The following is a 108,900-nucleotide window of genomic DNA, read 5'->3' as shown; positions in this document are numbered from 1 at the left end:
CTGGATCGTAACGTGTCGTAAAACATATCTGTAGTTGTGTGAAAGGATTACTGAGAATCTAAAGATATATTGCATCCCTTAAGGTTGAGTCAGGGGATCAGTGAAGTAGGATTCACCCTCTGGGGATCATGAATGTGTAAAATGGTGTGACACTAAAGCCGTTTCAGTGTATTACACAGTGGCTGATGGACCAACAGAGGCTGAACACTATCTTATCTCTATCTGATCTATTGGTCTGAGACTAAGTGTTTGAGTGGTGAGGTCACATAAAGACCCTGTGATCATCTGACTGCAACTTCAAAGCAGGAGAGAGTTTGTGGTGTGAACTTCTCCAGAATGTGACCTCACACAAACATTGTAGAGAAGATGTGCAAACCTGAATAAAATGTCTTTGTCATCACGGTTTGATAACGACCACAATGTCTTATTTATTATTTGGTATAAGCCTCCAAAATCCATATTGATGGCACATGTTCAACAGACGTTTATTTTTGTGATTGTAAGAAAAAAACTGATATTCACATAGTTATTAATTAACTCAGCACCACGTCACGCTGCAGTAGATGTGTTATTACACAGAAGATTTTTACTTTTCAACGTTTGTGTTGCAGAAGAACCACTAGGTGGCATAACGTCCACATACTGTCACAAGTCAACATGAACTTCTCATGGATATCGTGCAATTTCAATAAGTATGAAACTGTCTAAGACAAACATAAAATGAAATTCAACACCAAATGTGAACCTCTGTATTCTTAATTCAATTTTGGCTGAGATGTGGATAATGGGGCGGAGCCAGGAATCTTTTTACTTTCTTTAATATTGTGAGATGGGACGTTTTTTTGGTGACAGATTTCTCTGAGAATAATTCTTTATGAAACAAATCAGTCATATTTAGAGGAGTGATATGCATGAACGTGTGTAAAGACAAAAACAAGTAGAAACAGAAAGACCCCCCCACAGAGCAACCACTCATTCCGCAATATTGAAAGAGGGGGAGTGTGTCCACCGCCTGAATGGATGTGATCCACATCTCACCTGCGGGAACCGACAAGCGTGTAATAGAATCATTTTGGCCGTGAAAAATGAGCTGTACTCTCATTATTTAATGAGGAGCTTCTCTGCACAGGTTCCAGCTCTGCACACACACACACACACACACACACACACACACAGGGAGCAGCTGTCAGTCTGCGCTTCAGGCCGCCTGACTCACCTACTGGCAATATTTGTACTGTTCACCTCCAAAACCAACAAAACATAAGAGATCCCATTAAATTCTGCAGCTTCAAGGTCATCACAGGGTATTTACTGCTCGCCTAATGAGGCCTGCACGCAGAAACCCAAACCTTCATTAAATCTTAAGGCCGTCTGGTCTTCTCCTGTGTGTGTGTGTGTGTGTGTGTGTGTGTGTGTGTGTCTCCAATGACCAGACCAGTGAGAGTGTTTCAGCGTTGGAGATAAAGTGGTTCTTTGCTCATTTAGGAAAAACAAAGCAGCCGAGTCTCACTGGAGAGTCAGTTGGATCCTGACATGAACCACCGGCGAGCTCCAGATCATCAGTGTCATAATAACATCTCCCATCTCCTGCAGGATTCCACACTGACTCTCTGCTCGATCATCCGCTGTGGAATCCCCTCTGCTCTCCAGAATATAACTTAGTGCACCTGTAGAGCGTGGGTCACATGCAGCAGCTGTTGTCATAGTGACGGCTCCGTCAGATACCTGAGTTGGACGCTGGCGAGCGGCCGAGGCAGAGGAGGACCAGAGGCAGACGGATCCAACACTGCAGAGGACACAGGCTCTTTTATCATCCTCACTGCATCATGCCAAGAAAAAGTGAGGTGGTTCAAATGGACGACGGTGAGTTCAACATCAAAAGTTTGGTTTGTTTTGTGTTATAACTTATTTATATGAATTAATTTTCATTTGTGTTGGAAAAATTGACATTTTACGATCTGATATTTTCTATCATACAACTTTATGACACTTTTCAAATGGTGTAACTGAGCCTTGATGCCACCGTTTACGTTTTCTATGTCTTTTGGCTCATTTCCACCAGCAGGAGCTAAATGGAGGATTGAATTTTGTGAAGTCATTGTCACGGGTTCCGTCTACTGTTCAGTTCCTGAAACTCAAGTTGGATAATTTGTTATCAATGCCACTGGACGTCTTCCAGCCTAACAGGACACTTTGAGTATTTTTGAGTCCTCAAAAGATTGTTTTCTGAAATCAGCTTAAAAACATTCAGGGAGATATTAGTCCGATAGTAACAGCCTGATTATTACCTCTGCCAAGAACTTAAATGTTTTCATCTCTGTTCACATGTTAATGGGAAAGAAGTGATATGGGTCAGGACAGAAACCATTACATTTTCCAATAAAATAAGATATGAAACAATAAGATATGATATGATAATATAATATAAGTTAAGATACAATACAAAAATATAAGATACGTTATGATACAATAAAAGACACAATAAGATACAATAAGATAATGTAAGATACGATACGATTCCCAATTACTTGTTACAGCGGCGTCTATGATTATGAACAATAAGCTACAATCATGAGATAATTACGTTCTGAGTTTAAAATTCATTGTTTAATATAATATTTTCTGTTGCGGTTGCAAATGGAAACGTTCGGATTCTGTTCAGAGTTTGATTTACTTGTTTTGTTCGTGTTCCTGCAGTCGGGATCGACGTCGATGGAGATTTGAGTGACAGTGACGGTGAGTCGATAAATCGTGAACATTTTCACGGACCTGACTCAAGTCATCGGATTACAATGTGGTGCTTTGTGTCTTGAAGCAGATGGCGCCACCCAGAGGAGAGGGAACAGAAGACCGGCGGCTGGAAGAGGAGGTGCAAAGGGAAGAGGCCGAGGCAAGAAACCAGCCAGCGAGGACGAAGAAGACGAGGAGGAAGATGAAGCTCCCAGGGGACGCAGAGGTGCAAACAGGAAGAAGCCCGCCAAGAAACGTGGCGGCAAGGACGACGATGATGAAGACGAGAGCGAGGACGAAGCGCCCAAGAGGAAACGAGGAGGAGCGGCCAATAAGAGAAGAGGAGGCAAAGCTCAGGACGGCGATGAGGAGGATAGTGATGATGGGAAAGGAAAGAAGGGAAAGAAGGGAGGAGGGAGGAAAGGAGGGAAGGAGGAGGAGAGTAAGGGTAAGAAGGGGGACGCCAAAGGGAAGGACAAGGGGAAGGACAAGGGGAAAGACAAGGAGGACGACAAGGACAAGAAGAAGAAGAAGAAAAGGACGACAGGTAGGAGACAGAAAGGGAAATTACCTGGAAGAAGATTTCTCTTTAAATCAGGATCCAATCAGTTTAATCAACAATGTATTATTGCCAATAATCATTTAACATATGAATCCTCCCAGAGAAGCATCTTTACTCAGAAACCTCCTCCTCCTAAACTTCTCCCTCCCTCCATCCACCCTCCATCTCTCCTCCTCCAGTTCATCCAACTCCAGCTCCGACTCCGACGAGGAGGAGTCCATGTCAGAGGGCGAGATGGGCCGACTGATGGAGGAGGTGGAGGAGAAAAAGAAACTGATCGCCACAATCAGGAACAAGCCGTGGAGGATGAAGCGGCGCCTCACGCACCTCAGGTAATCTGCTGCTCTGAATTTTACATGAGGGAGATGTGACGCAGCTTCTTCTCTGAACTTCACGTGGGAAACGTCCAAGTCGCACTTCTCATCAGAGCCCGAGCGATGTGGACGTTTGAGGGTCGATGCCGATACCAGAGAGTAAAAATACAGTTTGATTCTTTTAGAGAATGAACTTCATTAAAAACAACATTGAATACAAAGAAAACACAAACACAACCAAATATATAGAACTCGAATTAATACATTTTCCTATAAAATGCACATCTTTTTAGCATTGTTTATTCTTTAATTAAAAAATGCTCAGTCATGGTGTATCAGCAAACAGGAAAGCAGATACTTATATATCGGTTGTCCTCTGCATCTTACCGTGACTGTGTCTCTTCACAGGGAGGCTCAACAGTTTGTGGATAAGTTCGAAGGCGCTCTGGGGAAAGGAAAAGGGAGGAAGTGGTACGCCTACAAAGTGATGATGACAAAGGTGAAGAACAAACTTTTCTTTGCCTTTTTCTCTTGCGTCCGTTTCCGTCTTCGTTTGTTCAAATTTACCATCTTTCTTGTTTTTTAAATCTCAGAAATGGATCAAGTTTCAAAGGGATTTTGAGAATTTCCGGACGGCCTGTATCCCCTGGGAGAGGAAGATCAAGGAGGTGGAAAGTAAGAGCAGCAGATTGTTAACCAGAGGGACAGTGACAGCTTGGGGATGCACGCTGAGTCCAAAACTGTCCTCTCAATGTCCTCAGGTCACTTTGGGTCCTCGGTGGCGTCTTACTTCATCTTCCTGCGCTGGATGTACGGCATGAACCTCGTCCTGTTCGGCTTCACCTTCGGCCTGGTGGTCATCCCCGAGGTGAAGTGAAGTGCTTCTAAAAACTGACGCATTTTCAAAATCTTTTATAAAAAAGTAATAAAGGAGTAAATGTTCAATTTGAATATAGGGAAATATAAAAACAGGAGCATTATAAATGTAAGTAAATATAAAAATGTTAACAAAATGCATACCTTATAAACAGGAATGTACATAGAAGATATTGAAATATGAGACAAATGAGTATTTTTACATGAGTAACTTTACATATTTATATATTTTTATTTTGCAGGTTCTGATGGGACTTCCCTATGGTTCGATTCCCAGGAAAACTGTCCCCAGAGCAGAGCAGCCCACTGCTCAGGACTACTCCGTCCTCATGGACTTCAATGTGGGTTTGATAAATGTTGAAGATGAATAAGATACATTTTTTCACCCTCGTTTAGCAATTGAGACGAATAAGGAACCCTTTCAAATTTTAAACATCTGTGCACCAGAAGATTTCTGCCTATCGACCATTGTTGTGAGATTTAACGTACTTTGCACTTTTTATTTACCCAGAATGATCAAAATCCTTTTCCAAAAACATCCTCACTAACATGGCAGCACATCTACGTTACACAAACCAACCCTGATGAGAAAGAAAAACCTTCCCTTCTTTTCTCAGGGCTACTGCAAATACTCCGTCCTGTTCTACGGATTTTACAACGACCAGAGGACCATCGGCTTGTTGAAGTTCCGGCTGCCTCTGTCCTACCTCATGGTCGGGATCGGCAGCTTCGGCTACAGCCTGATGGTCGTGATTCGCACGTGAGTCTGCAAAAGAAACTTAACTTAAACTCAAACCACCTCCTTCACCTGTCCCTGAGCTGTGTTATTAATAATTTCATATAGTTTCTTGAAAACACAGGATTAAAAGAACTTAAAGATATATAAACTGTTGATGTGTGTTTGGATCTCTGTCCGTCCACGTGTCCATATGGGGACGTTCTGTATATTTATTTTCCAGAATGGCGAAGAACGCTGACGTCGGGGGTGGAGACGGGGAGGAAGGAGAGTTCACATTTGCCTGGAAGATGTTCACCAGCTGGGATTACCTCATCGGCAACTCAGAGACCGCCGACAACAAGTACGCCTCCATCACCACCAGCTTCAAGGTAACCACGGCAACCGGTTAACTAGACACAAATATATGCAACAATAGACGGGAACTTTACTTTCAGAAGTTCCGTGCGATGACAGATATTAATTTCCCCGCTGATTGTGAATCCTCCCTGTTCCCGTTCTGCCAAGAACAGGAGTCGATAGTGGACGAGCAGGAGAACCAGAAGGACGAGAACATTCACCTGCGGAGGTTCCTCAGGGTCCTGGCGAACTTCATGATCCTCTGCAGCCTCGGCGGCAGCGGCTACCTCATCTACTTTGTGGTGAAGAGGTCTCAGGAGTTCGCCTCCAGGACCGACCTCAGCTGGTACGAGAAGAACGAGGTAATGACGGTGACATGGGAACTGCTGATGATGACTCAGAATGAACTTATAGATATTAGCTGCTGCTACTTCGTGTTTTCTGTGCAACAGGTTGAAAATAAATAAATGCAGAGAAATCATAATCTGAGTGTGTTCCTGTTTTGGTCCAGTTGGAGATCATCATGTCTCTGCTGGGTCTGGTGTGTCCTCCTCTGTTTGAGACCATCGCTGAGCTGGAGGACTACCACCCTCGAATCGCCCTCAAGTGGCAGCTGGGACGCATCTTCGCCCTCTTCCTGGGAAACCTCTACACCTTCCTGTTCGCTCTGTTCGACGAGGTCAACAACAAGGTCTGATTCCACTGTGTGAGATCAAATCGCCGTGAAACTCCTCGGACAGTCGATGTCGTGTTGATTGGACCGGTCCTCGGTTGATTAACGTGTGTATCGGCTATTTGGTTGAGTTGAAGCGTGATATTAAATGTAAGCACTGGACATTCTGTCTCGTCGCTTGCCGTTTCTCAGATTCCTTAAATTTGCCCTGGATGTTCTCAGGAGATCCTCCCACGGATGATTCGTGATATTTAAGTTCACTTTTAAGGGATGATTCCCATAAACATTTGCTTCAAAATGACCCGTTTGGCTTCTTTGTGCCTCTGCAGCTGGAACAAGAGGACTCCATAAGGAACGCCTCCCTCTGGGCCGTGAAGGAATACTACGCCAACTTCACCCGTTACATCAACGACTCCGAGGTCACCCCTCCTCCCATGGATCCGTCTGACATCATCCGAGGACCCTGCTGGGAAACTGCCGTCGGCATTGTAATGAAAATTAAAGAGTCTGGAAAAATAAAACAGAAAGAACAAGTTTAATTGCCGATTGTAAAAACAGAAATTCCTGTTACAGTTAGTGACAGACTTGTTATTAAAGGTGATTTAGGATATGAATGAATCCATAACTCATGTGTCTGCTGTCGGTGTATTCCAGGAGTTTGTGAAGCTGACGGTGTCGGACATCCAGGTGACCTACCTGACGATTCTGATCGGAGACTTCGCCAGAGCCGTCATCGTCCGCTTCCTGAACTACTGCTGGTGCTGGGACCTGGAGGCCGGATTTGTGAGTTTCTTAAATTATGGTCAACAGCTCAGTGAACTTTTCCAACAGAGAAAATATCTTTTGTTTTCTCCTCCCTTTTCCCCTTATTTTTAATATAGTAAAGTTTGCATTTAAGAATAATATCACTGAAGACTGTCTCCTACAGGGACAGGTTATTTAACTGTTATAACTTTAATAACATATAAATGCAAAACCTTATCCTTGTTGTCCGTAAAGTTTTATTTAATTTACTGTCTCACTTTCAGCCGTCGTATGGAGAGTTCGACATCAGTGGAAATGTTCTCGGATTAGTTTTCAATCAAGGGATGATCTGGTACAAACTTTATTTCTATAACCAACAAGCTCACCAGTGTGATCGGGGGTCCAGTGTGTGTGTGTGTGTGTGTGTGTGTGTGTGTGTGTGTGTGTGTGTGTGTGTGTGTGTGTGTGTGTGTGTGTGTGTGTGTGTGAGTCGACATGTATGGGTGTGTGTTGCTGCCTGTATCTGGTGTCACTGAGTGAATAGATGATATCCAGTGAAGGACTCCGGTTGCCATGGAGCCACTCTGCATTATGAACAGCATTTTGAATAAGACTGAGTATCACCAATTATATGTAACATGAAGTTGTGTTACATCATCTCGAGCTTGTTATGTGTGTTATGAATATTTACAAACCCACATAACACACGAGAGGAAAGAAAAAACTGACGAAGCATCACATTTCTCCATTAACTAATTACTACATTATTAGTTTTTGCAGTTTTACACACACTTTTTACAGTGTTCCAGCATATTGTTATATCACATGATCGATTTTCATCAGGAGTACACTGATATTTAATACTCTTCATTCACCTCAATTCAAAAAAAGTAAAAAAAGTAAAGTTTGAGTATCTAAAGATTTGTGTCACGACACGAGTCCATGCTTTTAGGATGGGGGCTTTTTACGCTCCCGGGCTGGTCGGCATCAACGTGCTCCGCCTCCTCAGCTCCATGTACTACCAGTGCTGGGCCGTGATGGCCACCAACGTCCCCCACGAGAGAGTCTTCAAGGCCTCCAAGTCCAACAACTTCTACATGGGTCTGCTGCTCCTCATCCTCTTCCTCAGTCTGCTGCCGGTGGTCTACACCATCATGACCCTGCCGCCCTCGTTCGACTGCGGACCCTTCAGCGGGAAGCCCAAGATGTTCGACGTGATCATGGAGACGATTGACCTGGACCTGCCCGCCTTCCTGGGGACGCTCTTCAGCTACGCAGCCAACCCGGGCCTCATCATCCCAGCTGTGCTGCTCATGGTGTGAGTGTGGAGGAGACGCACAGCTTCACACGCACACACCATAGACTGTAAATAAAGATGAGCGACACGTATTAAAAACTACTTCAAATTAAAATAAGTATAACAACTTTGAGAACAATTTTACGTGCACTTGTTAGCGTTGTCCATGTCCCATCTGCCAACATGGAGGAGGCAGGACTTAGATCGTGATAGTTTTGCTTCTCTTTTGGGAGCTGTCATGAACCGTCTCATCTCTCCTGCACAGACTGGCCATCTACTACCTGAACTCCGTGTCTGAGGCCTACATGAACTCCAACATGGAGCTGAAGAAGAAGATGCAGATGGTAAACACACAATGTTGACACATGGAGAGTAGGTTTTGTGTTTGTGTGTCCAGAGACTTTGGAATCACATCGATAAACCAGACTCACTACATCATATATGAGCTCTGTGTCAATCTCTAGATGAAAATACTGGCTAGTTGGTTTTGGTCTTTTGATCTGATTTGTTAACAATAACAAAAATATAGACCATCACCAGTCCCTCAGTTTGTCTTCCTCTTCTCCTCGTCTCCCTCCCTCTCTCTCTCCTTTCTCCGTCCAGGCCCGGGACGAGGAGAAGAACCGGAGGAACAACACAGACAGCACCAATCAGGTCATGAAAGACCTGGAGGACCTGCTGCCCAACGGCTCCCTCGCCCCCCCGGCTCCTCCACCACAGCCTGGTCAGAAACCGGAGACATAAAGTGCCTGTGAATCTGAAACGAATCCGAGCATTGTTCCCCTCTGTGTTCGGAAAACACTCACATGTTGTTCTGCGTCTCAACAGAAAAACCACCGGAGCAAGAACCAAGGCCGACCAGGACGAAGCCCGGTAAAGGAGTCAACCTGCAGAAAGACGTGACTCTGGCATCACCCAACCCCAACGCCCAGAGGCCAGTGAGTCGGCCTCCGGGGCCCAGAGGAGCGGGGCCGATGCCGGGTCCAGGCCGGGGCCGGGGCCGCGGCAGAGGGGCCCCTCCGAGATAACAAGCTGGGAAAATCCACGGCCTCTGCAGGATGTGTTCACGAACTATTTCTGTTTTGCGAGTTTCTGTTTCTGAAATCATCACATCAGGAAAACCCCAAACGTCTTTGTTTGATGGACGGTAGAGACGCAGTTTGTCTCATTTAGCTTTGAGCTCGTCAGACGCAGGAAACAACGAGTGTTAGTGTCTTCACTCACTAAACCAAAAGGAAATGTTCAATCTCAGCACATTTTCATCCTGTTCTCTTGTGGTGATTCGGCCTCAGTATCTCACCTGCCTCTCGGTTTGTTCCTGTATTGTATGTAAACACAGTTTGGTCACGCCTGACGTCTCACGAGGCGTTTTTTTAAACTTTTCTCTCACATTGACTTTGTGATTTAAGATTCTGACTTTGCAGTAAAGTTTTAAATCTTTCCACCCGTGTGTGTGTGTGTTGGTTTTGTTTGCAAAAACTTCTGAACAGATTTTCATGAAAGTTGGTGGAAGGGGCGGAGCACGGAGAGAGATTCAAACAGTTGGTTCTTTCTAAATCCACTGCACAAATCTTTCCTTCCTCTCTTGAACTCACTCGTCTTCAGACGCACCTCCTGTCTGACATTTATCAGACATGTTCGACCCATAAAAAGCTTCATAAATCTTTTTATTCCAAACATGCATGGTACAGTAAAGTGTTTAAAACCAGCTGAGTTCAACCCAGGAGAAGAATGTGGAGCATCAGGCTCAGTCATGTAAATGTGCAAAACCCATAATGTGTCATGTCAAGTCCGTATTTATGTGACTTTACTTCACCAGAGCTTTTAAATCATGAGCCACAGTCGCCCTTTTACCTCAACTGACACTGTTTGCTGTGTTTCTGCGAGAATAATAAGTTGTTTGGCTCCAGGGTGAATCACATGTCACCCAACCAGTCAGTTGTGTCCAAGCCTCCGACCGTCAACCTGCAGGAATGTTGCCTCGGAGAGGAGGCAGGCGATTGGCTGCTTCACGTCTGCAGGTGCAAAATCCACCGGCCTGAGAATTGGGCGGAGACGCTGCAGAACGAGTTGAAAAGTGATCTGTGAGGACAGGTCCCCAGCAGCAGGGTGAGGTTTTCTGGATTTTTAAATACGACTGTTTTAAATCACCGTAAACCTCCTGTTCGTCTTTTTAATGATCTTTGTTTTTTTTAAACCCCTTCCAGTTGAGTAAAGATGTCGGTCTTCAAGAAATTCTTCAAAGATATCATCCGTAAAAGACACCCTGACAATGACACCGTCACAGTGAGTAGATATCACCTGTAGGAACAAGGACATGCCCGGTGGTTTACTGAACACTGTTCTAGTTTTAGATCCATTTCATTTTCTAATGATTCTCCTCAGTGCTTGAGTATTTGGATTTCTTATAGATTTAATAACTTTTGATTATCTGACACCTCCTCCTCCGTTCTCCTCCATCTTTCTTGTCACTGTCTCTGACTTGTGATGAAACTGGCATGAACATAATTTCTGAATTCCTGATGGTTCGCAGCTGAATGTTGCTCTGCGCCGTGTCTGCCTGTGGTTTTAGGTGAAGGGTAAACCCAAGCCTAAGTATTATGGGACAGTCACCCCCCATCCCAACTTCAGCGCCAGCAGCGACGCCTCAGTCCTCAACAGTGCCATTGAGAGTAAAGGTGGGTGTGTGGTCGTTTAATTTAAAAACTGATCTATTTTCCTGTGTCTTCATTTTATCCTGCGTTTTAATTAGAAATCACCTGTTGGTTTGCTTTTTAAAAATGTGTTTTTAAAGTTCTGTTCTGTACTTTTATGCTTCTTTTATTCCTGTAAAGCAAACTGAATGTCCTCTGTGTGTGATAATGAACTATACAAATACATGTGTCCGTTGCAGGAGTGGACGAGGACGTGATCATCGCCGTCCTGGTGAGAAGAAACAACGAGCAGAGGCAGAAGATCAAGACCGTTTATGAAGCGTCCACTGGGAATGTGAGACATTGAAATCATTATACTGAGACACAAGAAACAAACGACAACTAAAACTCTGACGTCGCTGTGTCGCGTGATTTGCATTTACAGATTTGCAACTCAAACATCGACAAGTCCACCGCGTTAGAATTAAAGCTGCAATTGCAATTCTTATTTTTTCACTTTCACAAGTTCCATTATTCTTTCACAATATTGATTTTTATTTCAGTTTCAAGCATGACTGTATTGGTTTTCAGGGAAATTCTCTTATAAATGAAAATTTAACTTCATAAATAATAAAACAGTTAAATATGCTTCAGCTACAACATTAGTTTGTTTGCTACAGACTGAATGTTCCTCATTCTTGATCATTTAAAAGTTTCCTGGCTGAAAATTGGAGATAAACACTGGTTTTTAATGACTTCTTAGTCTTTTTAACTGATCCACAGTTCAGCTTTACTCACATTTTACTGATCAGTCGTCCTCTCGTGTCTTCATCTGTCGCGTTGCAGAAGCTGGATAAAGATCTGAAGTCGGCTCTTCGCTCAGATTTGGAGGACGTCTCTCTGGCTCTGCTCATGACGCCGGCTCAGTTTGACGCCTACCTGGTCAGGAAGGCCACAAAGGTAAAGATCAGGGGGCACGAGAATATTTCTAGATGTCAATAAACTTTTCTGTCGTACGTGCAGCGATTTCTTCTCCCTCAAATTGCTTTTTTAAAATGTCCTCTCCTCCTTCTGGCTTCCCTCAGGGCTTCGGGACAGATGAGGACGTCCTGGTGGAGGTACTGGCGACGAGGTCGAACGAAGAGATTCAAGAGCTCAAGACGGTTTTTAAACAAGGTTTGATGCTTGTTTCAGTGCAGTTGGTCCTGAACGGTTTTCACATATTATCTAACATGTTGCTGACACTCAGACGTCAGTGTCTCCAGTGGGGCAGTGTAATAAGACTGAATTCCCAGACTGTGCTGCACTGTAATCACCTGGTTGTTGATACTGCAAACAGCCACTGTAGTTGTAGTTGTGTCATTATTTCCCTGCAGAGTTTGTTGTTGTTTGTGCTGAAACGCTGCTGTTCCCTCAGAGTACGGACAGGAGCTGGAAGAGGTCATCGAGAAAGAGACCCGAGGCGACCTCACCGAGGCTCTTCTGGCCATGTTGAGAGCAAACAAAGACGAGAGTAATGAAATCAACATGGGGCTGGCCAAAGAGGACGCAGAGGTGAAGTCAGGAAAATCTACTGATGATCGATGCTACTCTTTTGTTTCTGTGGTCAACAAATCCCCTGAAAAGACAAAAAACACAAGTGCTCTCTGACGTGTCTGTTCTGTCTGTAGCTCATTGGTTCCTACTGACGATAAAAACACATATTTAAAAAAAAAAATAGGTTCTGAAACCTGTGTTCGCTTCCTGTTCCAGTTGGTGAATGCAAAACCTTATTTTCCTTGTTTGTTATATTTACTGTAAGTAACCAAGTGCAAACCGTTGGCTTCCTGTTCACACCTGCACATGCATGACCAGTGACTGTAAATGGTCATAAGTCTTTTCAGGAGATTGTTTCTAGTGCAGAGCTGAAACCCTCGTCTGGATAGAGATCATTTTAATTTTAAAATGAAAACATGAAAATGTGGAAGTGGCTTTAAATAAACCTGAAGTGTGTGTGTGTGTGTGTGTTTGTGGTGATGAAGGAATTTTTCATCCGGTGGTTAAGAACTATGGCACTAGACTTATCCCCTGATGTAAAAGTATCAGCCGGTTGACTGTGACTGTTTCTCTCTGCAGACGCTGTTTGAGGCTGGCGAAAACACCAAAGGAATCAACGTGTCGACCTTCATCAACATCCTGACCTCGAGGAACGGGCCGCAGCTCTCCAAGAGTGAGTGTTTGAAACCTGTGAACGCTTCAGCTGGTTTCACTCCTCAGAGGCTGAGACATTTAAAACTGTCATTTTAAAGTGAATACACACACACACACACACACACACACACACACACACACACACACACACACACACACACACACACACACACACACACACACACACACACACATCTGGACAAACTGGTGGAACCACACTCCTCCACGTCTCAGGTGGAACACACCCAGCAGCGCATGTCCCCTGAGAGACGTTCTAGTTTAAATTATTATGAGTTAAACTTTTTTCCTCCAGTGAGTCCGTGGTTTGCTTATTTAAAGGAAGGTTTAAATAATATTTCAAGCTGAAAAATATATCATATTTTGAGTTGTATTGATTTTAAAATCATATTTAAAAACATAAAAGTATATGAATCAAGGCAATGAGCTGGATGTCCAGAACACAGCTTCACATCTTCTCCTCTGTTTAGACCTGTTGTTGTTGTTGCTCTTCAACAATTTCAACAACAACCACCTTCGAACTGTAAATCTGTTGTTGGTCGTCTTTTGCATTTGAGACGTCTAAAGATCCCTTCAAATCAGCTGAAGACTGTTTTTAAACCACTTGTTTGGAGACACGTCTGGTTTCTGCCTCACATCTGCAGCATTTACACATAAATACATGTTGTTTGTGTGTTTACCTGTCAGCGTTCTGAGGAGTACGCCTCCGTCAGTGACCTCTCGCTCCCCAAGGCCTTGTTCATGGAGCTGAAAGGAGACATCGAGGACTGTCTCGTTGACATCGGTAAGAAAGACGCCATCATGTGTCACTGGAGTCGTGTGTGTCTGATCACTGCATGTTTTCATATTTGTGTCTCTGTCGTTCAGTGAAAATAGCCTGGAACAAATCTGCGTTCTTCGCTGAGAAGCTCCACAAGGCCATGGAGGTGTGTATGAACGTGTCCCTCTCTGCTTCACCCGCTCATCATATGTCATGACCAACATACATGTGTAGTAAGCGTGTTCACATGTGGAGGTTCTGCTCTGTCGTCTCAGGGCCACGGCACATGCGAGGACACGCTGATCCGGGTGCTGGTCAGTCGCTCCGAGATCGACCTGAAGAAGATTGTGGAGGAATACAGGGCCATGTTCGACACCAGCCTTCAGGAGCATATACTGGTAGGAAGATATAATTAAAGTAAAGAAAGGTAATTTTCCGTGTGTTTCAGCTCACCACATTTTGTCTGTTTTACAGAATGACACAAAGGGACATTACCAGAAGGTTCTGCTGGGCCTGTGTGGACCTCACTGAACTGGATCTGCTCTGGAGATCAAGGCTGTCGTGTCCTCGGGAAGTCGCAGAAATGTCTGAAGACGAATAAATGTCATTGACAAATTTGTCTTTTTGAGTTGATCAAAATAAATATAAATAAATATAACTGTCGTGTGTTATCTTTCTGACGAATAAAACACATTTATAATATCAATAAAATGTTTTCTTTTCTTTAAGGATTAAATTGTGGGGACAGGTTTTAAAATGTTTGTGGTGAATTGATTGAAAAGATTTAGAAAACACGAGTAACGAAGTAAAAAATACTTTGTCAGAGTTCTTAAGTAGATTTTTCAGGTATCTGTACTTTACTTGAATATTTGTTTTTCTGACAATCTCTAACTTTTACTTCCAACATTTCAACACAAACATCTGTACTTTTGACTTCTTACATTTTCAAAAGAGGCTCGTTACTTTTCTTTTAATGCATTTGAGGGGAATTATCAGCTATTACTGTAATTATCATATGTTTTTATTTTTAAATCTCTTCTCAGGGATCATGATGAATTCAAGTGGAACAAAAAGATGATTTTAATATTCATTTTATTTTATCTTTTTTACTATTATTATTTGATATAATCTAATTCTTACATAATGTGCCTTGTTATTTGTTCTTATTTGTTATGACTTCACTTTCTTGATGTTTTCAAGTTTTCAATTCAATAAATAAAAAGAAGAAGAAACCATCAGTCAACTTCCGGTTCTGCGCAGAGCCTGTACTGCGCATGAGCGACGCACTGACGTGACGTGTCCCGGAAGTGCTGTGGAGCTTCTTGTTTTCTTTCTACTTTCCGCTCTTCGTCGCTTATTATCGTCAAATCAGACTTTTATATAAAAAAAATCATCGTTTTTTACGCTTGTGTTTTATTTGACGTTCTCACGGCGGACGTGACGTAGCAGGAAACTCTGGATAAAAAGCCGAACTAGCTTCCCAGAGGGTTTAGCTAGCAGGCTAACCGGCTAGCTGCTGCTCTCTGTGTGTTTACACGTCGCTCAAACAGACTCGGTTCAGACTGGAGGATGCGTGACAGCCCGGGGGAGCACGGGTCTGTTCTCCGGCTGTAACCGGGTTCACGTTCAGCTTCCGGGCCGCGGAGATGATCAGCTAACGGAGACAGTTCAGTGCAGGTCGAGGCTGGAGGCTCGAACATGGAAGATAAATACAGCAGCAACGTGCTCTCGGGGGGGAAGCTGGGGATGGTCGAGGTGCCCAACTCCAGGTGGGTCTCAGTTTGATCTCATCATGTTAGTGTTTATTATAGAGTCATATCATCATGTGGTGTGAAGTCAAGACAGGTCCGATGAATGGTGTGGCAAGTACTCTTACACCTGAGTACTCTTACACCTGAGTATTCTCGTATTCTACTTATTTACACTGGTACTCTTACACTGGTATTTTACACCTGAGTATTCTTACACCTGAGTACTTTCTGTACTCTTACATCTGAGTATTCTTACACCTGAGTATTCTTACACCTGAGTACTCTTACACCTGAGTATTCTTACACCTGAGTATTCTTACACCAGTATTGTTACACCCGAGTATTCGATTCATACACCAGTATTCTTACACTTAAGTATTGCATGTTACTTATTATAACTTACCTCTTGCTGCTGTAATGTTGAAAATTCCCCCCATTGTGGAACCAATACATTTTAAAGATTATTTTATCTTATTTTACTTATCTTTGAACACACACACACACACACACACACACACACACACACACACAATCATTGATGTTTTGCATGTTCTTCATCGTGCACTGATCACTGCTGCTCCACAACACTGTAAAGAATTACTTCAGATAAACGACACCTCAGCAAACCAACCACAAAACTCTCCGGAGGTCTTGATGACATTATACACTAACTATTGTGAAAATTTAGGTTTTATTCACAATCAACTATAACTGTCATAATTCATCGTAATATTTTTTATATTTAATAATTAGGGTATAGGAGACTGTAGATAAATATATCCTAATACATCCTCTTCATTTCCTCCTCAGGTTAACCAGGTACATTGTTCTACTGGTCGTCTCCAAGGTCCTCAAGGCTCTTGGGATCTTTGAGTCGTACGATATCCTAAAAGTTGTTCACATCGTCCAGTTCATCTTCATACTGAAACTAGGGTGAGTCATCCTGAGCTTATTACTTGTCTCTTTTAATTTCAAGGATTGTTTTGAACTCGTACTTATAGTACTATGTAGTATTTCTCTGTATTTTGATAACAAGATGCTGACAGAGAGTTTTCTCTTTTACAGGAGCGCTGTTATTCTGCTTTTCTTTCAAAAGCCTTTCTCCTCTGGTAAAGTCATCTCCAAAAGACAGGTGTGTTGGATTCTCCATCATGCAACATAACCAGGACATACATGTGTAGTCGGTAGTGTTTCAATAAATGTTAACACTGATCCTTTGTATTAATGCCTCTGTGGACGTTTCTCTTTCTAGTGGATAAAGTTACTGAAACATGCTGTTTTCAGCTGTGTCGTCTCTCTGCTGGGATTCTTTGGTCTGACTCTCTGTGGACCTCTCAGGTGAATTATTTTCATTACAACATAAACTTGTCTCATCAACTCTGTGGGTGTGAGCACAGTCAGTTCATTTAACTGTCTGTGTGTTTACTGAGTGTTTGTGCAGACAGTGTTAATAATTCAATCCTGGCTTCCACAGGGCGCTGTTGCTTTTTGAGCATAGTGACGTGGTGGTCATTGCTCTTCTGGCCGTCCTGTTCACCAGCTCGGGGGGGGGACCCTCTAAGGTAGGAGGACACAGAAACTATGATCCCAGAATGTACGTCCCTCTCAGGTATATCTTCTTACCTTATATTCATGTCCTTTACTCTGCACAGACCAGAGGTGCTGCCCTCTTCATCATCGCAGTGATCTGCCTCTTCCTCTTTGACAACGATGATCTCATGGCAAAGATGGCTGAGCACCGTATCCTTTGCGCCTCGTAAATGTGTTTTCACTGTTTATCGACCTGCCTGGATTGTGTTGTGCATTATCATACGTCACTGATTGTGTTGAGTTTACCTTGACTCGTTTTCTTACAGCTGAGGGACATCACGACAGCGCTCTCACTCATTTCCTCTACACCGCCATTGCGTTTTTAGGCGTTGCAGATCACAAAGTAAGCGAGGCTCACTCCACACATGAAAATGAGGGAAATTTAATTTTACTGCATCCTACATTAGTTTTATTTTGTGTTAATTGTGTCCCTTCATCCTGTCAGGGTGGAGTTGTGCTGCTGGTGGCCTCCCTGTGTCTGAAGGTGGGCTTTCACACATTCTCCAGGAAGTTATCAGTAGAATTAGGTGGAGCCAAACGCCTCTACGCCCTCGACAACCTGGTTTCTGCCATGGTTCTGCTGCCCTGGGTCATCGTGCTCTCAGTGACCACAGAAGTATGTGCAAAGACAAAAATTGCGACAAACTCCCAATGTCCTTAATCCCCTTTTTAAATTGTGATTAATTTTCTACTCCTTGTGTTTTCACTCTGTCTCAACTCCAGAGTAAAGTAGATTCGTGGTCGTCCCTCATCCTTCCTTTCGGGATGATCATCTTCTCTGTGATGACCCTGGAGTTCTACGTCGAGGCCGTCTGCAGCGCAAAGATGGAGACGCCCAGATGTGCCCGCTACGGCACCATCGCCCTCTTCCTCAGCGCCCTGCTGCTCGCCAACTTCTGGACCCACCCACTGACGGACCAGCTGCGCTCCATGAGCAAACCGCCGCAGCAGGTCAGCACGGAGCACGTGCTCTCCGGGGGAGTGTTGGTCAGCGCCATCTTCTTCATCATGTGTAAGTAGAAGGGAATCGGCATCTTCTGTATTCTATAGCTGCAGACATCAGCCTGGATTTCTTCTCACTTTCTCTCCTCCGCCATCATCTCTCTCCACAGCGACCAGCATTCTCTCGTCTCCTTCAAAGAAAGGTCAGAGGGGCACCCTGGTGGGTTACTCGCCTGAAGGGACCCCTCTGTACAACTTCATGGGCGACGCCCTGCAGCACACGTCGCAGTCCCTCCCACGGTTCATCAAAGACTCACTGAAACAGATCCTGGAGGAATACGACTCCAGACAGATCTTCTACTTCCTCTGTCTCAACCTGGTACGTGCAGCGTCACAAACACTCACAACTGAACAGCTCCTGTCGTGTAGAGAAATGTTTAGATCTCTCTCTTTTGACTTGGAAAGTTTGGATTAGACTCGTTTCACTCCGATGTTATTCTCTGAGATATATATTGCTCTGTGCATTTCAGGCTTTCACCTTTGTGGAGCTGTTTTATGGTGTTTGGACCAACAGTCTGGGGCTGATCTCTGACGGCTTCCACATGCTGTTCGACTGCTCCGCTCTGGTCCTGGGTCTGTTTGCTGCCCTCATGACTCGCTGGAAAGCCACCAGGATTTTCTCTTACGGGTAAAAGTCCATTAAGAACACGTGAAACGGCTTCGATTGGACATGTTGGAATCATTTTAAGTATTTAAGATTCTGCTGTTTTGTTTGAAAATGTCCTGCAGGTATGGTCGTGTTGAAATACTTTCTGGATTCATCAACGGCCTGTTCCTGATGGTCATCGCTTTCTTTGTGTTCATGGAGTCAGTCAGTCGTTTGTTGGATCCTCCCAACATCAACACAGACATGCTGACGGTGAGTAAAATGGCTTGTGACCGAATGTACACTTGGTTCCTCGTGTAGGACTGTTACTTCTTCCAAAAATCAAGTTTAAACGAATTTGACATTACTATTTGTTCGAATGTTTTCTGGTTTTCCTGTGTCCTGTAGCCGGTGTCAGTCGGGGGGCTACTGGTCAACCTGGTGGGTATCTGCGCGTTCAGTCACGCTCACAGCCACGGCGGCAAAACCTGCTCATCGAATGACCACGGCAACTCGCACCATGGCCACTCCCACAGCGAGCACAGCCATGGAAGTCACGGCCACTCCCACGGAAGTCACGGCCACTCCCACGGAGGTCACGGCCACTCCCACGGAGGGCACAGTGGACACGGCCATGGCGGACATGGGAACTCCCATGGCTCGGGGGGCGGGGGCGGCGGCGGCGGAGGCATGAACGCCAACATGAGAGGTGTGTGTTACACAGAAACAAACCCAAAAGAAAGGAAGCGTTGCCAGATTTTAGTTCTCATGTTTTTTTTTTTTTATTTGATTCCAGGAGTTTACCTTCACGTCCTCGCTGACACTCTGGGCAGCGTTGGTGTGATCATCTCCACCATCCTCATCCGCCAGTTCGGCTGGCTGATCGCCGACCCCATTTGCTCGCTCTTCATCGCCACGCTCATTTTCCTCAGCGTCATCCCTCTGATCAAGGACGCCTGCGAGGTTCTTCTTTTACGCTCTCCCCCGGAGAACGAGAAGGACCTGAACATTGCGCTGGAGAAGGTGAGAGGTCACACACAGTGAGAACAATGTTACTGCACTGCTCTTCGTCACATTTAGTGTGAAGTGATGTTGATTTTGAAATCAGTGGAATGTTTTTGAAGGATTACCACAAATATAATTTAAAGAATACGTCCATCCAGCTGTCAGGGGTTTAACAAGTTAAACTTAAATAATTAAAAATCCATACATTTTTTGAGCATTGACACAGTATCCCAAATATAATATGATTATATAACATACGAATATGTAACGTGTTAAAAATGATGCATAGTAGAAACATGATGTTTTATGCCACGGGTACTTATTGATATTTAAATGTCCTGATGTTTATTTCCCTGTGTTTTTCCAGCTGGAGAAGATCGAAGGAGTTCTGTCGTACAGAGACGCTCATTTCTGGAGACACTCGGCCAACGTCGTCGCAGGAACCATCCACCTCCAGATCATGGCCGATGTGGTCGAGCAGAGAATCGTGCAGCAGGTCTCTTCCTGTTCTTACTTTTTACCGTCTCACAATAAGACCTTTCCTGCACGTTACCTCAACATTAGAACCGAGAGGACGTTTCTGATTCCTCCGTTTGTTTCCCCTCGTTCACAGGTGACGGCCATTCTGAAAGACGCCGGAGTGAATAACCTGTCGGTGCAGGTGGAGAAGGAGGCGTACTTTCAGCACATGTCCGGACTCAGCACCGGATTTCACGAAGTTCTGGCCATGACGCAGCAGATGGAGTCCATGAAATACCTGCAAGACGGGACGTGCATCATGTGACGTCCGTACACGGGACCAAATGAAACTTTTAGTGATTCCTTTTCCTCTGAAATGTACAGTGTAAGTATGTGGTTTGAATAAATCTGAATATATTGGTTTTATCATTGATTGTCATGTGTTTGTTTGTGTGCAGCTGCTTAAACATTCATTTTTTTATTTGGATTTGTGTTTTTTCACCACACCAAAGGTCAAAGGTCACGGTGGCTTCTCTAAACCCTTTTCTTTTGTTATTTCATGCCAATGCTGAGGCGCCTGAAACCTGTATTCTCTCAAATAACCAGCAGAGGGTATTGTAACTGTGTCTTGGCCTCTGCTGTTACCGATGAAAAGACAAGAACAAAAGTCATGTGGAAGAACCGTCTCACTTTATTTGAGCGCTGAGCATTAATCTAATGCATATAAATGTGAAGACAAACACAGTTTAACAAACTCTCTGTTGCTACGGTGCAGAGAGAAATGCCGACTATGACACAACTGATATGTTTGGCTCCATGAAAACAGAACTACAATGATGAGTTTCACCCAAATTTATTCCTACAGGTTCTGACTGACATGTTTCCCGGGGGTGGACAACACGTTAAGTTGTCTGTAATGTGCAAAAACAATATGTAATACCAGGGTTCATGCATCCGACAGAGCGGGTTTCTACTCGATCTCGTTGGAGGTTCCCACGGTGGCTTGAATCTCCATTTCTGCAGGGAAATAAAAAAAGCAAGGAAGCTGCTTAATATCTTGAAATAAACATTGGTTCATTTTCTTTCTTTCTAGGATGTTTAATCCTGAGGAACAGGTTGAGTAAATAGTTTTTTTCTTACCTGGGCAAGGTCCACCTTCCAAGATAATGTCATCAATGGCGATGTCGCTCCTAACTGATGGACCCCTGGTCGCTTCAAACACAAGCTGGGACGAGACAAAGGGAAACGGTGATAGTTTAGATTATTTCAGAAGCTGTTAGAGGTTTTAAATGTCTCCTCGTTTCCTTTAAGAACAGAGCAGTGGAAAACACAAGCTCTGCAAAGGCCTGTTAGTGGCAGGACCGTGGCTTCAACAAAACTTCTTTCTGTTGGCACGTTTATGGGAAAAGTGACCTAACGCTGGTGGAGACTGGTTCCCTCTGTTAGTCTGAGTTCCCTCTGTTACACTTCTCAGTGACATAATCTGCTCATATGTCTCCTTTTAAAGCTGCCACAGTTTTCTGTGATCAAACCGTCTAACAAGCGAAGCAGCTCTTGTTTTGGCAGCATCTTATCTGAGCCCACAGTCGAGGCTAAGTTCCATTCTTCTAATTCCTCCTCCAGCACTCGCTCTTCCTCCCTTATGAGAACCTGATGAAGTTCTGCCGTCACTGTGTCTCTTTGCAGGATGAGATCACAGGTGTTTCCTGTGCAGAGGTTTTAGTACAGAAGCTGTTAAGTGAGACAGTAAATGGAGCAGTCCGATAACTGTGGAACAAGATTAACATCAACTTCATAGTTATTCATCATGAAATCTAGTTTGTAAACTATTCGTAAATCTTTACAAATATTTTGAAGCTTTGCCCAATTTTTCATCATGGAAGGTTTCCTGTTACTTTTAGAATAGTTTTGGCTCCAGGATTATCTCGTCTCATCCAGGAAATATTTGGTCCAAACATTTTTTCCGAAACGGCAGCAAAGTTGTAATTCATCCTGTAAAATCCACCCTGAACCAAATATAACTACAGTTTATCTCAGTGTAGATTCTGTTCTGTTTATTCAAAGTGTTTTTCTTTCTCCTTCAACCTCACTGTGTATTTGTACGTTGACCTAATGAAAAGAACCCATCAGCTCCTCTATCTTGAGTTTCTCATGTCAAGCTATGGTTCCACCTGAAGTCCAAGAAAACCCAACAACACATTTAAGAGACGTGTGGAGACTAATCGAAATCAAAGATTGAGAACTGCATCACAAGTCAAATTCAGCCACGTCTGGTTCTTAACTTTAAAACCTAATAAAACAGCTCGGAGAGACTTCGCTCCTCTTGCCTGATGCAGGCTGTCGCTTTGATATTCCACTCTGGCCCTCAGCCAGGCAATGCTCTGCTCGCTGCTCTGTTGCCACAGCAACACGTCCTCGCCGCCCTTGTCCAGGTGGACGCTGAGCTGGCCGATGCCGGAGCCGTACATGTGGTAGTAGAAGCTCAGACACTGGGACCCCCTGGAGCCCCTCAGGGGGCGAGAGAGCAGCCGGGCGCTCTGGCCGGACAGCATGGGCGAGGCCTCCAGGTACAGGTAGTATCCTGTCAATCACAAGTCAACAGGTTGGGGTCATCACAGCTGTGGACATGCAGACGTACGTGAAGGAGGCTGAAGGGAAGGAGGCGCTCACCCAGTCCCGCGGTGTGGTCTCCTCTGGGCCCCGTGTACGAGGTGGGGGTGGGTCCTCTCCTCCTCTCCCAGTCGGCAGCATCAGTGTGTTTGTCCTGAGTGTAGCCGCACAGACCGGCCTCGAAGTCACAGTGCCCGGGCAGCGGGGAGGACAACGTGCCTGCAGCGGGGGGAAGACGAGGGATTTGAGTGGAGGAGGATTTTATTCTGACTGTAGCATGACACATGTTTTATATTGTTTTATTCAGGGTCGTCTTTGCTGAGGCTCAAAGCTTCAAGCTGAAATGCATCTTTCAGGAAATTGTACGAAGATCTAGAAATATCTATTAAGACCCCTGAGTTTAACTATGAGTAACTTTTGGCTGCATTTTCCAGACTTGCATCTTAATGTGATCCAAGTTTTTTTATTTAAAGTTTTAAAGTATCAAAAAGTTTATTAAGTTTCTGATTAAATATAGAGCCCTGGTTAGCAACAGTTTATTTTTACACTTTCTTCAGCATTACGAGCTGACTCATCTTGTTTTTTGTGACATTTTCCAGAGAATAATTCCTCGATCTTTATAATAACAATCAGGCACATTTAGGGGACTGATATCTATGAGTGTGTAATTTCAGATCTATATCATATTTGAAAAGCAGGGCTTTAAACCTGTACCCAGCTCTAATGTGTAAGGGAGTAAGGTGCAGCTTGATTGAATTAAAGGGGCTGTTGGGCCTTGGCGGAGGATGTGAGATCTACTGAGTGGATTTAGTTGTTACCTGTCGCCGGCAGCTCACAGTCTCCGAGCTTCACGCTCATGTCGTCCAGAGCCACGGAGCCACAGTCCCAGAAGCTCCTGCAGGTGCTGACGAAAACCACCTGAAGAGCAGAGCAGGGAACAGGAAGTGAGACGAAACCGAACCGGAGGAATTCGATCCGCTAATGGTTTTCTGATTGAAACCCGGAGCCACAGACACTTTGTTGTGGTTGGTGCTTCCTGCTCACATGGTTTGTGTGAGACTGTGAAATGTCACATGAGGAAGGAAAGAGATTCATCGTGTTTTAAAAACCAAAGAGAAAGAAAAGTCAGTGTCGGGAAAAAGGTTTGAGAGCTTTGGCATCGGAGTGAGTTGATCTTCATCACGAAGGACATGTGAGGAAGAGGCTTTGGTCCCTAAATGAGATATTGGTTTTCTTTCTTCTATCCACCTTGCTTCCTTTCCTTTCCTTCAGTTTCCTCATCCTTTTCTTTCCTCCTTCAATCCTTTCCTTTCCTTTCCTTTCCTCCCTCCTCCTTCCTTTCCCCTTCTTTCCTCCTTCATTCCTCTCCTCTCCTTTCCTTTCCTTCCATTTCCTCCTCCTTTCCTTTCCTCCTTCACTCTCTCCTCCATCCTCTCTGAATTGTATTTCCCCTTCCCGTCCTCTGACCTTGGCGGGCTGTGACGTATGGAAGGTGACGTCCGCAGCGATCCAGATTCCTCGGGACTTCTCTCCCTGGCTCCAGATCTTCTCCTGGCTGCCGCCGCTCTGCTGCAGATAAACAGCCAGCGCCTGGTCCGTCTGGTTGAAACCTGCAGTTGGCGGAGTTATTTCTGCTCAGTGAGTCAGTGAAATAAATCACAGCCAATGAATCACACACACAGGCCCAAAGCAAATCTAATATCCTTCAGTGAGTGTGTGGTGGTGCTCACCCCTCAGAGAGAAGTAGAATCTCAGGCAGTACTTCATGTTCCCGGGCAGAGTCGGACCCGTCAGGCGACTGACGTAGCCGGAGCGTGGGTTTAGCCGAGAGTGAGCCAACAAGAAGGATCCTGCAGGAAGAAGACAGCGTTTATTTTCTTGAGGAATCTGCTCGTCGGGGACGTTCCAATCGCCACCGACGCCTGGTGCAGATCTTAGTTTCACAGCCTTCTTTGTTTGAGACCGTTTTCATTCAATGGTTTCACTGTTTTAAAGCCGGTTGCATCATTTCTGTTAACAGTGATGAGTTCTCTGTTTCCCCCACCTGCTCCTGTGGTGTGGTCCCCGTTCCTGAAGATGTTGGGCTTCACGGACACTCTCCTCCACGACGACCCCGCCACCTGGTCCTGGGTGTAGCTGCAGAAGCCGGACTCGAAGTCACAGCTGGCGATGGAGGGGTCAAAGGTCGGCTCTGTGGAGACACGTGGAAGGAGATAAGAATTCATATTGTGTTCAGGCCTTTTCTCAAATTTGAAGGTGCTGGAGGATGATACGTTTTGTTTGACCCCTCTTTGCCAATGATTTTCTTTTTACCACCCACAGGACAAACTACTGTTCCTTCTATGGTCAATGGTCTTTTAGTTCTTGTAAAATCTGATCTATTGTTTGTGTGTCCTCATCCCTCCCCCCCCTGTCCTCCCTTTGTCCTCCTCCTTCAATTTGAGATAACTCTGAGATAAACAGGACTGTTTTAACGGTGGCATTTAAACGATCGTGTTTAGAACGACCGTGAGAGCAGCTCACCGGTGTCTGAGCTGCAGAACTCTGAAGAAAAGGAAATGTCATCAACGGCCACTCGTCCGCCTCTTGGACTGTTAAACGCCACTTCAAACACCACCTGAGACGGACGTATGGAGACAGACGCTCATAAACACACACACAGAAATGCACAGATGTTGATTTTAGGATGTTTTTTCTGGTGCCAGCAGCCACGACAGAACTTCTACGTCCACCACGGAGGTTATGAAGTGTGAATCTACTCATTTCAGGAGTCTTAGTATCTGTTTATGTGACGTGCAGCTGATGTGTGGCACCACGCTGACCTGCACAGAGTACGGGGCCTTCAGGTCCACCTGCACAGGGATCCACTCGCCCAGCGTCCCGCTCCACTCGCTCTGCTCCTCTAGCTCCGGCCTCCACAGCTCCTGGTACTGGCCCAGGCGGTCGCGGGTGAAGACGGAGAACAGGTTCCCTCTCTCCGTGCTCCGCTGGTACTGGAAACTCAGGCAGCCGGACATCGGCACCGTCGTCATGGGAGAAACCAGTTTGGCCACTTCCTTGAAGGTCTTGGCGTAGATGGAGTCCACGTACATCAAGTGACCTGAGAGGAAGTCAGTCAGGAACACTAATTATCTTTATTTCGAGAACATAAAAGCCCCAGATTTGAAAGGCAATAGTTCAAATGATCAAAAAGACGGTTAAAAGGAAAATCTTGTTTAAGTAAGGTAAATTATTTCATCCCACATGAGAACCTGCAGGGCTCCGACTCACCTTTGTGCAGATGTGGTTCACGTGTCACTCACCTGTCCTGTTTTTGAACGTGTGGTCGTCGAGCACGCCGTTGCTGAGGAGCTGGGCCCCCCCACCTCCCACGTACCAGTTCACATTGGCGTTCCACTGGTTACTGTATCCACACAGATGAGACTCCTCGAAGTCGCACTCTGGAGGCAGAGAACATGAACCATCGTCAACAATCGTGCCGCTGTAACTGTATATGGCACCAGATGGTCTGAGTCCAGCCGTGCACACTCTGTGCATGTGTGTGAAGTCACCGACCCAGGCAGAATCCGGGGCTGATGTGGATCTCGAAGACGGCCACGCTGCTCCCCGGGCTCCCTCCAGGTTTACCCTCGATGACGACCTAATCAACAACACGTGCTCATTAACGTTACCCAGGGATACACGGCGAGTGACATCATAGACAGTGAGCTACAGTACGGAGGGTCGGAGGGAGGTCACGCATGAGAAACAGAGAAATCCAATTTAGTTTCAGAGCTCGCGTGAGTAACAGGTTTAATGTAAAATGACTCAGAGAGGAAGAGAAACACCCTGATTATAACATGAGGTCAGGGCCCGTACGTGTGTGTGTGGGGGGGGTCGGGTCAAATCCCACATTTAACTTAATTAGATTAATATTATACGATTCAAACATTGAAGCAACGAACAGCAAATATTTAAATCTATAAACCTCAAAGGAGACTTTAACCAACATTCACTTCCTTTTAACTTGATTTTGGTCTCCACCAACTCCTGAGAAGAACTAACTATTAAAAAAGTAGAACGGAGTGAACAGGAAATAGACTTGACGAGAGCAAATGTGCAGTTAGATACATACGTCTAATAAATCTCTTTCGTGACAATATTGATTCAGATTTGTTGAATCCACGCAATTAAAAACATTCCATCACTTTAGAGGAAGTAAACAGATGACCAGCTGTTTCCTTCCTGCTTTCAATCTTCACGTTCCATCATAATTAACAATTCTCACATTAATGCAGTTTTCATTTCTGTGGCGATGATTTAAAAACATGCTTTACCGGGACTGAGGTCATTTTGGCCACTCAACAATAGTTTGGTGGCTTTTGTGTGGAGAGAAAAGTAAACATCGACCTTTCAGTGCTAAATTTAAACCTGTGATATACAATTAACATTTTTCCACCTTGGTCTGGACTGGAACGTGTTTATGCGCGGAGGGGCCCCCCCCCCCCACAGCACGGGCCTGCATTACCGAGGTCACGACCCTGTCAGAGTCGACTCCGCCGCTGCACGTAATATAAACATGTGCTGCACTCGTCCCACAGTGTTTGGATAGTGTGTGTCCCTGGAGGTGTGTGTGTGTTACACGCTTCATATTGGCCTGTGTGTTTAATCTCAACCTATATCTGTCTTCTCTTTAAACAGCTGCAGGGAAAAGTTGTTTCCTGCAGCTCTGATGTTTGGCTTTGAAGAACCAGGGCTGGAAAATCAGCAGCTGTAGTTATTACAACATTATGATGTTTGCAATCACCACAGTAATTTATCTAATTTAGCAGCTTCAGAGGAATCGACGGCTACGTTGCTCATGACCTAATTTCAGCTTGATTTTCCCCCCCCCATGCATCTGTGATGGTTTCCTAATGAAGAAATAGATTTTTTTTTGCTTTCGAAATTAGAACGTCATTTCAAATACTATTATTTTGGTCAAATTTGATTATTTAGTAGAGATGTTATGACTCTTTCTCTTGTAATATGACAATTTTCATACCATCATAACATTTGGTCTCTTTCTCTATATATTTTGCTCTAAATCTCATATTTTCTATAGTTTTTAAGAGCGGTCCTTGAACTCCATCATGTATAAAACTAGATTTATAGTTATGCATAACTTTTATCTGCGATGCCCCAAACACTAAAAGCTGGATTTATATAAAACTTACTTGTGTTCATTGTCCCCAGATGCTGAATGGTTTTTAATCTTCCTGCCCTCTTAAAGACACAACTCCAAAATGTCAAATGTCAAATTATAAGAATCGAAATCTAGCAGATGCAAAAACATGAAAAACATTCAAACTCCTCAGAGGATGAACCCTTTCCATTCTAAAAAGTTGAGGCCCTTTTCTTTCGCTCCATCATCTGTCTGTATGTTAATGTTTTCATATTATGGAATAAACCCTGAACAGCCTTCAGAGACCGCTAGAGAAGCTTTAGACGTGTTTATCTTTGATGCTGGAACGTTTCAAACACAGATTGGACGTCTGCGTTTTACCCTGTAAGGCTCCGTGTTGTTCTGCAGGTCCATGCTGGAGATGACCCAGCTGTCGGAGGGGGCCTGGCTGCTCCACAGAGGCCTGTCGAAGCTCCTTCCCTCGGAGCGCTGCAGGACCTCCAGGCTCCCAGAACCCGTGATCTGGTACACGAGCCTCAGGCAGCTCCACTCGCTCTGCTCCAGAGCCGGACTCAGCAGAACCCCTGTGGTCCCGCCCTGGGGTTTCTCACCTGCACCATCCACCGTGTCCACTGCCACAAAGTGACCTGGAACCAGAAGGTGTGAGGAATTAGATGAGACACAATGTCAAGAGAGTCTAAGTTGAGTTGCACGTGTGTTTTGACGGAAGTAGACATTTTGCACGAGGATGTCCAAAGACAAACTACTTGGTGACCTGGTGCAACGTGAAATCCAGCTCAGCTCTTACAGCAACATCGACTCTGAGCTTGTTCTGTGCTGCAGGGCGCTCGGAGATCCCTTCACTCGTCTGTCATTTATTACTTTTCCCTGTAGAAAGCCTTCGCTGCCTCCGGGCGGCTGCATCCTGACGAACACATGTGTATTCATGTGTATTCACTGACACACACACACACAGGGCTGAGCTCATTTCTCCACACATTCAGTCCAGTCAATTCAAGATGAATGTTTGTATTTACGTAACGTGGCCTCACACGCAAACATGTTGTCTCAATATGCAGAACTTGCCGAAGAAGGACAAAGCGTTTATGAGACGGCTTGTTTTTCGGTTAGAGCTCAAACTGTGCAGCACAGAGCACAAGAGAGAAGTGGACGGAGAACAAATGAGCAAGAACTGCACGAGCACATCATTAACGCACCAACTGCCCTGACCTTTTTTAACGAGCCGGCGGCAACGAGGATGGAAACAGGAAAAGAGAAAGTGGCTGACGTATCCCGGAGGAGAGAGAGACAGCGAGACGGGCTGTGGAGGTTTTTTAGAAAAGTTTGAGCAGAGAAATGTGGTGGGAAAACCCCCCAACCCTTCACAACAGAGTCTGGCAGCAGATACAAGAGTTACTGGAGCAGCAGGACAGTGGAGGAAGTGACTGTACGACTCAATCCTGCTGAGGCAAATTCATTAGGATGTGATTGGTTCACGTTCGTCCCATTTAGTTTCTCAAACAGGAGGATTTTTTTTCAACACTACTAGTTGTTAATGATTGTTGCTCAGACAAAATAAGCAGTTTGAATATATGATTAAATAGAAACTGACATTTTGGATTGTTTCCCACATTTCTGAACCTAATTAATATGATTCATAAGACAAAAAACCAATGAGTTAATTGATAATGACTTTGTTGTTTGTGGTTATGCCAATGAGTGTATGACGTCTGTGGGTTATGTACAGTGCTAGCATCAAGCAGCTAGCTTAGCTCTGTCCATAGTTAACAGGGTGTTTGTGCACAAAGCAAATGTCTTTCTGCTAAAAGCCTCCTGACACCATCCCTGCAAAGGAACACACAGTTAATCACAGGGTGGAACATAATTATCATTTTTGTTTGGACAGATGAACGTTTATCTTGAATAAGTTCAGACGCTGCACTTGCACAGATGTAGTCTGACTCTTGCCCAATCACGTCCGTCTGATGTGTCAGCAGCAACCTGCCGGCTTGGGGCCGGTGTCGGCCTCTGGAATCTGACCAGCACCTGAACCGATTCTTGCTGACGTGCCTTTTCAAATGTAAGTGGTTAGGTTTATGGACGGGTTTTGTATGATTGAAGTGGAGTTAAAGATCTGAGAGAGTTTCCTGTAACATCAACATGACCTCCACCTCTTAAAACCTGGCCCCAGCTCATGTGACGGGGGCCCTGCAGCTGGGGCCCCACAGTCAGGCCCCTCTCAATATTTGCTGCAAGGACTTAAACCGCCACACAATGAATCCACATGTGTGCAGATGCAGCAAATGTTGGAGACGTTTATGACACTTAAATTATGACGTTAATTAAATCGTAAAAAGCATCTCATCTGCATGCGTCTGTTTTCTTTGATCACTGTGACATTACGTAGATTTGGGCGTGTTCAGCGCTCGTCTGCATCAGCCGCCGTACCAGCTCAAGCAGAATACCTAAATGTGTTCCTTCACTCACTCCAGATGTGCAGACTGAGATGCTGGAATCTATGCACACCAGATGTGGTGGTACGGCCAAACTCAGCATCACAGCGAAAAAACCTGTTCCTGCTACTGGTAACAGCCACAATACAAACATTTAAACTGAAGAGGTTTATAAACCGAGGGGTGAAGACACGGTGTGAGATCTGTGGAAGTGCAGTACCATCTTTGTGCAGGCTCCAGCTCGCGAAGTCTGCATCTGACGTGTATTCGCAGGTGCTGGATTCAAAGTTGCAGGAGCCTGGCAGCAGTTGGTTGTGGGCTTGGACGGCGGCTGTGACCGCAGACAGGGAAAAGGAGAGAAAGGGAACAATTAGAGAGAGAGAGAGAGAGAGAGAGAGGGAATGGTAAGTATGAATCACGGCAACTGGCATTACCAGCACCGTGCCCTCATACACCATTAAAACAAACTCACCAGCAAAAGTCAGGAGGTACAGTGGAAGCATCGCAGCTTTCTGAGGGAAATAATTCAACTCTCGGAGGAAACCAGAAGAAGCAGAAGTAGGTCTTGCATCCAAAGTTGGAGAAACAACAAGAAGTTGCAGTAAAAAAGTTTTTGTTTTCTGAAGTTTCCTCTCCGTCGTGTCTGTGTGTTGCCCGAGTGTCTCTCCAGCTCTCACACTGGCAGCACACTGCAGACGCTCCACGGGGAAAAGTGTGCGTCTGGACGGCAGTGCAGGGAGGAGGGGAATAACAGAGGGAGGGGGACGGAGAGGAGGAGGAGGAGGAGGAGGAGGAGGAGGTGAGTGATGAGGTGGTGGGGGAAGAAGGAGTGAGAGAAAGAAGGGGAGAAGGTTAAGAAAGAAATAAACTAATGAAGTGGAGAAGATAATCTTGAGAAAAACAGCCTGACGATTTTGGCTCAAAGGCAAATTTATGTTTACATAATTTTCCGGAGCATCCTCTTCTGGCCGAGAGGGAAATGACTGATGCTTGTCTGAAAACCAAAAGTATTTTTTCAGAATTAAATGGTAGAAACATTTAAAGTAAGATAGTGAACTCGTACAAAATGAAAAAATTAATTTAAGCCAACAAATTATGTGACAATCTGGCCGTTTACCAGCCTTCTTCTCAAATATTTCAGTTTCTGTCGTTCTCATCACACTAATGTTTGTTCAAGTGTTCAAGTTTCTGATAAGTTTGGTTTCTATTAGTTAATTGATGATATAAGAACAGGGTGAAACAGCTGAGACTGACTCACGATTGGTTGAAGATGGCAGCGCCCACAACCAAGATATTTTTAGCTTCATCCCACGTTGTCCATCTTTATTTCATTCATCTCCTTGTCCCGATTAAATGAGGACCTTCAAGTTCATGGTAATTAACCACAACAAAGTCACTGTTCTCATCAAAGAACACAAAGGGTGGAAGGAGCAGGGTGTTGTCATGTGGTCACAATAAGTTCCTACGATGGAGTTTGGTTGGTCTTTGACATCTGAGCTCACTGTTTTCTGTCTTTAACTTATTAATATGTTCAATAATCTCATCAAATGCTCCGACTATAGTTGCTTTTGGCCAATAAGTGTGAAGAACATACAACTGTTTGTACGTTGTGTCATCGCATCGCACTTTAAGACTGTGAGAAAATGATGAACCGATGCTCTGCTGTGACAGGACAGGCCTGAATAAACAAATGATCCAAACTGTGTTCTCCAAACCAACAGAGAATCAAAACACTTAGCAACCGTCTAAAACATTTGTCTTGGCTTTAGTCTTCAACAGCTTCCAAGCATTTTGTGCATTCGTTAATGTTAAGTCTGCAGCAGTTTTATCTTCCATGCACATGAGCCATTCGGGGGAAATTGAGAGAGAGGCAGGATCTTCAAAGACGAATAAAAGAGATTATTCAGAAATATGAGTCAAATGTGGGTCTCGGGGACTTTTTGGTGACACCCTCACTGGAGGGAAATTGCAGAAGGGAACGGCTTAGAGAGGTAGAGGAGAAAAGAATGTGCCATGTTGGAAACAGGAGATTAAACTTTGCAGTAACTTTTTTTTTTTTTTTTCCGATGGAGCTCTCTCATCCACATTTGTGATCCATCTGTCAGACTCTCTGTCTCCGTCTCTGCTTCTGCAGTCGTCTTGTTCACACTCATTCCTCCAACTCCTCTGTGTTATCAACGATTTTTGGAAACTGTGTGCGTCTGAAAAACAGATGGAAGATGAATCCCTACACAAGTTAAGATCACAGCTGTTAATGATGGTTCTTGTGAAGACAACAAGGAACTCAGTCAGCCTGGAAATGACTCATTAGATAATAATATTCAAGTGTAACAGTGTGGGGAAGAGAAGAAAGAGAGATTGTGTTCAAAGAATTTCGGTTCACACTGAGAGTGGGGGGTTCATGTGCAGAGCATGCAGAGGTTATTGTTTTGCATGATGCTACAGTTATTTAATGTTCTCCCCAGTATGTGATTGTCCAGAACGCTCAGCAGGTCACGTCCCCTCGGGTCCTCCACCCTTTTCTCTGGGAGCAGCCCAACAATATTATAAATATTATACTGTTTCTGTATGAAAACGTCTGATTTTACAGATTAATCATCAAACACTGGGCGGATGCTCTGTTCTAATGGGATGGAGCAACATTATCATTATTCATATTGACTAATGCCATTGTAATATAACCATGAAATTGTGATGTAATTCAATACATTTGTAAAACTCAACCCACGGGTGTGTAATGAAATGTCATTTTTTTATTTTGCGATATCAGTTTTCAACAACAGTTTTTCATCAGGACAGAACAAGAGTCGGTTGTTACTGAAAACATTTTCAAATTAACTAGAGAAGTAAAATCTAAGTTGTGCAAACACAGAGTTAAAGGGCCCCGGTCCCCACCCGTCCTGCTGCAGAGCGCCCCCTGCAGGCCGTCTGACAACACAGGCCCTGGTGCCTCATGTACATATTGGAACGTGCAGGCTGCATTTAATCGAGGCCACTGTTTTTTTTTTGCGTGATATGAGATATATGTGCGATGGAAAACGATGAAACATTTATGTGTGTTAATTCCACTGATGGATTCCCTGCATGCAACACAACTGTCAGAGCATGTACAGTGGATCCTCAGCCGTGTCTGCACAGAGACACGGGGTAAGACCACGAATTATTGATGTCCTCTCCGGAAATAGAACAGCAGAGAAGCCGCCTGTATGAAGTATAGGTTGTGTGACACGAGTTGACTCCAGCAGCAGCAGCAGCAGAGGGAGGATCTCATCTCCTGATTCTGCACGTTACACACTGTCTTTCCCGAGCTTCCTGATTGGCTCCGGGTCGTAGGAATGTGTCACACACGCCTCCACATTCAGCCAAACGTCCTACTCTCTGCAGACTGGGTGTGCGATAACGAGAGAGGGCACCAACAGACCGGCTGCCATGGTAACCGCACACCGTCTCCATCCTCCGTCACGTGTTGTTGTCACGGTAACGGCTGCTCCAGCAGAAGGGGGTGGGGGGGTGCACGTGACGTCGGTGTGGATGTGTCACAGGAGCTCGACGACGTGTAGACGAGGGTGTTATTGATCTGCTCGGCCTTCGAGTGACACCACAACATAGAGACCCCCCCCCACCACACACCTTATTAATATTCAGTGCTGGGTTAATAACTGAGTTAGCTGCTTCATGAGCATCACTGCTGAATATCGTGAGATATTAATAAGCTCTGGATCATCAGAACTAAATTATTCTTACTGTTTGAGCATTAGATCATTTTGCTGTGTCAGAGTGTTTCACCAGAAAAGTAACATGTGTCAATAAATAAATAATAAAACAATATCTATTATCATCATATAACAAGTTAGTATATACAAGGTTCAATGTATATTGATGCAAGGCTTAATGCATTGAGCAGGAACAGAGTGTAGATGTATTATTCAGATGTGTATAATAACCTGATAATTATTGATGATATGGATTTTTTCTTGGTTGGTTTTGCATTTCAAGCCCAAAAGGCCATACATATACATAAATATATAGGTGTATTATTATACATATTTATATTATTTGCATGTGTTTTCTTAATTTGCAGTGTGTTGAACTTTCTACCTCCATAGAAATGCATATTTCGACTGGACCCCAAACCGGTGTTGAAATGACTTTGTGAATTATTAATTTCATTTCCTTTGCACGTTATTTTTATGGTTTATTCTTTTAACTTGCACCCTTTTCCTGAACTGAAATCTGCTGCTGTTGTTTTTGGTAAACACGTTTAATTCCTACCTGTCTTCTTCTCTCAGGTGTGAGTGTGTGCCACTGATCCTCTGCTGCGTTGAACAGGTAGATCACAGCGCCCCCCGCCGGCAGACTGTGGGAGCACCGCAGCCTGCCGGCGCTGCAGCAGCTCTGCAGGCTGATGGAGGAGGAGGAGGAGGAAGAGGAGGAGGAGGAGGAGGAGGAGTGGGAGTGGGAGGGACGAGGCTCCACACGGAACTGTTTGTGTCTGAACGACCCGCATCAGCAAAGGCGCTTTGTGCACCGTTAATCCGCGGTGATGTCACGGTGCAGGAGGGGCGGAGCGCGTTAATCCCACCGAGTTGTGTGGAGGCACCGGCGGAGCCAGGGCGAGCCGAGCCGAGCCGAGCCAGGCGAGCAGGCACCGGGGGGAGGGAACCGGACAGGGAGCGATGCCGTGTTCTGCAGCAGCCGGAGCCGGGCCTCTCCTCCGCGGACACGCAGGTAACCGTCCGGCCGCCGGTGGGTGTAGTGCGGGACGGGACCGTGCTCGGGTCGGTGGGGGGGGTTCTCTCGTGGCGCACACACCCGTGGAGGTTTAACGTCATTTTACACGTTGATGTGCATTTATATTTAAAACGTCAGGCGACTCCGGGTCCAGATCCCAGGATGAGCAGATCCATCTCATCCAGACCGAGCAGCACCTCAGTCTGGGGCTGCAGACGTCTTTTAGAAGATCTGCAACTACAACCTGCTCTCATCCTAAAAGTCATCACGATGACACCCTTCAAAGGCCACAGGAGGAGGGGGATTCGAACCAGCAGCGGTCTGGATCCTGCCTCATGGATTAATGTCAGTGTGCATGTAAACACAATGTCAGGGTATCGATCCCAAACATGGAGCTGAGGATGAATCACGAGCTCCAGCGCAGATGGAGGAGAGACACTGAAGCTGCAGCTGAAAAAAAACCCATCGTCCTCCATTCACCTGACAGTTATTTATTATCATTATGAATCCTTTAGTTTGATAAAAAAACGTAGACGTGAATTCCTCGGGGGCCCAAGGTGACATCTCCAGATTTCACAAATCCCAAATCTCCAGAGTTTCAGTTTTTCTTCAGTTACATAATTCAGAGAAAAGCAGAAAATCCTCCACGATTCAGACTCTGGGCAATGTTTCCTCATTTCTGCTGGAAATACTGAAATCTGTCAATCAGCCGTTAAACTAATTATGTATTTAAGGACGGTTGTAAAGACGACATGAGGTTAGACACGTGTAACGTACCTTAAACCTCACCTGGTCCTGGAAGCTGCTTCAGTGTCTTCACCACATCATCTGGTTGTTTCTGTACAGGATCGTTTTAAAACTTTTATTTCTAAATACGTCGTTTAATCCCCTCAATTGGCCGTGATGGATATTTGTCTTTTGGCCATTTTACCTTGTCTGCATCCCCGCTATCAGATAAGATAAGATAAGATAAGATAAGATAAGATAATATACCTCTATTAGTCTCACTATGATGTAAATTGCCTTGTTACAACGGGGACACAAATAAGTAAATTGAATATGAATCTGACTTTATTTAGATATTTGAAGGTAAAAGAAACAGCTGATTTCTACCTGTTTGGTCATAAGATCAATAATTATCAGTATTGATTATTCATTTACCTCCTAAAAGAAACAGTAGTCTAGTAAATATGTTATCAACATTCCCCCTGAGCTCTAATGAGAAAGACTCAACGATTCGTCTGTCGGTTAATACAACAGTTAGCTGGTGTATCTGGTGTTTGTTATCTTAGTGTTTGTCTGTAGGAGAGAGTTCAGTGAGCAGCTGTTATCGGCGAAGGCCTAAGTACGTATAGGACACGTGTGTTGTTGTCAGTGTGTGTTTTTCTGTCCGTATAAGATCAGCAAGTTAATGGCTTGGTAAGTCCGTGACCCGGCAGCTTCCACTGCACCGAGCAGATGGAGGTGCAGCGGCTCACGGCCCCGCAGGCCTGGTCCGACTCGCTGCCGCTGCCAGGGCCATCTGTGACCCGGGGCCACCCCTCCTTCCAAACTGTCCCCTTCCGAGTCACCCGGCCCCAGAGGCCTTAACCCCCCCCCCGGCAGGGAGGGACAGGAGCCTCCCTGGAAGCCCCCACCCCACCCTCACTCCTGCCACCTCCCAGCATGTTCGCTCCCCAGCAGTTGTGGTTTGTGCTCAGATTACAGAATCAGAATCAACCTTTGCCCTCTGCGTCTCCTCTCCATCGACCACGTTTGATTCTCAACGTCTAGACTTTATATGAGATAAACAACACACTTCTGTTGCACCGTAATCCAAAGTGTTTTAAGGAGAAATATACAATTCAATCATCTCCCATTCCCTTCTAAAAACCAGCTACTGTCGCACCCTGGTGGGTTTAACAGGTGAAATACTACACGTCGGACTTCTGACCAGTTTATTTGTCGCTCTTCCCTTTTCAGCTGCCTCAAGATAGCGAATGTGCCAAGAGCCCGTCTGATAAAACCTCTTTGTGAGGCCGACACACCCACGGATGTTTAGAAGGGCAGAAACTTATTTACTATTTAAACAGAGTGGGCGAGTTTCAAACATCAAACTATCGGTCTGAAACTAATGTTGTGTCTCTTAAGATGTGAGAAATCCCCTTAAATCAGTTTCCCATCATGATATTGTGATTTTTTTATTAACCTGAACTGTTGATTCCCTGCGTACGTTTGCACATTTATTCTTCTGTTCATTAAGTAACTTCAGGAGCTTCGGTCAAATATATGGGACCAAGAATTAAAAATGCTTTTCCTAATAAAGCAACCAAACAGTCTCCATTTGTCACCTTTTTCTAGAATAACTTAATTCCATAAACATCCCGTTTTAAAGTCCCTTCCCTGATGTCGACCTGCGACACACTGAGGCCTGTGATGATGAGATAACTGATGTAAACACTGATTGCCTTGTCATATCCAATAAGTATCAAAACTGGCTTTCTCACTCACATTTATTATTCATGTCGCTGCCCCCATCCACTCGTCTGAACCAGCTCTCATCAGATACAAGAGCCACGTCCCTCCTCGTCCTCCTGCCCCACCTCCTCCTCCTCCTCCTCCTCATCCGTCCTGTGCCATCTGCCAGCTGCTGGAGGACGGATGAGTGCGGCGCAGATTAAAGTGCAGTGCACACCCAGATGAATCCCAGAGGATTTAGGTTTTCGCCCTCGGCAGGGAAACAGGGAGTCCCCGGCCTGATACTACATCACTGTAGTAACCGGAGACTGTAAATAAAAATGGAGGTTCGGGGAGAATTAAGGCCGACGTGGAGGAGCCTCTGTATCTGTGAGAAAAATGACTCATCTTGATCTCTGGTCTTCTTCTTTACAGCACGATGTTCATTTTGTAAATCTCAGTCCTCTGAATATGATCAGTGGGTGATGTCACAGTGTTTCCACTTGGTAGTGATTTCCTTTGAGTGTTTGTGTAGAGATGTCGGGTTAATTATCTGTAAAAGCTACGTAAACGTTCAACATGAAGGAAATCAAAACCGTGATGAAAGTGATTTTCAGTTACAGTCATTTAGCTGCTTCCAGAAAGACCCATGATTAAGATATTGATCTCTTCTGACAATTAGCCGAAGCTGTTTTCCATAACCACTTCCTGGCTGCGTCTCAACACCTCCCTGTGTTTAGTCGAGACAATTCTTTGTCTTTCGTAGCTTTTTGCTCCCGTTCATTCAGTCAGTTGAACAAACGGAGACACAGAGGAAGTCGTCCTCCGCTGTGCAACAAGCCCGTCGCAGGAAACATCTTTGTTCTGTGTGACCCAAAGTCCCAAAGCTAAAAATAATCCATTTACTATTTATTGACAACATTTTCAATAACTGGTTGAATCCCTAATTGTTTTAATTCCAAACATGAAATTCAGGCAGAAGTTTTGAGTAAAAACATTCTAATATCTCTTCTCTTTTACCTTTTAATTTGAAATCTCTCCTTGGATTGATCGTTGCTGTGACGTCCTGTCTCTGTCTCTCCAGGCTGAGCTGTGAGCGGCGTTTCGTTGGAGACAGAATGTTCTGAGACGCAGAGTCGCATCACGCCGCAGCCATGAGCCACATGTATCAGGGAGAGGTGACGGAGGAACCAGGCGAGGAGCACAAGGCGCCTCCGAGGAACAGGACGCCCAACGGGACGACGCGCGGGGAACCTCCGGTGCGTCGCTCCTGGAGGCCGTGTCAGATGCTCAACCAGGACGGGGAGCCGAACCCCCTCCATCATCACCACCACCATGAGCATCACAATCCACAGCACCATCAGGCGGCAGCGGGTCGCGGACCTGCTCGCCACCGCCGGCGCCCTGCGTCAGGGCAGGCTCAAAGTCCTGATCAGGTCCCAGAGGTCGCGTCTTCCAGGCCAGAAGCAGGAGAGAGTCGGGAGGCCGATCCTCTTCCTGTGCCGCCGCTACGCCCTGCTGTCGCTCGCTATCGTCGTCATGGCGACCCTAACCCCAGGCTCAGAGGTCAAACACAGAGGCAGCCAATCAGAGAGCCGCAGGACTCGTCACATGGGGAGGATGAGAGGGAAGGTCCAGCGGAGGTGCAGCTGCAGCAGCGCTCTGCAGATGATGCCGTAACCGACCAATCGCAGGACAGAGCATCTCCTCACCACACTCCTGTTGCTGTGGTAACCCCCACCCGCCTCTCACCTGCGCCTGCTGCCCACAACGTGCAACCTCACCCCCAACACACTCCACACGCTGAGGCGGAGGAGGACCAGAAAGCAGCGTGCGAGGAGGAAGTGGAGGAAGTGAAGGAGAAGGAAGAGGAACAGGAACAGGCGGAGGACGATGGAGACTGCTGCCCGGCAACAGGAAACTCCGGCTGCGGCCGTGACGACGTGCAGGCGGTCGACGGGGGAGCGGAGGAGAGCGCAGCGAGGGTGGAGGAGGATCAGGAGGAGGTGATGGATGACGTGGCGGAGGACATTGCTGCTCAGGGAAGTGAAATCACAGATCTCTGCTCGGACACGGAGAGCGCGGCTTCGCTCAGCATGGACGGCCCCCTCCACAGCCCGCCGCCGCTCCAGTCCCCGACTCCTCCCTCCTCCCCCGACGTTCCTGCTTTTCCCCAAATGGACCACTTCAGCGAGGACGCCAGCATGAGCCCCGTCCCTGACAATGACCTCCCCGAGGACGAGGACGAGGATTGCTCCGAGTCCTGCTCGCTGTCCCACTCTACTTCCTGCTCCGAGTCTTACCCAAAAACCTATGCAGACTTTTATTCCGAGTCCCATCAGAAGTCTTACCCGGAGCCTGAGTCCTACTCGGAGCAGCAATCACATCCCAACTCTTTTCCCGAACCTCTCATGTCCTCCTACCCCGAGTTACCCAGAGAACCATGCAGGGTGTCCAACCGGAGGACCGAGCGTCACGAGGCCCAGCAGGAGTCCAGCCAGGAGCCGTTCACCAGCCATAGAGAGGAGAGGGTTTCCCCAGCCTCTCCCACCAAGGGCTCCCATCATGTTCCGAGGCAGGTCAGGGACCGCCGGTCCCACCACTCCCCTCTGGACCGCTCCGTCGGCTGCCGGCTGCACCACTATGACGGACAGTCCGACGGCGAGGGGGACAGCGGACGTCAAAGCCCCATTCCCAAAAGTCACCGACGTGCACCCAGACAAACTGAAGCCCGGGACAAGAGCCCCTCGTCCGGGCACAGCAGCTCGGCCGAGGCCCTGGAGCAGCTGAGCGTGGGGGGTCCCCCGGGGGAGGGAGGTTCCAGGGGCTCGGGAGACGCCATCAGCCTGGCCATCAAAGACATCAAGGAGGCGATTGAGGAGGTGAAGACGAAGACCGTACGCTCCCCCTACACCCCCGATCAGCCGGTGGAGCCGATCTGGGTGATGAGGCAGGAGGTCAGCCCCACGGAGGAGGTGTACTCGCTGCAGACTGCGACTGGACGTGTGAGTGGGACCTCACTTATTATTCATTTGTTAAAAATATCGTGCAGATGAGACTTATTAATTTAAATCAGTTGTTTATGATCCTTGTTTCTTTCCTCTTGTGTTGGTGGCAGCTCGGAACAAGGTTTAAACAGGAAACAGAAAACAGGCAATAAATGAAAATGCTGAAAAGCCAGAATGTTTGTGCTGTTAAGGATCATTTGCTCTATGTTCCCTGCAGAGAACAAACAGAAAGCTGAGGTGTAGATATTCTTCACCTTTCAGAGGCACTTTGTTTTTAAGGGAAATGTGCCTATTCACTTTCTCTCACATTGTTAAATGAAAAGATCGATATATATATATATAAGTATGGAGCCTTTCTCCATCTAAGAGCTGTGTTTATTCTGTTTATTCTACCAGAAATATAAAAGTCACAATTCAAGGTCTCATATCTTAGAGATATTTTGTCTCTCTTTCTTTTTCTTTTTCCAAAAAGCTGATCCGTTCCTTTCAGTCTGCGCTGAGTGACTTTCCTCAAGGAGTCTGATGTTTGCTGCAGCGTTGCAATAATTCAACTTGATGTCATTGCTTCCAAGAAACTTTTACAAAGAGATTTACATCCTCGTCTTTCATTGCACCAAGTGTCACTTGGATCAAAGCCCAAATCCTAAATCTTCTATCCCAGGAGAAGTTGTCACATTGATCTGCGGCATTTAAGCTCCATGACTTTCCTTCTTTGTGTTTCTTTCTCGCAGTCGTCTCCCAAATCGCCCTCTCAGTCCGAACCGGAGTCCCCGTCGTGCTACGCCTCAGGTCCAGTGAGAGAGCAGCTCAGTCCGCGCAGGCCGGAGTCGTCCAGATCCCTCCACCCCCAACACTACCACCAACAACACAACCCCCACCACCACCAGGGCCACGCGTCACAGCAGAGGGACGCCGCCAGGCCGCCGCAGACGTACACGCAGCCGCAACCATACACGGCGCCGGGTCAACAGCGTCAGCAGCAGCAGCGACAGCAGCAGCAGACGCTTCCCCCCCCACAGCCGAGGCCACAGGCTGAACCACAGTCTCCTCTGCAGCAGCCGTCCGCCCAGGAGGTGAGACCGAGCGCTATTCACTTCATCTACAGTATGAAAGTAAAGGAATAGTAGAGGAATCCTCTATTAGCTAGTTCTGCATAGTTTATACTTTAGACTCTAAATAAAGATGGAAGACGAGTCGACGTCCAAATACCCCGGATACGAACGCTGCCATCTTGTGCTGCTGTGTGGTTTATGAGCTGAACTGCCTTCAGCCACCAGGGGGACATCCAGATGCTACAACCATCTTTATTTACAGTCTTTATACTTAACGTCAGGGGTGAAATCCTGTGGAACCAATTTTAAATCTACAGATTAATATTATCTATTAACAGCAGCTGAACAGCAAAATCCTGCAGAGTTTACATGAGTTTTAAAGTGTCTGAGTAGTTTCTCTTTTCTTGTGTCTCCTCAGATTCGCAGATCTCTTCCCTCTTTTCCCACATTTGTGGACGGTGAGTGGATTATTTCCTCCTCCATCATTTTTCCAGATGAATTCTTGAACATGTTTATCGAATATGTCCAGATGTTGCAGGTGTTGAGTGTAGTTTTGCCAGAAAACTGTCATATCTTCACTTTTTGATCTGTATGTGTGAGTGTAAGCATGTATGTGTGTACATTGGCCTAACGAGTGCTCTCCGCTCATCACAGTCCTGGGACCATGTGACCCCGAAGACCTTATTGACGGCATCATCTTCGCCGCCACCTACCTGGGCTGCACCCACCTACTGTCGGAGAGGACGCCGACCAAGAGCGCCCGCATGCAGCAGGCGCAGGAGGCCATGAGCAGAGTGAGGGTGAGCGCACGCCACGGTTCTTCTGATTCAGTTCATACAGTCGAGGAAAGAGGTGAAGAGCAACACGACACGTGAACACCGAACAGAGTCTAAAGGGCTCGAGTACAAGCGTAAGTAGAAGCTGCCACTCGGGATCTGGTTCTGTCACTAACATGGAGGAGGCACGGTTTGTGAGCTATACTGCAGTCAGCCACCAGGAGGAGATGGAGGCTTTGACTTCACTGGTGCAGACTCATCACGTCGTCCATCTTTACACAGTCTGTAGTGGGAGCGGCTTTAAGATCCTTCATTCGGCCAAAAATAAATCAAACTCAACTAAACTGAAATAAAACAGCAGAGGGTAAATATAATGAATTATGTGGTAAATAGGTGTTGATAAAATCCATTATTTTAGTTTGTACTTTTATTGGTGAGATACCTTCTTTAATTTAAAGGATAAATGTTGTTTTATAGTTTCATATTTTGGCAAAGAAGTCAAATGTATATTTTCATATCTCTAAATATATAAAGTAAAAGCGTCTGGATTATGTCTGAAATGACATGTTTCCATTAGATGGAATATTACAGCCATAAAAACATGGATTCTTGTGTTCCTCTCAGACAGTGTGGAGTCTTGTTAAAGACCTTAAAGCCTGTGAAACACATTATATTTACTACAGATCCCTCAGAGCTCAGATATCAAAGCTGCAGCTCCTTGTTTTTTTAGCTCCGGCCGAATCTCTGACACACTTGGACACATCGGCGATGATGTAACGGAGGTTTGCTTCATATCTGGGTCTCAGAAATCCAGAAACCTTCAGCAGGCGTCGCAGCCGGCGGCAAAAAGATCCCTGGTCTGTGCACAAAGAATCATCCACACATGGCTGCTCCGGAGCCGCAGTCGTACGAGCTCCTCTCCTGAGTGTTACATAAACCAGTGTTCCCCGGCCGTGGAGAGCGGAGTCGCCACTTTCCGCTCCACTCACAGCGTGCGATGGCAAACACGCACAGGGGGGGATATATTTTTAATTCCGATCACACGAGTCAAACTACATCATTTATCATTTCCCCAGAATTTGAGTCGCGCTGCCAGTGTGAATCATTCTGAGTCGGTTTAGGTGGTGGTGAGGAAGACGTGCCGGCACGACATTTAAATGTTGGACCGTGTGAGCGTGAAAGGGGGGAGTCTGAGGCAGGAAAAGGAGCTGAGGGGAACTCTGCTCTCCGGTCGGTTTGACTGACAGTTCCAGGACAGCGCCTGCGTTAAGGTCTGAGGGAGCCACAGGGAGGAGGCGCTGGGAGCCAGTGTAACGATGAGGGCCATGCATAAGTCATCTCGTCTTCTGAGAAAGGAAGAGAAAGAGGTTTGTGTCTGAAGAAGCCGAGCTGGCTGACGTCTCACTGACGTGATGAAGGCTCGGAAACAGAGAAGTCAGCGCTTTTTTTATTCAAATCACCAGGGGCCGCCTCCGATGAACTGATATAAACTGTTAGTTTGACTCCAGGTAAAAGCCGTGATCCTTCAGGGAGGAAATGGGGACACAGGGCGAAATGAAACCTCTGATCTGTGACGAGGCGTCGACCAGAGACACACGAGGCCACGCTCCCGTCCGCGGGGTCGAGCGCGTCACATCGATAAAGAGCAAACCTCTGATCATCTTTGCTGCAAAGGCCTCCGGTCGTCTGCCGGTGTCAGAAGTGATAGACAGTAACATCACTGTCCTCCCACACACACACACACAGACACACACACACACACTCAAACAACACACACCCTATTGTCCATTAATTTAGCATTTGGAATGGAGGCAGTCTGCAGAGAATGAGTGGATCCGGCTGTTTCCTCTTGATCCGTGTCTGAGTCTGTGTCCGTGTGTCTGATCCCTGCAGGCTGCTCAGAAACAGGCGAAGAACAGGAAGAAGGTGAGAGATGTTGGATTTTCACACTTTCATGTCAAAGATGATTTGCTTGTATCTGTCTGGACTGAAGATGTGACTCCCACACGTCTGCAGAGTCCTGGTTTCTTACATCTCTCTGTTTTTATATAAAAGGGGTTTTTGTCTCCGTCATTTGTCTTCATTAGAGTTGATGTTTTTCGACAGTTGTGACGCCTGCTCTCCTCCGTCACTGCTGTCAATCAGCCTGTTGTTTCCTCCGGTCACTTCTGCTCTCGTCGTTTCTCTGCAGAGCCCCGACGCCGAGGCTCCGTCCACCGCCGAGGTCGATCTGTTCATGTCCACGCAGAGGATCAAAGTCCTCAATGCCGACACTCAGGTAGGAAATCAAAAGAGAAACATCTTTACTTCATCTACAAAGACCTGAGATCCTCTAACGCCGGAGGTGATGGAGTTATTCTAAAGACTCAGAGAAAACCTGGTGTGTTTTGCGGGTCACCAGGAGTCTTTGATGGATCTGCCTCTGAGGACCATCTCCTACATCGCCGACATCGGCAACATGGTGGTGCTGATGGCCCGGGGGAAGATGGTTCGATCCCGCAGCGCACAGGACAACCTGGACCACGCAGCCGAGCAAACCACCATGAGCCAGGACGACAGGCGGCTCTACAGGATGATCTGTCACGTGTTCGAGTCCGAGGACGTGAGTCAATGTTACCATAACCTCTAATGTACAGGTTTTTAAATGATTGTGGAGTTTGCATCAGACCTGTGGTGAACTTCTGTCTCTTCTGGTTACGTGAAATAGATTTTATCATTAGAAACTGGTGCATGTTGTTCAGCTTCACATGAACTGAACTGGCAGATAACTCACCTTCTGTTTTGACATTTCTATTTGGTTTTATTGTCTCTGCAGTGAGGGAAACCAGAATATCTGAATTTGGGGATGAGCAAAAAGAAACGTAGTTAACTGTAAAATAAAGTTTATTTTAGGGGAAGTTACTAGTTTGTGTTGCTGGAAGTTAAATGAGAAGTTGTTTATCTTAATTTAGCACAAATACTGGAAACTCAAAAATATACTTTCACCCTAAACACCCACTTCCAGTTTCTCTGCTCGACTACACACATCAGAAGTTTCTCTGCTCTGATAACACAAGTAAACAAGTAAGAGAATGTGTAACATACAGTAACTATGACATCCATGTTTCCTGTTTGTCTCCACCGGCCGTCAATCATCTTAAAATATAATACTACAAATAATATAATACTTATAAGATAAAGAACTCATCGAGTTAAAGTCTCTCTCTCGTTCTCTTTCACACTCAATGTCCAGGAAATATCCAGAAATATCAAATAAATGAAGTTATAATAAACAGTTTATATCTTTAAAGACTTTAGATTGTAAGTCAGAACCTGGAGTGTCTTTAATAACTTTTAAAAGTTATCATTCACAAGCTTCCCTCTCTCTCTCTCTGTGTCTCAGGCTCAGCTGATCGCCCAGTCCATCGGTCAGTCGTTCAGCGTGGCCTACCAGGAGTTCCTCAGGGCCAACGGCATCGACCCCGAGGACCTGAGCCAGAGGGAGTACAGCGACCTGCTCAACACCCAAGACATGTACAACGATGACCTCATCCACTTCTCCAAGTCGGAGAACTGCAGAGACGTAAGTCCGGCAGCAGGGGGCAGCGACATCACAGGCGATCAAAGGACGGTGATGTTAAAACCTAAAAAACAGCTGGAATTTAAAGGAATATTCCACTTGAATATAGATAGATGTTAACGTGTTGTTCGTGTGGAGCAGCCGCCTCCGGTTTAAATCATGAGTCGTGATTGTTTTACATGAGCAGCTGGTTTCTGAGTCACGTCTGTGTGACAGTTTGAAAAAAATGACATTTCAAGTCCACAACCTCAGATTCTGAATTGAGTCTGAAGCGCTCGACCTCGTCCGACCCCGACTCCTCCTCCCTCCTCCTCCCTCCTCCTCCCGCTGTCGTCTCGCATCTTTCACCATCGAGCCGTCGGCTGCGAGGAGCTCAACCCGTTTACCATTTCAATGTTTCTCTCCTGCAACTGTTTGAATCTTTAACAGTGAATTTCACATGAATACATTCAGGAGCTCAGAGCCTGATTTGCCAGCCCCGGACCCGTCTCCCCGCAGGTTTACATCGAGAAGCAGAAAGGAGAGATCCTGGGCGTGGTGATCGTGGAGTCGGGCTGGGGCTCCATCCTCCCCACCGTCATCATCGCCAGCATGATGCACGCCGGGCCGGCAGAGAAGTCCGGCCGTCTTAACATCGGGGACCAGATCATGACCATCAACGGGACGAGTCTGGTGGGTTTACCGCTGAGCACCTGCCAGAGCATCATCAAGGTACGCCGCTGCTTCCTTCTGGTTTTTAAGTTTGTTTGTTTATTGTGTCGTAGCTAAACCGTCTCCGTCTTCCCCCTCAGGGTCTGAAGTCTCAGTCCAGGATCAAGATGAACATCGTCAGGTGTCCTCCCGTCACCATGGTGCTGATTCGCAGGCCGGACCTCAGATACCAGCTGGGCTTCAGCGTCCAGAACGGCATCGTGAGTATTCGCACGAAATGGAACAGATACAGAGGCTGTGGTTCAATGTGTGCTCCTCTCGTTAGAAACAGTTTTCTATTTTTAATACAAACGAGCGCCAGTTTCTCAGCAACAGACGAGGAGCGGTGCTTGAATCTGTTATTGTGTGTGTGTGTAGATCTGCAGCCTGATGAGAGGAGGCATCGCCGAGAGAGGAGGCGTTCGCGTCGGTCACCGCATCATCGAGATCAACAGCCAGAGCGTCGTGGCAACGCCTCACGAGAAGATCGTCCAGATCCTGTCCAACGCCATGGGAGAGGTGAGGAGCCTCCACGTCTTCAAACATCAGTGGAAACGTGGAAATGAATCTGAAGTTTTATTTGATTTTTGTCTGAAACGTTCCTGTTGCAGATCCACATGAAGACGATGCCGGCGGCCATGTACCGTCTGCTGACAGCGCAGGAGCAGCCCGTCTACATCTGAACACACACACACACACACCACTGTCTGTCGTTACTACTGTCAATCATCTTTGAGTTAACACCCCTCCCCCCCTCTCCGTCATGTTTGATATCACTTGACTAGCCTTAACGTGTACAGTGTGAACATGTGAACATGCTGGAGGCAGATTATCTCACTAGGCCGAGTGTTAACGTGACGTCTTATGTTTGACCAAAGAGAACTTGTGGATTTTATTGTGCATACGTAGGTGGCAAAGAGTAAAATACGACCTTTTGGTTAAATAGCTGTAATAATCTGAATGTACTCAAATCATGTTGGACCTATCAGTTATCAGGGCGACACCAGTGATACGGAACTTCTACACTGAAGCGATGGAGGAATGCATGTACAGTTCTGCTGAATAAACTCTAAAGCAAAAGACCAGGAACTCCGTTTGGTTTTGTTCGACAGGATTTGAGATGAAGGCAGGAGGACGTCAAGTTTCCTGTTTGAGATGCGACAAGAAACGACAGCGAGGAGGCACGAGCAACATCTCGACCTCAGCCGCTGTCGTTCTGAAACGTTTTCTAGATCGGATGTGACACTTTTCTGTTAATTCCACAGTTCGACCCCGAGTTCAAACTGAGTCTGAGACGTCGGTGGAGTGAGAACACGACTGTTTCTCATTCAAACCTCTTCACGGACGTTTCAAACAGGTTTTCAAGCATTTTACTTCCTTAAATAACAAAAAAAATTGGAACCTGAGACACGATGTAAAAAAAAAAAGTATTTATTTATTTAATTTCCTGTAACACTTGAGATCACAAACTAAAAAAAAAAAAAGGAAAAGAAATGTAAATCACAGACAGACATTTAAAAGAAGCGGATCAACAAACATGATTGTCATCACCACGTTCCCCAAACTCCAGTGTACAAAGACTCGAGCGAGTTCAGCAAAGATTCAATATAAAAACATTAGAAGCCATAAAAACGTGATTGTCTCCGTGTTACAGACTAAGAACTCAGGAGCGTCAGGTTTGTGTGGCGCTGGAAACTAAAATCATCTGGACGTCCTGTTGACAAGAGTCTAACAGGGTTTTCTTTCTAGATCTTCTAATCGTTTACATCTTGTAATCATCAACATGAAGATACTGACATTTCTTTAATAACACATTTCTGTATCTCATAATTACAGCTAAACAAACAAAAAAGAAACTATCTACAACGTATGTTTGGTCGATTTTGACAGAAGCGTGTTTTTCCGCAGCGTTTTTCTGGAGCTTCAGGTTCGTTTAGAAACTTCCTGCAGTTTGTGAATAACTGAAGTAAAGTCCGAGCTGCAAGGCACTTAGATATATGCTGCACCCCCGAGCACACGCGTTACAGAGTAGTGTATTTACAGGTGATGCAGGAGAGACGACGACAGGAGGAACGTCAATCTGACCCCAGAGCAGCTGTGAGAGCAACGAGTCACAGCGCCGCAGCCCGACAGTGTGACTGTGTGGCTGCAGGGGGCGCTGTGGATCAGTCTGGAGCTCAGGTTGTGTAACACAGACCAGTGAACAGTAAACCAAACCCGCGTTCAGCTCCCAGTAGCTCAGCTGGGTTTCAGATTGATGCTCGTCGGCTTCAGCTTCTCATGTGTCTCATTGTTACGTCCACAGTTGATCATCTGTTCTCATCAATGATTCATTGTCCAGGTGGGAAACACGCAGAGGCCTGTTAAAACTGATCTGAGGGCATTTCTAGATAATTCAAAGACTGAACATCTGGAGGAAGATGTGTTTCATTTTTAATCCTTTCTACCTCCACCGGGGAACTTGTGTTTTCCTCGCTGCATCTTTGTTCGTCTGCAGAGTTACTCAACAACTACAGAACCAATCTCCACTGAACAATGTGGAGGGACGGGACTCGAGGAAGAACTCATTTCATATTTAGAGCAGATCCAGGAGGTTTTCATTAATATGCAGAGAGAGGGGCGTTGGCTTTGAAGAGGTGTTTGATCTTTTAGTTCCAAGTTAAAACTCTTTTCTTTCCAAACTAAAGTTGGAAAAGCCATTTGTCTCTTTGCTCGACTTGTATAGGAAGTTTAAAATGTTTCTAATATTATACACGGTGCTAGTATATATATATTTTATATTACAAATCAACTGGAACCCAGAGAGCACAACTCTGCCTCAAATTTCACACCTCGAAATATTCCAGAATCAAACCCGAGTGTAACAGGAGAACATGAGAAGCTGAGCGTCGCTGTAACAGGATTTAAATCACAAACTCGCCCGTAACAAAAAACCTCTCCAGACACATAAAGACTACAAGCGTAAACCGTTGGTGTATTTATGAAGTACAACATGAGGGGAGACAACAGTGCTGAGACTAATATCTTTCCAGGAATCCGACTACAAACAAAAGTTTAAAGTTTACATTGAGGTAAAGCTGCGTAAGCTGTTACCACGGTGACGAGCTCTGAGCACTTGTAGCGACGGCGTGGGAGGGGGGGGGTTGACTGGAGCGGCGTGCGGTGATGATGTCATGTCCTGGTTTCGGGGGGGGCCTCACAGCTCAGTGTCTTTGTATTTCTGAGGGTTGTAGTAGCCTCTCTTGGTCTGGTCGGCCAGCTGCCGGCGGTACTCCGCCTCCTCGTCCTCGTATCCTCTCGTCTCCGAGTACGACGGCCTGGACGGCGCCTGGGGCTCAGGGTTCGAGCTGGAGCTGAGCGGACACAAGCATTTCTTAATAAATACATTGATACCCTGTGAGCACTGTTTATACTTTAATCAGGCAATGCAAACTCTATTTATATCATAACTACACTTTATTATGTCATCTATATGATGTCATTAGAACCTTTGAAGACAAATTATCTGTAGATTGTGTCTTAAATCTTATTGGTTACAAAAGTTAATGCAATAATGACAAGTGTCCGACCTCATAGCAACAACTTTCCTGGCGCAACATCCCAAATGATCTTTGGATCTATATAATCTTTAGGTCGAGATTTTTGAACTATGCATGACAGAACTTTCTGACTCTCTAATGTAACACTGATCATTTGACTTTTTATTTTTTGATCGTCTTATTATTTGCAGAAATATCTTGAAAACCTTTCTGACCATATTTCCGTTGACCTTTAACCAATCAGCTCCAAACGTTCATCATCATCAGGAGATAAACTTGTGAGTCATATTATTAGTGTTGGAGGTGTGAGGCTCTCACCCGATTGGCTGGGGACGGTTGAGGTTGGGCTTTGGCAGCTTCACTGGGATGGCGTAGATGTCCGGATGCTTCTGGGCGATTTCCAACTGAGTGAGGAGACGAGAACGAGATTCAGTCGGAGCTGATACATAAAAAAACCCAGCCCCAGACATTTTAACTCCACATGAACCCCGAGAGACGACAAGTTAGTCCAACGTAGCTTAAAAGATTACATCTGGATGCTGATTTCTGTTTCCCTGTTAATCTGACATGTTTGTTCTGTGTCCACAGTCAAAATGTCAGTGGGTGAACACCCCCCCCCACCCCATCTGTTGCTTCAGACCTTTAACATTTAACTGTGACAGATGAAACTAAAACCTGCTCCACAGCCTGTGCACGTTAAACTCGTAGTGAAGTGAATAAGAGCAGCACTGACTCGAGCGTTCTCCGCCTCCTGCAGCTCCAGGATCCGCTGAGCTCGAGCCAAGTGGTCCATCTTCTCAAACGCCTTAATCTGGGAGGAGATAAAGAAACGTTAACTCACGCTCTGTTGTTGTTGACGACAGATAATTAACACCCACGTTGACGTGACTCACGAGGAAGTGAAAGTCAAATGAAAAACCTGAGAGTGAAAACTTGATGAAATGCAGACGATACGTCACAGTCCGGATGAATCACAGGTGATCATGGATTCAACATAACATTCAACACGCAGACACGTTCCGTTACCTGATTCTATTTCATATTAGAGGCAATGAGAGTCAAAAGAGAAGAAAACAGTAAAAACTATTTACTGAGTCAAAACAATCTAAAAGCTCAATGAGCCAGAAAACTATACAGACGCAGACTGGAAAATAAAAATGGACGATGCATCTCCAACTCTGAAATATCTCGAGTGCAGGTGCTGCCTCCTCTTCTGACGGGATTAAACTAACTAATTAATCAAAACCAAATTTAGAAAGATGAAAACTGCAGCCACCCACCAGGGGGCGATCAGGAAGACCTGGCTTCATTTTAGTGGAGCTGTCGTGTTGTCCATCTTTATTCACAGTCTGTAGTCATAGATTAATGAAGAGTGAAATTTAAATCCTAACCTTGCCCAGGAAGGATTTGGCGGCGGGGTCGTCCTCCTCTCGTCCCGGAGTCGGCTCCTCTGAGGGCATGCGGGGGACGGGGGGCTTCAGGGCCACGGGAGGGGGGAGCGGCCTGTTCCCGCCCAGTGCGTCGCTGCTGATGGTGCTGCTGGAGTGGGAGTCATAGCTCCGCGTGGAGTCGGTCCGGGTCTGAGCCCGCACCTGTCGGAGGAGGAGGAGGAGGAGGAGGAGGAGGAGGAGGAGGAGACTGTTCAGCAGGTTTCATATGAAACAAGTATTGAAAAGCTAAATCTTTGGGTACGTTGCTCATTGATTCGTGTTTTCAGGTGTGTTAGTACGGACGGAGGTTATTTACACCACAGATCCAGGATTAGTGTGGACGCAGCCAGAGAGATGGGATGAGGCGATTTTTGAGGAGGAAGGAGGGGGTGGTGGGGGAGGTTCTCACCTTCGGGGGTTCAGGGACAAAAGAAGGGGGAGGGCTGGGGTCTCTGTTCTGCTTCTCTCTGCTCCCTGACCTCCGCATACGGGCCCGAGGCTCAGGGTCAAGCTTCTACACACACACACACACACACACACACACACACACACACACACACACACACACACAGATGAAGCTTTCAGGGTCGGATTATTCACACACACATGCACACACACACACAGACGCACAAACTTTGAAACTGCAAATGAGTGACAGATGAGAATTAGATGGACGACGATATGTTAAGATGAACGATGCATTTCCACTTTGATCCCACTACCCGGAAATAACCATAATATCCCAGATAGGACGCCGCCATCTTGTGCCAGTCACGTCATTTGGAGCCAGAGTCTGTGCAGCAGCGAGTGGAGCCACAGCATCGAGGTCCCGCTGCTACACTTGACCGTCATGTCGTCCATCTTTACTCACAGTCTATAAACAGTATCCAGTATTCCACGCAGTCACCACGGGTCTCACCTCGTCCGGCAGCACCGGCTCTGACGATCGACTGATGGCCGACACGGGCTGAGGCTCGTCCTGGGGCTCGTCCAGCTCGTTGTCCGTGTAAGCCCCGCCCTCGTCCGCGGTGTCTTCGTAGTCACTGGTCAGGCGGCTGTCCATGCTCAGGTAGTCGGCGCTCATTGCCGACAGGTAGGACATGCGGTCGTCATGGAGATCCAGGTCTTGCTCCGAACCTTCGAGCTGAGGGGAGAGACGACTGTAACAATCCAACACTCATCACCATGGTATCATCATCTATTCTTAGAGCCCGTTATACTCAAGAGAAAATGTCTGTTTGGTGGAATATTTGATATCAAGAAGAGTGGAGTGTAAATATAATATTTCCTGTTTCTGAGCAGCAGTTCTCCCGTCACACAGATGATAAAACTCACCTTGCCCTCACACACCCACACGGCTCGGTCCTGCTGCTCCTGAATAGAATCCTTCACGCTGCCGTACCAGCCGTCGTTGGCCGAGTTCAGGTCAATGGTCGCTGAATGGGAACAACAATAGAGTTAGCAAAGCTGCAGAGACGATAACAACACGTACCTCGGGGTTTTAAAGATGCTGCATCAATAAGATTAGAACTTTAAACCCTACCGGTGAACAGGTGAGTGCACGTCTTCCTCAGCTTGACGGACTGCTCGTACAGCTTGCGTGCGCTGCGGCTGGATCCGGGGGCGATGCGGTTCCTCAAGGTCTTGATGCCTTGCTTGCTGTCCGGGTTCAGGAAGATGACGATGGGATACCACTGCGTGTAGTTCAAAGTGTCCACGGCTTTGGGGGTCACATCCAGGAGGGCGTGGAGGTCCTGAGGAAACAGGAGCACGTGGTGTTCAGATGGTGTAACGTTATTTCCATGAAACACCGTCTCATTGTCCTGTAACTCACCTGCTCAATGATTTGTCGGATGGTGTTGAGTCTCACCACTCCGGAGGATTTCTCACTTCCTGCGTCTTTAGGCTCCGTTTCTGAAAGAGGAAATAAATTATTCAGAAATCTGAGACCTTGAGAACAAACATTAACGATGAAGTGATGCTGACGTCAGCACTTACTGGCGACGACAAACTTGCTCGGCATGTCATTGGCCAGTTTTTCATTTACTGTATCAGAAATGGGCCCGAAAACCACCACAGGCCTCTTGAATCCAGCTGAACGAAAACAAGAGGAACTTAAATTCAGTCACGGACATTCAGGAAGAACAATGGTTTACAAAAGGCTCTACTTTCTTTTTAGTACCTTCACGTAGGACCACTCTCTCGTAGGCGGGGAATCGGGTGGTGACCGGAGCGGCGCTCAGGTCCTCTCGGCTCTTGCGGATATCCTTCTTCTTCGCTGCTCTTTGACCTCTCAGCCTCCAGAAGTCTCCTCTGTCGTTGCCCGATGCCGCTCGAGCAGCGTTCTGGACATTGGACATTTGCTCTGCCCTGTAAGACAAAATAAAAAGGACGTGATCATGTTGTAAATGCATTATTTTTCTTCAGCATCGTCACACATCATTGTCTGTGATACTGGGAGTTTTGAAAACACACACCTGCTCTTGTTGGGGATGATTCCTTTCTCTAACAGCTGGTTGTCTTTGTCGCTGCGGATCGCCAGCCAGTTGCCCAGTTTGCCATCGTAAAGCGTGTCCGTCACCTTGAAGATCTCTCCTCTGGAGAAAGGGAGACACTGCGGCGCCTCCTTCTCGAACTCAAAGTGAGTCCTGATGAAGAACGAGTCGCCTCGGCCAGACGCTAAAATGTCCTTGTACACTGTAAAAGAAAAGATCCATTTAAATAAAGACCAGGAAACAAAACTAAAGCAAAATCATAACATTCATAAATCTGTTGTGTTTTATTAGCAGTGATTATGTGTAAAGTTTATTACCTTCAGGTTTACTCTGAGCAAGAATGGTCACGTCTTCTCCCTTAGGAACCTCCAGGAGGTAGAGAACAGCGTCCTCACGCACCATCCCTCTGAAGTCAGTGTTGTTCACCTGAGACAGAAGAGAAACAGATTTACAAACCGTGGTTTAGTAGAAAACACTATTATTTAACCACAGTAAATATGTGTTCAGGACCATAAGACGATTTTTTCTGACATCAGATTTGAATATTACACTTAATCTATTTAGGAGAGACAGCAGAAACAAATCCTGCCTCCAGGTTACATTCAAAACATGGATTCTGTCTTTTACTATAATACTTCCCCTTAATTTTGCCATTATTTAAAATGCTCCTCTTGATATTCAATCTTTTTTATGTTAAGTTTGTTCTAAGAATAAATTTGTTTTCTATATTTTGATTATTGTCAAATTATCCCACATGGTCCACTGCCTCAGAGGCTGCTGGATGTTGGATGAAAGACGCCTCACCTTCATGATCTGATCCCCCGTGCGGAGACCCTCCTTCTCGGCCGCGCTGTCCTCCTGAACGCCGGCGATGAAGATGCCGACATCGTTTCCTCCCGCCAGCCTCAGGCCCACGCTGTCGCCTTTCTGGAAACGCACCATCACTGTGTTCGGTCTGAATGATGGACACGAGATTTCATCGTACAAAGTCACAAAGGAGGAAGGAGAGAAAACTTACACAGAGAGTGGAACAAACAAACAAAAAATCTGGAGTGAAGAGGTTGTGATGTACTGACCCGTACACTTCCTGGTCCTCTGTATTTGGCTTTAGTGGCACTTTAGGAGGAGCATGAAACTTTGGGGCTGCAGCGACGACTGGTACGACACAAACCAACGTGGTTACAGGTTTCAAATCAACTGGTGCATTATTAAACGTTCATATATTCAGAATGAGGAACGTACCTGGTTTCACTGGAGGTGTCTCTGGTGGTAGCTCCTCCCTCTCTGGCAGCAAAGGGGGTGTGTCTTCTGCGGCTCTGTCGGGCACTCTGAACGGCGTTGGCATGGCGCCCATCTTTGCCAGCCTGTTGGGCGGCTCCTCCCTGCTGGTTAAACAAACACAAGAAGGAGAATGTGTTGAACATCTGATGACTCATCAAAGTCCGAGCAGCAGGGGACAGTTGATTCATTTTTGACTTCATCGGAATTCCTCCGTATATTTAAAGATGTGATACGTTTGATTTAATTTGATATAATGGATCGACTAAGCTGCATGAAGCATAAATCAACATAATCCTGCATTGTCCTGATTTCCTTTCTGCTGTATTTAACATGCAGATAATAAAATGTGGAGATTTCTCACTAACGCTGGTTTTCAGCGTCTAAAACCAAATACAACATTGTGAGGTTTCATTTATGTAATTAACTAAAACAAACAAGGAGACTGAATAAGGAGCAGGATGTCTCCTTTAAGGAAAGCTCACCTGGGCTTCTCTCGCAGCCTCTCATTGGAGGAGTGGGAGGAGAGGTCGGAGTGGTGGCCCCGCCTGTCGTCCTGTGGCGAGTAGGAGCGGTAGGACTCGATCTCTGAGATATCTACAACACAACAGCAGAAGGATTGTAACCGTTCTAAACCAACAAGTCACTCAAGGGGTCAGTCGGGGTCTGATGGTCGCGCTGGTTCTTCAGGTTCAGGTAACAAAGTCAAATATCTAACCTCGCCTGCAGGTCTGCATTTTTTTTTTTAAGAATAGCATGACGTGGCTTTTGTGATTGAATTTTGCCGTCAGGTCGTGAATGGAAAACAAACTGGTGTGATTACTGCTAACATTCAGCCCCAAGATACTTAAAACAACATTTCTAAACTTTGGTATTTAGGCAAAAAAAGCTAAGTTGGATTTCTCTATTTTAACACAACAGCACAACACAATTAATACAATGTCAGAGAAACATTAAGAGGATGCAGGTTCAGGTGATTTGCTCGAGTCAGAGCTGAAAATCCTCATTCACACACACACACACACACACACACACACACACACCAGTGCTCATTGTTCTCAGGGATCCTGAAACCAGGCGGCTGCTGCTCTGGTGCAAAACCTTAACATAATGAAATTCTTTCATATCCAATAGCAGCATCATGTTGAGGGATTAGATCACCCAGCCAAAGGCGAGTGGGCACTTTCACACATAGAGACACACGCACACACACAACCACACACACAAACACACAAACACAGAGTCCAAATGAGACAAAGTGGGTCACAAGTCTTCCAGCGGTGACCCCCTCCCCTCCCTTGAAAACAGTGAACAATCCACTCGCACCACTAACGTAGATTGCTTCCAACCAATCGCAGCACTGCATGGAGTCATGTGACATTAAAAACAGGTATAAAAGAATGAGTGATCATGACGGTGGAGGAAAAGGAAAAATGGTTTGGTGAATCTCTGGTTTGGTCTGTGCTTGTTCCTGCTTTGTGAAATGTTAATACCCCCCCCTCCCCAAAAAAATGAATTTAAATAAAACTAAAAACTGATGTGTGATCAAAACCTTTATTGTATGAAGGGAAAAACAGTTTTGATGACAAGTACAGCAACAACAACAACATTTCCACAGTTGGTTCATATGAAGAAGATATGTAGCGGATACATGTATGTGGATGATGGCCACTCAGCGGGTTTACACGGGGTAGGACCTGCTGCTTTTCACTTTCGATTGTCTCTCACCATCGAGCTCAGAGTCACTGTCGGCCATCGGGGGGACGCGGATCAGCACCTGCTGCTTGTCTCTCTGCACCACCAGCTGCAGTTTCCCGCGAGACTTCTCGATCAGCTTCCCCGCGTCGCTGAGGGACAGGTTCTCCGTCACCGTGCCGTTAATCTAACAGAGACACGGGAGAAAAAGAGACGGTTATCGCAAAGAGTCAACAAAGTTTTGTTATGGCAACAGAGGGTGATGACGATATTGTGGGAATTAGATAAGTGGTTTCCATTAAACATCTAGAATTAGCCTCTGAATTTGATGATGTATGTAAAACCTGGTATTTTGTAATAATTAGTACATGGATTCTTAAGTTTTCGCCCAAAAAAATTCGGAGGTCACAGCGACCTTGACCGTTAAACAACCACAATCTAATCCGTTCATCCGTGAGTCCCTGTTTGTGCCAAATTTTAAGAAATCCCCTGAAGGCGTCCCTGAGATATCGTGCGTGAGAATGGGACAGATGGACGGACAACACGAAAACATAATGTCTCTCTCGCTGCCACGGAGGCACAAAACCAGGAGAAGTGGTTTGAGCCAGAGCGGAACTGGGATATTTATTAAAAACCTGTTGTAAAAACATTGAGGCTACCTTCAGTATAATGTCTCCCTCCTGCAGGTTCCCGTCTCTGCTGGCGAGTCCAGTGCTGGTCATCTCCTTGATGAAGAGCTGGCTGCCCAGACGAAGACCGTACTCTGGAGAAGATGGTGAAAGACACACATAAGGCTATACAAGCTACATATGTCACACCTGACTGTTCTGAATCCCTTTAGCAAGAACCCAGTAACATCTAGTTTTTGTCTCCAATGGAAACAGAGACAATCGTTAATCACTACCAAGTTAAATGACTCAGCAGTAGGCACAAGTTTTTATTGGCTCTTGCTCCGATGTCAAGGAAACGTGTTCAAAGTATTAAAAAATAAAAAACAAGTTTCCAAGACGCCTGAAATGCTGGAATCCAAAAGTCTAAATTGACTCGATTTTACTAACAGGTTTGTTTCTTCCCTTCTTGTCTCACTTATCAACCTTTTTTAAGTTCTTAAATAATAATATTTTACACTTGTGTGTCTTCTTTTTCTTTTAAGTAATGATATGATAGGTTTGTATCTCACCTTCGTTGGGTCGTTTCTTCAGCAGCAGCACGTTCAGCGGTTTCTCCAGCGGCTCCAGATCCCGGGCCGGTCGAGGCAGCGGGATGGGCATGGCGGCAGGAGACGGCGAGCGCTCCAGGCGATCCCTGCTCCCGCTCCGTCTCACCGGCTCGTCGTACTTCCTCGGGTCACTGGGGATGCGTTCCCTTCCTCGTTCAAAGCTGTGGTCGCGCCCGTGGCCTCTGCCCGGGCTGTCACGCCTGTAGGGGCTGTTGTTGCGTTCCAGGGTTTTCTCATTGCGGAAGCGATGGTCTGGGCTCTCGCGATCGAGGGCTCGTTCGCTGCGGTAGCGGCGTTCGGGGCTGTGGTCTCGGTCTAACGTACGCTCGCTGCGGTATCTTCTATCCGGGCTGTAGTCGCGGTCGAGCGTTTTGTCATTCCTGTAGGGGCGTTCCGGACTGCGCTCTTTATCTAAAGTGCGACCTCTGCTGCCGTCTCTCTTGTACGGCCGGTCCGGGCTGAGGTCTCTCTCCGGGTTCCTGCCGCGTTCCCTCCGGTCGTAGTCCCTGTCGTGGTCACGCTCGTGAGTTTGGTAGCCAGAATCCATGTAGCCTCCGCCTCTCTCCCTCTCCGGGCTGTGGTCCCGTCCGCTGTACACACTGCGGCGGTCCTGGTCGTAGTTGTAATCATCATTGTAGTCATTGTTGAAGACTCTGTCATCGGGTGAGGACGGACGGTTCAGCAGGTTGACCGGAACCTTCCGGGGCCTCTTCACTGTCTGTAAACAAACAAACACACAAAAGGTCAGAGGTCAGTGCAACAAACAAACCCATACATCCTCATTTATAGTTTATAGCCTTTTTAGAGACTTAAAAGTAGAAACACAGTCAATTAAGTTTACATCCAAATGTTTTAGAAACTATTGTCAGAAAATACAAATGAATGTGCGTTATAAACAACAAACCGAAATGTTAACGTACAATCTTTGCGACTTTGCCACACTTCCTGAGGGTCTGGACGGCGAAGGTGTGGGTGGCCCCGTCCATGGGGATGGCGTTCACCTGCACCACGCGGTCATTCTCACTAAACACAAACACACATTGATAAGACTTTAACAAGCTGAACTCAGAAAGTTACAGGAAAGTAAATGTGGACAGTCATTCTAAAAGAAAAAGACATTTATTATTAACGTATTTTCTATTTTTACATCAACCTCGAGTGAAACACTAATGGATTTACTTCTGTACAGAAAGTTGCTAGGGAGCCTTTTAAATAAAGCAAAATAAATCCTTCGAGCCATTAAAATGTGCTCGACAGCTTTTTATTTATTCACTAAAAATAATCAGGGGTTTTATAAATATAATTTAGGGGATTTGCTAATCTAGAAGTACAATATGTAAAATGATTTCTTGTTGTAATGTAAAAGTAAATATGAACGTTTGCTTGATTAAACTGTTTGTGACGCCAAAATTAATAAAACCCTCTATCACACCAGTTTCATTTTGATTTATGTGTTTGTAGAAAAGCAAATTTTCTAACAGGGCCTTTCGGTCAAGTAAATTCACTTTGTCCAAAATGTTATATAAACACAACTAAAGAAGAAAACCCAGTACGTACAATAACAAGCCGTCAGCCGGTCCTCCCTGCAGGACGTCCGACACCACGATGGACTGCTCGCCACTTTCCTCATTCGGGTTGTCACGACCCCCTGACACGGCAATGCCAAAGCCCATCTTGGGATCCTGAGAACAAAGACAGGAAACATCGAAAACATGTGGAGGATATTGTGTGTGATTGTGATTGTGTGTGTGTGTGTGTGTGTGTGTGTGTGTGTGTGTGTGTAATCCCTGTACTTTGTGTCGGCTCACACTGATTGTAATTACAGTTGTGTTTAGTGGAGTCATGTATGACTGCAACAAAACGTTCAGAGCCTGCGTGTCCATTGTCTAAAGCTTTGTGTATTGTGTATGTGTGTGTGTGTGTGTGTGTGTGTGTGTGTGTGTGTGTGTGATTAACAAAGATGCTAATCCTTGGCTTCATAATGTGTATGGGTATGTGCGTTGGTGCGTGTTAAAACACACCGCACACTCGTGTAATTATAATTTACAAATAACCATTTTTCCAAGGCTCGTTCCTTCTTTGGAAATGTGTTGAACGATTCTACCTGCCACTGCTCCAGTTTGCCCAGATGAGATTAGGACAGAGATTTGATGAACCCTCTCTTTATCCTCTCCCTTCCATCTGTACTTAAAAAAAACCCAACATACAATATAAACCACTCTCCTCTGTCTGTAGCAGATGGCTGTGGAGGCAGATGGGGGGGGGGGGGTGAGACAGTGCGAGCACAGACAAATGCAGGCGAATATGAAGAAACAGGACAGGAAGACGACGACGAAAAAAATCTTTCACTTTGATCATTTAGAAATGATTTACCAAACTGAAAAGGGGACGCTGTCTGAATTCAACTGTCATTCTGGGATTCTTTTTTTAGCTTGACGAGAAAGAACGTTGTTATTTTGGAAAAAAGGCTTCGTGAGCCCGAGGCCTGAGAATGTTCTCTTGATGAAAAAGGAAACCACTGAAACCGCCACAGTGGTTTTGAGAGGGGGTTTAAATGTGACATCAGAAACTGAGATCATATCATTTAAAGCTCTGTAACACAGACTTAAAAAAAAAAGAAAAAAAGATGGACGACACGTCTCAACTTTGCACCACTGTCCAGAAATTGAGCCAAAATATCCTGGATACAGGCGCAGCCATTTTACGCTGATGACGTCATTTGGAGATCGTGGTATCGAGGTCCCAATGACACACGTGCTCAACCAATCGTGAGCCCTGTTAGCAGCAGCGGGGGGGTCAATTACTGTACTTTACACCTAATGTTTTGGTCACGGAGCTAAGACTGTTATGATAGACCATCCTTCTCCTTCCACAACACTAAGCAAGGAGCAGAGGCTGCAGCTGGGGGACAGAATATGTTCAAATTAAATCTTAATCTACTCAGTTTACAAAAGGGTAGAAGAGAATAAGGAGTAGATGTGCAAAGCAGAGTGTGACAGCTGGCTGTGGTGGGGTGGGGTGGGGGGGGGTCAGGGGTCACACGCCCACAGCAAAGGACCTTTTTTGCTCCAAATCTGCTTTTCTGGCTTCAGTGAACTGCAGCACGAAAACAATGAGCTTATCACGATCATAACCTAAGCTCAAACTGGTTTGCGCTGCTTACACACCAGTTCATGTGTTGGACGTCTAAGCAGGTCTTTGTATCCTGCTAATTAACAGCTCTGTTTTTATTCTGGGACTCCACTGGGGTATATTTATATGATGTATAGCTTTTTTAAAAAGGTCCATATCTCAGGCTGCCTGTTCTACAGACCCTCAGTTAAACCTGAAACCCATTTTCTCTTGATTAGCCCAAAATCAAGAGGCCTCATCCTCTCACCTGTGGACACGTTATGAAAACCACTCGTAAAGCTGCTACAGAACGAAGCTGATGGGAAACGGCAGCTTGTCAAAGTCATCTGAACATTTTCAAACCCAACTGAGTTGACTAAACTCTGTAAACTCTGCTATAAAGATTACAGCAGGTCATCTCTGTTTAGTAAATATTACTCCCATTACCTGCTTATTGATCGACATAATGGTGGATTTAGTCTAATCTATATATGCCCCAATTAACAGGTAGGAAATGTGCTAAAATGCTGCCTGAAGAGGAAATATAGTATAGCATAACATTTTTGCTTCACATTCTATATTTCACCTTTAAATATATCAGTATGAGCCATAAAAAAATGTTGCTGGATTTGTGCGTTTGTGCAATAACCTCCCAATATTCAAGAAACATGACAGTGAGGATATTACTTGCATCTCTGGCTCTGAATAAACCAGCTGAACTTCAAAGTGTTTGGCACGTTTCACCATAAAGGAGACAAGACTAACACATGGGCCACGCTGCCTAACTCACCTGTGTGTGACCACACCACAGACGCTGCTGCTGCCGGTCCTGCATTTCTACACCGAGTTTGCTTTGGATAATGGTCATAAATAATGGAGTTCCTTTTTGTGATTTTTATATCTCCAGAAAGAGTTTGGTCTTATCATCCATCATTGATGAGTGGATTGAAAGGGGGAAGTATTGGAACCAGAAAGTGGTCAGGTGGTGATTTAAGTTTGGGAGAGTTGTAATATAGCATCAATATGACCGACCGACAGATCTATTCAGCGTCTAGTATTTGCTGAGATCATCGTGTCTCGCGTGGAAAGTAGACGAGACACTAGAACTCTCTCTCAGTCATGCACGCTGTGCGGCTGCTCTATATTAAGAAGCACGACGAAATGAAAACCACAGAGTCAGGACATGACGTATAAATTTAGCCGTGGACATCACGTGTGTGTTTCCAGACGATCGACACCGGTGTCGGCCCTTATCGTCAAAAGCTCTTAAATGAAGTTGGCTTTCCAAGGTGACATCATCGTCAGTGCCTTCGTCATGCATGACTCCTCTTTTTCATCCTGAGATATTTGTTCTCTTTTGTTTGTTTTTGTCAGTTTTTGTATCCGTCGCATGTTAGAAATGTCAACATGACCACATAGGCTCACTCTGACATTCTGACCTTCAGTGTTTGCGGTCTCACAAAAAGCCCCTCTGGAAAAATTCAGGAGAATATCTGGAGTTCAGTGAATGTGAATGTTATAAGTCTGGCGAGGTGGACTCACCCTCTGCAGGGTCACAGTGTACTGCTCCCACACAGTCTCCTCCATGGCCGGGTTCTGTGAAGAGAAACAGCAAAGATTACTATGGCAGGTTTCATTTCACTCAACAGATTAATAATTTATTACGTGATGTAACGACAAAGCCAGCTCATTACTTGACGCTGATCATTACACAAGCCGCTCCCAGCAGAACAATGACAAGCCTCTGCTGGGGTGTTTCCGAAACTTCTGACTCTTATTGATTAATTATTGATGAGCGCACTTGAACATGCACTCGCTTCCTCTTAAGAGCACTAAAAAATAATTCAGGATGAAACCTGAAGCTTCTTCTGACGATGTTCAACGAAAAACCACCAACAGGTTTTAGAAATCAATCATGTCATTCACATAAAAACTGCCAACTGAGCAAGGTTTAAGATGGCAACTAAAGCTTTGACATTTTGTCATCAATCCCTCAAAACATCATATAAAACAGAATTAAAATATTTTAATTAAGGAAGCAAACTGGTACGCTCTCACTTCTGTCAAAAATATTCCATCTTTTAAGACCAAGTGAAAAGCTGATTTCCAAAATGCAAAAACATAGATCATGCCACAGTTTCTCTGAAAAATAAACCATGGGTCAGTTTTGAGTTTGACCATCATCTCCCTGGTTTCATAAATATCAGAATGAATTTTGAGCCCAAATGTTTCTTTTAGGAGAGTTGCTGCCACTTTTTGCAAATCCAGATCCCTCATTTAGAACAAAAGTGGAAAACTTCACAGAAAACAGTTACAGAACGAGTCAGTTTGATTTAAACAACAAACAATCAAACAAGAAAAAAAACTCAGATCACGACAGAACCCGTCAAGTCAAGTTGCCGGGACGAGCCACTTGCCCCTACCACAGATCTGCTCATAGCCCTGGTGGTAGATCTGAGCCATGGAAGCAGAATTGCACTCACGAGTCCCTGCAGGATGCGAATAGTCTTGACCGCGTGGGCCCATTTCCTGTGCAGGCTGAGGACAGTCTTCATTGTTGGCACTCTTCCTTTGCTTCCTCTTCGCGTCTCTCCCTGCTCACTGCCAGCGGTGCTCTGGCAGACTGATGTGCGCCACAGCCTCCTCCATGGCCACAGCTGCACAACCACCAGCAGCTCTCTCCCTGCATCTGCCCACCCGCCCGCCTGTGTTTGACGTAAGTAGGATTCTGCTGGCCTACATTCAGCACAAATCCCACTGTCTGCAGTGTAAACATACAGACACACCAACTTCTGCACAGACACGCGGTGATTAAACTCCCGTGTTCATCCGCAAACGACAAATCACACAGCACCGTTCGGGGGTTTGCTCGCTGCTCTGACGTTTGGATTCGACTGACTCTCGTTAAACTCGGGGAGACGATTGTAGTATTGAACTTATACGGGACAATGATTGGGACGCGTCGGTTGGGTTTTTTGGTAACTAAAGCGGAAATCGAAATCTCCGTGTCGCTGACATTTCATGCCCAGGCTTAGTGAAACGGGGGCAGCACAACCATCATAACCCACTTTTTTCTGATCTTCTGGCCAAAAGGAAACAGCAGATGACCATTGGCAGCTGCAGAGACACTGCAGAGGTCCCAGAGGACTGTGTGAATGAAAACAGGACAAATATAACCTATAGAGTACAGAGACACTGACACACAGAGCTATTTGAAATATCCACTTGGAAATTCATTTGCGTGCCGCATATAAACAAACAATTTGCACATTCCCTGGCATCTCTCAAGCCTCAAAATTCCGGGGAAGAGATGACGAAGTCTAAATAGAGGAAACACTTAACTCATGGAAGTACGTTAAATGATTTGGAAGGTACCGAGGAAAGAGCTTCGGGGCAACGCCAAACCAGTTCATTCCATTCCATTAACCGTTCAGACTGCCTTCTTGTTTGCTGCGATATGATTGTGATGGCCGCTCGCAGGCCGGCCTGCTGGATAAGTCGTATTCTCCTGAGTGTGGGTCATTACATAACTATACACAAGCACATTTCCTCTAATGAGGAGCCAGGGTGAAATACTAGGTCACCCTGGCAGGACGTGACTTGGAGAAGCAATTATGTGGAGACAGGGCAGAGCCTTTTTAAAAGATCAGGAATGTAGATGTGGGTAGATTTTAAATCAGAACTGGGAAAAAACTGCACTCAGACATAACGCATAATGCATATCCACACATTTTTCTTAACAATACAATATTAACAGTCCAAACCCCAGAAATATTCAGTTTACGATATTTCTAAACTATGAAATCCTGCCACACAAGATGCCGAAAACAGAGATTATTTCACATTTGTTTTTGCGAATGACTGAACCGACCGAATCCAAACGATCAATAACTTTCCTGCCCATCAACTGATCGATAATTCAACTAATTACCTCAGCAAAAGGAGGTTATGTGTTGGAGGTTATTCCACCAGTTTGTCCATCCATCTGTTTGTTTATCACTACCTACTACTATAAGAACACGATAATATCATGTAGGATACAAGTAACGGCAACAATCAAAAGACAGCTGACTAAATAGGATTTACCATGTAAATCACCAGGCTAAGCACAATACAAATAGTTTTAACACTCAATGGAAGAGACATCTTCTCAACTTCTGCTCAGTTAGAAGTTAAGTTCTGCTTTAATTGCCAATTAATTGATCAATGATTTACTAAAGGTCAAGACTAAACAAGCCAGGTCAAACAGCCAATGAGAGTCAAGATCTGTGGTTTGTAGATGAGATGCAACAGAAAGATTCAATGATATATATTAACTCTCAGTCAGACATTAGCATTAATCATAATAAACATATTTATATTAATGATAATAAACTGCTTCAAAGACTGAACAACATCAAAGAGGACAGAAACGCTGTACACGTCCGCCCCCTGCTGGGCGGAGAGCTGAGTTACACCGTGAGTCACAAGAAAGACAGAACAACGCCACAAACACATCAGTGCATGAATAAGTTTAAAAAATAAAACCACTATCAAGTATCTGAGCACGTGAGCAGCTTTTAGGTCGAAACGAACCAACTATTAACAGCCAGTGATAAAAGTATTGAATATTAATAAACTAGAAGAAACAGGTGTAAGAATAAAATGATTTTAACACCGGAAAAAAAACAACTAACTTAGAATCCAGACAGTTGACGTCATTAGTGAAGAGTTCGTGTTTGTACGCACGTGTATAAACCAGCTGTAGCTACACGGGGGGGAAAAGAAAACAACGCGTAATAAGCGTGATTACGACACTTTTACACCGTGATTTATCCCCGCGTCGCCCCGTGAACCTCCCGTGAGCCGGGCGGCTCCAGCGGCAGGTGTAGCCGGATGCAACAGGCGTCCACCGGGATTCAGGGAGAACTGGACCGTTACACACAAACACATATATATACACACACAAACACACAACAGTGGTAACCCGTTAGCTAGCAGTACCTCTGTGTTCGCAGTACCATCTCGCGCACGCGTGTACTTTGTACTTACGGTGAAGTACTGTGTGGCGTATCTGCTCAGGGAGAGCAGCCCCCCTCCGTTCACTGGCATCACGCACTTCCAACTGTCCCGCACCACTTCCCGACGGTTTTAAACTAAACCCGGACCAGCTAGCCGCTTCCGGTCGGATGTGGGCTGAACTTCCGACCCAATTAAGATAATCCGAATGGGTAAAGAAAGCGCGTGAACGTCTCGTTCACGTCAGATGACGCAGTTTACTGCGTTAAAACATTGAAGTTTCGGGGCTAAACAGTAGCGCTGACTTCTGCTAGCTCGGTCCGGGCCGAACCAAGTCAGCCAGAGGGGCGTGTGCGAAGTCTGCCCACTGTGACTCCGGTGGAATAGCATAACAATAAATATGTAAAAAAATAACAACAACTTCATTTAGATAAAGGAAGAACGATTTATCTAAACAAATCTGTGATAACGATAAGCAGCAGTGGGTTTATACGCGTGGAGGGACGGGAGTTACACCTCTGGGATTTCTGGGATGGATCGGTCCAGAGGTCCCATTGATTTCTTTTAGGGATCCTGCTGTGAGGCTCCAGACACAAAAACACAAAAACACACTTCACACTGCGGCTCCTCGTCCTCACAGGGAAGAAGCTGCGTTCATCTAGACACAGATAATCTATTTTAAATACATGCACGAGTGTTAAAGCATATTTTGCATCACTTAGTGCCTCACAAAGCCAGAAACAACACTAGTTTTATGTAATATCGCTTATAAATACAGTAAACATGCCCCAGGAAATTGAGAAACACATGCATTAATAATAATAATGATACTACATACTAATACAGAAGTGTATATAGAGCTGTGTCACATGGAAACTTCAAATAAAGCAGTAATATGACATTAAAAATAAATAAATGCTGCTCAAGCGAGGAGAGCTGCACTATAACAGGAACTGTGTGTGGAATCTTGACCATCACAGCCTTAGATGTGGAGCTTGGCTGCAGGAATTCACTCCCCAAGAGAACGAGTGGAGTCTGATGTTCCGTGATAAGCTTGGCTCACAGTTGGCATTCCAGCTCCTCCCAAAGGTGCTGGATGGGGTTGAGGTCAGGGCTCCTCTGCAGCCCAGTAGAATTCTTCCACACCAAACCATAGAGAACCAGTCGACTGGCTTCATACAGAAGTGCGGTGTCACGTTGAAACAGAAAACCGTTGCTACACACAATTAGGAGCACGCCACTGTACGCCGTGGGATTAGGATTTCCTTTCACTGAGACCAAGGGGCACAAACCCTGAAACACAACCCGCAGACATAAAGTACACAAAGATATGCGTTTAGCCGCACTCTGTCGAACTATGAGAAAAATGTAGAGCTCTCATACACGAGCAGCTGAAGCAAAGGTCTGGACAAACTGGACGACCGTGTGCAGCTGTCCCACAATAACCTATTGTTGTGTTTTTGTGTATGTGTTTGTGTGTGTGTGTAATACTATCCATTTAAGCCTGTCCTTATCTAGTATTTTATCAGCACAGAACAAATCACTGATAAAAACTCCAGCTGACCCTGAAAAAGTCAAAAATCCCATTTTCATTTTCAATATCCAGTGTTTTAACAATTAAAAGGGGATGTTCATCTGGTAAAAAATGACAATGCTTTATCCTCAAATTGGAATTCAGAAGAACAGTGAAGCAACAACGAAATAATGAATAAAATAAGGTCAGTCGAGTCAAATCGTCACATTCCACGTTGACTGAAGTATGCGAGACAGATCCAAAAATAGGCCGTTCTCATGCAAAACAGCTTCACTGGCCTGAATAATTTGTGCAACCAAATCATTAAAACAATGAAGCTGCTGGGACGTGACGTCTCTCTGGTTATTCATCATCCTGGATGCGGGCAAGCGTCACTAAAGCATAGTTGTGACTACACGCTCTCAGATAAGCAAGCAGGAAAGAATTCTGGGTGGCACTGAGTCACTTAATCATCAAATAATAACAACATGCCACAGGAGAGGCAGCCTTGCTTACAGCTCACCAGCTATTTTTAGATATACTAGAAAAGAAAATACAAAAATCGCTTTCATTTTTCATCTTATCCAATGATGGGATTACATAGAAGTATTTTAAGATAAACATTCATAAAATATTCATCAAAAAAAAGGAGAAACACACAATGATCCAAGTGATGTTAAAACACGGAAAATCACCAGTTTGTGTGGAAAGATATGAATTTCATTGTCTCACGATTAAAAACGAACTAGAATAACCACATCACAGTTTAAGACGTTTAAACCCAGCAGCACAGACGATCTTTACAATCATCACACTTTCAAGGTGGGTAGTTTAAACACTATCTCCATCCTGCTCCAGACGTAACGTTGAACAATGACCAAAATGTTGTATTGATGAAGACGTGAAACTAGAGATTGAGACATAAACTCCTTAGGAAAACGTTGACTCACGTTATTATCAAGTGAGAAGTACAGAGTCATTTCCTCATAGACGAGAATACAGGTTTCAGGCACTTCCTTATTGGCTTCACTTTTATACACAGTCTATTGTTCTTGCTGAACATTATTACGTCACAGTGAAGTTGCACTTTTACCTTTTGGATATAAAACATCATTCGTTTTCATTTTATTCTCTTTTATTCTAATTTGTGTTCAATTCTATGGCCCAAAACTTGACATGTTCTAAACCGGTGAAGTTTGAGTGTGGACATGTTAAACTCTGTGCCGAGATAAAGCCTCATGTTTATCAACAACATACCATCGTAATAGCGGAGTAGCTTCGGGAAGAGAGGCGGCGAAGGTACAAGTAGTGGGCTTCTCTGGACCAACAGAACTTGCGGCTGCACTTGAGCAGGTCAGTGCGGGTCTGGTCACAGCCCGGCTGGTCCCTGTGCACACAGACAGAAACACACACTTACATATACACAAATAGACAGTTTCTCAGAGTCGTTGCTTTTTCTTTGGTTTGCATAAAATGGAGATTTATTGCGTTTTAGACACTGGTCATTATTTGAAGACGTGTCAATCAGCTCGGAGATCATGCAAATGATTCCTCACTTTTTGTTGACCAACTAATGTTTTACATATTAACGTGAGATTAGATTACATGCACATTATCTCCCTTCATGCACGAGTCGGGACGAAACATAAAGCCCAGATAGAAGGAAAATACAGGACAAAGAAATGCAGACTCACACAGATACAACAGAGTATAATACTATAATCTGCAGCATCAGCTCAAGAGCAACAGTTCTGTCCTGATAGGGGACAACATGTCCGAACATGTGGCATCGTACGGCGAGCTGAAAAGACTTCGTGGCAGCGCAGTGCACAAACTGCACTGATACTGTGGCGAGAGTGAAGGAAGCAGATTGTCTCTGTGTGACTCAAACTGCTGCGGCTTACACGTTAAGCACAGACATGTAGTGTCAGAGAAAAAGAAGGAAACGTGTTTATGTGCAGGAACAAATGATGTCGACAAACTTCCCACCACATCGTGAAAGAAAGATTTAGATCTGTTGTGTTGATGCATCAACTTGTTCAGGGCAAACCTTTCTGTTGTGTAATACTGATTGATTTATGGGTGTCAGCTAAATAAGAGAATCACCTTTCTATGAAATGTACGACAGTTCAACGAGTTCACAAGATGAGCACACAGTTGAATCAGCACCTCTCTAAAACCACGTGTACCTAATAAACTGACAACTGAGTGTAACACACAAAATTGTACCACACAATGGAATAAAGGTTTGATATGTGCTGCATGGACAAAACCACTAAACAGTATAGACAGCAGAATGACTGTGAGTGGCAGCTTCAATTGTCATAAAAACTCAAAAGGTTTGTCCAGTCTGGGCTACTGTAAAAAACATGGCGGCCTCCGTAGAGAGGACCCGCTCCAGATGTAAATATAAAGTATTTAAATATAAAGTATATAAATATAAAGGCCTATTCGAGGGAAAAGAAAACAACAACTGGTACAATTTAGATGAAACACACTAGTGAAAACATCACCATTAACAAAATCCCTCTCGAGACTTTGGGGAGCCAGGAAAAATAAAACCAAAAGAGTGTCACCACTGGAAGTTGGTATGGACCCTTTAAGATGTTACCGGTCACTTAAAGAAACAATATATAACTTAACCTGAGCAACAGCGCCCTCTGCAGCCACAAGTGATAATTCACTGCGTTGGGCTCCGAACACTTGTGTGGAACTAAAACACAAGTGAACGCTGGATATTACCCATGATCCCCGGCTTCCTGAACCAAAAGAGCTGCTGCGGTAACAAATCCACCAAACTCTGTGTAGAATTCTTCGTATATTAAAAGTTTCCTGACTGAATATTGGAGATAAACGCTGGTTTTTAATTACTTCTAAGTCTTCTTAACTGATCTACAGTTTCTTGACCTTGCTGGGTTTAATTCTGACAGTTAAAGCCACTGACTCACTCACTCACTCAGGCAGGCACCACTCATGGGAAGCTGGGATTGGCTCCAGCCCCCCCACAACACTCAAAGGATAAGTGGTATAGCTAATGGATGGATGTGCTTCTTGCAGGAGATTTTACCCGCTCACCATTTAGATAGAACAATAAACAGACGTTCGGGGGGGGAGTGGAAATGAGAGAGGAAACGTTCTCCCTGTTACAACTCAATCAAAAAGCTTTTGAAGCTGCTATTTTAAAATTACATAATTGATGTTGCTTTAAGCATTTTTACGTTCTTCAAAATTCATACGTTGCTTCCCTGAACGTGACACTAACATCCTCAGCACTTGGGGCAGATGATGACAGACAGATACACAGTGAACTAACTCACCCTGGAGGTCTCCACAGTTTCCTGCCGGGCGGCAGAAGCTCCCTTTTGTTCAGGGGTACGATCCCCATGGCTGCCTGCATGATGGTGATGAACTTCTTAAACTTCATCTTCTAATTCTGCTCTAACACGGAGAGCATCACGCGCTCCACGCTGCTCCGAACACTGCTACACAGCCAACACTCATCTTCTAACAAAGTGCAGAAGCAGATTCAACATCTCCGCACGTTCGCTCTTCATCTCAGGTCTCCACGTGAGCCACGGCTCCAGTGCCCGGAACGCCGAGGTCCCCGCGGTGAGGACTCTACGATCCCCGTCCCCGACCGCCGACTCGGAGATGTCCTTTTGGCTTTTCTGAGCGAGGGAGGATAAAAGGAAAACAAACAGCCACGTTCCTGCCAGGCAGTGGGCCGGCCGAGCGGGGATGACAGCACGTCACTCTTACATAATTCTGGAGCTTCTCTGGACATTACACTAATGAAAATGCAGCGTCTGCCACCACCAGCGCCACTGCTGCCGCTGCCGCTGCTGCAGCCGCTGGGATAATTGTGGTACTAAGCCCTGACAGATCATGCATGCTCTCCGCCCCCTTCTCCTATAATCCCCCATCCAAGCTTAGTCTTCTCGCCATCTACACCCCAGACGGACCCATCGACTTCAACCTCACATACTCACACCTCTGCACCGGGGCCAATGTGCACAGTCGTGACCACAGGACATGTTTTCAGAGCAATGCCCGGATTTGGTTCATGCTTCATTCGAAATCGGTTTGATGTAAAATAAATAAATAAGGAAGATGTCCCCCACGTCAACAGTGTGGCTCATTGATGTGTTTTTATAGTTTTTGGACAACATCTGAGCTCTGGATACAGAAACACTGCCTGAAAGTGAGAGCAGCTCAATGTGTATCGCTCGCCCAAGATACAAAAGAATACAGCAAGGAAAATTCTGGGAAATTCCCAGCGAGTGAGTGGGCGTCTTGATGATAAAAAATACCCATGCACGTAGAAGACGCAGTCAAAGACGTCAACGTGGAAAGACGATGAGATTCCAGAGCCACTCGGAGAAAAGGGCCGCCGCCGGTGTGGATGTGTCACAAACCAAAACATGCAACTTCCACACATCATGTCCTGCTGCTCTGCCCAGAATCCACAGGCTCCAGCCTTTGCCTGAGCATTACGGACATTTTCCCCCTGTTGTGAACACGTCTGACCCAAATAATCTTCAGCTGCAATCTTCATATGTGAAAGGAAAACTCCTTAGAATGTCCGGAACCAAATTTTCTTAAATATATTGCAAACTAACACGAAAACGGTGGAAAATGAACGAAGCTTTAAAACACAGCCACCTAATTCCTTCCAACGGGGCCACTGTGGTAACAGAGCGAACATACAAGTGCACAGGAGGACAACACAAACACGTGATGTCACAAAAGGTTCAGCATTCCAACACACTGCAATTCTGCATTTCATTTTCATTGCAGATTAAGACCAAATTTTTAGTCAATAGAACACAGGACTTTTTTCCGAAGGTGTAAAAAAGCTGGTGCAGCAGCCCAGTGGAAAACAGCCTGATGTGATGAAGAGGAGGGAGTCGAGGAGTTTGTCGCCTTTAGGTCAAATGTGATCTCACTTGCACTCTCAAAGCTGGATTTTCATTTTGTCACTAATGAACTTCCACGGTGCAACTACTGCGCTCATGCAAGCCCACCCCCGGCAGGCACGCGACCCCTCCGCGCAGATTAAACGTCTGTATCGTGTCATCCCAGAGTCACCAGCTGACAGCAGGCTGCCATGTCCCAAGTGGTTTGAAATAAATAAATAATCTCCGCGGCCACTCGATGTGCTGCCAGCCAATGCAAACTCTGGACGGGATTTATACTCCAGCAGCTTGGATGTCTGGATTACGGCTCCGGAGGGTCGTGCCATGAGAGCTGCTGCAGATTTCACTGAGCAGCAGAAATCCCTCTGCACTCCGAGGGGGGCCGAAAAATACCAGGAGCACAGCGGGAGGGCAGGAACACAAAAATAACAAGCCTATATTTAAAACCATTGGGTAACGACGGTACAAACGGAGACGACGAAAAAGCATGAGGGTTTTTAAGTTCACCCCGTGCGTCGTCTTTGTCACAGGAGCTCAGATTAGGAGCCTCGTCTGGGCTGAAAGTGGCAAAGAGACACTCACAGGCGGTTTTATCACCATCCAACACCTCACACTAATCACACAGAGCCCATGCACCACAAACTGCATGCTGACAGAGGAGTGTGTGGGTGAGTCGGGATATCACAAGCCAAGCCAAAATATCCCCGGACGCGAACGCTGCCATTTTGTGCCGATGACGTCAGGTGCTGTAGCTGCGGAATTGAGGTCCAGAGGGAACAACTGGCATGAACACAGCAACAGTGATGTGTTTTAAGGCTAAAACCTACTAGTTTGGATGTATCCGCAAAGGTAGACATTGCCCATTTCGTCTTCCGAAAGCTTTACAGATACGGACGAAACAGAATAAATGGAGCGGTACCACCGGAAATCGAGGTAGGAAAGTGTAACCATGAGGTCAAGTGAGACGACCGTGACAGGAGGAGGAGATTTGAAACTTTGCGAGTTGACCATTGCCGTTTACAACGCGGCTGCTTATCCCAACCTCCTCCGCCATCGCCAGAAACTCTCCACTTGACGCAAAGGACGCATGGAAGTAAATGGGCAGTGGCGGTTACATTATTTGAAATGGATGCATCTCCTTTCGTATGTTCACAAGTATCAATTAAGCACAGTCAGGTGCCTCGGGCTTCAACTCTCCAGATCATCCAACCTGACAGACACCTCAAATGTCGAATATCTCACTGTCTTTTTAAATTGTTAATTGTTCACTGCAGGAATTCATTCACAAACGCAACCACTCACATCTTCTGACGTGACCTCGGTTTAGATTCGCACAGATGGTTGCATGATGGATACTTGTATCCGTTTTCCTGGCCAACGTTTGATGTCTTACTTATCAAGAAAACGTTAATCTTCTTGGCTCCATTTATTTTGGCTCTGCTACAGCTGCATTTTCATAACTGGAACATGAAGCTCTGGAATCGTATTTCCATTTTTTCCTTCAGCATTAATACTTCCACCAAGGCACAGGCCTGTTTATTTGCATAAAATTCAGGGAGCTGGTTTATATATTTTAAATTGTGCCCCCTTTTACTTTCAAAAGCATAAAATCAACCCAATAAAACACTATAAATAATATATTGTGAAGTGCTTCTTCTTTATCTGAACACTTGAGCCTTCATCTGTAGTTTATCCTGGTTGTGCGTCAAACAGCAGGTCGGGGCTTGTACTTGTTTGAAAAGGTCCCAGTTTTAATTATGAAAGAAGTCGGAGAGTGATTCACTCGTCCGGTTAATTCCTTTGCCGCTGCATGTTTTCACTATTTAATGAGAAACGCTTTCTACTTGTTTTTCTTCTCTTTCCACAGAGCGAGCAAATGCAGCTGGAGTAGTTTGGTCGTCTTAATGCTTTTACATAAGCGGTTTGTATCTCTGCCCCTTGTCACTTCTCCATGTGTTGGAGTAACACTGCGAGGCCCGAGGCCATTATGCAATGCATGTGCGAGCCAGATGGAGGGACACATGCCACTCACAAATCTGTGATCAGGGAGAAGAGAGAGATGAAGAGAGTGAGAGGAGGAGGAGAGAGGAGGAGGAGGAGGGAGGAGGAGTGATGGACGGACAGGGAGGAGGAGGGAGGAGGAGGAGAGAGGAGAGTGTGCATGTGCCCTCCACAGGTATAATCTGGATCATCAGGGAACATGAGGTGTCAAACCTGTCGAATGTAGTTACAATCAGATGCAAACTATATGGACTTTTGGGGCCGGTTACAATATTAAACATTTCATATTTTATTATATTTTTAGATTTTCTATTTAACTTTTTTATTTTTGTTTTGTCTTATGTTGCTTTTACAATTTGTCATGTTACCTTTTATATTTTTCTGTAAAATCGCTGTGTTGAAATGTGCTTTACAAATAAACTTGCCTATGTACAAGATGTATTCGAACCAAGAAAATAAACAGAAGTTTTTACAATGTAAACTATAAACACAAATTCACATTTAATTGTAAAAGACTCATCGATTTTATCATCCCACCGTCATATGTCCAGCCACAATATTAAATATGGAGGAGAAGAAAAGGTAGTCTGATCACAACATTTTACTGAGTCACTTCTTCTTGGGCAATATGGCCAAAACTTATATTAAGATAAAAAAAAAGATCAGTTCATATCAATAACTATCACAATAAATGTCACATTACATTTATTTTCAGTTTAAAGGCTGATTTTTGCTCCTGAGTGAAGGTTGTTGTTTTAAACTCTTCTTTGTACAAATAGAAAGACAAACAGCAAATTAGTGTATGTTGTTTTATCGTCCAGCTCTAAGATCACATAGGAAACACACAGGAGCTCATGTGTACTGTGTACTGTACTGAGTGTACTGTACTGTGTATTGTACTGAACTGTGTATTCTACTGTGTATTGTACTCTACTGTGTGTACTGTATGTGCCGTGTATTGTACTGAACTGTATTGTACTGTACCGTGTGCTGTACTAGACTGAGGCTGGTGCACGCATGAACACAAAACAGACACACAACAACACAAAACAGACACACAACAACCCTCACAACTCAACACAATACAGGTAAAATCAAGTTTGACAAGAATAAACCAGCAGATATGTGAAAACAACAAACAGGAGGAAGATGAAAATGAAGAAGAAGAAGAAGGAGGAAGCAGAGGAAGGTGAAACCGCCGAACCCGAGCCTCCAGTATCGGGAGGATCCCAACATGGCGACACGGTGGGAACCTGATGTCGACGCTGGTTCGTACAGGTGGGAGATCTACTCACCAGGTGAAACCAGCGTGTGTTCGCTCCGCTCACTGGTTCCCAGCAGCTGGTGGACGTGGAGCCAAGAGTTCGAGTCCAGACACTTTGTCACAGACAAGTTTTCACCTCGTCAGTTCCTGTTCGAGACACTTCCTGGTTCTCTCAGGTATGTGGGCGGGGCCTAGAGGGCTGCAGGTGTCGGACGGGGGGCGGGGTCTCGCCTGACTCACGCATCCGGTGACCACGTGACCCAAGATATGACGCATGAGTCATTTTACTATGAAGAAATAAAACAAACAGAAACTATGATGTGAGCGGAGGTGAAGAAAGTTCCTGTTCTACCTGGTGGGAGGTTTATTACTGGTCCCAGTAAGACCAGTGAGAGAGAGAGAGAGAGAGAGAGAGAGAGAGAGAGAGAGAGAGAGAGAGAGAGAGAGAGAGAGAGAGAGATTGATCAAGATAACAAATTGTATTTGCTAAAACAATTATTTGTACTTGTACAAATACACATGTCAAAATGGTAAAACTTTAAAGTTTGTAAAAAATCTTCATGTAATCATCGTTGTTTTTGTCCAGTTATATATCAGTTACCAAATAACATTTAAAAAAATGTATAACTTCAGTGTGATTATTTTTCTTTAGCACCCCCGGGTTTATAAAGGAACAATATAAAACAAATGTAATATATGTTATAAATGATGATGATAGTGATAATTAATGAAAGCAATAAACCACACGTGTGATTTCTTACATTATTACTGGTGCTGCCATCATATCAACATTACAAGTGTGTACAAGTGGTGGAATCTTTTGTGTTTCTACCTGTAGAAGTGTGTAGAAATACCCAAACATATGTTGGTTTAATGTAATTCATCACACGTTAAACCATCTGGAAACTAAATGTTTGTGTGACCGTGAATCTCTTTCTGTGTTTGTCTGAACACCAACCCACTTCCTCCCTCACTTCAGTTGTCTGACCACACGGTTCCAGCTCCAGTGTTTGTCAGTGATCACGGTGATTGTCGTGTGACTGGTTCAACCTGTTCCTGTTAAGACCCTCGGGCCTCTCTGAAGCTCGTCAACACAAAAGCTGTTTACTCTTTGCAATTTGTTGTTGTCAGAACGAAACTCAGGTTCAATCCTGTCAACATCCATCGTGTCATCTGACGGATTATACTCACATATAATCACATTCTTCTGTAATATAGACAGATATATGCTTCTAATATTTGTTTTCAGCAGCATCGTTAAATCTGAAGTTTTAGTTTCAACTAAAATGACAAATATCACTTCACAGGTGAGAATGAATTAATGTTCTTAGTTAATTTCCACCTCTGGCTGATGTTTTCATCCAAGTCAGATTAACTCAAATCCTCTTAACCTGCAGCGTCGGCTTCACAACAAAGACACAGAACAATAACACACAACTAAATGATATTGAGTCTAAACAATCAGATCCATATTTAAAATGACAAAACATTTTGATAATATCAGGAGAGTCGCAGTCACTCTTTAAACTTAATTTCATAAACTTTCTACAGTATATATATGAATAAATACATATACAAAAAAACTTCCTACTAGCATCTTCTGTCCTCCTGTACAGGGCATGACTGTATCATTGCAGCGCCCTCTAGTGTCTAAACTAAAAATGCCATTTGATGTGAATGTGATTCTTTCTTATTGTGTATCTTTTCTCAGTAGAACTCACTTTTTAACGCTGCTGTTAATTATTGGTGGATGTATTAATTAATTGTCTTAATTGATTAGTTTGTGGCTGTGGCTCAGGGGGTGGAGCGGATTGCCCAACAACCAGAAAGTTGCTGGTTTGATCCCAGGCCAATGACATTTTCTTTATATATACTTTGGCATGGAAACATCTATTAAAAAATCATTTTGTACATACAGTACACGGGTTTTCTTGTGATTTAATATATTGTGATGATGTATTGTTTAATTGTAGATGATAATAAATAACTGCAAATGTCAAGAGAGAAAACAAGAGTCAACGCAAGGACATTAAATATTAATTTATTTCACAACATATTGCTTTGATACAGTTAAAGGCCTTTGAATCACATCAAACTTCACACGTTTTTAACTTTCTAAGGCACGTCGGCAAAATTCATGAGTTCATTTTTTTACGAAGCATCTATGAATTTACATTCTAATAACATGAAACACTAGAAATATTATTTGTCATAGAAACTGAGATAAAAAAATACACGTGATAAAGATTCAAATGATTCTTAATGATGATTGAAGATCTTAAGAAATGAACTGGTTCTTTTTATTTAAACACCTGAAAGATCTCAGCTCTCACATCTCTATATAAATATTTGATTTTGAAATAAAACAGACATTATTAGAGGATTAAGTTTCTTTCCTCAGAGATCCAGCCACTGAGGAATTTGAATATGAACATTTACATCAAACATCAAAGAGCAGAGGAGGAACTGAAACTCATTATTCGTTTGTTAAATTAGCAGCAAAGTAGAAAAGGAGAAGAAGAAGAAGAAGCTCGATAGTGTTTTACTTTAAATTAAATGATCCTGATGCACACACACACACAGACAGACACACACACACACACACACACACACACACACACACACACACACACACACACACACACACACACACACACACACACGTATTAAACAGTGTGATTCTGACACACTGTCACTGAGGCACAGTGGAGACTCTGACATGTTGCATCACATTACTGACGTCCTGACTTCCTGATGCCACTGCAGAGGTCAGAGGTCAGAAGAACAGGAAGCTGGTCACTCACTGGAAAACAAAAACATTTCAGTTGTCAACAGTTTATATTTAAGACATCAACACTTGCACTCTATTTATTTTGACGTCTTTTTCATGTCGTCTCATGATCCTCGACTGGACAGGACATTCCGGATGATGGGAGGAAGTGGAGACGTGGTGTCGTTCATCTTGATTTACAGTCTATGATACGAACAATAAAGTACTAAAGAACACTGCAGGCTTAAAGGTTAGATAGTTAAAAGTTAAGAAACAAGTGTTTAGATGATAAATGGAGGCTGGTAGATAAATTCAATGCCCACATTTCCTTTTCACCCTCAGTACAAGTCGTGAATCCCCCTGTTTTCTGTCAGAGGCTTAGAGATTATGAACTCCGACGTCTGGAGGCGTCCCACCGAGTGGAACTGCTTAATGTGCGCTGGAGAACAGCTCTGTGTAAGCCCGAATCAGGATTTGGTGCTTATGTAAGAGAAGTGCTGCAGAAAAGGGAACTCGAGGAGGTTTGAGTCATGGACGTCACAGGAGGCCGGTGAGACCCAACACTTCTACCACCTCGACGGGAGAGCAGTGCATGCTGGGAAGGCAGTTCAGACATGCACTGAGGTCCAGACAAGTTTTCTGTGTATCTAACACAAATGTCCAAGTCAGTTACATGGACGTTAAGTATTTAAGACCTTGGATATAATATATTTCAAATATTTAAATTTTTTTTAAGGCCTAATCTTTGATATCAACCTGCTGAAACCCTGATATTTATGAACATTTTATTATGAAGGTATTAATCAGACAATAAAACATCTATGAAATAATAATAACCGACCAGTAGAGTTCTTATTATAAAGAAAACAGCTGGTGACATTCTGTATTTTACTTGGTGGGAGAATTAGATGATTATAAAAGACGAACTAATATTAATAGTGAGATAAATATAGAATAAAACCGGCCTCGTTATTCAAGACCTTGTAGCTTTAACTGATTTTATTGATAGAATAAAATACTTCATACCAAGTAGACGTCGAGCTCAGAGTCTGATTGGCTCGTGCTGAGGGTCAGCAGCGGATCGTCCAGCGCAATGGTTGAGCTGGAGGCTCGTCGCACTTCACTGCAACACAACAACACCACCAGTAAATATAACATGTAACTTTACACATATTAATATGACTTACTTTTGCTCAAGTAGAAAAAGTTAAACTAGTATTTTTACTTGAGTACATTTTGTCAATTTATTTGTACTTTTATGCCTAATGAAGTAAAATGTTTGAGAACTTCCTCCACAACTGGTTTCAGACTTTATGTTTAGTGACTTTTAAACACTGTTGATGATATTTAACTCAAATATACCTACAGTATATTCAGTGTATTATACATTATTCCCTTTGCACGTCTTTCTCTCTTTAGGTTTTTGTGGAGCTGAAGTTATCAGACAGTTTTATAATGTCCAGTAAACTCGTCTGAGATGTGGAGACTGAGCACATACACAACCTGTTTGCTGGATCCTCTTCACGGTCTCGACTGGACTCAAAGGAAACGACAGAGCTCGGCAGAAGGTCTGGTTGTTTGGAGGAATTGTAAACTGTTGCAAAAATCACTTCATCAATCACTGAATCAAATACAGAAGCAGAGAAATAAAGTCTCCCCTGATAAGAGATGATATACATGTTCAAAATCGTACAGTTTCCATCCAGGTTGTCCAAGCTCTGCGCTTTCTTCTCCTGCCTCTTCTCCTCCTTCTGCGGGGACAGAAACTCTTGAGACGCCGACTTTGCTGCATTCATGGAACTCCTCTTCCTCCTCGACGACGCTCCTCTTAAAGCTGAGGGACGAGGAAACAGAGCATTGGAGTAAAGTGTCTCTGTGTCTCTGCAGGATACAGGAGCGACAGTGTGACGGCTGCACGACTTACGATGGATCTTCTTGAACACGGTCGAGCCCATGAACTTAAGATATCGATCTGCATAGAAACAGGGCCTGTGAACTGACACCGTGTCCTGAAAGACACAGGAAGCTGTCAGATATATGCCAACACACACACGTACAGATACATATTGATGCATAGAGACGCCTGCAGGTGTGAAGGAGGGTGTGACTTACTCACCCCATCATGCACCAGAGATTTCCAGGAGTGTTCCACCTTCTTAATGAACCTGGAAATATACGTTTGTACAAATGTTAATAACAATGATCACACAGATCCTGTTTTTCTATGGAGTCATGGTTCACTCTGTCTGGAGTGTGTGTGTGTGTGTGTGTGTGTGTGTGTGTGTGTGTGTGTGTGTGTGTGTGTGTGTGTGTGTGTGTGTTTGTATTCACCTGTACGACTGAAGGATGTCAATGATTCCTAAAAAGATGAGCAGGTTCTCATCCTTGTGTTTGGCAGGAATTCCACCCAATCTGAAAAAAAAAGGATTTTGAATTTTACCACACAATTTTAATACACACAATTTCTTTTCTTACATTTTATTAAAGTAATTTAAACCCATTTAAACCTGTCAAACAGTTGCCATAGCAGCAGTATCAGTAGAATAATTCCTGTATTTGAGTGAGAAACACAGACAGACCTCAAACAAACTTTAACAATAAAAAGTTTTGAGTCATGTCTTTGTTTTCCTTCTTCCATGGTGAATAAAAACTAAAAAGAACTGATATGAAATCAAGCAGCAAAATGAATCAACTGTATTTTAACATATTATAAGAGCAACAAACACAGATGTAACATTCACAAACAGAAGTAAAGTCTCCTCACGTGTCGTCGTCGGCGGCCACAGGCTCCGGGTCCCTGACGTTCCCCTGGATGGACTCCAGGGCCGTGGAGTACAGGACCTTCTGTCCTCTCCTGCTGTCACAGCGACTTCCTCTGGTCACCGGCTTCCGGTCCAGAACATGGATCCCCAGCAGGAGACTGTAGTCCATGATCTTGAAGCTCTCCAACACCTGAGGAGAGGCAGAGACCCAGTAAGAGAGGAACCAGTAAGAGAGGAACCAGTATGAGAGGAACCAGTAAGAGAGGAACCAGTATGAGAGGCGATCAAAGGGAAAGATTACAAATAACACAATGATACGCAGGAAGATTAAAGTCCTGATGAAGTTCACTCTCATTATTCATTATGACAAACCAATCCGGGCCTCTTGAAACTACAGATTGAGACATAAACTCTTTTGGAAAAAGTTTACTGACGTTATAAAGTGAGAAGTCGAGATAATAGAACCTATATTTACTAAATTTAGTGAAACCATCAGTTTAATCACCAGTTATCTAACCAAACCAGTAACATGTTTACTGTAACTGTAAACAAACAGGTCTCACTGTGCCCAGTGTTACCTAACACACACTCACTGAGGTCACACACACACACACACACACACACACACACACACACACACACACACACACACACACACACACACACACACACACACACACACACACTGAGGCCTGAGCACATGACTCGCAGACAGGTCCAGCTGCTCGGATTAAACACACCAGTCAGGTGCTTTGCTTTGCTGGAGCTTAATCCTCCATCAAGTGGCCGCTATTGTTTCACACTAATTAAGTAACAGGCGGCCGCTAATGAGGTCATCATAACAGCTCCGGCCTGAACCAAGGGGGATCGTCATGGTTACGTAACGTTATCGAGAGGGGTGGGGTTGTGAGGAGGTCGCAGGAGGTCGAGTGATGAAATACTCGACTGGAAAACCAAGGAGAATTTATGAATCTGACTGGCTATAACCTAATATAACGCCACCATCATATGTTTATGTGAACCCACCCGACAGTCCCTCTGCAGAGTCTTCATCAGGGCGTTGTAGGTGTCGGGGTCGAAGTGCAGGCCCTCGTGCATCTCCTGGAAGTCCAGGTCCTTGAACGTGGGCGAGGTCTTGACGCGCTCTTTGCGCGAGGCGCGGCGTTTGTACGAGGACCCCTTCAGGTCGTACTTGTAGTGCATCTTCATGGCTCGCGGCAGCACGTTGTTCATCACCACCATGCGCACGGTGACGCTGCCGCACTTGATGCAGTACAGGCCGTAGAACTTGGGCAGCAACGTCCTCTGATTCTGGTTCAGATTCTGCAATAAGAAACAGAGAAGCTGAGTCTTTACAAAAACCTGTCAGGGCACCTTTAAGTCCAAAATGTCCCTTTTATGAGTTTATTTGATCAGTTTACGTCTTTTCTCACCATGTAGTAACCGGGCAGCAGCTTCTGCAGGAACTCGGCCTCCTTGTGCTGCACCGTCTTGATGATGAACTCGTCATCGCTGGTGAGATAGAACCAGGAGCTGCTGGCTCCGGGGTTGGTCAGCTCGATCAGCGGCTCCTTACAGATGGAGTACTGAAAGTCACATCGAGGCCACACTGTCAAACGCTGTCACGACGATGAAATGATTTGTGTGTGTGTGTGAGTCTCTGCTCTCACCAGGTAGTCGTCTGGTTTGATCCCAAACAGCTCTCGGAAGTAGCGGAAGGCCAGAGGGGCGTACGTCTTCAGACGGAAATCTGGGTAGTGGTGTGCTGGGGTCAGGTTGCTGCCCTCGCTACGAACAAACACAAGCTATTTTAGTTATTGTGAGAAGAAACGTCAGTACGCTATAACACAACAGCTGATTGCTTCATGCTCCAGGTCTTTAACATTTTTAAAGTGGAAGTGAAAATGCCTTTTTGTTCCCTAAATAACATATTCAGGTTGTGCACTTCCCAAATATGTTTTATTAGAAATATGAAAACATTTGATTTTATAAATCCCAGAGTTTTCTAACATGTTTTAAAGGTCTGTTGGTTTTTCTTTTCGAGGCAGATATTGAAAAACCTCTAAGTCAAACATATTTTTGTGCATTATGTGGGAAATAAAAGGTGCTTGAGTGAGAGTGAACCTCGGCAGGAAGACGCTCTCCACCACAGAGAAATCCTGCATGAGAACATCTCTGTCTGGTTTGGAGCTGAGGTTTCCAACAGCGTAACTGATGCCCAGCTGGATCGCTCCTTTCAAGATGTCCGACGTGGGCTGAGAGAAAAAAGATCATTGAAATTTCAATCTGATGATATTTTTGTTTATGACCTAATACCTGCAAAACTGATCACACGATTATTACTAAATCTAAATCATTAAAGTTAGCATTATACTATGTGTTTTATTTCTATAGCCTCAGCTGCGAGCATCGATCTAATGTGTGATAGAAACAAATCTCTAAACTCGTAATAACAAAATGTGTTTCAATAAAGATCCTCTATATAAATGTACATTATCAGTACATGTGAATATCGGCTGATTAAATGCAAATCAAACGAGTGTAATTTCTTTAATTGTATTATGTAATATGGCAAAACAATAGATCTTTGTCACGATTAATTCGTTTACCAGAAAAGTTAAGAGCTTTAAAACTGTTTTGACAGTGAAATCTAGGACAAGCTCTTTAACTGTGACAGAGTGATGACAGCTTAATGTAAATGTGACTAATTCAATCTTGTTTATTTGGTAAAATTGGTAAATGTCTCTCAACCAAATCACCATCACCTTTTTTTTATGATTCCAGTGTAATAAACTGGTTGTGAAACTTCTGTTTCTTCCTCAGGTGAAACAACACGACGATGAAAAACAACGTCCACTCACCTTATTTTGATCCTTGGACACTTTGGCGGTTTTGGTTCCTCCTCCGGCTCGGTTGACGTTTGCGGTTGACATCTATTGAACAGAGAGAGAAGTGGATTAGAGGGAAGCTGGGACATGTCACTTCCTTTTCCACCTCCATCCGTAACGACTGAAGTGATTTACCTTGGACGGGCTTTTACACAAACTGCATTTTCCAGGTGCCCGGCTCCTGTAGGTGAGGCACAGAGCACAGGACTTACACGCTGTGGGACATTTGCATGAAAGTCAATGCAAAGCACACGTCAGCTGGTGAAAAACTGCACGACTACGAGCGATTACTCAAGTTGCATTAGTGTCTCGGGGCTTAAAGCAAATCTCTCCTTCTCCCAGATCTCCCAGAAAACCTACAAACTTCAACGGCTTGTTTGAAATCCCTCGTGCAGACCCTGGCGTGGTGACCCTGCGGCGTGCAGACCCTGGCGGCGTGCAGACCCTGGCGGCGTGCAGACCCGTTCTGAGAGACCTCCGGTGTTAGTCCGAGTCTTTAACCCCAGAATCCATCACAACAACCTTTGATCCCAATCTAAGAAGGATCAGAAAATCGTGACGTATGAAATCCGCCTGTTTCATAACAGAACGCAGAGGGGCCCGGGTCCAGGGCTGAACGGGGGGGCCCACATGTTTGGAGGTGTGAGGGGCCGGGTACTCGAACAGATGTAATCTGCAACCTCACAGCTAGATGCCACTAAATCCAACACGAGGCTTTTATATAAGAAAACCACAGAGAAGCAGGAACTGTCCGTTTATAATAAAATCATTTGGAAAACCACATTTCAGCGTCTTGAGCGAAGCTGCAGAGTCGAGCTCAGACCAGCTGCTGTTTGTTTGCTCTGCTGCAGGATGTGGTGACGAGCTGAAGTGTTGCACCAGAGCTGCGATGAGAAAGCTCGTTTCTCACAGATCTGTCGTGCAGGTTTGAGCCCGAAGAGATGAAGATTATTTCCCCTTTTTTTCAGACTCATTAGTGATCAGCAGTGTGAGTTGTGAATAGTGTTGATTGTATTCAAACACAGAATCTCTGTTGGGTGGTTTCTGGGTTTCCTCTGCAGAGCTTTACTCACGTTGAAAACACAGCGTGACAGAACAGGGTGGAAACCGGTTGGATTAGATTAGTTAGATAAGATAAGTTTGTGCTCTGCGTGTTCAAACAGATTATTTTATATACTCGGTTATACAGTCACAACGACGACACCAATAAAGTCTCCTTCGAATATAATTTTATCAGTAAAACTAAAACCAAATCTGCTAATTAATAATGAACAAAACAAAATTTTCTAGTTGTATCTGAAGAATCCGGATTAAATCCCTACTTTGATGTGTTTACTACTTTAATACTGTATATTAAATGAGCAGTTCTTTTTCATAACATTGCTGCAGATCTCTGTAATAGAAAAACAGAACCAGTGTGGGAGTACTTCCCTGACATAGTAACTAATACTTCTCCACTTCCTGAAGTATTTATGACAATGTTTTAAATCTTGCAGGCATTAAATAAACTTCTGAGTTTTCTGCTCTTCAAACGACAACTGCATGTATAGTATATAAAGTATATAAAGTATATACAGTATATACACTAGGCCCTAATCATTAAAAGCTCTGGAATCTCGTTGTGTTTCCAAGTTGACGTCTTTGTCTTCGTCTTCTACGTGTTTGGCTCCTCTTCTTCATTTGTATTTTTCCAGTTTCACGTCCGTCACGTGTTATAAAACCTCATCAACGTCCCTATTTTCTCCAAATTTAACTCAGGGGCTGCAGGAAAAGTTCAGAAAATGTCCAGAGCCACTGACTCGGACGTCTGTGTTCTCACATCCAGAACCTCTGGATCATTTCAGCAGAAAGTCCAGAGTTCAGCCCAGGTCAGAGGATTCATCCTCAGGGGACCATGAACGTCTGAACCATCGTCATATCCAACAATCCGATAGTCGGAGACGTTTCAGTGTGAATCAGAGTGGAGGTTCAACCTTTCATCTTAAAATACACTTAATATTATAGTAATACTATGATGTGGTGATACTAGAGTTTACACCTCTGAGTATTTAATGCAGTAGAAGTCAACAGGAAATCAATCGACAGCCTCCAACATGAACATAAAGTTTAACAATCTTGACATTCTAACTTTCCCACAGTTACAGTAGGAGTTAGTGCACGGTTCAGCTGAGTAGATATGATTCACACAACTCCGGGTGAATACACCTGCACCGAGCAACGCTGCAGCATTTTGCATACATGCAAACGATGAAAACCTCTCGAGCTTCACTGCCTCAGGTTTTATCTGCCGTGTCTGTGACCGAGGTGAAGGGAAGTGGAGCTGGTTTCTCCTGCGATACCATCGTCAGCTCATCTTTACTCCTGAGCCGCTCACACGAGAGCCTCCAACAACACTCACAGTCACAGATCGACGACAAAAACCTGAGGCCGAGAAGCAGGAGCAGGAGCGAAGAGGCGGCTCCATCCTCCCTGAGCAGGCTGCAGCTCTTACCTGAACACACATGGTCCTGAGCAGACGTCAGTGATGAGTCCTCGTTGTCGTGTGAAGTGAAAACTTCCTGACTGTGGTGAGATGAGATGAAGCGACTGAACAGCATCATCACCACTTCCTCTCTCTCTCTCTCTCTCTCTCTCTCTCTCGCTCTCTCTCTCCACCTGACGTATTATTCCACTGAAGTTGAGTCACACTTGTTGAAGTTGAGTTTTAGTTGGAAGGTGGGAAAAGCCTTTTACACATGTGGACAGTTTATTATCAATATGATTATATCAATGACCATAATCCTAAAGTAAGTTTTAAACGATTATATGAATAATGTTTACTATAAAGATGATGATGGTGATTGTTTAGTATATAACTATTTATTTTGTTGGGAATTTAATGGTTTTATTGTGCAAAGGACAAGAGAGAGATGTAAGAAAATGAGGTGAGAGATTGGGAATTGAATTTATTCCGTAACTGAACGTGAAATGAAACTAAACACATTTACTCAAATACAATACAAATACAAATACAAATACAAATACAAATACAAATACAAATACAAATACAGTAGCACTTGCTTCACCTGCTGTAGTTAAGGGTTCAGGTTTTAGAGTAAGGTTTTAAATACTATAAGAATAATGGTTCCCAGCCTCGTTGGACTGTGACAACACATAAAATACAATAAGAATTGATGAAACCAAATTAAATGAAAGTGCTAGTTCCTCCCTCTGACCTCTAGGCGGTGCTGCTGCAGCTGTGACACCTGCTTGGTAATGATGTGTATTTACTGTACATGTGCACCGTGTTCCTGTTGTGTTTTCATTTGTCTTCCCTCTTTGTTCGTTTAGTTCCTGTCTGCTCTTTGTCGTTTTGTCTCTGCGTCTCACCCTCTCTTCCTCTCTTTGTCTCTCGTCCTCTAACTGGACCAGAGTTCAAGCTGTCGAGGTTTGTTTGGGAACACCGGGGGGGGACCGGCTGCCTGCGGGTCGGCCCGTCAACACGGTGACTTGAGGCCATCAGATATCAGCCTGTGGCACATTTGGCAGCTGTGAGGGTTTGGATTAGATGTTCTGTTCTTTGCAGGATCTCTTCAGGGAGGAAATGGCACCGACCGGGTTCGAGGGTCAGAACTTAGAGACCAGAGCCCAACAAAGAAACCAAACATTTCAGATTATACAAGGTCACGACGCTGAGGCCTGTACACACTGTACACTTTACCCCTAATGCGCAGGTTGAAGACATTTACATATACAGCAGCACTAAGTAGAGCTCAAACCTCCACCGAGGCCCAGCAGCCACACACACTCACAGATATCAGTTCTCCAAACACGTGAGCTCCAGCTCTCAGCTGAATACTGAGGAGGATCTGATGCTGCTGCGTTTCGCATGTGTGACAAGAAAACTGAGTGTAAAAGGATTTTGTAAAATTCCTCGTTGATTCGATGATGTGATTGTGTGACTGTGTTTTGGAGACCGAAGGTTTCTCTGACTTCGTCGTCAACCACAATATTGTGGAAGTCAAAAGCCACAACACGACGACTCCAGTGTTATTTCTGAACTCTTTATAAAACAGGGGCCACTGAGGACAAGACACGTCACAGGAGTCACAACGGGTTTCACCTCAACCTACATTGTAAGTTTCTCTCTTTGGTAACTGGCAGGTTGTGTTGCGTTGTGTTGTGTTTATCTAAATTTGATTCTGTGAGCATCAGCAGTTCAATTTCACCAGAATCATCTTTTCTCTGCTGCTGGTGGGAGGATTCGTTTCCAGCGTCTGTGTTGATGCAGCTGCTCGTCAGACACAGTCGGAGTCAGAGTCGGGCCTCAGTGCTGCAGGGACGCCGTCAGACGCCTAAAACACACACACACACACACACACAAACACACATCTTAGGCATCTTCATGGACTCTACCACACTACATCACTGAACTCCCCGTCTTCTGTACATGAATATAAAGTCTACAGCGATGCCACATTTAGTTTATTTAGTTGTTTCCAGCTGTGGAAGCTCAGTCTCCCTTGAATATTCAATCAAAACCTTCAAAAGAATAAAACTCATCCTGCTAAAGTGGATTTTTCTTCACCTGAAATGCTGCATCTCATCTGTTTTTGTTTTTCCTACATCTTTTACGTAAAGTGCACCTCATTGCATTGTTTTGGATTAAATGTGCATTATAAACTACTGTAAATATGAATATGAATAAAGTTTCCAAACACTGTTACTAAGTTTCCTGAGAGTCTTCACATCACACATCCGGGTACGTCGGTTGTGCACATCCGCAAATTGCAAAATGCACTTGAAACCTCTAGTGTTGCCATATTTTTCTGATGCAAACACGTAGTGGAATACTCCAGTAACTCACACAAGCATGTGAGCAATTGCAGTATATCTCCAAAATGAACAAATTGTACCACTACTACCACTACTACTACTACTACTTTCTTCTTTCCTCATGGATTAAGATCTTCTGTTATACGTCTAAAGAGAATAAAGATGCAGGCGTCTCACCCTGAGGTTACGGGCGTGTTTCTCCAGATGTTCAATGCGCTGCAGGCGTCTGTCGATCAGTTTGTCTCGGGCTGAAACCACTGAGGTCAGACTGGCCAGACGTCGGGTCTGTTTGTCCACGACAACCTGCATCACAAAGAAGTGAGGCAAGAAGTCAGGGAGAGGTCCACTAACGGCCATAAGTATGTGGACACCCCCCCCCCCAGTTCCAGTGAAGGGAAGTAATAACACTACAGCAGACGGTTATTTTGAAACAATATTTCACTTCCAACTTATTTCAACACATTGATTTTCAGAGGTTTAGTTCTGTTTCTTTCCCGTTCACCTTCATTGAGCTGACGTCAGGCTGAGCCCGGCCCCCTGACCCCGGCTCGGTCAGGCCCCGGACTCTCCGGAGGACCCGGTCCAGCCGGTGCTGCGAGGTCCTCTGCTCCGTCTCCAGATCCTCCAGCAGCTTCTGCAGCTCTTTGACCGTCCTCCACAGTCTGTCCCCCCGAGCACTCAGGATCTGCAGGTCCTTCCTCGCCTCAAGGACAGAAAACACATTATTCAGAATAATATATTTACCATCGAGTATCTTCACATGATATGATCCCTTGAGTCATATCCATCACTTTGTAAACGGTCCCTCTGACAAACTATAAAGCCGTCTTCTTTTAAAACTAAATATTTAATCCTTAATTTGCTCTTTACTTAGATATTTTTTAATTCTTGGATGTTCTATCCTGTGTTTGATGTCATTAACACTTGATTTGAGCATGTTGCAAATGAGGATCATTCAAACCTACAGAATAATTTCAAACTCTGAAGCAGATCCCCAAAATACAGGGAAATAATATTATGACAAATGAACCAAGACGATAATTCAAGTCGCTCTGGGCCCTTGATTCAGAAAACAGGGTGAAGTTGAAAGGTGTGTTTCCTCTTCCTCACCTGCCTGTGAGTCCGTCCCGCCTGTAGACTCTGCTTGTGAAGCGTCTCCACACTCCTGGTGACCCCGTCCAGCTCGGCCGCCGCCTGCTCCCCCCGACGCTCCAGCTGCCCGGCGTTCTCCTCCACGCCGTGCAGCAGGTGAGCCAGGCCCAGCGAGAGCATCCTCATCTGGGACAGGGGGACCTCACCTGCCTCCCAGGACGTGGAGGCCTCCTCTGCCAGCAGGGCGTGGTGGGCCGGGCAGACTCCCACCAGCAGGACAAACAGCTGCAGCACCTGTCTCACCCTCATGGTGATGGAAGGACCCTAAAACTGATCTCACACCAGATCTTACACCTCTCACACCAGGTCTCAGTCTGTCTGGGTGCAACAGTCCTGATTTATCTCTGATGCTCTGAGGTCTGGAGCTCAGAGTGGTGAAGGACAGAGGGAGAGAGGAGAGAGGGATGAGGGGAGGAAGGAGAAGGAGGACAAGGTGGGGGGGGGGGAGTTCCCAGACTGACGTATGCATTATAAAACAGGAAAACTTCACCAAGGTTCTGAATCTTCTATTTAAAATCATGAATCTGATCAATGCAACTTATTCAATGGGTATTTATGTAATTAACAAACATGCAAATAGTGATGAAATGAAAGCTGCATATTTACTATTTATTTTATAATATTTATTTTGTTAACATTTTTCTCCTCAGTCAAATCAGCCTGTGTTGTATTTACATAGAAGTTAACCAAGAGCGACACCTGCAGGCTCATTGAGGAGCTGCTGACTCTAAAGGGTTGGAGTAAACTTATTATTAAAGTCTTTTTTGAAGCCGCGCCTCAGGGTATTTATATATAATATGAATTATTATTACTTTTCTTGTAAGATAACACGTTCCATGATTTAAATTATTACACATATTTCTCTTTAGTTGCTAATTGATTCACTTTCTTCACCTGCTAGTTGTTGCCTTTCCTGCTGAGACTGAAGCGAACTGGGAATTTGCTGTAAAACCAGAATAAAAAGCTGAAAAATACATATTACAGTGGGAAAAAAATGAGATTTACTAATTATGGATCATTTGCTTAGAGTTTTACCTAAATTCTGGATTTCCTTTTCCTTAGACCCAGCACAAACTCAACTTGGATTTGTTTTTAAATTATGTATTTTAATAATATGTTGTGATACACAGAATCATTCATCTTTATCATTTTGCGTTTGTCCTTTTTAGAACTACATTTCTAAGCATTTATAATTTCCCTGACATGTTTCTTGCATGAAACCACAGGGACTTTGTTGAACTGGATTGAAAGGAACTGGGAGAACTGGGCTAGAGGACTTCCTACACTCAGACTCAGGCTGAATGAGCGGCTTTGTGCCCGAGAGACAGACCCACAAACTGTTCTTTGAATTGTTTTGCAGTTGGGGCCGGACTGATGCACAAGCGACACTATGTCAACTCATAGAGCCTGATTGATAAAGGAGAGAGAGGCGTCAGTCTCGGCCCACTCCTTCCTCCTGGCATTCAGGACGCTCACAGGGAAAGCAGCAGGAAGACGGAGTCACCGGGTCACAGCAGGAGAGAGGGGACGCACACACCAGGGTTTTACAGTGAGTCCGTGTGGTTCTGTTATATTCAGATGTATTTCAATCCTTTCTGATGAGGATTAGAAGGAATTGTAAAGATGTAATTTAATGTAAAGTTTAGGGAGGAACAGTGCAGAGCGTGAAGAACATCTGGAGACCGTGAGCGACACGCTGCAGTGAGTGGAGATTCATTTTCTTTGGCTTTGCATGTTTTCTGATTAATGTATCTTAGAAAGAGACGGTGCACAGATCAGTGAGGCTGCAGCCTGCATGGTCCCAAGTGCCGTCATACAACAGGGGCCACACAGGGGCCACTGGTGGCTGCAGGGCTGGTTAGTGCAGAATCAGGAAAAAAGGGGGAAGTGTGCGATATTCAGACAAAACAAAAACCTTAATATTCACTAAAATAATTCTCTGGGACATGTAAGAAAAGTGTAACACGGTTTTTGGGCTCAAATGTTGACCAGTACAACATGAACGAGGGGTAGTGTCGGTGCAGTTTTAGATCTTCACACACATGTATTGATAAGCGCTGGTATCTTATGTATAAAGCTATATATGGGTGTTGAATTACATCCTGCAGGGACCATTGACTGTATGATAATAGATGTAAAACTGGAGGCTGACAAACCGATGGGCGACGTTAACTCGATGTTAAGCTTCATTAAACTCTTCTGCTGAGGAGCTCTGGATCTCCTGAAACAATCAGCTCACAGATTCCCTCCCAACTGCAACTGAACCTTTTAACCATAAACATATTAAGACCATGAACGTGTCGTGTGGCAAGCCAGGAATTTCAAGCTCTTCTTCCACCAAGTTGCTTCTAATCTTTCAGTCTGCGCCTCGTATGAAAAAGGCCCCACCAAGTCAAGCATGATGTGACTCTGACTCAGGGGGGTTTAGAGGTCAGAGGGAGGGAGGGGGGGCTCAACAGCTGGCGGGGGTCACATGCCAAGAACATGCTTGGTATGTCACGGCTCTGTGGATCAGACGTGTCAAAAGTGAAGCCCCGGCACGCAGGATCCAGGGTGTTGTTGTAGTGTGATTCTCATTAATTCAGCTCCAGCAGTCACAGTAGAAACCGTTCAGCCGGCAGCCGGGTTCGAGACGCAGCCGAGACCGAGCACGTTCCAGCTTCAACTCGCTCTGAGCGCGATGTCTCACAGGGCCTTTACTCTGAAAATCATGTATGTGACATGTGTGATGAGTTAAAGAGGCAGCTACAAACCATCGGATTATTAATTATTAGTCTCTAAACAGCTTTTACTGAGCAACAGCGCCCTCTGCCGCCACATGTGGTGATTAACTCTGTTGGGCTCTGTGTCATGTAGAGAAAAAAACAAAGTCTCTCAGTGTGTTGAGCTCTGACTGACCCATGAAGCACAGTTATTACAGGGAAAGAAGTTAAAGCTGCTACAAGTAACTTTTCATTTGAGTGGATTTTGGCGCCTCTGTGGACAGAAGCGGTATTGTTTCCATTGTCTCCTGTTTCGTAAAAACCTGGGAGTAGCCAGCGTGTGCATTTGTGAAAAAAACACACGGCTGTTTGCAGGAGGCGTCATCATCAGAAGAAGAAGAAGAAGAAGAAGAAGAAGTAGAAGTAGAAGAAGAAGAAGAAGAAGAAGAAGTAGAAGAAGAAGAAGTAGTAGTAGTAGTAGTAGTAGTAGTAGTAGACTGAAGTCTGACCTTGCGGGTAAATGCGACCCGACCACAGACGTTGAGAAATGTTTATGAAAAAGCCAATTTTCTCACCGATTGTGTCGTTTGCTGTTTTAGGTCATAAAGAGGCAACAATATTAAAATAAGACGGTTTCAGAACCAGTTAAAAACTCCTTGTGGGGGCTTTAGTCCACGATGCGGCCTGATGACATATGAAACACTCAACTAGCGCGTGGTGACATCATCAAAGAGCGAAATCCAACTGTTTCAAGGAACTATAACGTTAACTTTCCCAACTAAATGACTTTGGATCAAAGTGAAATCCAGGTCTTAACCCCCTCCTGCATTGAAAAGGTGAAGATCCCCCATCGTCATGGGTTACTATCAGAGTCTATCGTTTTATTTCAGAGCCTGACTTCCTCTGGCCTCTCCGGAGTTCCTCATATAGGCGCAGCAGTTAATGAGGGAAATACCCAAAGTTAAACCGAGCATGGGAGAGAGGGGGGGGGGAGCTGGGAGGACCGGAGAGACTGGAACGTGAGAAAAGAAAAGAAAAAGCATCAGGAGAAAGAACAGGAGATGAGGAGAAGCGGCAGAGAGGTGGTTTGCTCCCTGGAGGACGCAGACTGTGCTGTGGCTGTGTGGGTCTCTGGCGTGATGATTTGGGACAGAAAACAGAAATCACATTGCCAGGGATTACTACACTGCTATGGTGTCCACTTCAGGAGCTGGAGGACGAGGAGGAGGAGGAGGACACGTTCTGTAGGTACCGGTCGTGTTCCTGTTCTTTTAGACATTCAGAGGAGGTGTTTGTGTCGCGTGGTGTCTGATCAGGTGCAGAGCTTAGTCGACTGCTGAACAGGGAGTCTCAGCCATTTGTTCACAGTGGCTAAGTTCTTCACCTGCACAGAGATAATGGGGACGTTACATTTCAAATGATCTCATCATAAAACTCTTTGCTCAAACTGAAAAATGTAAGAATATAGGGATTTCTCTTCATATAGGAATTTGTGATTATGCTCTTGTTGTCCTTCAAGGTTATATTCTGCATTTCTTATTGTAAACAAATTAAAAAAGATTAAAATTAATGGATTGATCCGACTAACAAGTATCGTCTGTGTCGGCAAAATCTGACGTGGTGCATTTTATTCCTCTGACCCACAAAACTCCACTGTTCTTGAAAACACATCAGTGAGTCAGACTGGTCACATGTCCCTTCATTTCCATGAACTCACCACACACACACACACACACACACACACACACACACACACACACACACACACACACACACACACACACTAAAATACTCCAACAAATTCGATCTTCTAATTTTATATTCTGTAGAAGAAATTTAGATAATAAAAAGTAAATTAGTGGAAAACTCTCGTGATTCACCTCTTTTCTTTACAACCTATTATAATACTTTTGACTTCTATAAGATGAACATGATGACACGTGTGCGTTTATTTAGTAAATGTATCTGTACAGATGAAAGTAGAGCAGCAGATTATATTCAGGTACAGAGAATGAATACAGGGTTTTGTTTGGGCAAATTAATGCACAAACCTTGTGACACCTCAACACCAGAGTGTGTGATATGACAGTTTGTAAAAAGAGAAGAAAGAAAAAAGAGGCGTCAAAATGGTAAATTTCTTTATCTGCACATCTGGATGAACTGGAAGTTATTCCCCTGTAACATCCTGTCGGCCTCTTATGGCTTCATACAACGTTTGATTTCTTGATTGTGATAAACACCTTCATTTATCTGATGGTTATCCGATGTTTTCCGACTTCTCGCCAGCTGAATTGTGTTTACTTTTCCTTTCGGGCTGATGTTTACAGATAATGTCCTTATGTAGAAATGAGCTCACTGGAAATAAGACTGCGAGTAATTACGGGAAAAAAGGAGAAATCTAATTCCCACTTAGCACATGTGCAAGTTTGTGAACCGTGGTTTTTTTTTGGAGCTTTGCTCTGAGGAAGCATGTGGCCTCCCTCCTGTGCCTCCTGAGCTGACAGCAGTTTGATCCGACACTGGCTCAGTTCAGCAGGAACAGGAGTCAAGTCAACACACAACAACAAGTCATTCACATGAAGTATATGAAGTATATGAAGTGTAGTATATATGAATATGAAGTACAGTGAACCTGGAAAAAGGGGGTGAATAAAGTGGTTTGAATGGAAGTGAATTGAATAAATGTGTCTCCTCTTGACGCAGGTGGAGTTGATGATGGGTGTGTTCTGCCCCCTGCAGGCTACAGGGAGAAACTACAGATAAACAACTGGATGGAAGCTGGATATAGTTTGTCAAAGTTTGGATTTAAACATCTGTCGCAATCTAAGTTTTTATACTTAATCATTATTATTGTTGTTGTTATTCTTCTTCTTCTTCTTCTTCTTCTTCTTCTTCTTCTTCTTCTTCTTCTTCTTCTTCTTCTTCTTATTATTATTATTAAATTAAAGGCTAAGAATGATAATTTATTGAGCCATAACAAAGCTGACAACATGCAGTACCACATCATCACCGATGGGGAGCAGACGTTTTCCTAAGATTCCAAACAACATTGCTTGTAAGTCCCACGAAGAAGAGGAACCCGGAACAACAACAACAACATCCTGTCAGAAGTCGCTTTGCGTGAAGAAGAGAAACTTTTAATAACAATAACATGTAAAAGTGAAGTGAGACTCGAACACATGTTGCGTGTGGAGGCGCTGGAGCTGCAGCTGTGCGCGGTGATGGAGACTCTGGTGCGGGCGGCGGTGACGGAGCTCCGCCGACTGATGGAGGAGGAGGACCGGGCCGACGTGCGGACTGTGGCCGCCCAGCAGCGCTCTGCTCCGGCTGCAGTGAAGAGGGAGGAGGAGGTGGAGGTGGAGGAGGAAGAAGAAGAGGAAGAGGAGGAGGAAGAAGAGGAAGAAGAAGTGAGTCCAGAGAGGCAGAAGTTGGATGGAGACACAACGGTAACACGCACACACACACACACACACACACACACACACACACACACACACACACACACACACACACACATCTTCTCCAAATACTCTGTATGTATATATCTGTGTATATGAAGTTAATGAAATGTATGAATACTTTGCAAAAACAACTTTTACTAGCTCAATTTTAATGTCTGGAAATTGCATCGTTGTCCAAACATTTAAAATCTTTACTAAACTAAAATATTCTCCATTAATAATCATGTAAAACATAGAACATAGCTAGAAATTAATCTGAGAAATATTCAGATTTTCTTACTTTGTTAAATTACCAAAACAAATATTGGCTTATTATAACTTCTTGAGTTAATTTCCTTTGGTAAATTGTTTTAAGAATTACCCAAGACCGTCTTCTCTTTATCTTCTTCTTCTTCTCTCCACAGACCCAGTTTGCAGCGCTGATGGAAACATGGACCAAAGGTGCCGTGGAGAAAATCCTGACGATACTGAAAGTGTCCATGTGTGAAGCCGAGGAAGAACCGGAGCCGAACGACAAGAGCAAACAGTCAAGCATGAAGCCGCCAGCGAGTGAGTTTCCTGACAGCTGAAGAGGCCGTGAAATGTTCCTTCTCTGTATAATGAACACAGCTGAATGCTCTTTTTTAAAAATTACAGAATCTACAGCCAGAAGAAAGAAGATGGAGGGAGGACGGGAACCAGCAATAAGGAAGAAGAATAAGAGAGTGAATCACAAAGGTCTGTAATTTCTTTTTGAAATACAGAAAGACTTTTAAAGGCTTCACAGTATCAGACTGTGAGTTTTAATTGGTTGATTCTTTGCAGTAGCATTAAATAAGTTGTCTTTTTGTCTCAGCCTCACATGAAGAGAGAATCTCTGGATCTCAGTTTGAACCTGACGACTTATTAACAGAGCTCAGTTCAGAGCCGGCCCCTGACTTGGCCCCGGAGCCGTCCTCCGATGTCAGGGAGGATTTCACCGACGCTTCTACATCCCAGATCACAAAGAAGAAGAAGACGACTGGATCGGTCAAGTGTCCTTCATGTGACAAGACGTTTGCTCTGAAGTGTTTGATGGAAAGACACCACCGCACTCACTCCAAGCCTCACCTCTGCTCTCAGTGTGGCAAACGTTTCTCGGTACTCGCGGGGCTCGTCGCACATTCACGCCGTCACACCGGAGAGAAGCTGCACAAATGCTCAGACTGCGGGACAGAGTTTGCTTACAAGTCCACCTTTGTGAGACACATGCGTCAGCACAGCCTGAAGTCAGTTGACACGCACGTGTGCACGCTGTGTGAGACCCACTTCAACGATACGCTGGCGTTTCAGCGGCACCGGTGTTGTGCCCTGAATAAGACGTTTGTTTGCTCGCTCTGTCCAGAGACTTTCCAGTGCAGACAAAGTTTGTCCGATCATGAGAACCTTCATTCAGGAGTCAGAGATTTTGTGTGTGAAGTGTGTGGCGAGAGTTTCCTCTCGTCCTCGTCGTTGGCGACTCACCGGGTGACTCACATGGAGCAGGAGACCTGCTGCGACCAGCTCGGCCTCGGATGCAGCGACCTGAGCATCCTCAGACTCCACCTGAGCAAACACGCCGGAGAGAAGCTCTTCACCTGTGAGGTTTGCGGTAAAGGCCTCAGTCACCAGAGCGCCCTGAAGCACCACATGCTGACGCACACGGGCGAGAGGCCGTACATCTGCGAGATGTGCGGCAAGCGCTGTAGCCACGCCAGCGCGCTGCAGAACCACATGAGGCTCCACACAGGGAGGAAACCGGGGCAGCTGTCGGCCTGCAACGTGTGCGGGAAAGAGTTCAGCCGCATGACGAGACTCAAATATCACATGAGCGTCCACACGGGGGAGAAGCCTTACGTCTGCGATCAGTGTGACAAGAAGTTCAGCAACCCCAGCAATCTGAAGCTACACATGAGGACCCACTCCGGAGAGAAGAGGTACGGCTGCAACATCTGCGGCAGGAGGTTCACTCACGGCAACAGCCTGAAGGTGCACCGGCTGATCCACACCGGAGAGCGGCCGTACCGCTGCGGCGTCTGCGGGAAGGAATTCAGCAACCGCAGCGACTCCAGGAGACACGAGAGGGTTCACCTGTCAGAGGGAGCCGGAGACGGACGGTCTGAAAACACTGCTCCATGAAAACCTGAAGCATCTCACTAACCACTGATATGTATTTTCTGTTTACACACATGAAACTGTGATTAACTCTTTTTGTACGACATCAGCGCTTAATGTGAAGAAGAAATACTGTGACAAAAGAAATGTGTCGACTGTTGAAGATTTTATACAGACGTTTCTATCACTAGGTGTATTTGTCACTTTGGCTTTTCTACTTATATCCTCACACATGTAAAAAGTATTATTTTTGTTTCTATATTTGTTTTATATTGAGCTCTATTTTATATATATATACATATATATTTTATATATCTTTTTTGTATTTTATATTTTTCTATAAAATGTCTCTTCTAGCTGAGCCGACCTGTTCCTCTCCTCTAACTCTACTGTCGACTGTATGTTAACTTCATTGTAGATCGATCGACGACACTGTGAGTTTAAAAGTGAATAATTATATTTACCTCTTTTTATTCTCAGTTGAGTTTCTAGAAGGTTTTCTGCCTCCAATGTGATCTTGAGTGTCCACATACTTATGTCAATATATTGTGTAACATTACAGAACATTATTATTTCTCTAAGCAAGCAACAACAATTCAGTTCATTATTTTACAGATTAACCAATAAATCGACGACCGACGACAAAACAACTACAAAGTGTGTTTAACATATTCGTCTTCATCAGTTTGACGTTGTTGTTTCCTCACTCTCACTTTGATGTTGTCTGTTTTTTTTATTCCACTTGATTGGTTTTTTACTGCAATCGCACAATTTACTCACATGTGGCTAATTTCCTTTGTCGTTAAACAAAAGGAGCAGACGAGGGTAAAAGAGGCGGATGAAGAAAAGCAGACAAACCTCAAGCAATTAACACTTCGTCCTTTGTGTAACAAGAAGTGAGGAGGAACAGACTTTGAGTCTCAGAGACGAGAACGGCTCAGTTTGTTGATTTCTCCCAGAGAACAGTTTATACTGAGTTGGAATAAAGACGTTAACATGGAATCAGTACAATACAGTCAAGTTCTCTTTGATATTGTGTTGCACTGAAACATAAATCATATACATAAAACACAACATAGATACTTAACCTTGTTTTGTGTCAGAAGTTATTGTGTTTTCAACCGACAGTGTGAAAGTGCTGTTCTCTGTTAAGTCGTCCACTAGATGGTGATAGAGGATCAACGAGTGGCAGGATGACGCCTCCGAGATAAAGATCATCAACAGGTCCTGTTCTTTAGATTCACTCATCTACAACACACGTCTTTATGAAACCTGCACGGATGTAAATCCACAGTTTACAAGAGGATGAAATAATCTTGAGTTACCAGAATTTAAAGTTATGTCTTTTATTCATCCCTCCTTCAACTTTTGCACTCAAAAGAAAAATAAATGACAAGGCAAGGAAAGAAAAACAAGACAGAAAAAAAACAAACACAGTAATTGGAGCAATTATCAAAATCTTCAGTTAAAAAGAAAACCCTTTGTAAGAACCTTTGAAACTGGATTATATATGAGATCAATACTCATTACGTTCTCTCTCCTGCATGAAGAAAAAGAGAGTTTAGAGTTTTGTAAAAACTGAAATCAAACTTTTGACCTGTTCTGGGTGGAGCTCTGTGTTTCTGTGTGACTGTTTCCCAGCGTGACTCAGTCTCAGGCTGCTGGTCACACGTCTAACGCCAGTTTATTGCATTTACTTTAACCTTTGGACTTAATGCTGCTAAGAATTCTGTGTTTTCATGGAGGTTGGACTCACACTGAGGCGAAGCTCTCTCTGCAGGACGTCTCGCTAAAGCTGCTCGGCCCGTAAGAAGGAGCGTTTATTATAAGAGCAGCGAAGAAGAGTCAAGAAAAGACGGAGTCAAGCACACGTTTCCATATTTAATCACACTAGTAAGTTTGGTTTTTATTTGTTATTTGATTATATAAACTTGGCTAGAATGACCTCATCAGTGTAAAATGGCAGCAACCGTATCTGCAACATTTTGGCTTCACTTTTGTAGGAAGTGGAAATTTAGTCTCACAACATCAAATTAAAGCGATAACACAATACGTCATAGTTGTGTTAGCATCTTTGCTTATGCCGCCCCCAAGTGACCAAAGAACTTCATTGCAGGTTTGAATAAAAGAGATTTAAAAGACTTTGGGGTTTTGATGAGTTAAATGAGATAAATGAAAAGGTCCTGTTTGTGTTTTTCAAAGTAAAGTACTGCACAAAGTATCATACAGTGTATTTAATGTCAGGTCTTATATTGGCGCTCTGGGTGGAATAGAACGTCTCCTCCTGAGAGCCTGATCTCTGGATTCAACCACATCGCACGCTCGATGTTGCTTTAGTTAATTTCAGACACATTTTCCTCCAGCAGCCTTCATTCCTCGTTAAGGTTTCTCAGGTCTGACTGTGATTAATTGACGACGGTATCAGGGGTCGCTACCCGTCAGTCACCTGGAGCTGTGTGGTGACAGAACGTCACTGGCTCCAGACCGAGGAGCTGAATAGACACAGAACAGGCATCAACATGCGAAGGAACTCCCCCCCCCCCGATCGTTCCCTTTTTAAAGTCCAGATTTAGTCACACAGGAAATCAGACCTTCACTGTCACAGCTCCTGGACTCAGCAGGAAGCAGGAAATACTGATTCTCCTCTGAGTCTCTTTAAAACAACACATTTACAAATGAATGTGTCCCCTCATAGTAATGTGGTGCAGGTGGGTGAAAGGACAGATGATGGATGGACGACTGAATGATGGATAAATAGGTAACTGGGTGTATGGATTGGTGAACTGATGGATGGATGAATGGTAGAATGGATCAAATATTGGATAGATGGATAATTAGAAGGGTCGGTGAACGAGCAGATGGATGAATGGAGGAATGGATCAAATATCAGATGGATGCATAATTGGTCGGGTAAATTGATGGACGGATGTAGGAGTAAAATAATGGATTGATAGAATAGGTTGAAGAATGGATGAGTGGATAAATGACAGGTTGGGTAAACAAACTGAGAGATGAATGGACAATGGATGGATCAGTTATAGAATGGATGAATATATAAAGAATTTATAATGTAAAGTGTGGATGAACAATGATAAAGGAATGGATAGATAGATAGATAGATAGATAGATAGATAGATAGATAGATAGATAGATAGATAGATAGATAGATAGATAGATAGAGAGAGAGACAGATAGATAGATAGATAGAAGGACAGATAGATATCTGGCACAGGCCACAGAGGCGGATCGATGTGCGTCACCTGACTGTGACAGTGTGAGCAGAATGTGATCCATCAGCTCTGGGGCCTCTGCTCACTGACATGATGACTCTGACCTTGGAGAGGAGCCATTCATTAAAACTCTGTCCAGCTCTTTAGTGCTCAGCTCCCCGTCGTGTGGACGACCCATCGCTCAGCACCGAGCATGTGAGTGTCCCCCAAATCGCTGCCTTATGCATCATTATCCAACATATGTGGTTTGAATGGAGAACAGCGCAGCGAGCTGGGAGCTGGAACTGTGTCAGTGATGATGTGGACTCACGGCTCACACACATGAAATCAATACTGAGTCGGCAGGAAGTGAGAAAATCAATTAACGTAGGGCTGCCACCACGAAGCCGAACAGTTTGCAGTCGGGAAAAAAACAGGATGTTTTTCCCACTTTCAGTTCACGCACAGGAAAAAAAGCCTGAGGTTCACGTAAGCCTAGAGAATTAAGTTACGGTAACTCTGAGGGACAAACTACTGTCACTGCTTCAGGAGGAATTCCTGTGTTTTTCAACCTGTGACACGTCCACACAGCGTCAGAGTTCCTGAAAATGTCAGAAGCAACGGACTCGGACAGGTCTGGACCTCAGTTCACGTCTGAAAGCAGCTTTTGAACAGAATCATTTGTTTTAATGTCCAAATTCGAATACAGAGCTTCATCAGAACCCTGAGATTCAACATTTAATAAACCTGCAGTATTCATGCACGGCAATAAAACCCAGGAACAACACAACATTAATGACGGAGTCGCCCGGAGTCGATGGTTTTACAGAAAAAATACGGGAGGAAATGATGCATTCATTTTTCCTGCGGGTCCTCGTGATAAAAGTAGGGTTCGTTTTATTGAGTGGCAGGGAAAGGTCAGCGTGGTGGAATGCCCCCCCCCTGGGCCTTTAAAGATGGAGCCACATATTTCATGTGAAGAAATCAAAACAAGACCTGGAAATGGCGCCTACAGGGAGCGGAGACCCGGCTGCACTATTGACAGAAGCAGAGGACGAGGAGACGAGAGCAGGAGAGGGATCAACGCTGACATTCATATCGTCATTTAGGTGATTTCCCACTTGGCTGATCTGGAGGACATTTCATCTGTTATGCAAGCAAACACTAAAACATTTATTAATGACTAAAGAACGGCCTCATTATTAGAAAACATTATTTACTGTCTTATTGAACCGTGTGTTGAAGAGGAACGAATTTGTAATGAGATCAAAATAATACATTAAGAATATTGTGCATATTACAATTTTTAATAATGGAGGATAATAATATATCATAAAACATTTGTCATGATGTGGTCTGACCGATATCGGCTGATGTTATTGGAGGGTTTGGACGGTGGGTCAATATCCTGAAGGTATTAATTTGTGCATATTTTGTTCTCTCCACTCCCGTTCTATACCAAACTAGTGACAAATAAAATGTTGAACACTGAATAACTGCACTTATTAATATGTTTCTCCTCAAATCGCCGCTGTCGTCTAACTTCACTTATTTCATTCCCTCCTTCAAAAAGCAATTTGCAGCCTTGAAATACTTAAGTTAGAGAATATTGTGTAAACAACATCGACTTGTAGTAAAAACATGAAATGAAACTGCACTAAATTAAAGCTACACACAGCAAAGGAGAAATACTATGTTATGTTATATTAAGGGTTTTTATTTCAGTCGTGTGGGATCATAATTTAACAATCCAAGTTATTCAACAGCAGGAAACCTGGTTGGTTTTATTTCTATCTTCAGTCAATGGCTGCAATGATCATCATAACCACAATAAACAATCCCAGTTAACTGCTTGGGACCAACAACAGAGTCGTCTTTAACATGTTGAAGCTAAAAGGACGAACACAGGAAATACATTCCACAAACACCAGGTTCACCCCCCCCACACATTCAAAGTGATTGAGCAGCGCTTCCATTGATGCCTCCCACGCACACATGTGACTTCTGCATTACAGAGCTCATCTACCTGAGACTTGCCTGAACGCCACCATCTTCTAAATCACTTTCTATAATCTGCGTTCATTAATTTAATTATGTTTCTGTCCATAGTGATGTTAATAAATTCCCTCCCTCCTCCTTCTTCCTCGTGATTCTCTGTTATTTGTTTCCTCTGCCTCAGCAGTTCAATTACCGCACACTCATTTGTCCGTAATGTCTTTTCTTAATCATACGGTCTCATCAGGTTGAATTATATCTCCATATACAGTACAAGCCACATTAGTGCATCATGAGACATAGAGACAAACTCTCTGTGACCTTTGGCGCCAGCACTTTCTCTGTAATCTGAGATTTTCTTTCTTTTTCTGACTGCACTCACAGCACGAACGTATAACTTGGTGCCGGTACATGTGAGCGCGCCTGCATGCGTGACTAATCTACCTGCTCTAATGGCACCATTACAGTATTTCATTGGGGCCCAAATAGGCTGAGGCCGGTCCCTAATGGAGCCTGCACAGCTTCAAACCAAAAGCACAGTCCAGTGGGTGAAGGAGGACATTTCGCTCAGGCAATAATAAGGCATAACAAGATCTGCAAAGTGTTCAAATGGTAAAATCAATACTAAACTGAAATGTTGCCATGGACACGTGGAAGCTGGCGGAGGAGAGTGGGGAGGCGCCGGTGATCTCGCGCTGGATCGTTGAGGGTTGAGTGTTGCACGGTTTCATCTTCAGTGATGGAAGAAGAGAAAAGAGTTGACCTGAAGGAACCGAGCTGGAGTTTTTTTGCTACGTCAGAACTGAAGGAACGAAACAACTTTACATGTTAGAACTGTGAAAAAGGTTAAACTGAATCTTCTGCCATGTTCTCTGTGCGGGAAATCTGACACTATTTTTATTCTATATCGTTTTAATGTCTGCTTTCTTAAAGGAGATACACAAGATATATTATTATGCCTTTATCATTATTGGTGATTCCCCCATGACCACACCCAGCAGTACAGTACTATTCTTCAGTTACATTAAATGTCTTAAAGTTTTGTTGTTTGGTTTATAGGCTGTGAATAAAGATGGACGACACATCTCCACTTCCTCTTTCTATCTAGAAATGAAGCCAAAACATCCCCGATATGAAAAGCTTTGGCTTCCACCCGTGATGTCCTCCATCTTTACATCCAAATAAATAATCAAATAATCATAAACGTATTATCTCCCTTCAGTTGGTTGCAACTGTACTTGAGGGGTAATTAAATGCATTGTGCAAGGGATGCAGCTCTAAATGCGTCAGCTGATGAAAAGCGGGTTTCATTTGATCCATACCAGGCATAAAAAGACCACACCGACAGATGCAGACGGATTTGCACAAATAAAAAACATCAGTTTATGGAAACAATGGATGCTTTTGTCCACACTGCAGCCAAACGGGTAGCAGCATGCTGTAACTCCCCCCTAATGGCCGAGATTGAATTAGATGTCAGAAAACACACTTAAATGCCAACAGCTGCACAGAGGTCGGCCGACAAAAAAACTCTGAGACACACACGAAAAAGCCCCAAATAATTGTACAGAGATTACTACAGTAAACTCAGTGGAACAACAGAGACGGAAACAACAGGATAATGAAGAGTTTGTGTCGGTCGGCCTGACAGAGCAGGTCCAGAGGTGAGGGAGTCACTGGAGAGTGCTGTTCTCTCTTCTCTCTCCCGCTCAGAATGTCAGGTGCTCTCGTCCGCTAATGAGAAAAGCGTGGATGTCAGAGCCTGAACTCACGGGCAATTTCCGCTCATCTCCAAGGAAACGAACCCGACTCTGTCCTCGTGAACCATAACGCTGGTTTCCCCCCTCTGTTTCTCCGCTCTGTGCAGCACAGGTCAGTAGATTTAGATACCTGACGTTTTGTTTAAATGTACATGTTCCTATTGTCAGATGAATTGCTATGAAATTCAGAAAGTCATGGCACGCTGAGGGTTTCTCTGATGGCTTTTTCAATTTTTTGTACGGTCGGGGAATGACCCAAAGAAGAACTTATACCTTCTGGAGTGAATCTAAATATGAATCTGAATATTTTGTGTTTGTGAATTAAAATGTTTCAACAACTGTAAATGAATTGTAGTCACTTTGGTGATGCCCTGACTTTATATAATATCAAGTGTGCACACAGATTGATCAGTAGTGTCTTGAAAGTGATAAACAATTTTCAGAGTTACAAAATATACAAGTATAAAAGCCCCAGAGTTAAGATTTATATAGTATAAAATCAATCCTTTTAGAAATCAGTTTAAAACAGGTGATGTCTTAAAAGGTTCTGTCACTTTAAGAACGTAACTTTCTCTATAGTTTGATTGGAAACACCCCCCCTCAACCGGAAGTGACACACACTTACCTTCCCTGCGTTTCATTAATCTGATTGGCTCTTTCACAGAGTCTTTCCGTTTCTCGCAATATGATTGGTTTAGGGGCGGGACTAAGCGAGAGGAGAGTGCGCGTGACTCGCGCCATCTGCTAATGTAGCTAGCGGCTACGGAAGTTAGCCGGATATTAGCATTTATGTTTCTTCGTTTGTTTAAAAGTGTTTTATGCAACTCTGTTTACACCTGAAACCTCAAAAAGTGTTTTATGGACTGAAACACTTCACCCACTCCTCCTGGTGAGTAGATAACGAGTGAATTGTCATTTATATTATCAGTATTAATCATTAAAAAGTAACATAAGGGAAGCTAATGGTTAGCTAAAGGTTTGGTGATACATAGAAAATGCTACAATTCTTACTTTGCAAACAGAACAATATGTTAAACAAACTAACATTTTAAAATTGAATTCATGTCAGTGTTAATAATGATTTAATGGCTGTTTTGATTTGGCCCGAGACCGCGGCTCCAGCTGGAGAAGAAATACGGTGTTAACTCAGAAATCTATCCACTTTCAGCTGCACGTCCCTGGACCGGTCACTGGGACCAGTGGCTGCTGACAGCTGGGCCCTGCAGTCTAAATCAATACAACAGGTTCTTTAAACATCTAACACACACACACACACACACACACGGCTGCAGTTCAGGGGCAACCTTCAGACGGACCCCACAGAGCTGCAGGAGAACGAGTGGAAAGTGTGAGGGAAAGAGTGTGTGAATGAGAGTTTGTGGAAATACACCAGGGAGGTGGAGAAAGAAATGTCTTTCCCTCCTGTCTCACTGCTCTCCGGCTTGGAGAGTTCTTCATAGAACAGCTGAGTCAGTTGAGATGAGCGAGGATCCTGCAGATATTAGTGAAGCAGCGTGACCGTCCACGGTAATGCAGATATTTTTGCTAAATTAACTTTTTCCTATCAAATACATACAATGAAAATGTGTAAAAATCTAACCATGCTCAAAAATATTTAGAAAGAAACCACATCAAAAATGTATGCACCTCAAATACAGATTATGAGCTAAAATAGAATATAACTAAGAAGATAAATGTAAAGTAAAATGTGAGTAACACTGTTAATGATAAATACAAATATTACATCCACCCACAAACTGCGTTTTATGTCACTATGACACATTTTGTGAGATGAGGACGTCATAGCTTCCTTTGCACCCTCTGCTGCTTTGTGTAATGAGCATGTGCTAGAAACAACAACCACAACGGTGGCTTTATACCGGTTTCTTCACGTTCGGTTAGCGCTGCTTGGTCTAATTACAAGTGCGCGACACTTACAGGCGTCTGAACAATGTTACCCTGATCGTAACGGTGTTCTCTCGCAGCGTATTTAACAGATTGTCGAGGCCGACTTGTTTGAGCACTTGTCTTTGTCTTTGTGTTCAAGTCTGGACGATGTCCTATAAGAGTGTGTGTTTGATTTGTCTTTATCCAATAGGAGCGCAGTTGAGTGCGCTCTGCAGGAAGAACAGATGTAAACACTAGGAAGTGACAGATGATTGATGTTTATTAAAGGTTTGTCGAGATGTGGCAACACCACCTCTGCCTTCGATGGTAAGAAACAGCAGCGGCACTTCAGCTAAGTACGTCATAGAGGACGGCAATCAGCGATTGGTCGGGGAGCAACGTGTGTTCTGTCATTTCTCTCGGCCACAATACGGCAACAATTCCTGACTCTATAATCTGTCACAGGGATAATTTTATTCAGCATCTAGTCGTCTGAACTCTTCTTCACACTTTACTGTTGTCCGCCCACTTGTTTCCATACCTGCACTTTAATCAACCCGACAACGGACGCTTTGCTTCGCACCTCCTCTAAGTTGCGGGATGATTTGTTCTACTTTTTTCTTTTGGACAAATCTGCCAACATCTGAATCACTGCAGGAGCACGAGACACGAGAGGTCACGGCGCATATTGCTGCCGAGGTGGATTTATCTGATGTCATCCGTGCTGATTCATGGTGAAAACCTGTTTGCCGAGATGAAGCGCCGGACCAGAGCTTTTCAGATGTCTCCCGATAAAATAAAAAAGTCTGAGAAATGGTTCTGCAGTAAATCTGAGAAATTCATCCTTCACCATAGACGTTGTCCCCGAAACACTTCAACAGTGTTACTTATGTTTTCTCCTCTACTTTAATTTCCTGTTGCACACGTTAGTGATGTAGTCGATAAATAACTTCAATAGATAAATTAATAAATACGGCCACTTCCTGTTGCTCAAAATTAGTCATTATTTTCTGATATCTTATAAACTTAACAGTTAATGGAAATAATGGACACACTCATTAGTGTGGGAGGAAGCCGGAGTAACGGGACACAGGTAGGACATGCAAACTTCACACAGTAAGACTCTGGCGGAACCGGGATTTGAACCGGGAACCCTCTGGTAAATAGGGGAAAGACAACTTTCAATTCCCATAATTTTTTTTGAA

General features: G+C 44.5%; 9 protein-coding genes across 30 annotated transcripts; 5 read left to right on the top strand and 4 right to left on the bottom strand.

Annotated features, from left to right (window-relative positions):
* The first annotated feature begins 1,770 nt into the window (after nt 1–1,770).
* On the top strand, nt 1,771–9,299 carry tmc2a (transmembrane channel-like 2a). Its single transcript, XM_047344493.1, has 19 exons — nt 1,771–1,863; nt 2,698–2,736; nt 2,819–3,270; nt 3,461–3,624; nt 4,015–4,105; nt 4,200–4,281; nt 4,368–4,474; nt 4,725–4,823; nt 5,100–5,242; nt 5,442–5,589; nt 5,731–5,919; nt 6,069–6,248; nt 6,560–6,718; nt 6,885–7,013; nt 7,259–7,326; nt 7,927–8,292; nt 8,537–8,615; nt 8,875–8,995; nt 9,100–9,299. Exons 1-19 carry the CDS (start codon nt 1,827–1,829, stop codon nt 9,297–9,299), a joined length of 2,853 nt encoding a protein of 950 aa, XP_047200449.1. The 5' UTR covers nt 1,771–1,826.
* A 965-nt stretch (nt 9,300–10,264) lies between these two features.
* Nucleotides 10,265–14,583, top strand: LOC118125775 (annexin A1). The gene is made up of 13 exons (XM_047344463.1): nt 10,265–10,380; nt 10,479–10,557; nt 10,844–10,949; nt 11,165–11,259; nt 11,751–11,864; nt 11,990–12,080; nt 12,322–12,458; nt 13,020–13,119; nt 13,347–13,351; nt 13,812–13,896; nt 13,980–14,038; nt 14,148–14,270; nt 14,347–14,583. Exons 2-13 carry the CDS (start codon nt 10,489–10,491, stop codon nt 14,401–14,403), a joined length of 1,041 nt encoding a protein of 346 aa, XP_047200419.1. The 5' UTR covers nt 10,265–10,380; nt 10,479–10,488; the 3' UTR covers nt 14,404–14,583.
* Nucleotides 14,584–15,139: 556 nt separating this feature from the next.
* On the top strand, nt 15,140–20,694 carry slc30a5 (solute carrier family 30 member 5). 2 transcript variants are annotated; one of them, XM_035184622.2, is made up of 16 exons: nt 15,140–15,641; nt 16,434–16,556; nt 16,689–16,755; nt 16,876–16,961; nt 17,098–17,185; nt 17,276–17,363; nt 17,480–17,556; nt 17,659–17,829; nt 17,937–18,225; nt 18,326–18,534; nt 18,686–18,843; nt 18,945–19,074; nt 19,210–19,510; nt 19,598–19,824; nt 20,174–20,302; nt 20,420–20,694. In XM_035184622.2, the coding sequence occupies exons 1-16, from the start codon at nt 15,571–15,573 to the stop codon at nt 20,588–20,590; spliced, it is 2,385 nt and encodes a 794-aa protein (XP_035040513.2). In that variant the 5' UTR covers nt 15,140–15,570; the 3' UTR covers nt 20,591–20,694. The 2 variants fall into 2 exon arrangements, with proteins under 2 accessions (XP_035040513.2, XP_047200400.1); XM_047344444.1 differs by having other exon boundaries at nt 19,210–19,824.
* Nucleotides 20,695–20,936: 242 nt separating this feature from the next.
* Nucleotides 20,937–31,223, bottom strand: LOC118125719 (MAM domain-containing protein 2). Its single transcript, XM_035184623.2, has 15 exons — nt 30,944–31,223; nt 30,692–30,802; nt 28,400–28,665; nt 26,431–26,515; nt 26,178–26,315; nt 25,698–25,975; nt 25,399–25,492; nt 24,920–25,066; nt 24,606–24,725; nt 24,343–24,485; nt 23,694–23,793; nt 22,936–23,094; nt 22,593–22,846; nt 21,406–21,490; nt 20,937–21,282 (listed from the first exon to the last, which is right to left on the bottom strand). Exons 1-15 carry the CDS (start codon nt 30,972–30,974, stop codon nt 21,236–21,238), a joined length of 2,058 nt encoding a protein of 685 aa, XP_035040514.1. The 5' UTR covers nt 30,975–31,223; the 3' UTR covers nt 20,937–21,235.
* Nucleotides 31,224–34,919: 3,696 nt separating this feature from the next.
* LOC118125720 (amyloid-beta A4 precursor protein-binding family A member 1) lies at nt 34,920–47,805 on the top strand. Of its 2 annotated transcripts, none has more exons than XM_047344442.1 (13): nt 34,920–35,199; nt 38,723–40,643; nt 41,378–41,719; nt 42,117–42,156; nt 42,353–42,498; nt 44,368–44,400; nt 44,666–44,752; nt 44,876–45,076; nt 45,857–46,036; nt 46,532–46,744; nt 46,825–46,944; nt 47,102–47,242; nt 47,335–47,805. In XM_047344442.1, exons 2-13 carry the CDS (start codon nt 38,793–38,795, stop codon nt 47,404–47,406), a joined length of 3,426 nt encoding a protein of 1,141 aa, XP_047200398.1. In that variant the 5' UTR covers nt 34,920–35,199; nt 38,723–38,792; the 3' UTR covers nt 47,407–47,805. The 2 variants fall into 2 exon arrangements, with proteins under 2 accessions (XP_047200398.1, XP_047200399.1); XM_047344443.1 differs by lacking the exon at nt 34,920–35,199 and adding an exon at nt 37,826–38,028.
* Nucleotides 47,806–48,138: 333 nt separating this feature from the next.
* On the bottom strand, nt 48,139–76,371 carry tjp2a (tight junction protein 2a (zona occludens 2)). Of its 11 annotated transcripts, none has more exons than XM_035184467.2 (26): nt 76,214–76,371; nt 69,259–69,388; nt 63,033–63,086; nt 59,937–60,061; nt 59,300–59,402; nt 58,341–59,097; nt 57,820–57,923; nt 57,194–57,347; nt 55,951–56,062; nt 55,430–55,572; nt 55,264–55,342; nt 54,992–55,142; nt 54,505–54,613; nt 54,170–54,389; nt 53,875–54,062; nt 53,691–53,786; nt 53,527–53,606; nt 53,236–53,446; nt 53,028–53,128; nt 52,612–52,836; nt 52,102–52,206; nt 51,654–51,854; nt 51,289–51,294; nt 50,996–51,073; nt 50,581–50,666; nt 48,139–50,076 (listed from the first exon to the last, which is right to left on the bottom strand). In XM_035184467.2, the coding sequence occupies exons 2-26, from the start codon at nt 69,259–69,261 to the stop codon at nt 49,920–49,922; spliced, it is 3,648 nt and encodes a 1,215-aa protein (XP_035040358.1). In that variant the 5' UTR covers nt 69,262–69,388; nt 76,214–76,371; the 3' UTR covers nt 48,139–49,919. The 11 variants fall into 11 exon arrangements, with proteins under 11 accessions (XP_035040358.1, XP_035040349.1, XP_035040348.1 ...); XM_035184458.2 differs by lacking the exon at nt 76,214–76,371 and adding an exon at nt 71,319–71,830 and having other exon boundaries at nt 55,430–55,569; XM_035184457.2 differs by lacking the exon at nt 76,214–76,371 and adding an exon at nt 71,319–71,828.
* A 1,836-nt stretch (nt 76,372–78,207) lies between these two features.
* Nucleotides 78,208–87,218, bottom strand: pip5k1ba (phosphatidylinositol-4-phosphate 5-kinase, type I, beta a). 5 transcript variants are annotated; one of them, XM_047344419.1, is made up of 16 exons: nt 85,030–85,881; nt 84,963–84,999; nt 84,738–84,783; nt 84,576–84,647; nt 83,839–83,969; nt 83,385–83,502; nt 83,148–83,300; nt 82,741–83,037; nt 81,717–81,904; nt 81,284–81,364; nt 81,069–81,117; nt 80,877–80,961; nt 80,646–80,786; nt 80,456–80,546; nt 79,979–80,075; nt 78,208–78,985 (listed from the first exon to the last, which is right to left on the bottom strand). In XM_047344419.1, the coding sequence occupies exons 4-16, from the start codon at nt 84,645–84,647 to the stop codon at nt 78,983–78,985; spliced, it is 1,506 nt and encodes a 501-aa protein (XP_047200375.1). In that variant the 5' UTR covers nt 84,738–84,783; nt 84,963–84,999; nt 85,030–85,881; the 3' UTR covers nt 78,208–78,982. The 5 variants fall into 5 exon arrangements, with proteins under 5 accessions (XP_047200375.1, XP_035040361.1, XP_035040362.1 ...); XM_035184470.2 differs by lacking the exons at nt 84,963–84,999; nt 85,030–85,881 and adding an exon at nt 87,094–87,214; XM_035184471.2 differs by lacking the exon at nt 85,030–85,881 and having other exon boundaries at nt 84,963–85,011.
* A 1,536-nt stretch (nt 87,219–88,754) lies between these two features.
* Nucleotides 88,755–90,944, bottom strand: LOC118125942. Its single transcript, XM_035185031.1, has 4 exons — nt 90,528–90,944; nt 89,920–90,120; nt 89,595–89,720; nt 88,755–88,936 (listed from the first exon to the last, which is right to left on the bottom strand). The coding sequence occupies exons 1-4, from the start codon at nt 90,816–90,818 to the stop codon at nt 88,880–88,882; spliced, it is 675 nt and encodes a 224-aa protein (XP_035040922.1). The 5' UTR covers nt 90,819–90,944; the 3' UTR covers nt 88,755–88,879.
* Nucleotides 90,945–92,001: 1,057 nt separating this feature from the next.
* LOC118097972 (oocyte zinc finger protein XlCOF6) lies at nt 92,002–99,927 on the top strand. Of its 6 annotated transcripts, none has more exons than XM_035141313.2 (6): nt 92,007–92,118; nt 92,211–92,270; nt 95,975–96,717; nt 97,137–97,281; nt 97,369–97,449; nt 97,580–99,927. In XM_035141313.2, the coding sequence occupies exons 3-6, from the start codon at nt 96,451–96,453 to the stop codon at nt 98,866–98,868; spliced, it is 1,782 nt and encodes a 593-aa protein (XP_034997204.2). In that variant the 5' UTR covers nt 92,007–92,118; nt 92,211–92,270; nt 95,975–96,450; the 3' UTR covers nt 98,869–99,927. The 6 variants fall into 6 exon arrangements, with proteins under 6 accessions (XP_034997203.2, XP_034997204.2, XP_034997200.2 ...); XM_035141309.2 differs by having other exon boundaries at nt 92,008–92,118; nt 97,568–99,927; XM_035141310.2 differs by having other exon boundaries at nt 92,009–92,118; nt 92,216–92,270; nt 97,568–99,927.
* Nucleotides 99,928–108,900: the final 8,973 nt, after the last annotated feature.

Source organism: Hippoglossus stenolepis, chromosome 18, assembly GCF_022539355.2.
Source record: "Hippoglossus stenolepis isolate QCI-W04-F060 chromosome 18, HSTE1.2, whole genome shotgun sequence".
In the NCBI taxonomy this organism is placed as follows: domain Eukaryota; kingdom Metazoa; phylum Chordata; class Actinopteri; order Pleuronectiformes; family Pleuronectidae; genus Hippoglossus; species Hippoglossus stenolepis.
This window is presented reverse-complemented; position numbering and strand designations above follow the sequence as displayed.

What these genes read in the sequence shown, in the direction of transcription:
- tmc2a (XM_047344493.1), top strand. Translation starts at nt 1,827, where the DNA reads ATGCCAAGAAAAAGTGAGGTGGTTCAAATGGACGACG. An exon ending in CGGCGCCTCACGCACCTCAG is followed by an intron (nt 3,625 to 4,014) that starts GTAATCTGCTGC and finishes GTCTCTTCACAG; the next exon opens with GGAGGCTCAACAGTTTGTGG. An exon ending in CCAGCTGTGCTGCTCATGGT is followed by an intron (nt 8,293 to 8,536) that starts GTGAGTGTGGAG and finishes TCTCCTGCACAG; the next exon opens with ACTGGCCATCTACTACCTGA.
- LOC118125775 (XM_047344463.1), top strand. Translation starts at nt 10,489, where the DNA reads ATGTCGGTCTTCAAGAAATTCTTCAAAGATATCATCCGTAAAAGACAC. An exon ending in CTGACAATGACACCGTCACA is followed by an intron (nt 10,558 to 10,843) that starts GTGAGTAGATAT and finishes CTGTGGTTTTAG; the next exon opens with GTGAAGGGTAAACCCAAGCC. An exon ending in ATGAAGCGTCCACTGGGAAT is followed by an intron (nt 11,260 to 11,750) that starts GTGAGACATTGA and finishes GTCGCGTTGCAG; the next exon opens with AAGCTGGATAAAGATCTGAA.
- slc30a5 (XM_047344444.1), top strand. Translation starts at nt 15,571, where the DNA reads ATGGAAGATAAATACAGCAGCAACGTGCTCTCGGGGGGGAAGCTGGGG. An exon ending in CGGGGGGGGGACCCTCTAAG is followed by an intron (nt 17,186 to 17,275) that starts GTAGGAGGACAC and finishes TACTCTGCACAG; the next exon opens with ACCAGAGGTGCTGCCCTCTT. An exon ending in AGCAGAGAATCGTGCAGCAG is followed by an intron (nt 20,303 to 20,419) that starts GTCTCTTCCTGT and finishes CCTCGTTCACAG; the next exon opens with GTGACGGCCATTCTGAAAGA.
- LOC118125719 (XM_035184623.2), bottom strand. Translation starts at nt 30,974, where the DNA reads ATGCTTCCACTGTACCTCCTGACTTTTGCTG. An exon ending in GTTCTGCAGCTCAGACACCG is followed by an intron (nt 25,067 to 25,398) that starts GTGAGCTGCTCT and finishes GTGTCTCCACAG; the next exon opens with AGCCGACCTTTGACCCCTCC. An exon ending in AAAGCGACAGCCTGCATCAG is followed by an intron (nt 21,491 to 22,592) that starts GCAAGAGGAGCG and finishes GTCTCGTCCCAG; the next exon opens with CTTGTGTTTGAAGCGACCAG.
- LOC118125720 (XM_047344442.1), top strand. Translation starts at nt 38,793, where the DNA reads ATGAGCCACATGTATCAGGGAGAGGTGACGGAGGAACCAGGCGAGGAG. An exon ending in TTTTCCCACATTTGTGGACG is followed by an intron (nt 42,157 to 42,352) that starts GTGAGTGGATTA and finishes CGCTCATCACAG; the next exon opens with TCCTGGGACCATGTGACCCC. An exon ending in TCAGCGTCCAGAACGGCATC is followed by an intron (nt 46,945 to 47,101) that starts GTGAGTATTCGC and finishes GTGTGTGTGTAG; the next exon opens with ATCTGCAGCCTGATGAGAGG.
- tjp2a (XM_035184457.2), bottom strand. Translation starts at nt 71,425, where the DNA reads ATGAAGTTTAAGAAGTTCATCACCATCATGCAGGCAGCCATGGGGATC. An exon ending in CAGTGACTCTGAGCTCGATG is followed by an intron (nt 56,063 to 57,193) that starts GTGAGAGACAAT and finishes GTTGTGTTGTAG; the next exon opens with ATATCTCAGAGATCGAGTCC. An exon ending in GAGGACCAGGAAGTGTACGG is followed by an intron (nt 55,143 to 55,263) that starts GTCAGTACATCA and finishes TCCATCATTCAG; the next exon opens with ACCGAACACAGTGATGGTGC.
- pip5k1ba (XM_035184469.2), bottom strand. An exon ending in TCAAACCAGACGACTACCTG is followed by an intron (nt 83,301 to 83,384) that starts GTGAGAGCAGAG and finishes TGTGACTTTCAG; the next exon opens with TACTCCATCTGTAAGGAGCC. An exon ending in GAAGAGGATCCAGCAAACAG is followed by an intron (nt 80,076 to 80,455) that starts GTTGTGTATGTG and finishes GTTGTGTTGCAG; the next exon opens with TGAAGTGCGACGAGCCTCCA.
- LOC118125942 (XM_035185031.1), bottom strand. Translation starts at nt 90,818, where the DNA reads ATGAGGGTGAGACAGGTGCTGCAGCTGTTTGTCCTGCTGGTGGGAGTC. An exon ending in CGGGACGGACTCACAGGCAG is followed by an intron (nt 90,121 to 90,527) that starts GTGAGGAAGAGG and finishes TCTGTCCTTGAG; the next exon opens with GCGAGGAAGGACCTGCAGAT. An exon ending in CTGACGTCAGCTCAATGAAG is followed by an intron (nt 89,721 to 89,919) that starts GTGAACGGGAAA and finishes TTTGTGATGCAG; the next exon opens with GTTGTCGTGGACAAACAGAC.
- LOC118097972 (XM_035141312.2), top strand. Translation starts at nt 96,451, where the DNA reads ATGTTGCGTGTGGAGGCGCTGGAGCTGCAGCTGTGCGCGGTGATGGAG. An exon ending in AGTTGGATGGAGACACAACG is followed by an intron (nt 96,718 to 97,136) that starts GTAACACGCACA and finishes TTCTCTCCACAG; the next exon opens with ACCCAGTTTGCAGCGCTGAT. An exon ending in AAGCATGAAGCCGCCAGCGA is followed by an intron (nt 97,282 to 97,368) that starts GTGAGTTTCCTG and finishes TAAAAATTACAG; the next exon opens with AATCTACAGCCAGAAGAAAG.